This window comes from Schistocerca cancellata, chromosome 6 (genome assembly GCF_023864275.1).
Source record: "Schistocerca cancellata isolate TAMUIC-IGC-003103 chromosome 6, iqSchCanc2.1, whole genome shotgun sequence".
In the NCBI taxonomy this organism is placed as follows: domain Eukaryota; kingdom Metazoa; phylum Arthropoda; class Insecta; order Orthoptera; family Acrididae; genus Schistocerca; species Schistocerca cancellata.
In genome coordinates, this window is record NC_064631.1 from 15,516,837 (window position 1) to 15,661,015 (window position 144,179).

General features: G+C 43.3%; 1 protein-coding gene across 1 annotated transcript; it reads left to right on the plus strand.

Moving 5' to 3' along the window:
* Positions 1 to 46,553: 46,553 nt before the first annotated feature.
* LOC126191130 (uncharacterized) lies at positions 46,554 to 117,610 on the plus strand. The gene is made up of 3 exons (XM_049931879.1): positions 46,554 to 46,806; positions 74,230 to 75,032; positions 117,368 to 117,610. The coding sequence occupies exons 1-3, from the start codon at positions 46,554 to 46,556 to the stop codon at positions 117,608 to 117,610; spliced, it is 1,299 nt and encodes a 432-aa protein (XP_049787836.1).
* Positions 117,611 to 144,179: the final 26,569 nt, after the last annotated feature.

Consider the following 144,179-nt stretch of genomic DNA (forward strand, 5'->3'; position numbering starts at 1 on the left):
GAGACGTTTGTTTTCCTTTCTGCCTGCTTCACTTACTGCAGTTTTGTATTTTCTCCTTTCATCAATTAAGTTCAGTATCTCTTCTGTTACCCAAGGATTTCTACTAGCCCTCGTCTTTTTACCTACTTGATCCTCTGCTGCCTTCACTATTTCATTTCTCAAAGCTACCCATTCTTCATCTACTGTATTTCTTTTCCCCATTCCTGTCAATTGTTCCCTTATGCTCTCCCTGAAACTCTGTACAACCTCTGGTTCTTTCAGTTTATCCAGGTCCCATCTCCTTAAATTCCCATCTTTTTGCAATTTCTTCAGTTTTAATCTATAGTTCATAACCAATAGATTGTGGTCAGAGTCCACATCTGCCCCTGGAAATGTCTTACAATTTAAAACCTGGTTCCTAAATCTCTGTGTTACCATTATATAATCTATCTGAAACTTTCTAGTATCTCCAGGGTTCTTCCATGTATACAACCTTCTTTCATGATTCTTGAACCAAGTGTTAATTTGTTTAAGTTATGCTCTGTGCAAAATTCTACCAGGCGGCTTCCTCTTTCATTTCTTAGGCCCGATCCATATTCATCTACGTTTCCTTCTCTTCCTTTTCCTACTGTGGAATTCCAGTCACCCATGACTATTAAATTTTCGTCTCCCTTCACTACCTGAATAATTTCTTTTATCTCATCATACATTCCATCAATTTCTTCATCATCTGCAGAGCTAGTTGGCATATAAACTTGTACTACCATAGTAGGCGTGGGCTTCGTGTCTATCTTAGCCACAATAATGCGTTCACTATGCTGTTTGTAGTAGCTTACCCGCACTCCTATTTTTTTTTATTCATTTATTAAATATACTCCTGCATTACCCCTATTTGAGTTTGTATTTATAACCCTGTATTCACCTGACCAGAAGTCTTGTTCTTCCTGCCACCGAACTTCACTGATTCCCACTATATCTAACTTTAACCTATCCATTTCCCTTTTTAAATTTTCTAACCTACCTGCCCGATTAAGGGATCTGACATTCCACGCTCCGATCCATAGAACGCCAGTTTTCTTTCTCCTGATAACGTCGTCCTCTTGAGTAGTCCCCACCTGGAGATCCGAATGGGGACTATTTTACCTCCGGAATATTTTACCCAAGAGGAAGCCATCATCATTTAATCATACAGTAAAGCCGCATGCCCTCGGGAATAATTACGGCTGTAGTTTCCCCTTGCTTACAGCCGTTCGCAGTACCACAACAGCAAGGCCGTTTTGGTTAGTGTTACAGGGCCAGATCAGTCAATCATCCAGACTGTTGCCCCTGCAACTGCTGAAAAGGCTGCTGCCCCTCTTCAGGAACCACACGTTTGTCTGGCCTCTCAACAGATACCCCTCCATTGTGGTTGCACCTACGGTGCGGCTATCTGTATCGCTGAGGCACGGAAGCCTCTCCACCAATGGCAAGGTCCACGGTTCATGGGGAGATGGATTATTATTTTGACATTTACATCTAGATAATCAAACAACTCCTAAATTGTCAAAAGCCATGGATTATTATTTTGACAATTCAGGATTTATTTGACTATTTGGATGTAAATATAATGCATTATTTACGAGTGGTTCGCATGTCTGCAGGCTGTGCAATGGGTTATTTTTGACGGCTTACAATTAGCAAGCGTGTGTGTAGAGCATTATACATGAGTTATGTAAGAGTAGTTTGCAGGTCTGTATGCTTGGAGCAAGTCAAAGCGTGTGTTCTGTGATACATATACTCCGTCCCTAAATAAATTGCCCGCAAATAGATATAGTACATTCCTTCCTCTCTCCATCAGCCTAGCGCGGGCTGAGTCCTTTTACCAGCAACCCCTATGAATAGGTTGCGCCATTGAGGCTTAGGTTAGTGGTGGTGTCCTTCATTTGCAATAATTGTCTGAGGTTGGTAGGGAAAGCCCACGTGACCTTTACTGCCAGAATTCAAACTCGGCGGCGGTTCCTAGGAATAGGTGGCGGTATGATCCTTGAAAAGTAGTTGAATCTAGGTAGTTGAAAGCGTAGTGAATGCCTTTTCTTACCTATATGAAGGAATACCGTGCCCCTAGTGGGAAAATGTGGAAGTTGTCATTTGTTCATTGAATATCGTAGTGGTATATCAAAATTGAAATGGAATTAAGTACTTGGGTAATTTATACGTTAGATGTGTAATGTGGGTGTTAGACTATTTACGAAAGACTATGTCCCAAGCGTGTATGGGAGGAACGCTCGGACGCTTGCAGGCCTGTGACGTCAGGAGATGACTCAAGATCGCCAGCTTTCTCTCTTGGGCCGTGTCACGGTGGCGTGCTCTGCTGGTGACGATATGAATTAAGCCAGTTACAGTCCAGATCCATGGGTGAATACATCTGCTTGAAATTAGTTACATAATAAAGTCCGTTTTTCCCGCCATTATCGTAGGTGTACTGCATTATCATGTTGGAATTCGAACCTCGCGCCATTTTTCTGGGGGAGAGGGGTTAGGTTAGTGGAGGTAGGACAAGTGTCCAATCTTACACCATGTGGTGGATACACTGGGTGCAGCCATCTTGATTGACGTCACAGTCGCCATCTGGGATGACATCACAGTGACGATGGTGGTGACGATATTAACTAAGCCAGTTGGGCTGTAGAGCTCGTGGTGGACATATGTGCTTGAAATTGGTTAAATAATAAAGACAAGTCCCTTTTTGCTGCCATTTTTCTTGATGTGACGCATTATCATGTTGGAATTTGAACTTCCCGCCATTTTTCTTGGGGAGGGGGCTTAGGTTAGTGGAGGTAGGCCAATTGCCCCATCTTCCCGCCAAAATTCAAACTTCCCGCCAAAATCCACCATCTTGAATGATGTCATGTGCTGTTGCCAGGTATATAAGACACCATCTTGGATGACGTCATCGCCGCCATATTCGATACATTTGGCAGCAATGGAATGTGGGGCGATGTCACCCTTGTCCCACTACTGCTGAGTACCCACCATGGTCTGCAAACTTACACTTCTTGGTTTCTACCTATATGGCACCTTGAAGAATGAATTTCATCGATAGACCCCACCTGCAATGAATGAGATACGATAAACCATTGAGTCGTCTTGTGCGGCTATCATACCGGAATGCTGACAGCCATAGTTCAGTCAACAGTTTAGTGGCATTCACGTTATTTGGCTTCTAATGGAGGTCGCTTTGAACACATACAACAACCTTACCCCCGTGCAAGAACTGTAACGGTTTGTCATTTTGTCCCATTAACATTGACTATCGGACAGTATATATATCTACAAGGCACAGGGCCAATCGCTTTTAGTGGCAAATACTAACATCTCAGGCAACGCCGGGCAGTTCAGCCTATTCGATATACACTACTGACCATTAAAACTCTACACCACGAAGATGACGTGCTACAGACGCGAAATTTAACCGACAGGAAGGAGATTCTGTGATAAGCAAATGATTAGCTTTTCAGCGCATTCACACAAGACTGGCGCCGGTGGCGACACCTACAATGTGCAAACATGAGGAAAGTTTCCAACCGATTTCTCATACACAAACAACAGTTGACCGGCGTTGCCTGGTGAAACTATGTTTTGATGTCTCGTGTAAGGAGGAGGAATGCGTACCATCACGTTTCCGGCTTGATAAAATTCGGATTGTAGCCTAGCGCGATTGCGGTTTATCGTATCGCGACATTGCTGCTCGCGTTGGTCGAGATCCAATGACTGTTAGCAGAATATGGAATCGGTGGGTTCAGGAGGGTAATACGGAACGCCGTGCTGGATCCCGACGGCCTCGTATCACTAGCAGTCGAGATGACAGGCATCTTATCCGCATGGCTGTAACGGATCGCGCAGCCACGTCTCGATCCCTGAGACAAGAGATGGGGACAGCAACCATCTGCACGAACAGTTTGACGACGTTTGCAGCAGCATGGACTATTCAGCTCGGAGACCATGGCTGCGGTTACCCTTGCCGCTGTATCACGGACAGGAGCGCCTGCGATAGTGTACTCAACGACGAACCCAGGTGCACGAATGGCAAAACGTCATTTTTTCGGATGAATCCAGGTTTTGTTTACAGCATCATGATGGTCGCATCCATGTTTGGAGACATCGCGGTGAACGCACATTGAAAACGTGTATTCGTCATCGCCATTCTGGCGTATCACCCGGCGTGATGGTGTGGGGTGCCTTTGGTTACACGTATCGGTCACCTCTTGTTTGCATTGACGGCACTTTGATCAGTGGGCGTTACATTTCTGATGTGTTACGACCCAAGGCTCTACCCTTCATTCGATCCCTGCGAAAGCTTACATTTCAGCAGGATAATGCACGACCGCATGTTGCAGGTCCTGTACGTGCCTTTCTGGATACAGAAAATGTTCGACTGCTGCCCTGGCCAGCACTTTCTCCAGATCTCTCACCAACTGAAAACGTCTGGTCAATGGTGGCCGAGCAACTGGCTCGTCACAATACGCCAGTCACTACTCCTGATGAACTGTGGTATCGTGTTGAAGCTGCATGGGCAGCTGTACCTGTACACGCCATCCAAGCTCTGTTTGACTCAATGCCCAGGCGTATCAAGACGGTATTACGGCCAGAGGTAGTTGCGTGAAAATGTAATCACATGTCAGTTCTAGTATAATATATTTGTTCAATGAATACCCATTTATCATCTGCATTTCTTCTTGGCGTAGCAATTTTAATGGCCAGTAGCGTATTTCACGATGAGAGTGCATTTCTAATAGAGAAAAAATTCTTTCTGTAACCTTCTCATAAGAAAAGGTGGAAATACTTATAAAAGCACAGATGATTAAGGTTACTAGTTTTAGGATTTACACAACATTAAATTAACATGTAATGGGTATGTTGAAGAGTTTATGGTTACTCTTATTTACCATGTTACCAAGTTTATGACATGCTTCAAATCATGCAACTCATGCCTTAAACCTTCGTGCCACTCATGCCTTAAACCATACTAATTATCGTTATTCTTGTACAGAACAGGAAATCTGCACAGTATGGTGCTTACTATTTACGGTGTGCCTTTCTCTGTTTTGTCTTCGCATTTTATCCATCACCAGTCTTACAATATTTCCACCGGTGATGGTAGTCCCATGACACTTTCTTTGGACTTACGCCCCACTTGCATGTTACTCGAGTCTGTGGACGGCATTAACCAAAAACGAAAGAAGCAATACTTGTTATGGTGAAATCACTGTTATCCACACCTGTGTGACAAAATATTAGTCTACATCTACATCTACATCTACATTTATACTTCGCAAGCCACCCAACGGTGTGTGGCGGAGGGCACTTTACGTGCCACTGTCATTACCTCCCTTTTCTGTTCCAGTCGCGTATGGTTCGCGGGAAGAACGACTGTCTGAAAGCCTCCGTGCGCGCTCGAATCTGTCTAATTTTACATTCATGATCTCCTCGGGAGGTATAAGTAGGGGGAAGCAATATATTCGATACCTCATCCAGAAACGCACCCTCTCGAAACCTGGCGAGTAAGCCACACCGCGATGCGGAGCGCCTCTCTTGCAGAGTCTGCCACTTGAGTTTGCTAAACATTTCCGTAACGCTATCACGGTTACCAAATAACACTGTGACGAAACGCGCCGCTCTTCTTTGGATCTTCTCTATCTCCTCCGTCAACCCGATCTGGTACGGATCCCACACTGATGAGCAATACTCAAATATAGGTCGAACGAGTGTTTTGTAAGCCACCTCCTTTGTGGATGGACTACATTTTCTAAGGACTCTCCCAATGAATCTCAACCTGGTACCCGCCGTACCAACAATTAATTTTATATGATCATTCCACTTCAAATCGTTCCGCACGCATACTCCCAGATATTTTACAGAAGTAACTGCTACCAGTGTTTGTTCCGCTATCATATAATCATACAATAAAGGATCCTTCTTTCTATGTATTCGCAATACATTACATTTGTCTATGTTAAGGGTCAGTTGCCACTCCCTGCACCAAGCGCCTATCCGCTGCAGACCTTCCTGCATTTCGCTACAATTTTCTAATGCTGCAACTTCTCTGTATACTACAGCATCATCCGCGAAAAGCCGCATGGAACTTCCGACACTATCTACTAGGTCATGTATATATATATTGTGAAAAGCAATGGTCCCATAACACTCCCCTGTGGCACGCCAGTACGCCAGTACGTCTGTAGACGTCTCTCCATTGATAACAACATGCTGTGTTCTGTTTGCTAAAAATTCTTCAATCCAGCCACACAGCTGGTCTGATATTCCGTAGGCTCTTATGTTGTTTATCAGGTGACAGTGCGGAACTGTATCGAACGCCTTCCGGAAATCAAGGAAAATAGCATCTACCTGGGAGCCTGTATCTAATATTTTCTGGGTCTCATGAACAAATAGAGCGAGTTGGGTCTCACACGATCGCTGTTTCCGGAATCCATGTTGATTCCTACATAGTAGATTCTGAGTTTCCAAAAACGACATGATACTCGAGCAAAAAACATGTTCTAAAATTCTACAACAGATCGACGTCAGAGATATATGTCTATAGTTTTGCACATCTTCTCGACGACCCTTCTTGAGGACTGGGACTATCTGTGCTCTTTTCCAATCATTTGGAACCTCCCGTTCCTCTAGAGACTTGCGGTACACGGCTGTTAGAAGGGGGGCAAGTTCTTTCGCGTACTCTGTGTAGAATCGAATTGGTATCCCGTCAGGTCCAGTGGACTTTCCTCTGTTCAGTGATTCCAGTTGCTTTTCTATTCCTTGGACACTTATTTCGATGTCAGCCATTTTTTCGTTTGTGCGAGGATTTAGAGAAGGAACTGCAGTGCGGTCTTCCTCTGTGAAACAGCTTTGGAAAAAGGTGTTTAGTATTTCAGCTTTACGCGTGCCATCCTTTGTTTCAATGCCATCATCATCCCAGAGAGTCTGGATATGCTGTTTCGAGCCACTTACTGATTTAACGTAAGACCAGAACTTCCTAGGATTTTCTGTCAAGTCGGTACATAGAATTTTACTTTCGAATTCACTGAACGCTTCACGCGTAGCCCTCCTTACGCTAACTTTGACATCGTTTAGCTTCTGTTTGTCTGAGAGGTTTTGGCTGCGTTTACACTTGGAGTGAAGCTCTCTTTGCTTTCGCAGTAGTTTCCTAACTTTGTTGTTGAACCACGGTGGGTTTTTCCCATCCCTCACAGTTTTACTCGTACCTATCTAAAACGCATTTTACGATTGCCTTGAACTTTTTCCATAAACACTCAACATTGTCAGTGTCGGAACAGAAATTTTCGTTTTGATCTGTTAGGTCTGAAATCTGCCTTCTATTACTCTTGCTAAACAGATAAACCTTCCTCCCTTTTTTTATATTCCTATTTACTTCCATATTCAGGGATGCTGCAACGGCCTTATGATCACTGATTCCCTGTTCTGCACTTTCAGAGTCGAAAAGTTCGGGTCTGTTTGTTATCAGTAGGTCCAAGATGTTATCTCCACGAGTCGGTTCTCTGTTTAATTGCTCGAGGTAATTTTCAGATAGTGCACTCAGTATAATGTCACTCGATGCTCTGTCCCTACCACCCGTCCTAAACATCTGAGTGTCCCAGTGTGTATCTGGTAAATTTCCACCTAAGACTATAACATGCTGAGAAAATTTATGTGAAATATATTCCAAATTTTCTCTCTGTTGTTCTGCCACTAATGCTGCTGAGTCGGGAGATCGGTAAAAGGAGCTAACTATTAACCTAGCTCGGTTGTTGAGTGTAACCTCCACCCATAATAATTCACAGGAACTATCCACTTCTACTTCACTACTGGATAAACTACTACTAACAGCGACAAACACGCCACCACCGGTTGCATGCAATCTGTCCTTTCTGAACACCGTCTGTGCCTTTGTAAAATTTTGGCAGAATTTACCTCTGGCTTCTGCCAGCTTTCTATACCTATACGATTTCAGCTTCGGTGCTTTCTATCAGCGCTTGAAGTTCCGGTACTTTACCAATGCAGCTTCAACAGTTTACAATTACAATACCGATTGCTGCTTGGCCCCCGCATGTCCTGAATTTGCCCCGCACCCTTTGAGGCTGCTGCCCTTTCTGTACTTGCCCGAGGCCATCTAACCTAAAAAACCACCCAGTCCACGCCACACAACCCCTGCTACCCATGTAGCCCCTTGCTGCGTGTAGTGGACTCCTGACCTATCCAGCGGAACCCGAAACCCTACCACCCTATGGCGCAAGTCGAGGAATCTGCAGCCCACATGGTCTCAGAACCGTCTCAGCCTCTGATTCAGATCCTCCACTCGGCTCTGTACCAAAGGCCCGCAGTCAGTCCTGTCGACGATGCTGCAGATGGTGAGCTCTGCTTTTATCCCGCTAGCGAGACTGGCAGTCTTCACCAAATCAGATAGCCGCCGGAAGCCAGAGAGGATTTCCTCCGATCCATAGCGACACACATCATTGGTGCCGACATAAGCGACCACCTGCAGATGGGTGCACCCTGTACCCTTCATGGCATCCGGAAGGACACTTTCCACATCTGGAATGATTCCCTCCGGTATGCACACGTAGTGCACATTGGTTTTCTTCCGCTCTCTTGCTGCCATATCCCTAAGGGGCCCCATTACGCTCCCAACTACCAGTAAGCCCACCCTCTGCGACCTCCCAGATCTTGCAGACTGAGGGGCAACCTGTGGAACAGGACAAGCAGCCATGTCCGGCCGAAGATCAGTATCAGCCTGAGACAGAGCCTGAAACCGGTTCGTTAGACAAACTGGAGAGGTCTCAGTCTTATATAACCCTTCCTAACTGGTCCACTCTCTTAGTGCTGGTGTTTCGTGCCTCGTCAACATGGTTTTGAATTCCTTCTTGCAATTTCGTTCCTGATGTATCTGTTTGTCGTGCCCATACTGTCTTTGTATTACCCCTCATTCTCTCGTGGTGGCTCCATAATACTATACAAACAAAAAGTTTACTGGCGCAAGTGGCGCCTTACTTAAATTGACGTGCCGTGTATGTGAATTGTGGCTGTCGGCTGCTGAGGGTCGCACTCTTCACTGTGAGCCTCACGTATCTCCGTTTCAGTTTAATCCTCGTGATCGCCATCTTCCTCCACGTTCTGTGCTCCTTAAACTAAAATACAGGACTAAATGTCCGAACTTCATCCTAGTACGGGTGCAGGTATTCTAGGCCCAACACACTAAATACAAACATCATTACCCAATATACACTCCTGGAAATGGAAAAAAGAACACATTGACACCGGTGTGTCAGACCCACCATACTTGCTCCGGACACTGCGAGAGGGCTGTACAAGCAATGATCACACGCACGGCACAGCGGACACACCAGGAACCGCGGTGTTGGCCGTCGAATGGCGCTAGCTGCGCAGCATTTGTGCACCGCCGCCGTCAGTGTCAGCCAGTTTGCCGTGGCATACGGAGCTCCTTCGCAGTCTTTAACACTGGTAGCATGCCGCGACAGCGTGGACGTGAACCGTATGTGCAGTTGACGGACTTTGAGCGAGGGCGTATAGTGGGCATGCGGGAGGCCGGGTGGACGTACCGCCGAATTGCTCAACACGTGGGGCGTGAGGTCTCCACAGTACATCGATGTTGTCGCCAGTGGTCGGCGGAAGGTGCACGTGCCCGTCGACCTGGGACCGGACCGCAGCGACGCACGGATGCACGCCAAGACCGTAGGATCCTACGCAGTGACGTAGGGCACCGCACCGCCACTTCCCAGCAAATTAGGGACACTGTTGCTCCTGGGGTATCGGCGAGGACCATTCGCAACCGTCTCCATGAAGCTGGGCTACGGTCCCGCACACCGTTAGGCCGTCTTCCGCTCACGCCCCAACATCGTGCAGCCCGCCTCCAGTGGTGTCGCGACAGGCGTGAATGGAGGGACGAATGGAGACGTGTCGTCTTCAGCGATGAGAGTCGCTTCTGCCTTGGTGCCAATGATGGTCGTATGCGTGTTTGGCGCCGTGCAGGTGAGCGCCACAATCAGGACTGCATACGACCGAGGCACACAGGGCCAACACCCGCATCATGGTGTGGGGAGCGATCTCCTACACTGGCCGTACACCACTGGTGATCGTCGAGGGGACACTGAATAGTGCACGGTACATCCAAACCGTCATCGAACCCATCGTTCTACCATTCCTAGACCGGCAAGGGAACTTGCTGTTCCAACAGGACAATGCACGTCCGCATGTATCCCGTGCCACCCAACGTGCTCTAGAAGGTGTAAGTCAACTACCCTGGCCAGCAAGATCTCCGGATCTGTCCCCCATTGAGCATGTTTGGGACTGGATGAAGCGTCGTCTCACGCGGTCTGCACGTCCAGCACGAACGCTGGTCCAACTGAGGCGCCAGGTGGAAACGACATGGCAAGCCGTTCCACAGGACTACATCCAGCATCTCTACGATCGTCTCCATGGGACAATAGCAGCCTGCCTTGCTGCGAAAGGTGGATATACACTGTACTAGTGCCGACATTGTGCATGCTCTGTTGCCTGTGTCTATGTGCCTGTGGTTCTGTCAGTGTGATCATGTGATGTATCTGACCCCAGGAATGTGTCAATAAAGTTTCCCCTTCCTGGGACAATGAATTCACGGTGTTCTTATTTCAATTTCCAGGAGTGTATGTTGTCCTCACGACCTCTGTTTGGATAAAAGCTCGTATTTACCTTCCTCAAAACCCCTCATCCAAAAGTTTCAATACGCTAACTACTTTTGGCATCTAAGGTCTAGTAATCAAATGGTTCAATGGCTCTAAGCACTATGGGACTTAACATCTGAGGTCATCAGTCCCCTACTTAAACCTAACTAACCTAAGGACATCACACACATCCATGACAGAGGCAGGATTCGAACCTGCGACCGTAGCAGCAGCACGGTTCCGGACTGAAGCGCCGAGAACCGCTCCGGCGTCTAGTAATCAAAATGTCCTCCATCCTTAGTTCGAAACCTGACCACTGCTTAAATTTTGAATAAAAATCATCAGCAATGGCAGCCGAAGTCTTATGGCATAATAAATCACTCTCATTTCGCCAACGGCCTTGTCACAGAGGGAGGGGAGGGGGGGGGGGCGGGAGAGCGGACACAGGTTCAGGGCACTCTCTTGCCCTTGGGGTGAGAAACTGCCCCTAAAAGGCGTAGCAATCAGCAATGAGGATGCTGAACTGAGTGGAAACCACTGCATTATAGACACAGGACATGAGGTTTTAAAAAGTGTTACGGTGATCTCTCCATTGGCAAAAGTTTCCTGACTAGTTACCCATTCGGAAACCCAGGAGGGGAAAGCCAAGGAGGAGCTGAGCATATCAGAAAGATCGAGTAACCAAGGAAAGGATAAAGTTCTACCAGTCGGGGAGTGGAATGTCAGAAGTTTTAAAGTGGTAGGGAAGCTAGAAAATCTAAAAAGAGAAATGCTAAGGCTCAATCTAGATATAGGGTGCAGGCGGGAGTCAGAGAAGAGAAGTGGAAATAAGACAAGGATTTGTGTCAGGGTAATATCAACAGCAGCAGAAAACGGTACGACAGGAGTAGGATTCTTTATGAATAGGAAGGTAGCTCAGAAAGTGAGTTATTGTGAACAATTTAGTGACAGGGTTGTTCTCATCCGAATCGGCAGCAAACCGACAACAATAGTTAAGGCATAGACACCGACGTCGCACAATGGAGTATTAGGCCCGATATCCTTGGCCAAAATCCAAAAACTTGAAATTTTCCCAACAATTCTAACAACTACATTTTCTGTTAGCTGACGAACTAGTGGGCTAAAAACCAAATTTTCAGGGGCCTGAAGCGATTCTGGATGGTCCTAGCTACAGTTGTAGTAGTGCTTTTGCTGGCGGTTGGCGCATTTATCCAATACGTTATTAGCTTCAATCTAATTTTTTGTGACCACACTGAACGATTTATTGAAACTGAAATAGTACTAAATGTTGAGTAATTGTGATAGCTTGTATTTAAAACATGGATTACACCAGTTATTTAAATTTATTTCCTAGTATCAACAATTGAAGTTTTACTAAACTATTTTTTATTTCGTCTGTTATTTTCTATAGTAATTTTGAACATATACCGAGCACTGCCCAGCCAATTCTGAAATGTAGTCATGACTGGTATAGTCTTGAGAGGTGAAAAAATAAAAATTCCCCGATATGCCCTACGAATTTATATGATTTTTTAAATAATATAGTATTTATGAGTTGTTTCTCGAGAAATTCAAGGCGTTTATGTGTTTTACGAATTGAAACGCCCTTAGAATTAAATATTTAACTTTAACGGTTCAGTTTAGCCTTCAAAACATCAATAATATACATTTAGTAGACTTGTTAATTGTTAATTATCGATTATGTAAGGAAAGAAGTGGAAAATGAAGTTTTTCACACAACCATGAAACAATGAACATGAAAGAAATTATAAAAACACTAAGGTAAGGGATATAATAAAACTGCTGGTGTACAAAATTGAAGTGTTCATATTGACAATTCTCATTGCTGCCATCTAGAGGACGCAAGCCAAAACGTTTTATTCTCAGCCGCCATTACATGACTGTTGTCTGCGCTGTTGTAGCTGTCACGGACTGACAGTTTTGTTGTGGATGTTTTATCTGTTAATTGTGAGTGTGAACTTCGGTAATTTGCAGTTTCCTTATTGTTATTGTCACGTTCATGTTATACCGTGTTGTTCCTATTTTTTTCGTGTTGTGGAATGACAATTATAAGTTTCATTTCCGGTAATATGATTTCGGGTTTCGTTTCACAGTCCATTCATTTTAGGTATGGGATACAAAAGGATAAAAATGTGTTTCAAGATGTTCTCAAACTGGCAAACCAATAGTACCTCTTTTCGTTTTAAAATTTACAATGCTATTATTAAAATGTTTTAATTTTCAGGCATTACCTACGTTGGATAAAATACATAAATTTACTGCCTAACTTCAGGTCACTTTCGTTTCAAATTTCAACCACATCAAATGGAAAAAGTATTTACTAAAGGAGCTTTGTATGAAATGATTAAGCTATCGTCTGCTAGATCAATCAATTGGAAATTGAAGAAAATGGAAAATAGAGTCGCTGAAGTAACAAGATGCCCAAATTTTGAGAGAATCTCGTTAAAAAGTTCGCTGAGTCATTTCAAATTTGAATTTAAGGGAAGATGGATCTTAGCAAAGAACGAAGGAAAGAGATTCTTAGAGAAAAATCATGATTGGTTAGCAGTGAGTGTGAAGGTACTGACATATTTTTTCAAATCCTCAGGAAGGCCACAAGAAGACGTCAGCAAATCAAGTGAAAGGAGCAAGCGGAGGAAAACTGAGGATCTAAGGCAATCTTCTTGTGATGAAGAGTTGACATTCGCTGCCACTAAGAGTCAGAAAGCTGCTGGAAACCCTGACGTGGCTCACATGATTAAAAAAATTACTGAGACTCCAAAAAGGGCGACAAAACTGAAGAAAAAGATTTCAATGTCTGAAGAAAAGAAGACAACCAAATTTACCCCTGAAGAAGCACTGGTCATTTTTATTACTGCAGAACTAACCAGGAAGCAGTATGAAATAATACAGAGTGCAAACAAAACTATATACCCTTGCTACTCGTTGGTCAGAAACGTGAAAAGACAATGTTATCCAACAGAAGACTCAATTAACGTCACTGAAACTTCAGCTGAAATTAAATTGCAAGGATTATCAGATCATACTGTATTGAGATTGTTCAAGTATTTAGAGGAAGTCATACAAGGCTTAAATTTAGAAGCAAATGACAGGTTCGAACTAATATCGAAATGGGATTGCGATGGCTCTCAGCAATCACAATATAAGCAGAAATTTCAGAACATCAGTGACTGTGATGCAAAAAATTTTCAGAGCTCATATGTATCTGTTAAAGTAGTTGCTAACATTAATGAAACTAAGAGAACCATATGGCAAAACCCAAACTCATACTCCACAAAATTCTGTCGGCCAATACGCAATCGATTCGTACATGAAACATCTGACATTGCAAAGGTGGAGGTTCAGTCCATTGAGAAGCCAATCAACGTGTCGAATGAACCAGAAGTGCTAACTGCTGGAGAAGTTTTAAGAATTAAACACACAATTTTGCTGACAATGGTTGATGGAAATGTGCGGAATGCTGGTACAAGCACGGCATTAACAATGAGATGTTATATCTGTGGTCTTTCGTCAAAAGATTTCAATAAATTCGAGAAAAGCGTTTCTAAAAACCCTGACACACTGAAGTTTGGTCTGTCAGTTCTGCACACACACATATTCGACTCTTTGAGTCAGTACTGCATCTATCATACAAAATCCCAATTCGGAGATGGCAGGCAATGGATGAAGAAGAAAAACGAATTGTAGATGACACAAAGAAAAAAATTCAAAGAATGTTCAGGGAAGAAATAGGACTACTTGTTGACTTTCCAGTGCCGGGATTTGGAAATACAAACAACGGGAATACGGCCAGACGCTTTTTTTCTGATCTGGAACTGCTTCATAAATAAATGGAGTTGATATAAGATTGAGTAAGTAATATTGAAAAGTTTGCAGTGCAGAAATGTTTCAAGCATAAGCTTATGAAACATCAAGACTGTATGTGGAACTTTACAGTTGGCGCTCCATAACTCCAACAATGTATAAAGTTTGGATGTATGGGGTGCCTATAATTAAAGAAGCTATTGTACCATTTGGTCAATTGTCAGAAGAAGCAGCTGAGATCAGACACAAACATTTTAGACTTTATCGCAGAAATTTCTACAGAAAGGCCAACAAAGAGATTTGCAACAGAGATGTCTGGTGCAGGTTTCTTCTTAGAAGCGACCCTATATCAGCAGCTCAGGAAAAGAAAAATGAAAAGGAGTATCCTTTATGGCAGTGATACATTGGAACTTCTTCTTCAAGAGACGTCCGATATTGGTTGTTCAGAAAAAAATCCAAGAATAAAGTGGCCAGGAAGGTGAATTTGAAGATGAGTGTGAAGAGCTGAGTTGTGAAGAAGCTACTGACTTGAAATCTATATGTATTAAAACTTTTACTGATTTCCACAACTGATTGAAGTTTTATCCATTTCTATGTTTTTTAAAAGTTTTTTAAACCTTTTCAAAGAAACAACCAATATTTTCTTTCTGCATTTGAAATGGTAACTAGTAAAATAATTTTGTACTTTTAATTTTTTATGGAAAATTAATTACTAATATCCCATTCATACTTATTAATCTACAAACCAGGAGCCATACGCAAAATTTAAAATTCATGTGAGTTTTAAAAAATTGCAGTAGCTACTCGGAGACTATGGGCACTACACTGTTAGACAGGTACCTAAAAGCAATCTTCATACGCTCTCTTCTAAAATATCATGACCTTATTACTAAACACGATCAGGAACTGACCTAGAAGCAACTTTGCCAGAAGCCGATACATGCACTAGTATATTAAGCTCAATACATGTTTACGCAAAAACTAAAGAAAATACCCTTAAGATAATATTATTAGTTTGGGAGAATTTTTTAAAATTTTCTCCGAGAAATTATGGCGAATCAACAACTTATAAAATATTCATGAACTTGACTGGCATTGTGCAAACTAATTGATATATTCGTGTCGTTGTATCAATACTTAAAGCTGCACAGTAAATTAATGGTATCTCATAAGTCTAAGTTGAAATTATGACGCTAGAAGAACAGTAATTGTGGATTGTAGCGGCGCACACAAAGGCAGGCAGCCATACATACTAACAAATGCACACCGAGTCTTCCCAGGAAATGAAGTAATTAAGAGTAATTTTTGTTATAACTAGCTTAAAAAGGAATGTGAGTGATGTAAACTATTACAACTGTGTAATTTTGGCCAGGATTTCGGTACAAATACTCCACTGTGCGTCGCAAACAGAAGATGAAGAGAGAGTAAATATATGAGCATGTTCAACAGATTGTTCATTACGCAAAGGGAGATGAAAATCTAATAGTCATGGGGCACTGGAATGCGGTCGTAGGGCAAGGAGTACGAGAAATGGGTAGGCTAGAATATGAGATGGGTGGTAGGAATGAGGGAGGAGAAAGACTGAGTTCTGCAATAAATTTCAGGTAATAATAGCGAATACTGTGTTCAAGAATCACAGCAGGAGGACGAGTACTTGGAAAAGGCCGGGATATACGGGAAGATTTCAGTCAGATGACACCATGGTGGGGAAGTGACTCCGAAGTCAGATAATAGATTGTAAGACGTACCCAGGAGCAGATATAGATTCACATCACAATTTAGAAATGATGAAGAGTAGACTGAAGTTTAAGAAACTAGTTAGGAAAACTCAGTGCACAAAGGAGCAATCACAGAAGATGGAAAGAGAAACATGGGTACCAGGAAGGTGACTGCGAGGAAACCATGGGTAATAAAAGAGTTACTTCAGTTGATCGACGAAAGAAGGAAGAAAATGTTCAGGGAAATAAGGGAATGCAGAAATACAAGTTAATTAGGAACGAAATAGACAGGAAGTGTATGAAAACTAAGGCGAAATGGCTGCAGGAAAAACAGGAAACAATCGAAAAAGAAATGATTGTCGGAAGGACTGACACAGCATATAGGAAAGTGCAAACAACCTTAGGTGAAATTAAAAGCAAGGGCGGTAACATTGAGACTGCAATGAGAATTCTACTTTTAAATGCAGAAGAGAGAACGGATGGGTGGAACGAGTACATTGAAGGCCTCTATGAGAGAGAGGACTTGTCTGATAACGTGATAAAAGAAGATAAATTGGCTGATTGGGAAGACACAGGTGATCCAGTATAAGAACCAAAATTTAAAAGAGTTATGGAGGACATGACATCAAGTAAGCCAGAAGGGATAGCCGACATTCCTGGGGGATTTCTGAAATCATTTGTGGAAGAGGCAACAAAACGACTATTCACGCTGGTGGTATTATGTATGAGACTGGCAATGTACTATCAGACTTTCGGAAAAACGCCATCCACACGATTCCGAAGATTGCAAGAGCCGTGAACTGCGAGAGTTATCGTACAGTCGGCTTTACAGCTCACACATCCAAGTTTCTGAGAAGAATAATATAAAGAAGAATGGAAAAGAAAACTGAGGATCTCTTAGACGACGACCAGTTTGATCCTAGGACAGCTAAAGGCACCAGATAGGCAGTTCAGGCTTTGCAATTGATAACGGAAGCAACACTGAAAAGAATCAAGAGGCGTTCATAGGATTTGTCGACTCGGAAAAAGCTTTGCACGATGCAAAATAGTGCAATACGTTCGAAGTTCTGAGAAAAATAGGGGTAAGCTGTAGGGCTATAATAATAATAATGATAATAATAATAATGCATGTAATAAATGGAGAGCACGTTTTCAAACAGATTCTTTTCATTTATTATAATGTTGTTCTATCAAGAACGGACGGAAGATTCAGTTAACATAGTAATGCATGTGGCTACGAAGGGAGTCCCACATAGGGGGGGGGGGGGGGAGCCCGGCAACCTGGTGCAAGTCTTTTTAGTTGGCGCCACTTCTAAGAACTGCGTATCCCTGAGGATGAAATGACGAAGAAGACTTCACAGTATCCAGGCCCCGAGCGGATAAAATCACTGACCGTGCTAGGAATCGCGTCTGGGCGCCTTACATGCAATTCCGCCGCGCTGACCACTTTTTTTCTACGATATTGCAGTGCCTGTTTTATTCTGATTACGATGCAAAGTTCCTTTGGACATGCATGCATGCATCCAGGCACTGCGGCGACTACAGCCGTTATGAAGTACATTAGTTGTATACGCAATTGCGAATAACGACAGCCATCAGTTGTAGAGGTCGTAGGCACAGGGTTGACGACATGTGGAAGCTTGGGTCTGGCCGTGAGTCGTGCACGGGTAGCCACTGGTAAGGCGACCGCTCGCGCTAAGCTGGAAATCCGGGTTCGAGTCTCGCTCCGGCAAAAATTTTCACTGTCGTCGTTCCATTCTACAGCTAATGATTATCATTATACACAATTGCGAATACATTTAATGTACTTTTTTTCTCTCTTCATTTTGTTAGTGGTATTTGGTCTGAGTGGACGTCACATGACACCCGTTCAAGTTCATTGTTGATTCCTTCATTCAGTTTTCTATTACAGAGCCCTGTAACCGAGCGTGCTCAGCTATCATGCTGGCACACCACAGACCTGTGGAGGCGGGCAACTATACGAGTAGCTTAAGTGGGGTAATATATAACATGTACAAAAACCAAGAGGATCAAGTTTGGGAGATTAAGAAAGAGATGCTCGGATCACAAAAGTTGGGAGGCAGAGATGTAGTCTTTCGCCCCTGTTTTTTAATCTATACATCGATGACGCAATGACTTCAGGATGAAAGGATAACAATAGTACAAATCGCTGATGACATTCGTATCCTCAGTGAAAGAGAAGAAGAATACAGAATCTGTTGAATCGACTGAACAGTCTAATGAGTACAGAATGTCGATTGAGAGTAAACTGAAGAAAGACGAAAGTAAGGAGAAGTAGCAGAAATGAGAATACCAAGAAACTTCACATCAGAATTGGTGATCACAAAGTAGATGACGTTAAAGAACTTTGCTACCTAGGCAACAAAATAAAGTGTGACGTACGGAGAAAGGAGGACATAAAAATCTGACTGGCACAGCCAAAAAGGGCATTCTTGGCCAAGAGAAGTGTTCTAGTTTCAAACATAGGGCTTAGATTGAGGAAAAAATTTCTTAGAATGAATGTTTCGAGCACAGCACTGACGAAAGTGAAAAATAGAATCTGGGAAATTCGGAAAGAAAGAGAGTCGAAGCATCTCAGATTAGGTAATACAGCGTAATATTGAAAATTAGATGGACTGATAAGGCAAGGAACGAGGGGGCTCTCCACAGAAACGGCGAGCAAAGAAATATGGAAAACACTGACAAGAAGAAGGGAGAGAGTGATAGGACGTATGTGAAGACTCCAGAAATAACTTCCATGCTACTAGAGGGAGTCGTCGACGGTGAAAACTGTAGTGGTAGGTAGGGATTAGAACATACTCTGAGACGGAAAGGTTGGCACAGGTGATGAATTTGTGGTGGGCCGCATACAATCAAGAGTGGATTGATGACTCAAGAAAAAAATTAGTTTGTACATAGAGAAGCCAACATTGTCGATTTGCAACTAATCTATGGGACACCATAGCTTCCAGACGACGAATCATATGAGTAATTGTGTTTTTACAGGTTTTCGGTTAACGCACGTTTGACAAATATTTTTAATAATCTTTATAAAAAAATTTTCAAGACATTAGTCAGGAAGAATCAATACGCAAAGAAGTGGGATACGGAAGTACTAAGGAATGACGAGATACGTTTGAAGTTCTCTAACGCTATAGATACAGCAATAAGGAATAGCGCAGTAGGCAGTACAGTTGAAGAGGAATGGACATCTCTAAAAAGGGCCATCACAGAAGTTGGGAAGGAAAACATAGGTACAAAGAAGGTAGCTGCGAAGAAACCATGGGTAACAGAAGAAATACTTCAGTTGATTTATGAAAGGAGAAAGTACAAACATGTTCCGGGAAAATCAGGAATACAGAAATACAAGTCGCTGAGGAATGAAATAAATAGGAAGTGCAGGGAAGCTAAGACGAAATGGCTGCAGGAAAAATGTGAAGACATTGAAAAAGATGTAACATTAAGAGTGCAACGGGAATTCCGCTGTTAAATGCAGAGGAGAGAGCAGATAGGTGGAAATAATACATTGAAAGCCTCTATGAGGGTGAAGATTTGTCTGATGTGATAGAAGAAGAAACAGGAGTCGATTTAGAAGAGATAGGGGATCCAGTATTAGAATCGGAATTTAAAAGAGCTTTGGAGGACTTACGGTCAAATAAGGCAGAAGGGATAGATAACATTCCATCAGAATTTCTAAAATCATTGGGGGAAGTGGCAACAAAACCACTATTCACGTTGGTGTGTAGAATATATGAGTCTGGCGATGTACCATCCGACTTTCGGAAAAGCATCATCCACACAATTCCGAAGACGGCAAGAGCTGACAAGTGCGACAATTATCGCACAATCAGCTTAACAACTCATGCATCGAAGCTGCTTACAAGAATAATATACAGAAGAATGGAAAAGAAAATTGAGAATGCGCTAGGTGACGATCAGTTTGGCTTTAGGAAAAGTAAAGGGACGAGAGCGGCAATTCTGGCGTTACGGCTAATAATGGAAGCAAGGCTAAAGAAAAATCAAGACACTTTCATAGGATTTGTCGACCTGGAAAAAGCGTTCGACAATATAAAATGGTGCAAGCTGTTCGAGATTCTGAAAAAAGTAGGGGTAAGCTATAGGGAGAGACGGGTCATATACAATATGTACAACAACCAAGAGGGAATAATAAGAGTGGACGATCAAGAACGAAGTGCTCGTATGAAGAAGGGTGTAAGACAAGGCTGTAGCCTTTCGCCCCTACTCTTCAATCTGTACATCGAGGAAGCAATGATGGAAATAAAAGAAAGGTTCAGGAGTGGAATTAAAATACAAGGTGAAAGGATATCAATGATACGATTCGCTGATGACATTGCTATCCTGAGTGAAAGTGAAGAAGAATTAAATGATCCGCTGAACGGAATGAACAGTCTAATGAGTACACAGTATGGTTTGAGAGTAAATCGGAGAAAGACGAAGGTAATGAGAAGTAGTAGAAATGAGAACAGCGAGAAACGTAACATCAGGATTGATGGTCACGAAGTCAATGAAGTTAAGGAATTCTGCTACTTAGGCAGTAAAATAACCAATGACGGACGGAGCAAGTAGGACATCAAAAGCAGACTCGCTATGGCAAAAAAGGCATTTCTGGCCAAGAGAAGTCTACTAATATCAAATACCGGCCTTAATTTGAGGAAGAAATTTCTGAGGATGTACGTCTGGAGTACAGCATTGTATGGTAGTGAAACATGGACTGTGGGAAAACCGGAACTGAAGAGAATCGAAGCATTTGAGATGTGGTGCTATAGACGAATGTTGAAAATTAGGTGGACTGATAAGGTAAGGAATGAGGAGGTTCTACGCAGAATCGGAGAGGAAAGGAATATGTGGAAAACACTGATAAGGAGAAGGGACAGGAGGATAAGACATCTGCTAAGACATGAGGGAATGACTTCCATGGTACTAGAGGGAGTTGTAGAGGGCAAAAACTGTAGAGGAAGACAGAGATTGGAATACGTCCAGCAAATAATTGAGGACGTAGGTTGCAAGTGCTACTCTGAGATGAAGAGGTTAGCACAGGAAAGGAATCGTGGCGGGCAGCATCAAATCAGCCAGTAGACTGATGAAAAAAAAAGTATATACAGGCAATACTTACCTACTGGTTGTATTTAAATTTATCTTTTATCTTTTCGCTTGTCTCCAATATCCTGGACTACCCTTTATTCTGCTTCGTACAAATGACCCCACATTGTTCCTTCCTATTCTTCAGCTTCTTCATCCGGAATGGACTTCCAATCACCATCATCTTCTTCCTTCACATCCTGACGTTGCATTTCATTTTCTTGATGGCTTGCCACCCCCTCTGCTATGCACCCTAGCATGCAAGTAATTAAAGACTGCCCATCATCATATTCTCTGATTTGCCTACCTTCCGCAACACTACAGCTTTCATTCGGTACCTCAATTTGAGCATCTTCCTTCTCCTTCTGTGGTAAGGTTTCTGTTCTATTGATCTATTATATTAGCTTGGCTCAATTTGATTTCTTCTATGGGTGTACTTACAGCTGTTCCCACATCTTTCTCCAGTCATTGTTGTGATGGACTCTCCTCATGATTACCCGCCCGTGGATTTAGCTGTCTGATTTTGAGAATCTCCATCCGTTCCCTATTCTTGTCTAGCTATAGGCAATTTGTTGAGAACTGTGACTGATTACTTGGCTGATAGCAATTCCCTGCTGTTCTATTTGGAATGGCCCCTCCTACTGGTCTGCTCCCACTATTCCTCCCATCATTGTCCACCAAGGTGGTCAGTTAAAGTTTTCATGACTGTTATTATTCTTTTGTTCTGCCTCCTCTCACGTGGTTCACTCTTGTCAAATTCGAATACTAATTCGCTCAACAAGTTGCTGAAGGCTTCAACATTGTCGCCCCATCTACCCAGCAGAACTCGTTGATATCTCACCAGTAGCTTCATGTGGCAGAATCTGATGATTTCGCTAACGCTACAAGCTACATCTAGGAACTGATTCTTTCTCAGTAAAATGTCGAAGAACTTCACAGAGCTTTTCTGTTCTGACACTTCCAAATCTTTTCACACTGCTATCTCTTGCTTAATTCGTTCCTGTGTTTCCTTTGACGAATAGATTGCAAGGAACCCTGCCTAAAACCCCACTTAGTGTGATGATCCCAGTTAGTGCGACAGTCACAAACCTTATAATTTATACTGTAGAGGCCACAGTGGTATCGACTGTTCCGATGCCACAGCTTCGCCGACCACAGCGCCCTCTAGGCGACGCTGTGCAGCTCTAGGAGCGCCGCTCCGCTTTCGCCCAGTTCATCAAGGGCAGGCGGCCGGTAACCATCGCAGTAGCTTAGCTTGCTATTGAAATTTTCTTATCTGGACTCTGGCTGCACACCTACGTGCTCATCTGCAAAAAGTTACGTATTCATTTATATATATTGATGCACCAGTAAAATCCTCTTTTACTTTACTTGCAGTAGCGACGTGCTTTACCTCACTTGCTCCTACTCGCTTCCTTTCATTCGACCTCTTTGTCAGATTTCAGGAGCAGACCAACGCACCGCGTTCCAGGCGGGATACAAAAGCCACGATGTTGGCATTAACAAACCAAATTGAGAAATCCGTACATTCGTGTGATTTTCCACTGTACTTGTACAGCTGACATTTTTATATGGAGATGAAGTGTCTGAAATCAAACGACTTTCCACTTAGGTGCATATCCTAGTTGGTACAGGTGATACTCTATCTCTTCCTCCCATCTTACATTCTTTGCAGACTTGTTACTGCAACTGGCATTTGTGTTAAACTTGAAACAGTACTGCTAGCACGCTTCACAACTAATGTCGATATATAAGTGATATCAGAAGGCAAAACAGGTAATGTTTAACAATAATCTATGATATGCAAAGAGCGGTTTTTCTCTGCTAATCAAAAACTTTGGACAATGGACATTTGAATATGCGCCACAGTGTTTTGTTTCGGTGAGTATTCCTATCTGTCACACTCCTTCTTCCTTCTACGCCCCTCCTAGTGTGTATGAGGTCATGATGTGAGAACGTAATGCGATGTACATAGGTGAAGGACTAACCCAAAGATAGATAGAAAGCAGTACGCTTACCAAAGCATAGCACAGAGTTTGTCTCAGGGGGCTATAGAAAGATCAGGTCAGACGAGAGTAGAGGGCGCAGGTTGGCCTTCAGTCAATGGGAGATCAGCGGTTTGAATGAGTGAAAGCAGCCGTATTCCGGCACTATTAGCAGCGGCGTGGAGCTGAAGAGACGTGGTGTAACTGAGCTACGGTTGGTATTGGTAAGAACTTAAAAAATGAGTTACATCATTGTGGATAGGGCTCACGATTTGTTATTTACGTTTGATTTGATGAATGGAGGGTCAAATGCCGATGTAATTATTATTATTTTGGCGGAATAACATGATGAGAGAGTGGTAGTGGCAACTGCCTCTGTACTAGTGCTGACCATGAGTCTTGCGCCTTGTAGGATGAGCTTCACAGTGTTAAATAATGGTACTTACGAGAGCGGTGATGATATTTCTTGGCAAACATAATTTTGTGCTGTGGAGGTAAATTTTGAAGTGGTTTTCTTCATAATGGGGTCTTGGCCACCAGTTTGCGCCATTCCTGCGGTGGCACAGTATGTATGAAAAATACATGTTTTTGATGTCCGTCGACGGTAGAGAATATTCAGGAACGATAACAGAAAGCGGACTAGAACGTTTTTCGTTAATTTTTGGACGAATTCTCGGCACTTTCTTTGTGGCTTATGTCCGCGCCACGTGTCCACGCTATTTCCGAATGAAGGTGGTAATGGTCAAATATCATGATTGGTCAATGTTTAACGGTGGTCAGAGGTTATTTAAGGTAGCATTAATTGCGGGGCAGATATTGGTCCGTAGTGGATACAGCATGCTGTCCACGTGTCTGCAAGTGGTACGCATGTCTTGAACAAGGCAACCAGCTTATAACGCAATGTCCTGTCGAGTATTCAAAGTATAATTTGGCAGACTCTGGTACTGGTCTTGTGTGAAATTTGTGTAGTTTTTGAATTTCTTTCCTTGTGAGGGAGAGATATCCACGTGCCTAGCAAAGATGCGTGTAGTGCCTAGGTACGTAGTCTTTCATTTGGAAGTGGTACTATTATATTGTTTGGTAATGTTTTTTCATGCAACACACGTTTTTCTTTTGAGGGAGGCAAAGTAACGCGAAATTTCTTTCTCTCAGGCGGCGTGCCAGTACGGGCAGCCAGGAAGAATTTGGTAATCTTGTTGATCCTACACCTAATGCAGAGGGTAGGAGTGAGTCGATTGCAGAACCAGCTTCTTGAATCTGGAGTGGTGTTCTCAAGAGAACCAGACGTTTTATTAACAAATGGACACATAGACTGACTTTCAGTATGTGGAAAATGAGAAACGAGGTTTGCAGGTTGGAAGGCACATGTATGGAGTTGCAGGAAGAAGAGCAGAAAAAGGGGGTTCTGGTGAATATTCAGAAAGAGTAGTACAGATTGCAACTCTCTTCTAGGAAACTGAGGGAGCAGTTGAAGAGGATGAAGGACCTGGCACTTATGGCACTAGTTCGGAATAAATATAGGATGGGTAAAAGCAGGCATGAAACTGTGGAAAACAGTGTTCAGGACAATGGAGACCAAGGATGTTCAAAATTTGAACAACACGGTAGTAGGGGGACAAGGGTGGTGCCACCTCACTCTCCATTGTTGCCAAATTTATTCAAGATGGCGGTGATGACGCCATCCAAGATGGCGGAATGTAGACTTGGCAACAGCGCATGACGTCATCCAAATGGCGGATTTTGGCGGGAGAATAGTCCAATTGTGCTACGTCCACTAACCTAACCTCAAGAAAAAATGGCGGGAATTTTGAATTTTGGCGAGAAAATAGGCGAATTGTGCTACGTCCACTAACCTAAGCCTCCACAAGAAAAAAATGGCGGTATGTTAGAAGTCAACAGGATAATGCATGCAAAGGCTGTATTTGTCTTTATTATTATTATTATTGATTATCATTTATTAACATTCATTATCATTTATTATTATTTATTATCATTTATTATTATTCATTATTATTGACCTGCCTCCACTAGAAAATTCCCTCCAAAATCAAATTCCAACATGATAATGGCTGCAAAACCTTACTTTTGTTTATTATTCATTATCATTCATTATCGTTTGTTAACATTCATTATCATTCATTGTCATTTATTATCGTTCATTATCATTCATTATCATTTATTATTATTTATTATCATTTATTATTATTGAACTGCCTCCACTAAAAAATTCCCTCCAAATTCAAATTCCTACACAATAATGGCTGCACGACCTTACTTTTGTTTATTATTATTCATTATCATTTATTAATATTCATTATCATTCATTGTCATTTATTATCATTCATTATCATTTATTATCATTCATTATAATTTATTATCATTCATTATCATTTATTATTATTGGCCAACCTCCACTAGAAAATTGCGCCAAATTCAAATTCCAACACGATATTCTCTCGAAAACTGTACTTCTATGTATTATTATCATTTATTATTTATTCAAGACGTCCGATTTTCTTGGTGAGAAAGCCACTCTACTTACATCCATAACAAAAATCTATCACAAGTTCAAATCCTCAACACCATAATTGATCACATGTATGAGCTTTCTCCGTCACTTATCTTTTTTCACTTGTAGCCTATCATAATCGCGTCAAATAATAAATTGCACTTATAGTAACGTAATTCACGTCCTTTGATTTTGCAGGGGGGAAGGGACTGAAGACTTTATTTCAAGCAGTACGGTCATCACTTGTTCCCCAACACAGTCAGCACACATATCTTTGATATCGCAGTGCAGTCACCACGACGTCCGCGCTCCAACTGAATTAGTTCAAATCCTCGCCACCCCCTGGCTAGCGTGCGGAGACACTGCCTACGCTTGTCACGTGAGGCGGCTGTCCACTAGCGATCACTTCCCACGTCGTAAACATGTTTTCGCTGGACACGCTGGAACTTGTCGAGTTTGACATCACAGCGGCCCCTTGTCCGCTCACCACGTGTATTCGTCACCTCTATACGTTTCCCGCCAAAATTGTCTCCCTCGAAGCTGAATCGCACAACGGTCGGCCGTTTCCTGCAACACATTCGGCGCCCCATTCAAACCTGTCGATGCCAACTGCTCACAGTCCACCACGTGTCCCTGTGCGAGCGAGAATGCAGTGCTACACTTTTGGCGGCAAGTGAATCCGCCACATGACTATATAAGAGCACGTTTGAACCGCACTAGAACGCCCGCTAATTGACTCGCTCTCGCGCGCGCATAATAACTGTACAATCGCCGCGCCGCCGCCCCGCTTACGTCACACACCCTCCATACACGCGACGGACATAGCCTTCTGTAAATACCTGGAAAATGACTCATTATTTCAGACATTACGGTCATGCAGGAGTGTTCCAACTCACTTCTCCATGCTCACACAGCGAAACTCCAGAGCGCAGCTGATGTACGCACGGTCGGCTGAGCCCACTCCATCGGCAGCTCCCTGGCCGGCTGACGTCAAGCACAACTCCATGGCCAGCACGCCAGGTAGAAGGTGAGCGGCGCGCCAGGGTCCCGCCACAAACAGTCAGCCGCGCCCGCGAGCACTTAACGCTGGACACAGTGGAACCTGTCCACCGCATGCCGGACAAAGGATACGCCAGAGTTTCACCGACAGTGGAATCCACCATGACCGTATAACAGTGCGTTTGCTCGTCGCGAGAACGCTCGCTAATTCACTCTCATCACCCCGCTATATTAAATAATTCAATTCACAATTTCATATACGTATGCAAACCTGTTCAACTCCCTAATTTCAACTACTTTTCGAGGACCAGACCTACACCTCCTCTTCCTCCTAGGAACCAGCGCCAAGTTTCAAATCTGCCAGTAAACAAAGCTCACTTGCGCTTCCGCCACCAACCTAAGAAAATTGTTTCAAACTAAGCCACCAGAACTCAACCTCTTCCTACACGTTTCTGGTAAACGGACTCACCCTGCAGTAAGTCCATGGATGGAGGAACGAATTTATTTTATTTACGAATGGAGTATATCTATCACACCGACATGTCCCACATCATACAGACCTGCAAAACACTCCTACATAACTCATTTATAATGTTCTACACACACTCTTGCTAATTGTAAACAGTTAAAAATAACTCATTGCACAGCCTACAGACATGCGAACCGCCCGTAAATAATGCAAAACATTTACCTCCAAATAGCCAAACAACTGCTAATTTTCGGTTATAATTTCAGTTCATAGGTTGATGGAAGGAGGAACGAGTGTACTTTATTTATTTGCAACATATCTATTTCAAACTTTTACTTCTCATAGGTTTCGATACGAAAGGCTGACATAAGGCAGTTTCTCAACTCCAGTAGTGCACTACACTTGGCAACACAACCACACCTATCAAGATATTCATTCCAATCCAGACCTGTAACTCCTCTACAGATAAATTTGTCCAGTTATTTGTCTACTCACTCACATTCTGACCAAATTGCCGTTATTGCGCAAAAACAGCTCAGAATGCGCTGTGCTGCTCGGGGAAGTAAGGAAGGGCTGCACTCTATTTATTTGGATCCCTTTTATTTAGTCATGGAGTATATTTGTCACAAAACACCTGCACTGATCCCACTGGGGCCATCTGACACAGGCCACAAACACGTAAACAACTCCTAATTTCACCACACAATACCAAACATCTCTTAAATAATGCAGTACACAATATCCGCACACGAGCTCTGTACTCTTAAACTCTCCACATAAAACACCGCACAGTGCACAGACATGCTCGCAAAATAGTGCAACAGACGCGCCCAAACACCACCAGCTGTCAAACCGGACAAAAGTCTCTGCTCGGCCTCCCCCAAACATGACCTCAACACAGTCGCATTCGCACCCATCACCGGAGAAACTGATATCGCCTATGCGCCTTAGATTACGCTCCAAGGCAGGCCTCGCGCGCGTGCGGTCGGCGGGGAAGGGTATTCCAGAGTCTCCAGCCAAGTTCAGCTTCCGAGCGCTCGTGACAGCCGACACATATGAAAGCTACATTGTTCTTCTCATGTATACCGCCGGCGTCTCAGGTCTGGACCTGCCTTCACGTCTATTCTCAGAATAGCTCATAGCTCGTTGACACACTCGATTAACGCGGCCGGGAAAACATTTACTACTCGCATGCAACCGAGATGGGGACGGAAAACCAATCACTCTGATCTGCGTTACAGGCGCGTGTAATCATTGAGAACACTCTATTTTTTTTTGAACAACTTATTTAACCATACAGTGTATCTATCACGCTATCACAAAACACCAATCGCAGATGTACCCTGGGCCATGTTGCACAGCCCACAGACACGCACCCAATCATAATTTCAGTACACACTATAGCAAACTGCTACTAAATAATACATCACACAGATGAGTATATATGCTCAGTACTCGTAAACTATCCTAATAACGCATAGCAGAGCCTGCAGATCCGCTCGCAAAATAACTCAGCAGACGTGCGCAGGTACCCCCACTCTGCACCCTGCCCACAGGATCGTGAAGTCACCCATCCGTCTGACTTCAGACCTCGCACAGCCCCTGCTCGGCTTCGGCAAGCGTGAGTTGGCGCGGTCAACGCGCTCGTCAGCGGTCAAAGCACACACATACGTCCGTCCAGGACCGCGATCCCGAGCCGCGACCACCGAACGCTGGTGAAAGTCAACTTTATATCAACGAAGCATAATTCCATACACTAGACACATCATAGCAGCACATGTCTTTACCTCCTATGACACTGTAGCAAACTGCGCATTGCTCCTCACACTACATTACACGGCCCTTTAACTAAACATAACTACACATCCCTGTCTCGCCTCGTCGCGTGACCAGCCATCTGAAAACCTTCTCAATATTATTCTTACTTTAAAAAAAAATAAGATCTAATTTACACCTCTCTCCGCACCTAACCTCACACCCGTCCCACCATCAACATACGCAAACATCCTCAACCTTATCTTGACACTCATATATCACCCCACGAAGCAATTCTATCAATCAATTTACCATTCTCATCCCCTCTTTTCGAATTACAAACGTAGCCTCTATCTGAACACCAATCAACTCATCTTTCGCACACTTTCAACAATAAAATTAGTTTTACACACACCAAGAAATACCAAACGCAATTAAAGAGTCAATCTTTTATACACAGCATCAAGCACATACGACAATATTCAAAGCCCGGTCCATATTTACCACATCCATCTTCAATTAAATGTTATTAGGATAGTTTACGAGTGCTGAGCGTATCTACACATCTTTTGTGATGTATTATTTAGTACCAGTTTGCTATAGTGTGTACTGAAATTATGATTGGGTCCGTGTATGTGGCCTGTGCGACATCACACAGGGCACATCTGGGATTGGTGTTTTGTGATAGCGTGATAGATACACTGTATGGTTAAATAAGTTGTTAAAAAAAAAAGTAAATAGAGTGTTCTCAATGATTACACAAGCCTGTAGCGCAGATTAGAGTGATTGGTTTTCCGTCACCATCTCGGTTGCATGCGAGTAGTAAATGTTTTCCCGGCCGCGTTAATCGAGTGTGTCAACGAGCTATAGGCTATTCTGAGAATAGACGTGAAGGCAGTTCCAGACCTGAGACGCCGGCGGTATACATGAGAAGAACAATGCAGCTTTCACATGTGTCGGCTGTCACGAGCGCTCGGAAGCTGGACTTGGCTGGAGACTCTGGAATACCCTTCCCCGCCAACCGCACGCGCGCGAGGCCTGCCTTGGAGCGTAATCTAAGGTGCATAGGTGATATCAATTTTTCCGGTGATAGGTGCGAATGCGACTGTGTTGAGGTCATGTTTGGGGGAGGCCGAGCAGAGACTTTTGTCCGGTTTGGCAGCTGGTGGTGTTTGGGCGCGTCTGTTGCATTATTTTGCGAGCATGTCTGTGCACTGTGCGGTGCTTTATTTGGAGAGTTTGAGAGTACAGAGCTCGTCTGCAGATATTCTGTACTGCATTATTTAAGAGCTGTTTGCTATTGTGTGGTGAAATTAGGAGTTCTTTACGTGTTTGTGGCCTGTGTCAGATGACCAAAGTGGGATCAGTGCAGGTCTTTTGTGACAAATATACTCCATGACTAAATAAAAGGGCTACAGAGTGCAGCCCTTCCTTACTTCCCCGAGCAGCACAGCGCATTCTGAGCTGTTTTTGCGCAATAACGGCAATTTGGTCAGAATGAGAGTGAGTAGACAAATAACTGGACAAATTTATCTGTAGAGGAGTTACAGGTCTGGATTGGAATGAATATCTTGATAGGTGTGGTTGTGTTGCCAAGTGTAGTGCACTACTGGAGTTCAGAAACTGCCTTATGTCAGCCTTTCGTATCGAAACCTATGAGAAGTAAAAGTTTGAAATAGATATGTTGCAAATAAATAAAGTACACTCGTTCCTCCTTCCATCAACCTATGAACTGAAATTATAACCGAAAATTAGCAGTTGTTTGGCTATTTGGAGGTAAATGTTTTGCATTATTTACGAGCGGTTCGCATGTCTGTAGGCTGTGCTATGAGTTATTTTTAACTGTTTACAATTAGCAAGAGTGTGTGTAGAACATTATAAATGAGTTATGTAGGAGTGTTTTGCAGGTCTGTATGATGTGGGACATGTCGGTGTGATAGATACACATCATTCGTAAAAAAGTACATTCGTTCCTCCATCCATGCACTTACTGCAAGGTGAGTCCGTTTACCAGAAACGTGTGGGAAGAGGTTGAGTGCTGGCGGCTTAGTTTGAAACAATTTTCTTAGGTTGGTGGCGGAAGCGCAAGTGAGCTTTTTTTTACTGGCAGATTTGAAACTTGGCGCTGGTTCCTAGGAGGAGGAAGTGTCGATCTGGTCCTCGAAAAGTAGTTGAAATTAGGGAGTTGAACAGGTTTGCTTACATATATGGAATTGTAAATTGAATTATTTAATATAGCGGGGTGATGAGAGTGAATTAGCGAGCGTTCTCAAGATGAGCAAACGCACTGTTATACGGTCATGGTGAATTCCACTGTCGGTGAAACTCTGGCGCCAAACGTATCCTTTGTCCGGCATGCGGTCAACAGGTTCCATCATGTTCAGCGTTAAGTGCTCGCGGGCGCGGCTGACTGTTTGTGGCGGGACCCTGAGGCGCCGCTGGCGTGCTGGCCATGGGGGTGTGCTTGACGTCAGTCGGCCAGGGAGCTGCCAATGGAGTGGGCTCAGCCAGCCGCGCATACATCAGCTGCGCTCTGGAGTTTCGCTGTGTGAGCATGGAGAGGTCAGTTGGAACACTCCTGCATGCCCGTAATGTCTGAAATAATGAGTAATTTTCCCGGTATTTACAGAAGGCTATGTCCGTCGCGTGTATGGAGGGTGTGTGACGTAAGCGGGGCGGCGGCGCGGCGATTGTACAGTTATTATGCGCGCGCGAGAGCGAGCCAATTAGCGGGCGTTCTAGTGCGGTTCAAACGTGCTCTTATATAGTCATGGCGAATTCACTGTCGAGCAAACTTTGCCGCCAAAAGTGTAGCACTGCGTTCTCGCTCGCACAGGGACACGTGGTGTACGGTGTGTGGTCGGCATCGACAGGTTTGAATGTGGCGCCGAAAGTGTTGCAGGAAACGACCGACCGTTGTGCGATTCAGCTTCGAGGGAGACAATTTTGGCGGGAAACGTGTGGAGGTGACGAATACACGTGGTGAACGGACAAGGGACCACTGTGATGTCAAACTCGACAAGTTCCAGCGTGTCCAGCGAAAACATGTTTACGCCGTGGGAAGTGATCGCTGGGCTCGCCCCCCGCGCTAGTGGCCGGCCGCCTCACGTGGCAGGCGTTGGCAGTGTCTCCACGTGCTGGCCAGGGGGTGGCGAGGATTTGAACTACTTCAGTTGGAGCGCAATATCAAAGATGTGTGTGCTGACTGTGTTGGTGAACAAGTGATGACCGTACTGCTTGAAATAAAGTCTTCAGTCCCTTCCCCCCTGCAAAATCAAAGGACGTGAATTACGTTACTATAAGTGCAGTTTATTATTTGACGCGATTATGATAGGCTACCAGTGAAAAAAGATAAGTGACGGAGAAAGCTGGTACATGTGATCAATTATGGTGTTGGGGATTTGAACTTTTGATAGATTTTTGTTATGGATGTAAGTAGAGTGGCTTTCTCACCGAGAAAATCGGACGTCTTGAATAAACAATAAATGATAATAATACATAGAAGTACAGTTTTCGAGAGAATATCGTGTTGGAATTTGAATATGGCGCAATTTTCTAGTGGAGGTAGGCCAATAATAATAAATGATAATGAATGATAATAAGTGACAATGAATGATAATTAATGTTAATAAATGATAATGAATAATAATAAACAAAATTAAGGTTTTGCAGACATTATCATGTAGGAATTTGGATTTGGAGGGAATTTTCTAGTGGAGGCAGGTCAATAATAATAAATAATAATAAATGATACTAAATGATAATGAATAATAATGAACGACAATAAATGACAATGAATGATAATGAATGATAATGAATAATAAAGAAAAGTAAGGTTTTACAGCCATTATCATGTTGGAATTTGAATTTGGAGGGAATTTTCTAGTGGAGGCAGGTCAATAATAATAAATAATAATAAATGATAATAAATATTTATAAATGATAATGAATGTTAAAAAATGACAATCAATAATAATAATAAAGACACTGATGAAAACACATTTGAATCAAACAAATTCAGAATATTTAAAGGAAAACCTGGAAAAATTGTAATGAAGAAATGCCCTCAGCTTGGCACAGCTTTTGCTGTAAACACAAAAATTCTGAACTCTGTCGAACATTTTTGGTCAACATCATCGAGAACATCTTTCCTCACTTTTCGATGTGCGAATAAAAAATACACATTAATCAATGTTCACGCTCCCACAAATGACAAAAATAATGCTAAAAATAGGGAAGAAACAGATGAATTCTGGGAAAACCTTAAGGATCATATATCAGACATCCCAGAAAACAATGCAAAAATACTTCTAGGAGATTTTAACGCTCAGATTGGAAAAGAAAAGAAATTCCGCGATATTGTCGGCAACTTTCCCGCACACAAACGAACCAACAAAAATGGAGAAAGGTTAATTATGCTCTGTAAGCAGTTTAAACTCAAGCTAATGTCAACTCGTTTTAAACATCTTCCAGAAAACAAAAAACCTGGGTATCTCCGATAAAGAGTATCGGAGAATTTCAAATAGATCACGTTGCCATCTCCTCCAAATGTGAAAAAGAAATATTGAACACACGTGTCCGAAAATCTCTAAACCTCGACTCCGACCACTATCTCACGAAAATAAAAACTAAACTGATCCCACAAAACAAACAGAAAAGCAGAAACGGTGAATATAAAAACAGAAATAAAATAATTTTTGATCTTACAACCCTGAGAAATTACAACCTTAAGCCCAACTCTAACCTCAAGGATTTTCAGAAAAAACTAAAGACATTCTCCCCTTCACAAAACCTCCAAGAATTTTAGAACAACTTGATTGAGGCAACAGAAACAACCTTTCCAAAAAAGAGCAAACCGAGATACCCATGGTGGGACAGCAACTGTAATGAAGTTCTACATGAAAGACTTAAAGCCTGGAAAAAGTGGAACTCACATAAAACTGAAAACAACTTTGATGAATTTAAGCAAGCCAGAAAGAATGCCTCGAAAACTATTCGCAACACCAAGAGACAATATGAAAAACAACAACTGGACTCAATCGAAGAGAATTTCAAGAAATGCAACACGGCAGCTTGGTACAAAACATTCAACCAGAAACTCCGAGGATACCAGTCCCCTTGCCTAAACCTTATGAGAAATAATAAGACTCTCGCCACCAACAATACTGAAAACTGTGAAATCCTGGCTGAATATTTTGAGACACTCCTAAACTGCCAAACACCCATCCAGACTCTCAGTTTTACGCAACCAGAAACATTACCAACACATTCAACACCTCCGACACGAGAGGAAATCACAAACATAATCAAAAATCTCAAAAACAGGAAAGCATGTGGAGAAGACGCAATTACAGCAGAAATGCTTAAGCTTGGGGGAGAAACATCAGTAGAAGCACTACACAAAGAACTTGAACAAGTATGGGAAACCAAGAAAATCCCAAGTCACTGGAAAACTGCCCTAATTCACCCTTTGTTTAAAAAAGGTGACGGCAGCTTGGTACAAAACATTCAACCAGAAACTCCGAGGATACCAGTCCCCTTGCCTAAACCTTATGAGAAATAATAAGACTCTCGCCACCAACAATACTGAAAACTGTGAAATCCTGGCTGAATATTTTGAGACACTCCTAAACTGCCAAACACCCATCCAGACTCTCAGTTTTACGCAACCAGAAACATTACCAACACATTCAACACCTCCGACACGAGAGGAAATCACAAACATAATCAAAAATCTCAAAAACAGGAAAGCATGTGGAGAAGACGCAATTACAGCAGAAATGCTTAAGCTTGGGGGAGAAACATCAGTAGAAGCACTACACAAAGAACTTGAACAAGTATGGGAAACCAAGAAAATCCCAAGTCACTGGAAAACTGCCCTAATTCACCCTTTGTTTAAAAAAGGTGACAAAAGGGATGTTAACAACTATCGTGGAATATCGCTTCTCCCAGTCCCATACAAAATTCTATCAAAAGCCCTGCTCAATCGTGTATCACCAATTATAGAGGGAAAACTTGGAGAATATCAAGCTGGCTTCAGACCAGGAAGATCCTGTGCCGAACAAATTTTTAACCTCAAAACAACAAAGAACTATTTATCTACAAGGAGCAAGAAATATTTCATAACATTCATTGATTTCAAAAAAGCTTATGACTCAATCGATAGGGACACACTCATCAAAACACTTCGAGAATATGAAATAGATGAAACAACAATCACCATAATCAAAGAAACATTAACAAATACAACATCAAAAGTAAAATTCCAAGGAGAAATTTCACGGCATTTCGAGGTCAAAACCGGCGTCAGACAAGGAGATGCGCTGTCCCCGGTACTCTTCAACTGTGTTCTTGATAAAGTCATAGCAGAATGGAGAAAACTCACGCAAAAACATGGAGTTGAGAAAGTCCAAATTGGAGGGAAGTACTACAAAGCCATTGAAACCAACTGTTTTGCCTTCGCTGACGATCTCGCCTGTTTAGCTTACACACAAAAAGACACAATAAAACAAATAGAATTACTTAAAGAAACTGCTGAAAAAGCAGGCTTGCAAATTTCATTTGAAAAGACAGAAATCATTACAAATATCAAAAATCCACCAAAGAAAATAACTACGAAATATGGGAAAATATAGGTATCTAAACATTTTAAATATCTTGGTGATCTAATTCAGCCTGTGGCAAAAGGTCATCCAGCCTGCAGGGCTAGAATACAAAAACTAGAGACAGCAACTCACTACTGCAGACAAATGTATTCAAAAAAATGTATATCCAAAAACATTAAACTCAGACACTACCAGACTGTCATTAGACCGCAGATACTATATGCATCAGAAACACTGGCAAATTTTACATATGCAGAACAGATAGAAAATCGTGAAAGAAGAATTGTGAGGACAATTCTTGGACACAGGAAAATAACAGATGATCAAGGCAAGCCTGTATACAGACTAAAAAGCAACAAAGAAGTGTATACGAAGTGCAGCAAAATTACAGACGAAATTAGAAAAAGAAGATGCTCCTTTTATGCTCACATCATGAGGATGAACCCGAATAGGCTTACAAAACAAATATTTTCGTACATCGCAAATCTAAAAAATAAAAATTTATGGTTTATCAACACAGAAAGAGATCTAAAAGAAATGGACATAGATCAGGAAACAATATTTAACAGAAACCTTTTTAGAAAAAAACTGAATTCATTCACGGGTTTCGGTGTGAAAATTAAGAAGACTTGTGGAACTAAATGGTCTGAAGAGAGAAAAGCCGCCTTCAGCGCAAGAATGAAAGAAGTGTGGACTGAGAGAAAGAAGACTTCCCAGAAGCGCAAGAAATAACTGTTTTCACGGTCTTTAACGGCCAAATTTGTATGATAATAAAAATAATAATAAAGACAAGTACAGTCTTTGCATACATTATCCTGTTGAATTCTAACATCCCGCCATTTTTTTTCTCGTGGAAGCTTAGGTTAGTGGACATAGCACAATTGGCCTATTTTCCCGCCAAAATTCAAAATTCCCGCCATATTTTCTTGAGGTTAGGTTAGTGGACGTAGCATAATTGGACTATTCTCCCGCCAAAATCCTCCATCTTGGATGACGTCATGCGCTGTTGCCAAGTCTACATTCTGGCATCTTGGATGACGTCATCGCCGCCATCTTTAATAAATTTGGCAACAATGGAGATTGGGGTGGCACCACCCTCGTCCACCTACTCATGGTGGGGAAGTGCGTACCACTCAACTGATGAACAGGGAGCACGCTGTGCAAACATTGCGAGGATAGTACTAGAGTTATCAGCAGAGCTGACGTAATATATACAGAGCACCAGGCAGACTAAATAGCGATCTTGAAATAGCACAGAAACAGCTGAACACAGTGGATGGATGAACAGCTGATATGGGTTTAGAGGGACAGTATAAATGGTACAATGTTAGAAGCAACTACGTTTCAGGAAGCTGTTATCCATGCCATGCATAGGTAACTGAGTTCCACACTGCTTGCGTCACAGACGTTCCTAGGCAGAATACACAAAAGGACTTTATAACGGAGTTGTGGTATGTAACAGAACCAACAAAGGCAGTTTGGCACTGTTTTGTCGCATGTCAGCAGTCGAAGCCAAATCGTGTGGTCCAAGTTCGCATGTGTCAGTAAGTTGTCCAGCAGTAGGTTTGAATGCCCAGTGTCAATAGTATTTTGTACATTCTTACCCAGTGAAATGGGGTGCAATAGGAAAGTGAAAATTGGTACGAATCAATGAAGTACTGATAGTCTAGTGAAACAGATGTCCTTAGAAGACCTACAGACAAGGTTGAGATCAAGGGAATGCGACGGTGTGTCCAGCTAAGGTAGTAGGGACTGACACACAGGCATTTGAGGCGTGCATTTCTTAAGCATCTACTACACACTGACCAGCGCAGGGCCGCGAAACGGCATCAAGAAGGCGCCAATGGAAAGAGCGGGCGGAGTCACATCTCCAGGAAGAGTGAGTTCAGCTGCCCCCGTCTACGCTCACTTCGCCTTCCGCCCGTCGCTGGTCGGCCTTGTTCGTTAGCAGATTTCGAGAGCATCAGCACTGAGTATTAGGAAGACGATACTTAGCCTGCATTTTGCGAATAGTAATAGAAACTAAAGCACTCGTAAGTAGGAGGCAGCAAAAGGATAAGTAATGGTTCTCTTCTCTGTAGAAATAAGGTGTCCTTGTAATTAGAAAATGTTTTGTACAGATGCTTTTGGATTCCTGCCACCAGCGATCGCAACTTCTCTCCTTCCTTGTTCATCTGGGGACGAGGATTCCGCTGACTTCATTCTGTGCCGCTCTGTCACAGGGCTTCACTAAAATATCTCTCATTTCCTTCAGAGGCGCACTGCTACTAACTGTTTTTTCTCTTGCCTCGGTTCTACCTATAATTTGTTGCGGCGCTCCCCTCATTAAAATTGTCGCTAAGCCGCCTCCTACACTACCTGCGCCTACGCACTTCCGGCTGCTGTTGGCTTTGATATAATTCAGTTTCTCCAGTTTCGGAACCACCAAATGTCGCAGTTGATGATGGCCGTCGAGAAGCTCATTAATGCACAAACCGCTGCTGCGCCAACTCCGCCACAACAGTCAGCCAAGTCCACGCATTCCGCCGTTGCGGGCTTCCTGTTAACAACAAGAGGTTCGGAACGAGTACCACCGTCAGTTCGACGCCCATTGTGATACACATAAAGTGCGAGGTACTGTGAAACTACCTTATTTCTTGTCAATGGCGGGCACAGGAATATACCACCTCGATCAGAAGCTATTCCGGACTACTAGGCCGGAGTTGTTACTTTTTGAAGATTTAGTTCCCACGATCACTATTACGATGATCAGCTACTGCTTACTGCAGCTCGTTACGAGTTCTTTCGAGTGCGGATGAACCAGAACAGACACACCGTCAGTGGATCACTGAACTTCAGGCTTTGAGACGACAGAGTACAAATACCTGTCAACGGTAATATAGCGAAGCATTCGATATGCAATTACGTACAATGCGCCAGACAGTAGGATTCGTGAACGAATTCTTAAACTTCTTAAGTGTAGTTTCGTTCTGTCGTTGCAACTAAAAAAATGTGTGTTTTTTTTCACCAGACGGGTTTCGCTTTATTGAGGTAAAGCATCATCTGTGGTCTATAATTAAATTATTTACATTTTGATTTGCTTTAAGGTGGAAAAACAGTTCGTAACACAATTTTTCGATCATAAAGCAAATAAAAATATAAATAACTTATTTATAGACGACTGATGATGCTTTACCTCAATAAAGCGAAACGAGTCTGGTGAAAAACCACGCGTTTTTGTAGTTTCAACGACAGAAAAAAAATTCCCTGAACAATTTTAAAGCAACTAAGGACAGCATGGCTACTAAAACGAAGAATTTAAGTTCTTAAACATTCCTATCCTGCTTTGAAACAAGTGAATTATTGGACATGAGGACTCATGCGACAGTGCCGTGGAAAACTTCGAGGAAGCTCTCATTTGCAGTGTAACACAAAGTGACAAATAGGTAGGGCCATGCGACCGACCGCCTCGGGCTAACGGCGAGACTAAAAAAGTGTCAAAGCGTGTGTCTGCTGTGCAATCGTTTCCCTGGTGATTTTATACCCATAAAAGGCAACATTGCCCTTAGCGAAAATCGATTTGCTTTGCTTATGGAAAGGCAGCTCATGTACAGTCCGTGTGCTTGCAACAGAAAAAGATCTCTAGCCACGCTCGCTCACGTAAGCGCGGAGCACTTTATCACTGGGTGAATGTAGTTTTTTCTTCACGGGCTACTGGTACTTGTAATGACCAAATTCAGGACGTGCCTTCGCCCCACCCAACTGCTGTGCAACGACGGTCACACTGTTTGTGAACTTACTCATTACCAGACGCAGTTTGTGACTTCAGTTAAACACGGCCGCTTCCGTCAGGTTGCTAAATCGTACCACTTACGAGCAGCTGAGCTCGGCACAGGCGACAAAATTCTGCGCGAAGTTACTGCGGGTGGCGGTCAGGATACTCCGGTGCTTGGTGTTTGTAGCCTGCCTGCCACATTCCAGTCTCACGCCAGAACAGTGACATTTACCATTTTGCATATTGCACAACAGAATAGTATTAGAACAAAGAATAAAAGTATTGAGGTTTCTCAAACGGTGTCCAGGCATAGCTCTCCTGCCCCACACACACTGTTTGGGTAACTAGTATAAACTCTTCGGGTAGCCGAAACACAAGCAAGCAAGGAGCATATTGCCACAGCCTATGTGAAAGAGAACAACAGGAAGACGTGTTTCAGTACCGCGACATCATTGCAAAGGAGGCATAACGATAGTCTGTTAATGGGGTAGCACACCTAAGAACGCGTTTCAGACTGCAAACCGCCCATAAAAGAACACTCTGAAACTATACATTAGTTCAGTAGATAACGCTAAAAGGCTCGAAAACCTGGAGCATATTCATAGACCAATATATAACCCTCCCCTTGCTTCCAGTCAGATCCCAGAGTCTGGTCATTCCGTCTGCATCGCTGGTACCGACAGCACTGTTGGCTGGAACACGACCTGTTGAAATACAGCAATGTGTTCCCAGCCGCAGCCGCTTCCAGTTTGGAGTCTGCTTATATGGGTCTACAGCCATCTGGCTGTGTGGGGGGGGGGGGGGGGGAATGGGGTCGGAGGGGATCTTCAACTGTATCAGCTGCCATTCCTGCTGGTCACAATGGTGACTGAATGAAGATGAGGGCCAGACAGTTCCACCGTGGGTGAGGAACTGATACTTCCATCTGCAAGCTGTCCGACTTGGGCAGGGAGCGCCTGGTGACGCGACTGCTCGGCAGTGCTAGAGATGGGTAGTTCGCGAACGACCAGGTGCAAAGGAATGGTTCACCAAGATGAACGAAAGGACCGAGGAACGAATTCCAAGGAACGATCGGCTCATAGTTCACTTCGGTCGCGGCGGTCTACTTATAGTTCCCGGGAATGAGGAACGATCGGCTCATAGTTCACTAGTTCACTTCGGTCGCGGCGGTCTACTTTGAGTTCCAGGGAACGAGGAGCGATCGGTTCATAGTTCACTAGTTCACTTCGGTCGCGGCGGTCACTTCGGCAGTTCTCGTTCCAGCCTCGGTCGCGTGCTCAGTGTCGGTCTCCCTCGGCCGCACTCTTCGTTCTTCGCATGACCACCTGTCTCAGTTCCACTGCCGACTGCTCCTAGTTACTTCAGTATCCAGTTGTTCGTTTCGTTTCCTGCGCTCGCCTATTTTACCCGTGTTCCAAACTGTTCTTGCACTTGGTTCTGGCTGTTCATCGTCCACGACCGGTTATCAAAATGTATTTTATAGTTACGTAAATTACATAAAAATTACGTTGTATGTAATAGGTACGTCTTTTCAGGTAACAAAAGATCATATCACCTCACTTCATTATATCGATGAACAGCAGAAGACATACTTATAACAAGCCAAGTTTTTTTGTTATTCATATATTTTTTGGTTTCATCGACTTGATTTAGCAGCTAACTTTCAATAATTTGCTTAATTTTTAGTGTAAGAAAATATATATAAAACGATTTTCGTGTATCTTTCATATACAAAACATCACATTTAGGAAGGCTCTAATTATTTTTAAGTTTGGTTGTTTCCAATTTGCATTACCTGCTAGTTTGGTTTCTTTGAAAAAAAAAAAGTGGTTTGTGTGTCATTTTGGCTCAGTAGGAAAAGCGGTGCCTCTCCACTTGTAAAGACATAGATTGCCATAAAATTGTATTTACTTATTATCTCAAAAACATTTGTTCAGAAGGGGCTTTCAAACCAAAAACTTTATTACTGCGAACTTAATTATTATTATTATTGCTGCATTAACTTTAATAATGCAACATGAAGACCTAATTTTTACTAAGCGTGTGACGCAAGTATGAGAAAACCACATTTTATTTTATGCTTCCATAAAGTCTCTACTTCGCCTACGAACTCAGAGACAACGTGAAGTATAGATAGGGTGTAAACGATTATTGTTTACAACGTAGCATAGCTATGTAATGGAAGGCGAAACAAAGAATTTTATACAAGACACTTGTGGTCTATTAAGTTGGGAAACAGTCACCAACAGGTTTACAAGACTACATGAGCTATAGCCCATGCGCGTGGCGTGAGATTCTCATGTTCTCTTCTCCAGCTCTCTACACATCGACATCGATTGTTTCCCAATTGTTGCTTGCATTAGCTTGTTATTTCTTCACTGCCTAATTATTACATGTTTGTTTGTTGTATCTGCTCGTAACGGGCAACACATTGTCCGTAATTGGCGAGCAGTCTGTACTCGGGACCGGTTTTCCGTACACCACCCTATATTATTTCCCTCCTATTAGCCACAGAAGGCTACGGTTGGCTAAAAGAGAGGTTCTGCAGAATCGCAGAAATTCCTTCCAAAAGTGTGTAAGAATTCTGTAATGAATAAAAACTCTACACTCCAGGGGGGGGGGGAGGCAAGTGCCCCCTCTTGGTGCCCTCCATCCTACACTACCTACACTACTAGTTTTCAGTGTTTCATAAGAACCATATACCAAGCAAAAGTGAACGGTGAACGAGTAAAAATGAACGGTTCCCAAAAAAGAACGATCAGCAGTGAACTAATTCCCAAGGATGAACGAGTTTGCCCATCTCTAGGAAGTGCGTACCGCCTTACCGTCCGCCCCGGTAGATGAGTGGTCAGCGTGACAGACTGTCAATCCTAAGGGCCCGGGTTCGATTCCCGGCTGGATCGGAGATTTTCTCCGCTCAGGGATTGGGTGTTGTGTTGTCCTAATCATCATCATTTCTTCCCCATCCACGCGCAGGTCGCCGAAGTGGCGTCAAATCGAAAGACTTGCACCAGGCGAGCGGTCTACCCGACGGGAGGCCCTAGCCACACGACATTACCATTTTACCGCCTTACCGAGTGTACGCTGTGGCGGCCCCACGGGCTGTCCTCCGTACGACTGTTGCGGTTCCGTCTACTCGTTATCAGGGTATGCAGATTTCTGGGAGTAAGATAAGGCTCAACGAGAGCGATGAGGCTTCCACATTCACTCTCAGCTGTGGCTGCCACCCTGCCCTCCACGATGCTGTGGAACTGACTGCAGGCAACAGGACGACGACTACGGCTGCAGATTCCGCGATGGGCACTGGCGTCCGACCGGGGCGGACGTAGCACTGTTGCTAGCAGGCCAGCAGAGGAGGACACTGAATCACTTTAAAACTCTTAGCCAGAAATTGATGTTAATTTAATGCTGTCTCACTGTCGCCTTGGGAGTGACACACCTCTCCAATAGCCTTTCTTCAAAACCGTCCTGATCCATCGTATGGTATCACTTCCTGCAAACGCCTACAAATGAGAAAATGGTGATAGCACCATCAGACGGTGTCTCTATGGAGTGGTTTTGCCAGCACTACTGTGGAACCTAGTTGTGAGTGAACTCGTTTAAGAATTACATTTTAGAGGCTGCTTTTGGCAAGTTACACTGACGATTTAGTCAATACAAAACTGCTAGAACCATTAGAATAATGGCAAAATGAGCTACGAGCATTGTGCAAAACTGATGCTGGAAGCAGGATCTAAGGATATATATCAAAAAAACTGTTGTAGTACTGTCCACGGGGAAGCATATCCAGTACACATGCTGGAAACTCAAGCTTTTGGACGAAACTCTAGCAGTGAAACTATCATTGACACCTCAAATACAGAGCATATGTTGGAAAGGCGAATAGTTCTCTTATGTGTGCTAGAAGAGCCTGTGTTAAAAACTGGGGTCTAAGCCCCAGGAATCTGTACTGGTTGTACCGGGTGATCAAAAAGTCAGTATAAATTTGAAAACTTAATAAACCACGGAATAATGTAGATAGAGTTGTAAATATTGACGCACATGCTTGGAATGACATGGGGTTTTATTAGAACAAAAAAAAAACAAAGTATTTCTAGATGCGTGAAAGATCTCTTGCGTGCGTCGTTTGGTGATGATCGTGTGCTCAGCCGCCACTTTCGTCATGCTTTGCCTGCCAGGTCCCCAGAGCTCAGTCCGTGCGATTATTGGCTTTGGGGTTACCTGAAGTCGCAAGTGTATCGTGATCGACCGACATATGTAGGGATGATGAAAGACAACATCCGACGCCAATGCCTCACCATAACTGCGGACATGCTTTACAGTGCTGTTCACAACATTATTCCTCGACTACAGCTATTGTTGAGGAATGATGGTGGACATATTGCGAATTTGCTGTAAAGAACATCATCTTTGCTTTGTCTTACTTTGTTATGCTAATTATTGCTATTCTGATCAGATGGAGCGCCATGTGTCGGCCATTTTTTGAACTTTTGTATTTTTTTGGTTCTAATAAAACCCCATGTGATTCCAAGCATGTGTGTCAATTTTTACCTCTCTATCTACATTATTCCGTGGTTTATTAAGTTTTCAAATTTATACTGACTTTTTGATCACTCGGTTCATCCAGTACAGATTCCTGGGGCTTAGACCCGAGTTTTTAACACAGGCTCTTCTAGCACACATAAAAGAACTATTCGCCTTTCCAACATATGCTCTGTATTTGAGGTGTCAATGATAGTTTCACTGCTAGAGTTTCGTCCAAAAGCTTGAGTTTCCAGTATGTGTACTAGATATGCTTCCACGTGGACAGTACTACAACAGTTTTTTTTATACATATCCTTAGATCCTGCTTTGTACCTCTCTATCTACATTATTCCGTGATTTATTCAGTTTTCAAATTTATGCTGAGTTTTTGATTACCCGGTAGATCACTGTAATAAAGCCTATGATAATTTACTGCCTACAGTATGGAGGAACGAAGCAGAGCAGAAGGTGGTGGTTAAAGAGCTTGGCAAGGTGCAGAAAATGGACTGCATAACCGTAACAGGAGGAGTTAGCGACACATCCACTGCTGCGGTGGATACCATGCTGGACAAGTCCCCATTGCACCTTTGACGTGCAATAGAATGAGCGAGAGAGGTATACACGTTTGCATCAAGGCGCACACACAACTGCCGACCGGTGTGGCCGAGCGGTTCTAGGCACTTCCGTCTGGAACCGCGCGACCGCTACGGACGCAGGTTCGAATCCTGCCTCGGGCATGGATGTGTGTAATGTCCTTAGGTTAGTTAGGTTTAAGTAGTTCTACGTTCTAGGGGACTGAAGACCTCAGATGTTAAGTCCCGTAGTGCTCAGAGCTATTTTAACTATTTGGACCCACAATTCCGATATTGTCTTGCACTGATATGCTGAAACGTCCTGGCACACAGTTGTAATCCACCACCAAGTTTCATATCAGCCCACTCTCCGCTGCAGAGCGAGAAGTCTCGCTGTGGGGACAGCGTGGCTCACATCACAGCTCTCGGTTGGAGCTGTGTTAACTAGAGATGGGAAAAACTGTTCTTTTCAGAGATCGGATCAGAACTGTTTACTCCCTGAAATGAATTAGCTCTTTTTCATGACTCACCACTCATTTACAATAGAAAATAAATGGAAGGCACATTGCCCTTTAAACTTGGTTTATTCCAGTACTATACCTGTATTTTGATCTTATTTGATCCTATTTTGAAGTAACACAGGTAATGAGTAAGAATTTTGTATTGTTTATTGAAATTTCCACGATATGACAAAGTTTTTGATTATTGACTTATTTTGCACTATCGTGGTTTCTTGGGTGATCGGAAAATGTTGTAACTTGTGATTTACATTAACAATATATTTGGCTATAATGTATTAAAATTTTATTAACCTCATACAAATACATCGCAAGCCATATATTTTTAAAGTGAATGTTTCTTCTGAAGACGCCTAAAATCGCAAAATCCGTACCAGAATAAGAAAAAAACAACATAAATTTGACTGTAAAACGAAAGTGCTGCATATAGCCTTACGCAGAATAAAACAAGGAAAATATTGGTGTATCACATTTTGCGATACGTTTATCAGTTCGCTCGTAATTAAAGCGTAAATTCGAGTGTCCATAATAAAAATCCTATAGTAAGAGGAGTCATCAGGAACCTAATCTGATCAGTTTAAACAAATAAAAATAAAATAAAAACAAATGATGTATACATAACATAATAATGTAATATACATAGCGGTATTACTACGAAGAACAATATCCAGTAGAGACGAACTCCGATTCAGAAGCACTGAGTCGAGCAGGTCGAGCCGCGAGCTGTATTACTGCATGAGCTAAGACCACAGAGACCAGAGTGACACCTGAGTTGCTTTGCTCAACGCTCTGGCTAGAGTCGAGAACGGTGGGGTGAGCATTGAGCGGGCGAGTTCCGAGGGTGGGGGGAGCGGTGAACGTCCACCACTCAGCCGCTCCGAGACAAATCGTCCGTTCCCTTGCGAGCAGGTTGTTGCATGTAGTTCCTATGTTATCCGCTAGGTGGCTCTCTGTCCTGTTGCTAGCATCAACTGCCCAGAGGGCAGGACGTGCGACTGAAACGATCGCCGACAGAGTGCGATGCGAAGTTAAGCTGCGCCAGACACTGCACGCGGCAGACGACGCACAGAGACGGCACGGCATATGTGAAACACAAAATCCAATGGGGCACTGCACAATGCAGGCAGCCAAGGTAGAAGCAGGGCAGAGGCCGGCGCTGGCTGTGTTGTGTGGCGTGCACTGTGGTGTGACCAGCAGAGGCGCTGCTGATATGCTCCGTCTCTCTCTCTCTCTCTCACTCTCTCTGCCGTGGGAAACATTTGGAGCTACCGTTCTCTTTTTCTGAATCACTGATTGTTCACTCCTTTGAAAGATTCAACTCTATGAATCAGTTCAAGAGCGGATCCCCCATCTCTAGTGTTAACCTCCCTAAGTAAAGCATGCCCACTCTCTTCTGCTGCAGTTCGTGTCGTCGCCGAGAAGCAGTTCCCGGCACAGAGGCCGGAGCGCGGCAGCCTCCTACCCACCGGCGTCGCACACCTGTCCGAGCACCTCACGCGCCGACTCACTCGCTCGCGTCCCGCCGGCAGCTACCAGCTCGTGGCGTAATGCACCATACCTGTAGGGCAGTGCGTCGCAGCGCCGGCTCGGGGGCGGAGGACGAGGCGGCCTCCGACTGCGGGGGTGGCGGACGGCGAGCGGCGCCTGCGCAGGGGGGCGCCCTCCTGGAGGCGGGGGGCGGCGGTGGAGGCGGGGGCGGCCAGTGGTGTGCCGGACGCGCTGCGCGGCGCTCGCCTCCCTCTGCCCTCTGCCCGCGGCTGCTGCTGGCCCGCGCCACCGGCTCCTCGCCACGGCCGACCGGTACGTTGCGCCGCCGGCACGCCTCCTCGCTTCACCCCTGCTGCACTCCCGTCACTGCCGTCTAAACGCGCGTACCTCCGGGCAGAAACCGCAGCCAGTAGCGTTTGCTGTGTCTGCCTCCTTACCTCGCAAGCCTATCTAAAGGGGTCGCGGAGCGTACTACTGATAGCACTCTCATTTCTCCTTGTCTGTCCCATTCGCCGTCGGCTCACAGATCGAACGGCTGTCGGTAAGCTTCCGCGTGAGCTCAACACTTCCGATTGTCGTTTAGACGCATGTAGGAGGAATTCGTATGTTGGATGGATCTTCTTGGAGCGTACGTTTCAGCAATTTTTCGATGGTGGCCAACACGTCCGCCTCTGGAGTTTCTTGATCACGTTGCGCCTGCGCCTGCGCCGGCTATACGATCTCGTGACGTAACACCCAGCTCCTTACGTCAGCTCCTCCAGTTGTTCTATAAACACTACCTAGCGGGGGTCGCAGACTGACAAGCTACAGTCGAGGATCGGCGGAACGAGTGTCTGATACAACATTTCTTCCGCGGATGATATAATTTCCTTAATAATCTGCAAACGAGCTTCAGGCTGGGAGATTCTTTCAGAACAAATGGTTTTACATCGTCATTCAGCTGGGAGTCGTATCGATCGCTCACTCCTAGATATTTAATCCTAAAGGAATTTATCATCTCCTTCGGCAGGTAGGGGAACGAGGTCCCTCTACCAATTACGGCCCGTAAAGTTATCCCTCTTTCCAATGCTGTCCAATGTATGCGCTCACTCCTGGACATCAGATTTCACCCCGTCCTTGTACCTGAGATTTAGTCTTCCTCTTGGTATTTTGTCTTTCCATATCAAATCATACATTACCCTTGCCAGCCTGTTAGCATTTGTGGGTCGCATATGTCCGTCCCATCTGAGCCACTCGGAGGTAATTTTATCTTGTAGTCTTACAACTTGGACCTATTTTCAAATTTTCTCATTCCAGATTATTTCTTTTCTCGTCTTTCCTCATTCTACGACGAACGTCGTCTCTGCTGCCTGAATTCTGCTGATTATGTCTTTACTTCTCACGTTCCATGTTTCACAATCGTACGCCAAAATGGACGCGTAATAGTGGTCATACACGACATTCTTATATTTTAGTGATACTTTCGTGTTCCATATTAAGTCTGCACCTATTCGTATAAGTTGCTACCTCGCTTAATTGTGCCACTGATTTCCTTGCCTATAGAGCCAGTATAACAGACAACGATGGCAAGATATTTGATGAGATACCTCGTTTGCATCTGTTTCCTTTCCACTTCTTCACGCACCATTGGTTGTGCATACATTTTAATGACAATCAGCTCACTTTTCCTTGACTGAATATGAGACCGTGCGCTTTAACAGTTATTTGACCTTCAAGGTATCCTTTAGAGTTGTCCCGCAGGTATACACCAACAAATCAGATGGTTTCCATTTTTTCACCTCTGACGGTATGGTGTCCTTTTCTCCGGATGTTGTTCATAGCAATAATGAGAAGAATAGCAGACAGAACTCCACCTTACCTTAAATCAGATTTCATGCCAAAAATTTTCAATCACTTCTATATATGTGTACCATTTCATCCTGTGTTCCAATTTTCTTCAGTGTTCCGCACATGTTATTCTTGTTTATGGCATCTAACGGTTTCTGAGTATACACAAAGGGTAACCATATTTGTCGGTTGTGTTTCGAGTATTTTTCCGTTAATAGGTGGAGGTCAAGAATTAATTGAATCCTTGATCTTCCATTCCTGAATCTCTACTGTTCTTCCAACATATTTCATTGTGTTAGGGGTGTGATCTTATGCTTTAAAACTCTTTCATAAACTTTTCCGCCTTAGGATGTTAAAATAAAACCCTACCGTCAGCTCTTACCAACTGAAATCGGGAGTCATGTGACCAGCTACGGTTTCACAGTGGTCCAGGGTCCAGCAGACAGTGTCGATAGCCCAGGAGACGTCCTGCAGACGATGTAGTGGTGTTAGCAAAGGCACCCGCGTCCGTCATATGCTGCTATAGCGCTTTAATGTTAAATTTCGCGGCATTGTTTTAGCGAATACGTTGGTCATGGGCCCCATACTAGTTTCTGTGATTATTTCACACAGTGTTGGTCGGCAGCTACCACTGACAACTCAACCAAACGCCGTCGCTCTCGGTAGTTAAGTGTAGGCCATTGGCCACGCCGTTGTCCGTGATGGGAGGTGACGCCTGAAATTTGGTACCCTCGGCATAAGCTCGACACTGTGGATCGAATTTCATGAGAACTTCGTGAATGGAATGTCCCACGGGGCTAGCTCCTACCACCGCTCTGCGTCCAGAGTCTGTTAATTCCGTTATGTACATAAATGACAGCTCCGTCAGTTCACTGCCCTTTCATACCTTGTGTGCACAGCACTACCACCGCCTGTAAACAGCACGTGCATATCGCTATCCCGTGACTTTTGTCACCTCAGTGTACTCTCAGACAACTGAGAGACGTTTCTTGCCTATAGACACGTTTTTGCAACAAAATCATAGAACTTGTGCCTTTTGTTTGATTTAGGAGACAGGAGACAATCTTAGTCAATATTGCACAACAGTCACAATATGGGAGACAGGAGACAATTCTTAGTCAATATTGCGCAACATTTCGCAGTGTGGACGTGTTGGTAGAGACGGCCTTCAGTTATTTAGTCTGCAACGTGGACGTCGACTTCTTTATTATTTTTGTTTTTCTTGTTGTTACACACCATTTGGCAAGATGTGGCAACGGAGGAAGTGTTGCAACTGACTGAAGATTTTCAGACAGTATCATGTCTCTGGGAAGTTAGCAATTCCGAACATAAAAATCGTAACAGAAGAATTTAATTATCGAGAGATGGCCAAATAATGTTAAGTACCAGTGAGTGATGTTGACAGAAAACGATGCTGTCTTCTACCTTCAAAGTCGAATGTAAATTACAGCCGAAACGATACTCCACAAAGCCAGTGTGGCCGAGCGGTTCTAGGCTCTTCAGTCTGGAACCGCGCGACCGCTACGGTCGCAGGTTCGAATCCTGCCTCGGGTATGGATGTGTGTGACGTTCTTAGGGTAGTTAGGTTTAAGTGGTTCTAAGTTCTAGGGGACTCATGACCTCAGATGTTAAGTCCCATAGTGCTCAGAGCCATTTGAACCATTTGATACTCCACAAACAGTACACATTTCCATCAACATCTCCTCTTTCGATTTCTGTCACTGCACGAGACCGATCCCCCATCTTTAGCTCGTATCGAGGAACAAGACATTCAGGTGTGTATCTGAGACAGACTGTCCATAATACATTGTCTAGCTACATGTCTATAGACATTCTACATATTTACATCTACATCCATACATACTCCACTGCACGGCGCGTGAACATGTGTACCCTGCACCACTACTGGTCATTTCATTTCCTGTTCCATTTGCAGATACGCCTTCCGTATGAGTCCTAATTTCTAGTATCTTATCTTCGTGGTTCTCATGCGAAATGAAAGATGGCAGCAGTAGAATCATTCTGCAATCTGTTTCAAATTCGAGCTCCGTAGCTTTTCTCAATAATGTTCCTCTGGGGATGCCGATATGAGTTCCCAAAATATCCCCGCAATACTTTTGTGTTGTTAGAACCTACCAGGAACAATCCTAGCAACCTACATCTCAACTGATTTCCCGGTTTAACTGAGTCCAGGTGTCCAGATGCACTCTCTCTCTCTCTCTCTCTCAAAAAAATTAGAGAGGATCGTTATTTACTGTTGTTGTAACTTACACGAGTGTTGAACCCAGGACGCTCTGAGCAGCCGCCGTTGCCTGTGGTGGGGAGGGCCGCGACACCGTTCTGCTGCAGGTACCACGTGTGCGTCAGAGACCGCGACGTGAGGAACTGTTTTTGCTCAAATCATCCTACTTTTAACGAGAGTGGCTACAGTGTGTACCTAAAAACTTCTTTCCCTTCTTTCCAATATTTTCATTCCCTAATGCTTGACGCTTTCAGGTACTGTACTTATTCGTCATCGTGAGCAAAATTTGTTCGTGATATCGGAATTCATTCATCAGCAACTGAGAGAAACGGAACTAAGTTCTTATTATTACACGGAGCTGACGTAACCTCAGAATGTGAAGAAATTTTTGTTTGTTCTTAGTGCTTTGTTGCAAGCAATGATCTGACTCCAGGGATTCTTTACGGAGTACTGATGCGGGTTTGTTAGACTAATCAAGATGATAAACGGCTGCGAAACGTCCTTTCTCCTGCATGCTCCTTAGTGGTTCCCGACGCTGTAATGTGATAAAATATCAGTGCTACACGAGTAATCTTCCTGATTGTACTTCAGTACTTCATGCTCTTAAGGGTGAGTCGCGTGGGGATTCCTCTCCTTTTATCCCGTGAAAGCGACAGGACACTGAAACTACGTTCTTGGCAAAGGGTGCTACCTTGAAGGAGGCTTACAAAATTCCTCTAGTTTCATTTCCTTCTCTTCTTGTTTCTCACAGACTGACGTCACTTCCTTTTCCCTTGTCCTCGTTAGCTGCGTTTTATCAGGTCACCTCTCCCTCTTCTACTCATTCTGCTCTGTCCACTGTTGTTAGCGCTCATAGTTCAAACGTACCTTTTTGTGATTTGTATTTGCTACTGTACTTGTCGTTAACGAATATAAACTGTTTATTCTTCCTGAACCGCACTAATATCTAAATCTTGTATTCTGTATTAGATGTAGCTTATAACCCGATTGTTGAAATACACGTAACACAAGAAATATAGAAAGACACGTTACATGTGAGAGGTAGCCTGATGGCCCTAGTCGTGCCAGGTTGAATAAACTGATAATAAATATAACTAAATAAAAAATAATTATATTACATGCTCAGTATTTGTGACGCTAGTGTGGACCTATATATTGAAGGAAATATAGTTTTAAATTTTTTTCCCGCGCGGGATTAGCCGAGTGGTCTGTCATGGACTGTGCGGCTGGTCCCGGCGGAGGTTCGAGTCCTCCCTCGGGCATGGGTGTGTGTGTTTGTTCTTAGGATAATTTAGGTTACGTAGTGTGAAAGCTTAGGGACTGATGACCTTAGCAGTTAAGTCCCATAACATTTCACATAATTATAATTATATTATATACTTTTTTGATGCCGTTTGATTGCTCGTGAAAAGCAAGTACAGTGACATAGCGCTTGTTAATATTGCCTTCAAAAAATTTTTCTAAACTGTCTGAGAAGTGTGCTGAAACTGGAGAGCGAAGCAACTAGAGTTCACTTTTTCAGTGCAAACAGTGACAAAAGTGGACAGTCTTCGTCGTCATATTGAGGAAGAGGATACGAAGATAGCGGCTGCCCTGCTAGTCAGTTTCAGCATGTTTCGAAATTACGTTTAGGAAATATTACGAGGCAATATTAATAAGAGTTATATAGGGTTTTAGCATGTCGTTAAAGCAAGTCTTTGTAGTAGAGGATTATTAACTGCGTTCAATATTTGACGTAAACTTTATATGGTAGTACCAAGTGTTTAGAGAGTAGTCTAAAAGAGGTTCTACAGTGGACACCACACATTACCCTTACTACGCGTTGCTCTCACTCAAACATTTTCTTCCTCAATGAACACTTGCCACGTGGCACAATGAAACAATTTTTAGAACAACGGACCTTAATTCTATAATACTTGAAATCCCAGCAGTAGCCAACGACCGTTGTGCTCAAGACTAATATAATGAGTATAAATGCATTATCGTACAGTCAATTTATTTGGCATCGCTTAATGCTTTCCATTACATTAGCTTCATCAAAATCTGTGGTACACTGATCTGACAAAAACTGTATACAAAATACTTGAGCGAAAATCGATAATTTTGAAAGTTAGTGTAATTAATGTCTGCAGCTCACACCTGCTTGAAGATAGTAAGACGTAAGTTCGGCTGGCATGAAACTTTCACTCAAAGGATGCAAGTAATCAGAATGTCAGAGCACCACGGACCGCAGGCGCTGACGGGCTTGGCTTGGTACAGTTTTCGCTTGTTGCTCACAGCTGGCCTCTGACGCCGGCTCTCCGCGCAGAGTTTCCCTGCTCTTTGCACATTCAGGCTTTCATCGTAAAAGTTGTACCGTGAAATGATAGAACTTCGGCGAAACTGGAACGGCACCTCCATCCTTAAACTTATCATAAATGTTTTATTAAATCGCTTTCCTTCGTTTAAGATCACCTTATTAATTTTGCTGTTTCTTCAAACCGTAAAACTGAGTAATGAAGTTGTGTAACTATTGTACTCTTGCTTGTTATTTTTCTTAATTATGGATAACTGAGCAGTCACTTCGCTGCCTTCATTGTAATGTATTTTTTGACACGAGAACGTATTTTCATTGTTGATATGTTGAAAATTTAAAACAGTTGTAATCAGTTTATTCACCTGTATCAGGACTGAAGTTTCTTTGGATTGATATACTTTTTTGATAACAGAAAAACATTAATGTCTTTACGTTAGAGTTTAACGTGATCTGTTTGGTTCTGAACATAGTTATCGAGATTACTGTCCGTAATAAAGTGAAAAATTAATTGTTTTCAGACTCTTAAAGTTCTTTAAGATCAAATGGGGCAGTCCATGTCTTAATTTACTCAAAAACGAAGGTTAGGCCACTTTAAACCATGTTTTGCACAAAGGTTCAATAGGTAACTGACACACCTCACAAGACAAACGTGTACAGTCCTAATGACTTCTTAACTACCGAGCGAGGTTGCGCAGTGGCTAGCATACTGGGCTCGCATTCGGGAGGACGACGGTTCAATCCCGCATCCGGCCATCCTGATTTAGGTTTTCCGTGATTTCCCTAAATCACTCCGGGCAAATGCCGGGATGGTTGTTGTGAAAAGGCACGACCGGTTTCCTTCCCCGTCCTTCCCTAATCCGGTGAGACCGATGACCGCGCTGTCTGGTATCCTCCCCGAAACAACCACCACCCACCTTCTTAACTGCGAGTGTTCGTTTTACATCTACAACTGCACCTAGATCCTGCGAACTACTGTTCCAGTTATTAGGGCTTTCTCCCATTCCATTTAGTGGAACGCAGGAACGGTGATTATTTAAACGCGGGAGCGTTATTTAATGGGTTGCAGTACATTCCTTGAGTCATCGATGAGTTTTCCTTCATCTTCGAGACTCTGCCAGTTGTGTTTCTTCATCATCTCTGTGACACTCTACCGCGGGTGAAACAAACTTGTGGCCATTCGCGCTGCCTTTCTCTGTATATGTTCAATATCTTTGTTTGTGCCATTTATACGTGTTCCACACAATTGAGCAGTATCCTAGGAGTGATTTTTAAGCAATATCCTCTGTAAACTGATTGCATTTCCCTAGTATTCTACCAGTAAACCGAAGTCTACTACTCGCTACACCCACAACTGACCCTAAGTCATCATTCCACTCCGTGTCTCTACAAAGTGTTACACCCACGCATTAGTATATGTTTATAGATTCTAGCTGTGACTCACTGATATTGTATTCATACCATAACGTGTGTTTTCGTTTTGTGAAGTGCACAATTTTGCATTTCTGAACATTTAAAGGAACCTGTCAATCTTTATACCACTTTCAAATCTTATCAAGGTCTGACTAAATGTTTGTACGCCTTCGTGCAGGCTGTATTTTGTTGTAGGTAATGGATCGTCTGCGGAAACTCTGAGATTTCTATTAATGTTCTCCGCAAGGTCTTCAATATACAGGACGAACAGCAAAGGACCCAACACACTTCCCTGGAGTACACCCGAAATTGCTTCTACATCTGCCGATTACTCTCCACCCAAGATAACATGTTGCGTCCGCCCTATCAAGGAATCCTAACTCCAGCCACAAATTTCGCGTGAAAGGCCAAGTGATCGTACTTTTGACAATAAGCGTTGGAGTGGTACTATATCAAATGATTTTCGGAAATCCAGATACACTGCACGTACTTGACTGGCTTGATCCATGGCTTTCAGGATGTCATGTGAGAAAAGTGCGAGTTTGGCTACACATGATCTGTGCTTTCGAAATATTAGCTGGATGCAATGCGGGAGGTCGTTCTGTTCGAGATACCTCATGACATTTGAGCTTGGAATATGTTCAAAGATTTTACAACGAGCTGATGTCAAGGATACCCTGCTTGTAGACAGGTGCGGCCTGTGCTTTTTTCTCAACACTAAGAAACGCAAACACAGCTTCAGCCAACACACTAAAACAGATCAAAATACTCTAAAAACATAACTCATAAAGTCATAGCAAACACGACAATAGGCATAAGATCAGACAAAGGAAATAGTCTGATCAGAATAAACAAAAACGAATATATCAGAAAAGTAAGTGATTTTCACAGCTTTCACAGCTAACAACGCCACACAAATTGTAAGCAAATAAAAACGCAGCACAAACTAAGAAAATTACATAAAACTGCAACACAATATTCACTTATCTCAATATGTCCAGTTCTTGATTTCATTGAGAGTGGCCCATATCTCATCAATAAAAAACTGTATAACGTTTTTACAAACTTATACACACAGACAAGAGCAGATTTATAATAAAAAAAACAGATGACCACTGGCAAACAAAATGAAAGTCATTCAAATATCATAAAAATGGAAGATTCGTATCATTTGATATTTGTAAACTAACATACCTGTCCCTGACGTTATACCAACTACACTAAATTTTATCTGCTCCAATAGAGGAAAATGTCTGTTGGTGGAGTACATGAAATCACAGAACTACTCATATTGGTTTTGACACAAAAGTACTTCAAGTTCAACAATACATTTTATTCATGAACTGATGGAGCAGCTATGGGATATAGCATTGCTATTCCAATAGCAGATATCTTCTTAAATACCTGAAAAGAAAAAAAAATTAATCCCACGAATCCACTAGCCAAGAAAATTATATATCACCACAGAGATGTAGATGACACTCTGTTACTAATAGATGGAAATAACAGCAACATCAAACAACACGACACGATTCGTAAGTCCACAATCAATAGTTCATCCAAATGTTATCCTTTGAGTGTTAAAAGTGAAAAATGGCTCTGAGCACTATGGGACTCAACTTCTGAGGTCATTAGTCCCCTAGAACTTAGAACTAGTTAAACCTAACTAACCTAAGGACATCACACACATCCATGCCCGAGGCAGGATTCGAACCTGCGACCGTAGCGGTCTCGCGGTTCCAGACTGCAGCGCCTAGAACCGCACGGCCACTTGGGCCGGCGTTAAAAGTGAAATAACTAGCAAAATGTTTATGTTCATAGCGTGCTTCTTGCAAAATTCAGACCTTCTCCACGTCACTAACAATGTGCAGCTTCGTAAAGTTGCATAATTGCCTGCTGTAAGATTTCACCAGTCATCAGGAGGTTTGTGAGCACTCGCAAAAATGTTAATGTCTGACAAGAAATGATTTGAGGTTGTGGTGAGAGACATTAAAACGTTCATTTTACAATACACACGCACAGTGAAGAAAGATGATATCGTCAGTGCCAGTACTCTGCACATCTGTGAATAGAACGGCTCAGGGTCGTAGGCCGCGACATGCGTTCGTGTTCACTGACAAATGCGTGACGTCTACACGTAAAGCGTGACCTGGTGGTGTCTCAGCGTTCGTGGAATGTTTCTTGTGTAGATCTCCCATTCAGGTGTGTTGTTGACTGAGGTCAACCAAAAGCCTGCCCGGCAGTTTGCATTGTTACTGTGGATTCGATGACCTCCGCAGCTTTGCTTCGTGCTCTCCAAAACAAATGGGGTGGTGCCTGCCGTAAGTAGGGGAGGCACCTATTAAACCTTGGTGGCAGCGTCTCACCTCGGGTGGAGTACATATGTAGGCGGTCGCGGCGAAAACCCGTCTGCTGAGGGGCTGTGCTCGGCCCTGCTGACGGCTGGTGGTGGGGCGCGGCTGCCCTCACTCAGCAGTGGGTCAAGGCTCCGGGTGTCCGTGTGACGGTATGTTTTCCGTTGGCCGTAGCACTTATCTAACAGTTTACATCGTGACATTAGATGTACCACAATGAAATTCCACACAAAGCCATTACAAATGACAGTTTTATTTACATAAGAAAAGATAATTCTAACCAGTCACACGAAAATGCAGTACTAATTACAGCTCTGTGACCTCAAAAAAATTTGCGAAATGAGAAGTACTGTGTCCCTTCCGCTTTTAAAATTGTAAACAAATACTGTGGGCCTTAGGCCTTCTAACACTATGAATCACTAACAGATACCTATAAACATAACAACGTAAAAATTTCACTTCAACAGGTTCGGGCTCCTTGGCCTCATAAAGATGTCAGCAAACGTCCGATTAGTTCAAATAATATTACATTAACCTAATAACAAATGACGAAATTCACTGGAAATGTAATTGTTTATTAGCATGGTTAATCGCAGTTATTGGACATGCAATTAGTATGCATAGCATACAGTTTTACTGTCAGGTTTCCTAGGAATCTGTAGATGCTAGACGGAATTTTCTCTACGTACGCTGAGCAAACATTCTTCAGAAGTTATTGGCCCATCCTACAATCAGCTACTGTATTTTACTCCCTTAGATACACGATGGGACTATATTTCATTCTTTACCAGTTATTTACTCTTCTTGATCGACTTCCATTTAAAATACTCCTTTCAAATCTACGTTTCGTACGGCAGTTCCGAAATACATCAGGAATACGAACGTAACGTAAGTTTGATGACTTCACAAAGCATACATTTTTCTAACTGCATTCATTATAACTGCAAAACTCATTATGTAATCTCCTTGCAATATCTGTACTAGTCTCCATATTACCTCTTTTTTTACGTTCTCCAATTCCTGGCGTTCACGAGCGGTATTACAGCTGTAAATTCTCTTAATTACCATGACATGAATTTCATCGGATGATAGTCGCAACCCCTGCAATCAGCATATGCAGAACACACACAGAAGTCGACCATTATCAGTTGCTTGGACACATAAACATTTACGTGACGTGGTGTGCTACAAAACCAACCTTCCCTTAACACTCGCACTGCGTTATCGTGGCTGGTACACTTCAACGCAAAAACAATAAAAATCCTTATACTGCATGCTTGGCGCTCCTGCGCGTCCGGCAGAACGTTATAAACTCATTGACCGCCGGTAATAATCGAACAGTAGATCTCGCTAATGGCTTTAAACATCAACAGTAGCACACAAAGTCTCCCTATTAGGCAAATTCACCCAGTGTCAAGCCTAATCCACGTATCACTGTAATTCTTTCAATACTGCATCAGCGACTTAAACATCATCAACACACTGTTCATCATTAACCTTCTCTTCTTCTCACCTCGTCCCCAACTATGAAAATGGTTATTTACCACTCAATAAATATTTTAAAGTGGGTAATGCGTCGTCCACCTTTCGATTTTCGACTCCTCATTGTCTTACTTTCCAGAGCGTTTTCATGAATAACTTTCTTGACTTTGTGTGGCCCGTGGTTTACATAGAAAATGTGCTTTAGCATGATCCTCTTGATTTCAGTAGCACTTTATTGTTCCATCTGCATCACTCTTCATCATATCTTGCTCTTCAGTTATTTTATTGAGTACAATTATCCAAATTATCTGCATACATTACTTGTGCAAGTTCCATTGATTCACTCCTCGTGACCTCTGCCATTGTACTTCCAGTGCAGAAAGTACTTCCTAATTACTTAATTAACTACCCATAATCTAACTTAACCTATCATTCTTCCAACGTCAAATGGCTATTCTCATCACTGATGTCAAACAACGTGTCTTGTCAGTTGCCCCGTCGTCGTTATTTAACACCACTGAAGCATTTTGCACCGTTTCCATCAGTAGAAGTGCAGACCACCTCCGCCCGTAACACATTCCTCTTTTGGTTTAATTCTAAGTTCTCCGATTTTGCATTCAAACTTATCTCCACTGGAGTCGTCGTTCTCTTAAGAAAATAGCAACCTTGTGTTCAGCTTTTTTTTCTTCGTGCAGAAACACATCAAATGTTTTCTAGCCTTGGCTAGAGTAAGCAACATAAATACTTATAATTAATTTCTTTGTCCTCTCGTTACCATCCTCATCAGATCCTTCATCCTCTGCTTTGTTATTTTCTGTGACTACTTCATTGATTATCCCTATTTGCAGTACCCCAGCTGACTCAGGTAGTTCAGTGTCTCCGTCTTCTCTTCTGAAATCTTCGTCCCCTACTTCCATTAACCTAGCGGCTTCGCTTTGGGGTAATAAACGTCCTTCAGAAATTGTCTCTCTTCCTTCTGTTCCCACTTTTTTATCTATATTCTTTATTCTAATTTATGAGTTTTGTAGTAATATGGTTCGCTTACTATTTAAAAAAATGGCTCTGAGCACCATGGGACTTAACATCTATGGTCATCAGTCCCCTAGAACTTAGAACTACTGAAACCTAACTAACAGCACACAACACCCAGTCATCACGAGGCAGAGAAAATCCCTGACCCCGCCGGGAATCGAACCCGGGAACCCGGGCGCGGGAAGCGAGAGCGCTACCGCACGACCACGAGCTGCGGACAACTATTTAAAAGACACCGAACATTTCAATATTTCCCTTGCACGAAACACCATGATAGTCCTTAAGTTGAAAATGCGTGCTTTTAGTACATAGTCCATACAAGTAGCAGACGTCTAGCAGTCTCTGATCATTTTCATTCGTTTCTCTCACTCAGAGATGACCCAGGAAAGTCGGCCATATGTCATTATCTGATCCAAATCGAGCGTTTAAGTTCCCTAGAATATATTATGACTCCGAGCAAGGTACTTTAGCTAGTCCGTCAGTGAATAAATCATTAAACGCATCCTTCTCTTCCATGCTGGATGATAAACTAGGAGCGTGCACATCCAAGGTGTTGATAGTGCTAATTGAAGAGCACATTTGTAAGGTAAGAAAGTGATTTGTTCCACCAGGTGCTGGCACAATATGGTTGAATTCTACTCCGTGTAGTTTTGGCTCGTCTCGAGACTTCCCCTGCCAGAAGAATGTGTAATTCGCCTCTCTGATGGAGAGCCCGTGTGCGGAAGCCACGTCTCCTGTAGTCTCACAACGACCAAATTCAAGTGATGGAGTTCTGTGTCAGTTACAGCTGTTTACGAATGCGAGCAATCTCTTGGGTATCGTCAGTAAGCCTTGGGCACATGATCCTAACATTCCAGGTGGCAATACGAAATGGTGATTTCTTTGTTATTTCATCTTTGTTTTTAGTAAGTGTACTATACGAGCTCACTTGTTGAAGATTCCTTCTAAGCTCCACACACCTTATGAAGCTGGCGGACAGCCGCGGGACAGCAGGTTACTGGCTGCTCCGCTTGAGGCGGGCAGTAGCTGTCCAGTGAGAGGCAATGACTTCTCCCTCAGCCGCTCGTGTCTTACGTCAGTCAGGCAGTGCTTATAGCCGGTAACTGCCCTTTCCCGTGTTGTGGCGATGTCCTTGAACGTCGCGGAAGTGACCTTAAATGTAGTACTAACTTTTTATTGTGACATAATCTTTGCGGCTGAATGCTGATGACGCTTACTAGTTGATATGTTTCACAACTATGAGGCATACTTCTTACTCAAAAAAATGATATATGTACAATACACACATTGAAGAACGAAAGAAAGTGGTGCACCTGCTTAATTTCGTGTAGGGCCCCCGCGAGCACGTAGAAGCGCCGCAACACGACGTGGCATGGACTCGGCTAATGTCTGAAACACTGCTGGAGGGAATTGACACGGTGAATCCTACAGGGCTGTCTATAAATCAGTAAGAGTACGAGGGGGTGGAGATCTCTTTTGAACAGCACGTTGCAAGGCATCCCAGATATGCTCAATAATCTTCATGTCTGGAGAGTTTGGTGGCCAGCCGAAGTGTTTAAACTCAGAAGAGTGTTCCTGGAGCCACTCTGTAGCAAATCTGGACGTGTGGGGTGTCGCATTTTCCTGCTGGAATCGCCCAAGTCCGGTGGAATGCACAAAGGACATGAACGGATGCGGGTGATCAGACAGGATGCTTACGTACATTTCACGCGTCATTGTCATATCTAGTCGTATCAGGGCTTCCGTATCACTGCAACTGAAAGTGCCCCGCACCATTACAGAGCCTCCACCAGCTTGAACAGTCCCCTGCTGACATGCAGGGTCCATGGATTCATGAGGCTGTCTCCATACCCGTACACGTCCATCCGCTCGATACAATTTGAAGCGAGACTCGTACGACCAGAAACATGTTTCCTGTCATCAACAGTCCAGTGTTGACTGGCCCAGGCAGGGCTAAAGCTTTGTGTCGTGCAGTCATCAAGGGTACACGAGTGGGCCTTCGGCTCCGAAAGCATATATCGATCATGTTTCGTTGAATGGTAGGCACCCTGACACTTGTTGATGGCCCAGCATTCAAATCTGCAGCAATTTGTGGGAGGGTTACACTTCTGTCTTCAGTCGTCGTTGGTCCAGTTCGTGCAGGATCTTTTTCGGCCGCAACGGTGTCAGAGATTTGATGTTTCACCAGATTCCTGATATTCATAGTACACTCGTGAAATGGTCGTACGGGAAAATCCCCCCTTCATCGCCATCTCTGAGGTGCTTTGTCCCATCGCTCGTGCGTCGACTATAACACCACGTTCAAACCCACTTAAATCTTGATAACCTGCGAGTGTAGCATCAGTAACCGACGTAACAACTGCGTCAGGCATTTGTTGTCCTATACAGGAGTTGCCAACCGCAGCGCTGTATTCTGCCTCTTTACATATGTCTGTAATTGAATACGCATGCCTATAGTAGTTCCTTTGGCGCTTCAGTGTATATAGCCCTTTCAAGTTTTCATCTGCCCACCCTCCCCCTCCTATCCTTCTCCCCCTCTCCACACTCCCCTCCTCCCTCTTGCCGATCCACTTCCATTGGTTGAAAAGTTTCTGGAAATTCAAATGGGCGTTGTCCTGTTAGCTGAATTACTATGATTTATGACCAAAAAGTGACGTCAAACACTTTGAGATTATACAGGGTGAAAAGTATTTAAACCGACAAACTCCGGTAGGTTGTAGGGGCCATCAAAACAAATATTTTTCCCTAATGTCATTTTTTCCTATGAGGATTATTTAAACCGGTAGATGCCGTATTACACTCTTCAGTTGTAGGCAACCGCTGTCCACCAGTGTAGTAGTGCATTGTCTCTGTTTACTAATGGAGCGATACACCTGGAGTGAGTACACTGATATGGTTGGTGCGTACTACGTAGCGCACCACAACGGACGAGCTGCACAGCGGGTTTATCAACAACAATATCGTAATCGGCGTATCCCGCATCATACGACCTTTGCTGCTGTGTACCAACGTCTGCGTGAGACCGGGTCATTTTGCAGATTACCTGGACAGGGACGCCGTCGCATGGTAAGAACGCTGCAATTTGAGGAAGCTGTCTTGGAGCATGTGGAGCGGGATCCTTCAGTCAGCACTCGTGCAATTGCACGTAACATGGGGACGAATCAGACGAATGTGAGAACAGTCCTTCGAGAGCAATTGTTACGTCCATTTCACATACAGCGTGTCCACAACCTGGAACCAGTTGATTATCCACCCAGAGCACAGTTTTCGCACTGGTACCTGGAACAGTGTGAAATGCATCCTACATTTCCATCCTCTGTGCTGTTTACCGATGAAGCAACGTTCGGGCGTGATGGAGTATTCAACATGGACAATTCGCATGTTTAGAATGAGGATAACCCACATGCCACAGTTACTAGCGCTCATCAAGTGCGGTTCTTCGTTAATATGTGGGTCGGTGTTGTTAGGGACTGTTTAATTGGGCCGTATCTGCTACCTAGGCCATTAAATGGCAGGCACTATTACAATTTTCTCGCCAGAGCATTACCAGAATTGCCGGAAGACGTCCCGCTCCCTACAAGACAACGTATGTGGTTCCAACATGACGGGGCGCCGGCACATTTCAGTCGTCGTGTGCATCGATTCCTGGACCGACGGTTCCCAGAAACGCGGATTGGCAGAGGTGGTCCTGTCTCATGGCCTGTTCGATCCCCAGCCATGTCCTCTCTGGACTTTTTGTGTGGGGAGAGATGCGCAACCTTGTTTACGCAACTCCTGTTGCATCAGAAGAGGATCTGGTTGCCTGGATAGTAGCAGCAGCAGCAGCAGCAGCGGCAGCAGGAACAATTCAGGGTACTCCTATTGATTTCTAATCAAAACGTCTTCGGTCCCGGGTTCGATCCCCGCCACTACCTAAATTTTGATAAATAATCAGCATTGGCGACCGAATACTTCCGGCATAAGAAGTCAGCCCCATTCTGCCAACGGCCTTGTCAAAGAGGGCGGAGGAGCGGATAGAGGTTCAGGGCGTTCTCTTGTCCTAGGGGTGGGAAATTGCCCCTAAAGGCGGAAGAATCAGCAATGATCAACGACATGAGGATGCAGAAGGCAATGGAAACCACTGCATTAAAGACACGTAACGTGTTTCCGCAGGACATGTGGCCTATATTTGAAGAAGTGTCATGATGATCTCTCCATTGACAAAAGATTCCGGAATAGTCCCCCCTTCGGATCTCCGGGAGGGGACTGCCAAGGGGGAGGTTACCATGAGAAAAAGATTGAATAATCAACGAAAGGATAACGTTCTACGAGTCGGGGCGTGGAATGTCAGAAGCTTGAACGTGGTAGGGAAACTAGAAAATCTGAAAAGGGAAATACAAAGGCTCAGTCTAGATATAGTAGGGGTCAGTGAAGTGAAGTGGAAGGAAGACAAGGATTTCTGGTCAGATGAGTATCGGGTAATATCAACAGCAGCAGAAAATGGTATAACAGGTGTAGGATTCGTTATGAATAGGAAGGTAGGGCAGAGGGTGTATTACTGTGAACAGTTCAGTGACCAGGTTGTTCTTATCAGAATCGACAGCAGACCAACACCGACAACGATAGTTCAGGTATACATGCCAACGTCGCAAGCTGAAGATGAACAGATAGAGAAAGTGTATGAGGATACTGAAAGGATAATGCAGTATGTAAAGAGGGACGAAAATCTAATAGTCATGGGCGACTGGAATGCAGTTGTAGGGGAAGGAGTAGAAGAAAAGGTTACAGGAGAATATGGGCTTGGGACAAGGAATGAAAGTGGAGAAAGACTAATTGAGTTCTTTAACAAGTTTCAGCTAGTAATAGCGAATACCCTGTTCAAGAATCACAAGAGGAGGAGGTATACTTGGAAAAGGCCGGGAGATACGGGAAGATTTCAATTAGATTACATCATGGTCAGACGGAGATTCCGAAATCAGATACTGGATTGTAAGGCGTACCCAGGAGCAGATATAGACTCAGATCACAATATAGTAGTGATGAAGAGTAGGCTAAAGTTCAAGACATTAGTCAGGAAGAATCAATACGCAAAGAAGTGGGATACGGAAGTACTAAGGAATGACGAGATACGTTTGAAGTTCTCTAACGCTATAGATACAACAATAAGGAATAGCGCAGTAGGCAATACAGTTGAAGAGGAATGGACAGCTCTAAAAAGGGCCATCACAGAAGTTGGGAAGGAAACCATAGGTACAAAGAAGGTAGCTGCGAAGAAACCATGGGTAACAGAAGAAATACTTCAGTTGATTGATGAAAGGAGGAAGTACAAACATGTTCCGGGAAAATCAGGAGTACAGAAATACAAGTCGCTGAGGAATGAAATAAATAGGAAGTGCAGGGAAGCTAAGACGAAATGGCTGCAGGAAAAATGTGAAGACATCGAAAAAGATATGATTGTCGGAAGGACAGACTCAGCATACAGGAAAATCAAAACAACCTTTGGTGACATTAAAAGCAACGGTGGTAACATTAAGAGTGCAACGGGCATTCCACTGTTAAATGCAGAGGAGAGAGCAGATAGGTGGAAAGAATACATTGAAAGCCTCTATGAGGGTGAAGATTTGTCTGATGTGATAGAAGAAGAAAGAGGAGTCGATTGAGAAGAGATAGGGGATCCAGTATTAGAATCGGAATTTAAAAGAGCTTTGGAGGACTTACGGTCAAATAAGGCAGAAGGGATAGATAACATTCCATCAGAATTTCTAAAATCATTGGGGGGAAGTGGCAACAAAACGACTATTCACGTTGGTGTGTAGAATATATGAGTCTGGCGATATACCATATGACTTTCGGAAAAGCATCATCCACACAATTCCGAAGACGGCAAGAGCTGACAAGTGCGACAATTATCGCACAATCAGCTTAACAGCTCATGCATCGATGTTGCTTACAAGAATAATATACAGAAGAATGGAAAAGAAAATTGAGAATGCGCTATGTGACGATCAGTTTGGCTTTAGGAAAAGTAAAGGGACGAGAGAGGCAATTCTGACGTTACGGCTAATAATCGAAGCAAGGCTAAAGAAAAATCAAGACACTTTCATAGGATTTGTCGACCTGGAAAAAGCGTTCGACAATATAAAATGGTGCGAGCTGTTCGAGATTCTGAAAAAAGTAGGGGTAAGCTATAGGGAGAGACGGGTCATATACAATATGTACAACAACCAAGAGGGAATAATAAGAGTGGACGATCAAGAACGAAGTGCTCGTATGAAGAAGGGTGTAAGACAAGGCTGTAGCCTTTCGCCCCTACTCTTCAATCTGTACATCGAGGAAGCAATGATGGAAATAAAAGCAAGGTTCAGGAGTGGAATTAAAATACAAGGTGAAAGGATATCAATGATACGATTCGCTGATGACATTGCTATCCTGAGTGAATGTGAAGAAGAATTAAATGATCTGCTGAACGGAATGAACAGTCTAATGAGTACACAGTATGGTTTGAGAGTAAATCGGAGAAAGACGAAGGTAATGAGAAGTAGTAGAAATGAGAACAGCGAGAAACGTAACATCAGGATTGATGGTCACGAAGTCAATGAAGTTAAGGAATTCTGCTACCTAGGCAGTAAAATAACCAATGACGGACGGAGCAAGGAGGACATCAAAAGCAGACTCGCTATGGCAAAAAAGGCATTTCTGGCCAAGAGAAGTCTACTAATATCAAATACCGGCCTTAATTTGAGGAAGAAATTACTGAGGATGTACGTCTGGAGTACAGCATTGTATGGTAGTGAAACATGGACTGTGGGAAAACCGGAACAGATGAGAATCGAAGCATTTGAGATGTGGTGCTATAGACGAATGTTGAAAATTAGGTGGACTGATAAGGTAAGGAATGAGGAGGTTCTACGCAGAATCGGAGAGGAAAGGAATATGTGGAAAACACTGATAAGGAGAAGGGACAGGATGATAGGACATCTGCTAAGATATGAGGGAATGACTTCCATGGTACTAGAGGGAGCTGTAGAGGGCAAAAACTGTAGAGGAAGACAGAGATTGGAATACGTCAATCAAATAATTGAGGACGTAGGAAAGGAATTCGTGGCGGGCCGCATCAAACCAGTCAGTAGACTGATGACAAAAAAAAAAATAAATAAAAATAAAAAAAATAAGGAAGAATTGACTGACGTTCCTCACTAGCACTTTTTTGGGAGTGGCACAAGGTACCATACTGAATATATATATATATATATATATATATATATATATATATATATATATATATATATATTCATTGTGCCAGGAAGGGGAAACTTTATTGACACGTTCCTGGGGTCAGATACATCACATGATCACACTGACAGAACCACCGGCACATAGACACAGGCAACAGAGCATGCACAATGTCGGCACTAGTACAGTGTATATCCACCTTTCGCAGCAATGCAGGCTGCTATTCTCCCATGGAGACGATCGTAGAGATGCTGGATGTAGTCCTGTGGAACGGCTTGGCATGCCATTTCCACCTGGCGCCTTAGTTGGACCAGCGTTCGTGCTGGACGTGCAGACCGCGTGAGACGACGCTTCATCCAGTCCCAAACATGCTCAATGGGGGACAGATCCGGAGATCTTGCTGGCCAGGGTAGTTGACTTACACCTTCTAGAGCACGTTGGGTGGCACGGGATACATGCGGACGTGCATTGTCCTGTTGGAACAGCAAGTTCCCTTGCCGGCCTAGGAATGGTAGAACGATGGGTTCGATGACGGTTTGGATGTACCGTGCACTATTCAGTGTCCCCTCGACGATCACCAGTGGTGTACGGCCAGTGTAGGAGATCGCTCCCCACACCATGATGCCGGGTGTTGGCCCTGTGTGCCTCGGTCGTATGCAGTCCTGATTGTGGCGCTCACCTGCACGGCGCCAAACACGCATATGACCATCATTGGCACCAAGGCAGAAGCGACTCTCATCGCTGAAGACGACACGTCTCCATTCGTCCCTCCATTCACGCCTGTCGCGACACCACTGGAGGCGGGCTGCACGATGTTGGGGCGTGAGCGGAAGACGGCCTAACGGTGTGCGGGACCGTAGCCCAGCTTCATGGAGACGGTTGCGAATGGTCCTCGCCGATACCCCAGGAGCAACAGTGTCCCTAATTTGCTGGGAAGTGGCGGTGCGGTCCCCTACGGCACTGCGTAGGATCCTACGGTCTTGGCGTGCATCCGTGCGTCGCTGCGGTCCGGTCCCAGGTCGACGGGCACGTGCACCTTCCGCCGACCACTGGCGACAACATCGATGTACTGTGGAGACCTCACGCCCCACGTGTTGAGCAATTCGGCGGTACGTCCACCCGGCCTCCCGCATGCCCACTATACGCCCTCGCTCAAAGTCCGTCAACTGCACATACGGTTCACGTCCACGCTGTCGCGGCATGCTACCAGTGTTAAAGACTGCGATGGAGCTCCGTATGCCACGGCAAACTGGCTGACACTGACGGTGGCTGTGCACAAATGCTGCGCAGCTAGCGCCATTCGACGGCCAACACCGCGGTTCCTGGTGTGTCCGCTGTGCCGTGCGTGTGATCATTGCTTGTACAGCCCTCTCGCAGTGTCCGGAGCAAGTATGGTGGGTCTGACTCACCGGTGTCAATGTGTTCTTTTTTCCATTTCCAGGAGTGTATTTGTTTTGATGTCCCCTACAACCTCCCAGAGTTTGTCGGTTTAAATACTTTTCACCCTGTAGTGTGAGGAGCCGGGGAAAGTGGTCATGGCAGGCGACGTAGCTGTTGTGGTGCCGGGCGCTATGAGGTGCTCGCGTCGCGCGACGTGTTCGTAACTTACTCTCGCTGGAGCGCCCAGTCCACCTTGAAGAATTACCTGTTTTCTGCGCCGTTTCTCGGTGTTACAGTGATGTTTGTGGATCTTAGTTATGCTGATGTGAGGCAAGTGGCCTGTTTGTGATTTTATTATGGAGTGGGAATGTGACATAGGCCTTTCAATGAAATTATGTGGAAAATGTCTTATTTCTATTCCACAGTCCTACTTAAGACATTCAGTTTTTGGTCATGCCATTAGAGGGTTGCAGATTGTGTGTAATGGCGTCAAAGAGGCCAAAGTGGCGATGTCAGCGGTATCGTCTGGCCACTTCGTGTGGTGGGAAAACGTAAGAGTAGTCACCAAAAGATCGCTCCACGGCGATAGTTACAGAAAGTCCTTACAACAACGACCTAAAAACGGCAAATAAACGATGAGAAGAAAAAAGGAGGAAAAGCGGAAAACAGGCCCTTCTTGGGCAGTAAAAAGAAGAGTGCGAAGAGCAGAAAACTCAACCCTAGAAGACGTATTTTCGACAGCAACGATGAAGACCTGGAGTCCGTTACTGTGAAGAAAATATTTTTCTGATTTATACGCACGGCACACACGCGATACATACACAGAAATCACATCTCTTTCCATTCAGCAATAGCGATAACAAATAGGCCATTGTTTTACGAGGGTTGCACATAAAGTAATACACCGCATTTTTTTCTTCAACAGTGCTTTATTGAACATAATGAGAATTACACACACGAAAGAGTGGTGTTCTATCTGCACACCCTTGTGCTGATGGCGGAGCCAATGCTTCACTGTGTGAACGTCCTTTGCTGATTGGCAGATGCAGCGCCGACTGCCGAGCCGTAATGTGTCTGTCCTCGCGAATGGCAACATCAGCTCGCTGCAACGTGTCAGGTGTGACAGCCGTGGATGATCTCCCCAACCGCTGTAAATCGTGGAGCTCCGCCGAACCGCCTTCTGATGACCTCACCCTTCATGTACAGCGACAAACTGCTGTCGACAGCAGCTACTCCATAGACTTTGCACAAGCGTTTGTGAACGTTCCCCACAGTTTCTTTTTCTGCAGTGATAAATTCAAGGACGGCCCGTTGCTTGTAGCGTACATCACCTACAGACACCATTTTGAAACAGTCCTGCAGCTACGTTATCTGTCAGAAGTAACGGAAACTTGGCACCCTCACTCAAGAGACTTCAAATAATACATATGTAACTTTTCGCATTCGCATTGTTTTCGGCTAAGTGAAAAAATGAAGTGCTTTACTTTCTGGGCAATCCTCGTACTCTACAGACCTGTACAAGGCAAAATATAAATAATGCAACATGTATTGAACAAACAGATATTACTAAACACGTGCCACACGTAAGTTTTACCTGCAGAGGAAATCTACCACAACTTGGCAGGGCACATTATACAGCAGTTGGCTAAAATGCAGATGCTGATCCTCTCGCTTCCTGCGCCCGGGTTCCCGGGTTCGATTCCCGGCGGGGTCAAGGATTTTCTCTGCCTCATGATGACTGGGTGTTGTGTGATGTCCTTAGGTTAGTTAGGTTTAAGTAGTTCTAGGGGACTGATGACCGTAGATGTTAAGTCCCAAGTGCTCAGAGCCATTTGAACCATTTCAACCAGATGCTGATCCACAGATGTGTAAACACTCCAGCACCATGCCATACAATCACTAACAGTACAGAGATACCCACGCATTACACAGTAAAGAGATCTATACACATTTTCTTGGTCGCGACATTTAAAAAAGTGGTGAATTTCCTGTGCGTTAATGACGTACGGGATTCAGTGACCACCACGAGTGTTATGGGTCTCCGATAAGGATGTTAGCTGGGATTTCCGTCGCTGATTAAACATATTTTTTATTATCTACAACTATGGAAAAAAGTCAATTTTTATAATTTAATATCCATCTCTGTTCCATTATGTGGAAAGATTGCATGTTGGGAAACACCCATATTAAGTCTATTTTCCCATTGTAGTCTTACGTAACATATATGTGGGAGGCAATAATATAAAAGTTGACGAATGACGCAACACCCACAAATACCTTATATTATTTTAGTGCCACAACAGGTTTCTGGCTACCATGCCAATCTCCAGATGGCTAATATTTTCTGTTACATAGATGTTTTGATCAACAGCATATCATCTGCACCAATACTGCACAAGAATTTCATTTATAAAAACTGGCCTAAGTCGTTGCATTTATTTAGATGTAATCTGAAATAGTTGTATTCGCTTACACAAGTTGCAGTAGAGTGCGATTTGTTTTGTTGCGGTGCATTCTATAAATTAGACAAGTTATTTTGTAAGCAAGTATTAAATTCGTATTCTGTTTTATCAAGTTAGGAGAAAGCATAAATGAGTGTCACTGTTGATGGATGGTCTTGGAGCTACTAGGCTTTTAAGAATCGGTAAGCACAAAGCTGTACTTAAGATAGCTTAAGTCAACACACCTGCCTAAAATGCACTAACTTAGTTTGTAATACATCTCAAATCCATCACAATCCAGGTGTTTTAGTATATACAGTGGTTGCGTTTACCAACTGTTCTTATGGGACTTTTAGGGGGCAGACACTTGGAAGAAAAGGAAGAACATTTTGTTGATGACTCTGTAAGGGTGGACAATTGATATCATTATTGAATGATACAGAAGGTAACAAACAGCAGGTAGGGTATCCAATAAGATCACTAATATTCTTGTACAAAATATTTAGTGGGCATTTTCTTTATATACAAATGCAAAGTTGGGGTACTCACAGAAAAATAAGAGGCGAGTATGTTTACTACATCAGGGAATATATAAAAAAATCTCTTTATAAACCTCTATATCTATTTATATCTGCTTAAGAAAGGGTAGTTATATTGTATGAACAAGTGATGGACTGGACATTGCGCAAATTGCTGTTCTATTGATCTTACAAAGAAACAGCAATGTATCAAGTAGACTAGAGTAACCAGAATGAGATTTTCGCTCTGCAGCGGAGTGTGATCTGATATGAAACTTCCTGGCAGATTAAAACTGTGTGCCGGACCGAGACTCGAACTCGGGACCTTTGCCTTTCGCGGGAAGAGCTTGGGTAGCTCAGTTGGTAGAGCACTTGCCCGCGAAAGGCAAAGGTCCCAAGTTCGAGTCTCGGACCGGCACACAGTTTTAATCTGCCAGGAAGTTTCAGACTAGAGTAAACCCTATTAATGAAATTATGGCTTTAAGTGCAGTTCGTGTGGAAAACTTTGCCACAAAAAATAACTAAAAACGGCTACTCGAACAAGAACAGCTTGTTCTTGCTGTGTAAGCAAGGTTTACATAATAATTTAAACAGGGTATATGGAGAAAAGCCTTATTCAATAGAGGGTATAAAATGTGTGTACTTACTGTAAATGCTAGTGAGGATGATAACACATTGGTAGACGTGTCGACAATAACGCGTTCTATGGCATTTACCGCAACATTATTGAATTTATGAAAGATCGGTTCATAAGCCTCCAGTCCCATTTGGATCTGCTTAAAGAGAATGATTGTATCGTATGAGCATGTGGTGGGCTGGATGACGCACATACTGTTGTTCTACAGGTCTTAAGAAAAAAGAACCAAAGTTTGGAAGGTAGGAGACGAGGTACTGGCAGAATTGAGGCTATGATGACTGGTCGTGAGTCGCGGCTGGGTAGCTCAGTCGGTAGAGCACTTATCCACGAAAGGCAAAGGTCCCGAGTTCGAGTCTCGGTCCAGCACACAGTTTTAAACTGCCAGGAAGTTTCATATCACCTCACACTCCATTGCAGAGTGAAAATCTCATTCTGGAGCCACAAACTACTAAGTTTTTCGCTTTGTGAGCAGGTACATCTGTAGATGAGATGCAATGTCTCCCCATGAACCATGGACCTTGCCGTCGGTGGGGAGGCTTGTGTGCCTCAGCGACACAGATAGCCGTACTGTAGGTGCAACCACAACGGAGGGGTATCTGTTGAGAGGCCACACAAACGTGTGGTTCCTGAAGAGGGGCAGCAGCCTTTTCAGTAGTTGCAGGGGCAACAGTCTGGATGATTGACTGATCTGGCCTTGTAACACTAACCAAAACAGCCTTGCTGTGCTGGTACTGCGAACGGCTGAAAGCAAGGGGAAACTACGGCCGTAATTTTTCCCGAGGGCATGCAGCTTTACTGTATGGTTAAATGATGATGTCGTCCTCTTGGGTAAAATATTCCGGAGGTAAAATAGTCCCCCATTCGGATCTCTGGGCGGGGACTACTCAGGAGGACGTCGTTATCAGGAGAAAGAAAACTGGCGTTCTATGGATCGGAGCGTGGAATGTCAGATCCCTTAATCGGGCAGGTAGGTTAGAAAATTTAAAAAGGGAAATGGATAGGTTAAAGTTAGATATAGTGGGAATTAGTGAAGTTCGGTGGCAGGAGGAACAAGACTTCTGGTCAGGCGAATACATGGTTATAAATACAAAATCAAATAGGGGTAATGCAGGAGTAGGTTTAATACGAGGTGCGTTCAAGTTCTAAGGCCTCAGATTTTTTTCTCTAGACTGGAAAGAGATAGAAACATGCGCATTGTTTTAAAATGAGGCTGCGTTCATTGTCAATACGTCCCAGAGATGGCAGCATCGTATGGCAGATGGAATTTTACCGTCAGCGGCGAGAATGAGAACTGTTTTAAATACTTAAAATGACGACGTTTTCCTTACTTGACCAGCGTGCAATCATTCGTTTTCTGAATTTGCGTGGTGTGAAACCAATTGAAATTCATCGACAGTTGAAGGAGACATGTGGTGATGGAGTTATGGATGTGTCGAAAGTGCGTTCGTGGGTGCGACTGTTTAATGATGGCAGTACATCGTGTGACAACAAACCGAAACAACCTCGGGCTCGCACAAGCCGGTCTGACGACATGATCGAGAAAGTGGAGAGAATTGTTTTGAGGGATCGCCGAATGACTGTTGAACAGATCACCTCCAGAGTTGGCATTTCTGTGGGTTATGTGCACACAAATGCGAAAAGTGTCATCCAGGTGGGTGCCACAAATGCTGACAGACGACCACATGGCTGCCCGTGTGGCATGTTGCCAAATAATGTTAACGCGCAACGACAGCATGAATGGGACTTTCTTTTCATCGGTTGTGACAATGGATGAGACGTGGATGCCATTTTTCAATCCAGAAACAAAGCGCCTGTCAGCTCAATGGAAGCACACAGATTCACCGCCACCAAAAAAATTTCGGGTAACCGCCAGTGCTGAAAAAATGATGGTGTCCATGTTCTGGGACAGCGAGGGCGTAATCCTTACCCATTGCGTTCCAAAGGGCACTACGGTAACAGGTGCATCCCACGAAAATGTTTTGAAGAACAAATTCCTTCCTGCACTGCAATAAAAACGTCCGGGAAGGGCTGCACGTGTGCTGTTTCACCAAGACAACGCACCCGCACATCGAGCTAACGTTACGCAACAGTTTCTTCGTGATAACAACTTTGAAGTGATTACTCATGCTCCCTACTCACCTGACCTGGCTCCTAGTGACTTTTGACTTTTTCCAACGATGAAAGACACTCTCCGTGGCTGCACATTCACCAACTGTGCTGCTATTGCCTCAGCGATATTCCAGTGGTCAAAACAGACTCCTAAACATGCCTTCGCCGCTGCCATGGAATCATGGCGTCAGCGTTGTGAAAAATGTGTACGTCTGCAGGGCGATTACATCGAGAAGTAACGCCAGTTTCATCGATTTCGGGTGAGTAGTTAATTAGAAAAAAAAATCGGAGGCCTTAGAATTTGAATGCACCTCGTAATGAATAAAAAAATAGGAGTGCGGGTAAGCTACTACAAACAGCATAGTGAACGCATTATTGTGGCCAAGATAGACACGAAGCCCACGCCTACCACAGTAGTGCAAGTTTATATGCCTACTAGTCCTGCAGATGATGAAGAAATTGAATAAATATATGATGAAATAGAAGAAATTATTCAGATAGTGAAGGGAGACGAAAATTTAATAGTCATGGGTGACTGGAATTCGGTAGTAGAAAAAGGGAGAAAAGGAAACGTACTAGGTGAATATGGATTGGGGGGAAGAAACGAAAGAGGAAGCCGCCTGGTAGAATTTTGCACAGAGCACAACTTAATCATAGCTAACACTTGGTTCAAGAATCAAAAAAGAAGGTTGTATACATGGAAGAAGCCTGGAGATACTGACATGTTTCAGACAGATTATATAATGGTAAGACAGAGATTTAGGAACCAGGTTTTAAATTGTAAGACATTTCCAGGGGCAGATGTGGACTCTGACCACAATCTATTGGTTATGAACTGTAGATTAAAACAGAAGAAACTGCAAAAAGGTAGGAATTTAAGGAGATGGGACCTGGATAAACTGAAAGAACCAGAGGTTGTACAGAGTTTCAGGGAGAGCATAAGAGAACAATTGACAGGTTTGGGGGAAAGAAATATAGTAGAAGAAGAATGGGTAGCTTTGAGGGATGAAGTAGTGAAGGCAGCAGAGGATCAAGTAGGTAAAAAGACGAGATCTAGTAGAAATCCTTGGGTAACAGAAGAAATATTGAATTTAGTTGATGAAAGGAGAAAATACAAAAATGCAGTAAATGAAGCAGGCAGAGAAGAATACAAACGTCTCAAAAATGAGATCGACAGGAAGTGCAAAATGGCTAAGCAGGGATGGCTAGAGGACAAATGTAAGGGTGTAGAGGCTTATCTCACTAGGGGTAAGATAGATACTGCCTACAGGAAAATTAAAGAGACCTTTGGAGAAAAGAGAACCACTTGTATGAATATCAAGAGCTCAGATGGAAATCCAGTTCTAAGCAAAGAAGGGAAAGCAGAAAGGTGGAAGGAGTATATAGAGGGTCTATACAAGGGCGATGTATTTGAGGACAATATTATGGAAATGGAAGAGGATGTAGATGAAGATGAAATGGGAGATATGATACTGCGTGAAGAGTTTGACAGAGCACTGAAAGGCCTGAGTCGAAACAAGACCCCGGGAGTAGACAAAATTCCATTAGAACTACTGACAGCCTTGGGAGAGCCAGTCCTGACAAAACTCTACCATCTGGTGAGCAAGATGTATGAGACAGGCGATATACCCTCAGACTTCAAGAAGAATATAATAATTCCAATCCCAAAGAAAGCAGGTGTTGACAGATGTGAAAATTACCGAACTATCAGTTTAATAAGTCACGGTTGCAAAATACTAACGCGAATTCTTTACAGACGAATGGAAAAACTAGTAGAAGTCGACCTCGGGGAATATCAGCTTGGATTCCGTAGAAATATTGGAACACGTGAGGTAATACTGACCCTACGGCTTATTAAGGAAAGGCAAACCTACGTTTCTAGCATTTGTAGACTTAGAGAAAGCTTTTGACAATGTTGACTGGAATACTCTCTTTCAAATTTTATAGGTGGCAGGGGTAAAATAAAAGGAGCGAAAGGCTATTTACAATTTGTAGAGAAACCAGATGCCAGTTATAAGAGTTGAGGGGCACGAAAGGGAAGCAGTGGTTGAGATGGGAGTGAGACAGGGTTGTAGCCTATCCCCGATGTTATTCAATCTGTATATTGAGCAAGTACTAAAGGAAACAAAAGAAAAATTCGGAATAGGTATTAAAGTCCATAGAGAAGAAATAAAAACGTTGAGGTTCGCCGATGGCATTGTAATTCTGTCAGAGACAACAAAGGACTTGGAAGAGCAGTTGAATGGAATGGACAGTGTCTTGAAAGGAGGATATAAGATGAACATCAACAAAAGCAACACGAGGATAATGGAATGTAGTCGGGTGATGCTGAGGGAATTAGATTAGGAAATGAGACACTTAAAGTAGTAAAGGAGTTTTGCTATTTGAGGAGCAAAATTGATGATGGTCGGAATAGAGAGGATATAAAATGTAGACTGGCAATGGCAAGGAAAGCGTTTTTGAAGAAGAGAAATTTGTTAACATCGAGTATAGATTTAAGTGTCAGGAAGTCGTTTCTGAAAGTATTTGTATGGAGTGTAGCCGTGTATGGAAGTGAAACATGGGCCAGCCGGAGTGGCCGAGCGGTTCTGGGCGCTACAGTCTGGAACCGCGAGACCGTTACGGTCGCAGGTTCGAATCCTGCCTCGGGCATGGATGTGTGTGATGTCCTTAGGTTAGTTAGGTTTAAGTAGTTCTAAGTTCTACGGGACTGATGACCTCAGAAGTTGAGTCCCATAGTGCTGAGAGCCATTTGAACCATTTGAAAGTGAAACGTGGACGATAAATAGTTTGGACAAGAAGAGAATAGAAGCTTTTGAAATGTGGTGCTACGGAAGAATGCTGAAGATTAGATGGGTAGATCACGTAACTAATGAGGAGGTATTGAATAGGATTGGGGAGAAGAGAAATTTATGGCACAACTTACTAGAAGAAGGGATCGGTTGGTAGGACATGTTCTGAGGCATCAAGGGATCACCAATTTAGAATTGGAGGGCAGCGTGGAGGGTAAAAATCGTAGAGGGAGACCAAGAGATGAATACACTAAGTAGATTCAGAAGGATGTAGGTTGCAGTAGTTACTGGGAGATGAAGAAGCTTGCACAGGATAGAGTAGCATGGAGAGCTGCATCAAACCAGTCTCAGGACTGAAGACCACAACAACAACAACAACAACATAAAGCTTGTAACAGTGTATCCGTTTGGGCAGATGCCTTCCCACCATCCACTATGATGGGTAATAAAGACACAGTATGTAAGACTTTCTTACACATCGGCAATAGTTTTTCTTGGAGCAGCCGTTTATGGTTATCCTTTGTGGCAGAGCTTTCCGCATTAACTGCATTTAATGGGATAATTTGTTAAATAGAGATTCGTGTTACACTTAGGTATCAGAGTTCGTGTTGTGTACTGGGCTTCTTTACCCCACCCGCTTCATCTGCTTCTTGTTTTATGAGCTTGCCTACATATATGTCGTGTCTGTACTATTTAATTCCGTATCATCTGTGAACATGTGCTTTTAACTGTGGGAATAACTCTCTAGAGGCAACTTGTACACTTCGCAAACCTAGCAATGACTTGAAGCTGCGGTGGGATGTATACCATGGGGATTATCAGACTCTGATGCATAATAATTATAATTCATTGTATTACAGTAATTTGTGCATATATTGAGAACAAATTTGTACATTGGAAGTAATCGGAATTGTGGTAAAAGCTGTGAGCACTAAGAGAGGCATGTTATCACATATGCATAAGTTAATGGGGGAAAGACGAAACTACCAATTCCCCTACATAGGAACAGTACAGTACCAGCAAGAAGCGTATCGAAAAAACTGGCGAGGGAGCACTGGAGACCATCTCAAGGAAATGTACTTTTAAATTTACAATTTGTAACTGTGGAATTAGCTGCTTTGATTTGACTCTGAGGAGGACTGTCTCCATATGTTAAATACTAGCAATATATAAACAGGTGAAACGTAGTTTTTCTCAATTGGGGAGATTGTCTGCCATAATACTGTCAAGTATATAAATAGTATGTAATTAGGACTGGCTCCTACAAACATTTATTTCCTCAGAAAGAGAAACAATGTGTCTAGCAGAGTTAAATTATTCATTTCGTAGAAAAACTCGTCTAACTTCTATAAAACCTATATTAATGTCATTCATACATTACAGTGATCACAATGCTAGGGTACCTTCTGACATTAACAGTTACTTTGTTTTCTACTTCAGTTGTTTACAGATGGCTGGGTGAGATGTTGTATTCGCTTGGGAGTGATATCTTGGGTTAAAAAATATTAAGCCTGATACTTTAATAAATATAAACCACTAAATTTCATCCCCACATTAGTGTTTTGGAGTCCAGAGAAACACAATGCATACAAAAGACATATATTCATGCAGCATATCTTCTCAGTCTTACCAAATGCCCTGATATGATATATACATCTTGCTGACTAAAGAATGTAGTATTAAGATGTATTGATAACTCTATGGTAGGATTAGACCTTTCTTGTAGTAAAAGTACAAAATGTGTTTCTTTACAATGCACGCCATGTCAGATGCATATCTATACTATAATAAATTAACATACAGTTCCAAAAAAACTTTCCTCTATATGTGTCGTAATCGATCATAAAGTGGTTACTGCGTCGATGATTTCAGACGTAAATAGAAATATTAAAAAAGTAGGAAGTTTTTTCTGTTTAGCAAAAGTGACAAAAAGCAGATTTCAGAGTACCTGACGGCTCTACACAAAAGTTTTGTCTCAAGTACAGATAGTGTTGAGGATCAGTGGACAAAGTTCAAAACCATCGTACAATATGTGTTAGACGAGTATGTGCCAAGCAAGATCGAAAAGAGCCACCGTGGTGCAACAACCGAGTTAGAAAACTGCTGCGGAAGCAAAGGGAACTTCACAGCAAACATAAACAAAGCCAAAGCCTTGCAGACAAACAAAAACTCCGCGAAGCGAAATGTAGTGTGAGGAGGGCTATGCGAGAGGCGTTCAATGAATTCGAAAGTAAAGTTCTATGTACTGACTCGGCTGAAAATCCTAAGAAATTTTGGTCTTATGTCAAAGCGGTAGGTGGATCAAAACAAAATGTCCAGACACTCTGTGACCAAAATGGTACTGAAACAGAGGATGACAGACTAAAGGCCGAAATAGTACATGTCTTTTTCCAAAGCTGTTTCACAGAGGAAGACTGCACTGTAGTTCCTTCTCTAGATTGTCGCACAGATACCGAGCGAGGTGGCGCAGTGGTTAGCACACTGGACTCGCATTCGGGATGACGACGGTTCAATCCCGTCTCCGGTCATCCTGATTTAGGTTTTCCGTGATTTCCCTAAATCGCTTCAGGCAAATGCCGGGATGGTTCCTTTGAAAGGGCACGGCCGATTTCCTTCTCTCACCCAAGCTTGCGCTCCGTCTCTAATGACCTCGTTGCCGACGGGACGTTAAACACTAATTTCCTCCTCCTTGTCGCACAGATGACAAAATGGTAGATATCGAAATAGACAACAGAAGGATAGAAAAACAATTAAAATCGCTCAAAAGAGGAAAGGCCGCTGGACCTGACGGGATACCAGTTCGATTTTACACAGAGTACGCGAAGGAACTTGCCCCCCTTCTTGCAGCGGTGTACCGTAGGTCTCTAGAAGAGCATAGCGTTCCAAAGGATTGGAAAAGGGCACAGGTCATCCTAGTTTTCAAGAAGGGACGTCGAACAGATGTGCAGAACTATAGACCTATATCTCTAACGTCGATCAGTTGTAGAATTTTGGAACACGTATTGTGTTCGAGTATAATGACTTTTCTGGAGACTAGAAATCTACTCTGTAGGAATCAGCATGGGTTTCGAAAAAGACGGTCGTGTGAAACCCAGCTCGCGCTATTCGTCGACGAGACTCAGAGGGCCATAGACACGGGTTCACAGGTGGATGCCGTGTTTCTTGACTTCCGCAAGGCGTTCGATACAGTTCCCCACAGTCGTTTAATGAACGAAGTAAGAGCATAAGGACTATCAGACCAATTGCGTGATTGGATTGAAGAGTTCCTAGATAACAGAACGCAGCATGTCATTATCAATGGTGAGAAGTCTTCCGAAGTAAGAGTGATTTCAGGTGTGCCGCAGGGAAGTGTCGTAGGACCGTTGCTATTCACAATATACATAAATGACCTGGTGGATGACATCGGAAGTTCACTGAGGCTTTTTGCGGATGATGCTGTGGTATATCGAGAGGTTGTAACAATGGAAAATTGTACTGAAATGCAGGAGGATCTGCAGCTAATTGACGCATGGTGCAGGGAATGGCAATTGAATCTCAACGTAGAGAAGTGTAATGTGCTGCGAATACACAGAAAGAAAGATCCCTTATCATTTAGCTACAATATAGCAGGTCTGCAACTGGAAGCAGTTAATGCCATAAATTATCTTAGAGTGCGCATTAGGAGTGATTTAAAATGGAATGATCACATAAAGGGTGATCGTTGGTAAAGCAGATGCCAGACTGAGATTCATTGGAAGAATCCTAAGGAAATGCAATCCGAAAACAAAGGAAGTAGGCTATAGTACGCTTGTTCACCCGCTCTTGAATACTGCTCAGCAGTGTGGGATACGTACCAGATAGGGTTGATAGAAGTGATAGAGGAGATCGAACGGAGAGCAGCGCGCTTCGTTACAGGATCATTTAGTGATCGCGAAAGCGTTACGGAGATGATAGATAAACTCCAGTGGAAGACTCTGCAGGAGAGACGCTCAGTAGCTCGGTACGGGCTTTTGTTGAAGTTTCGAGAACATACCTTCACCGAAGAGTCAAGCAGTATATTGCTCCCTCCTACGCATATCTCGCGAAGAGACCATGAGGATAAAATCAGAGAGATTAGAGCCCACACAGAGGCATACCGACAATCCTTCTTTCCACGAACAATACGAGACTGGAATAGAAGGGAGAACCGATAGAGGTACTCAGGGTACCCTTCGCCACACCCCGTCAGGTGGCTTGCGGAATATGGATGTAGATGTAGATGTAGATCGTTTGTATAGCTGATTTTTTAAAAAGATTTTTGTTACTATTTATTGTTACACGTAATCAAGGAGAACTGTGAGAATTTACACCGTACATCTCTGCATGTTACAGCAAAATTTTGGCAGGCTACTCTGCTGGCAGTAAAACCTTGGTTCAAGGATTTTAAGGGTATGTAGTCGAAAAATACAAGTACCACAAATTGCAGTTGTATCACTGTATATATATCTGTGTGGGTAATACATTGTAGTGGTAAATGCATGAGTTTTTTTTTGAAAAAATAAGGGTGCATCATCCTCTTTCTTTAACAAAAATGGGAACATTACTGCTTTTATAAGTGAAGGAATCAGTGGCAGGGTGGCAATGCCTTGTAGTTAGTAAAGTGGGGAATGAGTAACATATCTTCTTGGAAAAGGTATCCTACAGCATACATTAAAACGCATGCTACATAATTTTGAACATGGTTCCATGGCCACAAAACTCCATACAGCACACTGCACCCATAACAAGGTACTAACTACATTACAAAGCTCGCTTAACCATTGCAGCGAGGCTACTCTTAAAGGTGTATCGAATTAGGAAGCTGGAACAGACGGCTGACTAACCTGTTAAGCGTAGAAGAAGAAAGTTTTTGTTGAACCACCTCAGAGTTTAGTTTATCCTCGAGCATGTTGTTCCCCATTCACATTACCAGCGCCACATATGAACCAGGGTAAGCCAGCCCTGAGGCCGACACTTGCCTGGGCGAGACGAGATGACAGCTGTGTCCCGACATCTTATCTTAAAAAGCCATCGAGGCTAACACTTTCACAAATATATGCCACTAGGTGTTCAGGAGATTTAGAATAATAGTGTACCTACAAAACGGATGCAGGTTGATTGTCGTAATACACATGGATGATTACCCACCGTAGACTCTGTTATTCATATATTCGTTATTCGTGTTTTCACGTGCACGTGATTTTAGTTTTAAATCCAATACTACCATCTGATAACAGTATGCAGAAGCAGTAACGATTTAGCTCATCTCAGCGCTCATCCTGTGCCTTGTCTGCCGAGACATGAACCATGAGTTTGGTTCAGTAGAGCTGTGAAGTTGCACTCGAGGGGATCTGTATTTGAAATGTTGGGTTAAAGAAAAGAAATTGTGCCTGTAATGGAAAAGGAGCTTGTACGAAGCTCGTATCCGCTAGAAACAAAGAGAGAACTCACGATCACTACGACAGTGGTGAGAATACTGCTGACATTCTGTGTGCTTTGGGACTTAGTGAATCCACTGCGAGAACTGATCGTGACAACGTGGAATCACCTCCAAAAACTGCTCAATATTCAACTGAAAAAGTATGACTAGAGTGAGCAAATCTTGTTCAGAGACAATGGAAAGAATGGAAAAAATTCTAAGCCACTGGACACAACACAACACCAGACAACACATGCCTCTCTCTGCAGCTGCCAATCGAGCTAAAGCCAAGAGCTTGTACGCAGATTTAACGAAAGAAAGTAATGATCTCTTCCACCTCAGTTTGGTTTGATAGCTTCAAGCATCGTTTTGACTTTGACAACATTAACAGGACAGGGAGAGATAGCTGCAGCGTATGAAGTTAGAGCCGAAGAATTTAAAAAGTGGTTTAAAAAATTGTGAAAGGAAGAGGCTATACAGCAAAGCAGCTTTCCAAACTTGGTGAAACAAGCTTATATAACGAATCCATAGCCACATGTTCATGTCTACTGGATTTAAAGCTGCCAAGGGTCGATGCATCTTCTTTTTGGAGGAAACGTTGCAGGGGATTGCAAATTAACACCCCTTATTATATACAATTCTCAAAATCCTAGGGTTGTGACTGGAGCACGCTGGGAGTTCATTGGAGTTGAAATAATGATTGTAGTGTATTAGTGTGTGTTTTAGTATGATATTTTTAAGTGTGTGGATTTTGTTTTAAAATGCATTTGATTAACATGATAATGCTAATTATTGTTAAAAATACTAGAAACTCTGTTATTTTAAACGTAATATGTCCTTAAACGAGAGCTTAATCCCACATTTCACACTTAAAATGACATGATTTAGGCGAATTCGATATGCGCCGTGATTCGGCGAAACGCATCTATTGATTTCAACAAGAATTACCTTTATCTCCAGTCATGGATCAGAATTTTCAAAAACGTTGCAAACAAATTTGTAACATCAGTCTCCATACTACCTTAAAAAATAAATATTATCAGATTGAGGTTGGTTCCCATAAACAATGTTATTCCAAAGCTCTCAGGAAAAAGTAACAGTTTGTTAATCGGACTTAAAAGAGAATGAAATCTGGAGTATATGGTCAAAACAACTACAATAATGGAAGAATAGACACTACTACTGGAAAAAGAGCAGACCATTGAGGATGTACCAACAAAGCTAACCTATTAATTTAAACACAGTATTTGAAAACTTTGGTTGAAACTGGGGAACACACTATGTCAGCATTTTCTTTTAATACCGATGGAAAGTGACCATATGTTGGAGTAGTCGGGAATCAGTGAATCTGTGGACGTTTACTACATTCCATGTATAGGTTCTGGAGAACTATTAGCTTGGCTTTCCCTGCATTCTCTCTGATTATATTAACACAAGATTCAACAAAGCTACACGTATTTTGTTGTAGGATCGTTTAGTTCATGCAAGAATGTTACAGGGAGACTCAACAACCAACTCCTGTTGTAGATGCTACATGAAGGGCGTTGCGAACCTTGGAGAGCTTTTTTCTGTTGATAAAAAATTCCAGGAGAGTATGTTGCGGGCAATATATTACATTTTACCACGTACATCTTGCAAAATGCCACAAAGCTGAATTAGAAGTGATAAGCTGGTTTTACCAACACTCACATTTTCCTCGCAAATGGAGCAAGGTTGAAGGTTAATGTTCTATACACCACATACACAGCAACAAGCATAGAAAACTTAGAGCGAGTCAAAAAGTAGCTATAGCGAAGTTGTCGTTGGATGTCAACGACCTGTTTAACACTCATGGCCCAAAGCAGTGATATCCACAACACAGAATTCTGACTGAAGATGACAAACAATGTACAGAAAACATAGAGTACCCCACCAAAGAGAACCAGTAATGGGAGTATTTTTCACCTTGCCGTTATAGAATAATAGAGAAAATTACCAGTCGCTGGAGAACTGCCAAAGAAGTCATCAGATAGAATGGGGCAGTATAGATTTCACTGTGGTGATCGATACTGAAATAGTGGAACAGTCACATATATATATATCTCGTATGTACAGAAACTCTCCATAGTTTACAGCAGTGAAGTACTTTTGCATCAACAGATCTAAATACATTGTGCAGTTTGGCTGGCAGACACACACTATATTAATGTCCACTAGTAAGTGTCCAGGTACTTTTGATCCTATTCTAACTCGAGACAGGTTGGGTAGTTCAAATGTAGGCTAACTGTCCCTGTTATCTAAAACAAATTAATTTAGTATTCTTCAAAACAATGAATTAGGTATTCAATGACTACTAAATGAAACAAGAATCACAATCAATTAATTACATTAAAGTAACTCTTAAATCATCTACAAGCAATAACAACTCTAAAGTAAAACCTCGGCACATGTGACTAAAGGGCCTTGACTAAGATTCTAATAATTGCATATCAAAATGTGACTGTTACATTCGTGAAGATGTACTGTGACTGTAGTGATGTTAGTATAATAGGTACATACAGCAGCTCTAGAGAAGGGAATGCGTTGCATGTGTGGCGTAGTTGAAAGTTTACGGTCGTTCAGATCTGAAAGCAAGACTTCAGAGTGAAGCTTGAAGTTATTGAAATTCTACAAAATGGACTTTACTGTTCCCTTTGCTCATCTGCTTGGAGGTCGACACTGACAGCAAAGAAGGCCAGCGGAAGGGAAGGTTCGCAGTGGTGAAAATTCCCAGCGGTGAAGTCTCCCAGAGGTGAACTGACTTTGTGCTGACTGATCCTTAAGAAGGAAGACTAGTATTTCTGCGTTTTGCGCTCTTTACTTCAATCAGATTGATTGGGCTACAGATATTATGAATGCAACCAGTAAAAAGATCCCTTAGAGGATGCTGGACCCTTTCCCTGAGTTTTGATTCATGCGGCTAAACAGTAACGCGCTTCCTGTCGTGTCCTCGTCAATGAACGCAGCCAGAACTGGTGCGCCGAGACAGTTTCCGCCTGGCGTCACGGTTGACGCTTTGACTTTCGCCGCCAACTACAAGCACGGTCCAATTAGCAATCTCTGCGCCACCGAAAATGAGATGGACTTCCCCATCGTGTTAAGCGGTGGCCACAGGCAGCAGCTGACGGTTGGCGTTCGACTGTTCTAGTTATGGAGTTCCAAGGTTGCAGTTCGTAGCTACAGTTTGTAGTGGAGATCAGCCTGCAAGACTTGGTTTACAAGTGGAGTCGTCTGTAGCCTTCGCATGGGGACAAGTGCTTATTACAGTGATGGGCAATGTGGAGCGCAGCACAGACATAGTCTTGTTGACATTGTATTCAGTAGCGCACATCTTGACAGGCCACTGCTTAGCTGCATCTGTCCGCAAGCACATCCAGCGAGTAGCTGTACAACTTTAGTTACCTGTCACAGCACAAGAAAGTATATATGTGTATGTCACTAGTTTGTTCGCTCTGTCACAGCTCTTCTGTCCACTTTGGAGGACCTAAACGACACGTGCGTACCATTTTGTCCAGGCGCTGCGCGGAGCGTCCGCGCGGTTAGAGGCGTCATGCCAAAGATTGCGCGGCCCCTCACGCCGGAGACTCGAGTCCTCCCTCGGGCATGGGCGCGTGTGTTATTCTTAGTAGAAGTTATTTTAAGTAGTGTGTAAGTCTAGGGACCGATGACCTCAGCAGTTTGGTCCCTTAGGAATTCACACACATTTGAACATTTTGTTTCTGCCTAGGCGACCAGCACACATCACTTCTTGCCATTGCGTGCTTAAAATAGGCATCTCACTCTCTTTCTGTGGCCAGTGCAGTGGGACTTCAGTAGCACAGTCGAGTGCCTCTCTTCAACTTCCAGTTTATTTAGATTAGCCAATATCGGCAGTTATATAGCATAAACATTTAGTTTTTGTGGACCCAACGTTCGACATAGTCCATCGCTTACAAAGATATTACAAATTGCAGGCACTCACTCCATTTTCTAGATGTTTCGTATGGCATCCGCTGCGTTCCAAAGAAATGCTAAAACAATATTTGTTTTCTTTCTACCTGCCAGTCATGAAAACAGCTATGGGAGATCATATGTATGTTGTCTGTGGAGCACCCTTGTCTAAATGGCTCTGAGCACTATGGGACTTAACATCTGAGGTCATCAGTCCCCTAGAACTTAGAACTACTTAAACCTAACTAATCTAACGCCTAAGGACATCACACACATCCATGCCCGAGGCAGGGTTCGAACCGGCGACCGTAGCGGTCGCGCGGTGGCAGACTGAAGCGCCTAGAACCGCTCGGCCACACCGGCCGGCGCACCCTTGTCTAGTTCCGCATGTCGAAGGAGAGTCTGATTAACAGAGTGTTATTGACTTGCGCCTCTGGCAGTGAATCCTTGTGAAAATTCCCCGAGGGGTGGTCTTCCTGTCTGGTTACGTGACGTCGACGCTCATCTGAGCACTGGTAGTTTAACACACTCTGCTTACAGAGTGGCTGCTTACTTGTACAAACTACACAATTCTGAATAAAGAACATGTTGTTGTTGTTGTTGTGGTGGTGGTCTTCAGTCCTGAGACTGGTTTGATGCAGCTCTCCATGCTACTCTATCCTGTGCAAGCTTCTTCATCTCCCAGTACCTACTGCAACCTACATCTTTCTGAATCTGCTTAGTGTATTCATCTCTTGGTCTCCCCCTACGATTTTTACCCTCCACGCTGCCCTCCAATACTAAATTGGTGATCCCTTGATGCCTCAGAACATGTGCTACCAACCGATCCCTTCTTCTGGTCAAGTTGTGCCACAAACTTCTCTTCTCCCCAATCCTATTCAATACTTCCTCATTAGTTATGTGATCTACCCATCTAATCTTCAGCATTCTTCTGTAGCACCACATTTCGAAAGCTTCTATTCTCTTCTTGTCCAAACTATTTACCGTCCATGTTTCACTTCCATACATGGCTACACTCCATACAAATACTTTCAGAAATGACTTCCTGACACTTAAATCTATACTCGATGTTAACAAATTTCTCTTCTTCAGAAACGCTTTCCTTGCCATTGCCAGTCTACATTTTATATCCTCTCTACTTCGACCATCATCAGTTATTTTGCTCCCCAAATAGCAAAACTCCTTTGCTACTTTAAGTGTCTCATTTCCTAATCTAATACCCTCAACATCAGCAGACTTAATTCGACTACATTCCATTATCCTCGTTTTGCTTTTGTTGATGTTCATCTTATATCCTCCCTTCAAGACACTATCCATTCCGTTCAACTGCTCTTCCAAGTCCTTTGCTGTCCCTGACAGAATTACAATGTCATCGGCGAACCTCAACGTTTTTATTTCTTCTCCATGGATTTTAATACCTACTCCGAATTTTTCTTTTGTTTCCTTTACTTCTTGCTCAATATACAGGTTGAATAGCATCGGAGAGAGGCTACAACCCTGTCTTACTCCCTTCCCAACCACTGCTTCTCTTTCATGCCCCTCGACTCTTATAACTGCCATCTGGTTTCCATACAAATTGTAAATAGCCTTTCGCTCCCTGTATTTTACCCCTGCCACCTTTGGAATTTGAAAGAGAGTATAGCTTACGGTAAGTAACTAGTGATAATCACTGGTACTGACTTCATTTATTTCGTGGTGTTGATTAATTATTCCCATCTGATGCTCAAATTTTATACAAGTTATGGACAAGTTTGAAATAAAAAAGGTTGTGTAAGACTGCAGTGTATGCACAGTGTAGATCGCACAGTGCACTAGGAGCAGGTGAGTCGGGAGCAGCTTCGTCGTTGCTGGCGTATTAGTTATTCTGGGTGCCAGAGGTATCTACACGTTGTGGCATTACGTTTATTGACCAGTAACACATTGCACTCGGCTAACAAAGGTACTGCCTTTGGAATGAAATGTATGTAACCCACTTGCTTATAAAATAACTATTATATTATATCCTCCCACAAACATCTTACGAAATGAACACAATGGGAAAATGGAGTTAGTATGTAATTTACTGACAGGCATTCTTTTCATGTGCCATTCTGAAATGGAACTAGATGAATAGTAAATGATGGTAATAGAAGACGTTCTGTATTCAGAACGAAATGTAAGTAATGGATCTGTTTCTAAGATAACTTTTTTCGTTACTTGGGGATTAAAAAAGATACGTTTAATCAGCTTGGGTAAGCCCTGCTAGCGTTCTCATTTCAGACCTATGATCTTGGTGGTGGTCTTTGCAACCCAGGTACTTCATAACTTTTTTTAAGTTTATAGTCAAAATGTGTGTGTGTGTGTGTGTGTGTGTACTGAGGAACCATGCTATGAATTTTATGTCAGGCTGATGAAATGTTTATGTATTTGTAGGTTAGCATATATATTTTATCCATCTACTCTGCAGTGTGCTCCAATAAGGCGAAGTAGTAGATGTACTGGGTAGTGCTGGTTTGTTTTGCAGTGATCCAGGCTATTGAAAGCCACTATGGATTAGGATTGGTAAGTGCACTTCCCCGCGAAAGGCAATGGTCCCGAGTTCGAGTCTCGTCCAGCACACAGTTTTAATCTGCCAGGACGTTTCATATCAGCGCACACTCCGCTGCATAGTGAAAATCTCATTCTGGAAACATCACAGCTATCCTTGACACCATCGGCTGCATGAGCCGTGGCAGTCGGTTGCAGACTGTACTGATGCTTCTAGAAGCAACAGTCGTGGGATGTGAGCAGCTACCACCATCACACGTGTGGCCTGCATGCCAGTGGAGGAGCAGCTATGGCCTGCTCAGGGCCTCCAGAATGTGGCCGGCTATGCACCCCTACACTTAATTGTCGATCCCATGTCGTGTGCTTGGGTGTGATAGCCAACAATAGAAGTTCGATGCCAAGCATCAAAGTCCTGGTCACCTATTAGGGGTCGACCAGAACTGTGGCTAATCGTGTCTAGGTGGCTAGGTGGCCACGAGGGGCATCTCTCCAGCTCAGATTGTAGACAGCTTCTAGCCTACAGGCCGATGTCCATCAGAACGAGGACGCTGAGGAACACCAGTCCTTCGCATTGATGAAGTTTTCCGAGGCCAGCAGGACTTAGGCACCAGATGTGAAGTGCCTTGGGCCAGCTGATGGGTAGGCAGACAGCCAGTAGATCTTCATCACCAAGAGTTAGTCGCAATTTCTATCAAACTGAACAGACCGTCATCCTCTCTGATTCCAGACACAGGCAGAATGATGGCACCACTGAATACCTCGAACATCTACAATCGATTATTTATAGATTTATTGCTACGCTTCTGATATAGTTCTACTGAGAATGGGGCGAGAGTGAATTTGTTCACATTACTCTTCTCGCCAGCTTGTCATGGATAACTCTAATGGGCGTGGATGGCTAGACTCGGTCATATTTGCAACGTCTGATTTTTCAGCACCATGCGAGTGCTCCATGTAACAAAACCCTTGGTCACACTGTGTTCTTGCGTTAGCTTTTCTGCATGTTTCGCTTGTGATCAGTGCCGCAAGTCCATCCGGCGAGAGTGTTTGATGTGATGTCGACAACACTGCCCAGTGGCCTGCTTGGTTATCACATCAGCTGAGATGGCCTGTATTGTCTGGCAGCAACCAGGGTAAAACCTTACACAAATTTTACAACTGGCACACCAAAAATTTTTGGGTGGCAGCAGTTTTACAAGTATTCCACTTCAGATGTGTTAAGAAAAGACGAAACTTATTACAGATGATACTGTCTGAAGCCAGTGCAGACCTGGCTGCATGCAGTGTGCTAGCACAATGATACTGACATAGCCATCATTACTAGTTCAAATAAAATACAGCTAACATAAAAAGTGTTACTGTACAGGGAATGGGCAGAGACCATACCGTATGTCAGCAACGGAACGTCGAATAATTCGTCATGCGGTAGAGAAAATGACGAACAATGACATCATTCAGCCTTCGGCAGTTGGCACTTTTGTGTTGATTACAGGAAGCTTAATAAGATAACTAAAAACGGCGTTTACCCTCTTCCACGAATTGACGATACACTAGATTGTCTGAAGGGGCTAAGTTTTTCTCAACAATGAATATGTACTCGGGATACTGGCAAATCGAAGTAGATGAGGCTGATCATGAGAAAACTGCATTCATCACCCCTTTGGGCCTGTATGAGTTTAAGGTAATGCCGCTTGATTTGTGTAATGCACCAGCAACTTTCGAACGGATGATGGATAATCTTCTAAGGCACCTGAAGTGGACGATGTGTCTTTGTTATTTAGATGACATTATAGTGTTCTCGGAGACATCTGATGAACACATAAAAAGACTGAGGGCCGTTCTTAAGTGTCTCCAACAAGGCGGACTGAAACTTGATCCAAGAAAGTGTGTCTTTGGAGCAAAAGAAATCAAAAGACTTCGGCACCTTGTATCAAACGAAGGTGTGCGGCCAGACCCAGAAAAGGTGAGATCTATAATGAAATTTCCTATTCCTAATAGTATTAGCGATGTGAGAAGCTTCCTCGGATTATGTTCTTATCAACATCACTTTATCAAAGACTTTTGTATCTTAGCCAGGCCACTCCAAGAGTTGTTAAAAACTGATGCTAAATTTATCTGGGGGTGGGGGGTGGAGGTGCTCAACAAGATTCTTTCGATGTGCTGCGAAAAGCTCTGACGACTGACCCTGTACTTGGTCTGTATGATGAGAGAGCACCTACAGAACTACACACAGATGCCAGTGGGTATGGGATCGGTGCTGTTCTAGTGAAAGTTTCGGATGGAAAAGCGAAGGTTATAGCCTATGCTTCTAGAACACTTACAAAAGCGGAGAGAAAATACTCAAGAGAACGTCGTGTTGTGATCTGGGCCATGTGCAAATTTTGACAGTATCTCTATGGAAGGCCATTCACAGTTGTTACAGACCATCATTCACTTTGTTGGCTAACAGGTCTTAAGGATCCAACAGGACGACTCGCCAGGTGGGCACTACTTCTTCAAGAGTATGACGTTACCATAGTGCACAAAAGTGGAAGAAAACACCAAGATGCCGACTGTCTCTCAAGAAACCCTGTGCAAGATCATCAAGATTTTGATGAAGATAGTGACTGTCTCGCTGCACTCCAGGATCTCTCTGCTGAGCAGAAGAAGGATGCCAAGATATATCAAATTATGCTTGCCTTAAATCACTCAGAGGATGTGAAAGGACAATTTAAGGTAGTTAATGGATTGCTTTGCAAGAAAAACTTTGGTTCGTTTGGAAAGAGGTGGCTACCAGTGATTCCTATACACATGCGCTTAGATGTCCTACAGAAATTCCATGACACACCTGAGGCCGGACCTTTAGGATTTATTAAGACATACGATAGAATCCGCAAGAGATTTTTCTGGCCAGGTTTATTTAGGAGTGTCCGTCACTTTGTGTCGCACTGTCTAGAGTGCCAGAGGATAAAGGCGGTTCCTCAGAAACCACCTGGCCGACTCATACCGACTCCACCAGCCGAAACGCCTTTCCTGCGTGTTGGGATTGACCACCTCGGACGATTTCCAACGTCTGCTAGTGGCTATAGATGGATTATTGTTTGCACTGATTATGTGACACGCTATGCCATTACAAAAGCCGTGAAAACAGCCGAAGCATCCGTTGTAGCCAAATTCATCGTGGAAGACGTTGTATTAAAACACGGTGCCCCAAGGTCGTTAATTATGGATCGAGGGAAGGTTTTTCAATCGAATCTTGTGAAAGATATAAAACGTTGGTGCAACATTACTCATCACATGACGACTGCCTACCATCCGCAAACTAACAGGCTTACTAAACCCCTTAATAAGGCCTTGGCCGACATTCTATCAATATTCGTCAATGTTGAGCAGAGTAACTGGGGTGAGGTGCTACCTTTCGTGACGTATGCCTACAACACCGCCAAACAAGACACCACACTTCCCACGCCCGGGTTCCCGGGTTCGATTCCCGGCGGGGTCAGGGATTTTCTCTGCCTCGTGATGACTGGGTGTTGTGTGATGTGCTTAGGTTAATTAGGTTTAAGTAGTTCTAAGTTCTAGGGGACTGATGATCATAGATGTTAAGTCCCATAGTGCTCAGAGCCAAGACACCACAGGTTTTACGCCATTTTTGTTTGTGCATGGGCGTGAGGCGACTACGACGATGGACACTGTGTTTCCGTTACATCCTGATGACATGGACGACGAATACATCGGTCAGGTGTTAACCAGAGCTGAGGAAACTCTGCAATTAGCTCGACTCCACACGCTGCAGGCTCAAGAAAACGATAGCCGAAGGTATGACGCGAGCCACCGCCCTGGTGTCTACGAGCCTGGGGACCTCGTCTGGATCTTCACTCCTGGTCTCTCTGAGAAGCTCCTCAGGCCCTACTTTGGACATTATAAAGTTGTAAAACTGTTGTCTGATGTTACTTATGAAGTTGAAGATTTCGACCCCGACGCCAGACGACGAAAGATCATAGATTCGGTCCACGTCCTTCCAATGAAGCCCTATACCCCTGGGTAAATTCGAAGCTCCAGCGACAGGCAACAAGAGGAAAGGTGACGAAGAGGCAAAGGAAGTTCTAAGAAGATCACCACCAGGGCGAACACCAGTCATCGGGAGCCGGAGTGTGCAGGAGCGATGACTCGTTCTCGGACTAGGGCGACATAACACCGAGACGATGTTCCCTTAAGGAGGGAGCAATCTGGCGGTATAAGCTAAGAAGCACCGTGGTGTAGTGGTTGTGATACTAAGCTGTTGCACGGAGGGTCGTGAGTTGAAAACTCATCTGGACTGTACAATTTTAATTTCTATGTTCGGTGCAAGTACATTCTAGAAGTGTCCACAAATGTCAAGAATCATTGTACTGGAATGTTCTGTAGCTGTATATATATACTGTATGTGTGCTGGTGGGCGGCAGTTCGTTCCGCGCTCTTGTATGTGCACGTGCTGAATAAACCTTTGTTAAGTGAAGTTAGCGTTCGTCATTCATCTAATTACGCCTTCTTCTACGTGACAATATTTTAGTCAATGCCCAAACATAAAAGAGCAGAAGGTGTTGCCAGCGGAGCAAAATAGCGGAAACAAAAAGAATAGCGAAAAAACCAAACAGACGAAGAGCGCGAAGCACCTTTAAGTTCCCAACGAACGACAGTGAGCACTTTGACAAGCAGAAAAATCGAATAACGAAACGAACGGATTGGAGAATCAAGAATTGGGACACAGACCTGTAATAAAAGAGTAAACTCAAACCAGACATGAAAATATTACCCTACGAACACCGCAGACGAAGGCAATTCCACAGCACAACCTAACAAATGAAGCATTCCACAACGACCCGATGAAGGAATATAGCCACGCGGAGTGGCCGTGCGGTTTTAGGCGCCATGTCACTGACTGCGCAGCCCCTCCCGCCGAAGGTTTGAGTCCTCCCTCGGGCATGGGTGTGTGTGTTGTTCTCAGCATAAGTTAAAGTAGTGTGTAAGTCTAGGGACGGATGACCTCAGCAGTTTGGTCCCTTAGGAATTCACACACATTTCAACATTTGAAGGAATATAACGAACACAAACACGTCGTAATCGGAAAAATAGCAAAGCGAAAAAATCAGTAGGAAATACCAGGATTCTGTTACATGAATGGAAAAATTCGACTACAACCACTGGAAGCACCTCCACATTACATGACCGGGGAAACTCCAGAATCAACGCCGCTTCCAAGTGACTTCTTCCGTAGTCACTTCGGCCAACATTAACAGAGATGAAACTGATTACGTTTTCCCATTCAAGGAGAAATCTACTACAATATGGGTTTCATTACTACCATTACCCAACGAAGACCATAAATTTCTACAAGTACGTTTCATCGGACGTGAAAAATCAGAAATTATAAGCGATGCCGAAATATCAGTGGATTGAGACGAGAAGTAGTCGAAGATGTTACACAAATATAATCAACTGAATCACATATTCTAAACTGCACTCATCGAATGATTTCTGATATTATAAAATCGAGCCGACAAAAGACCACCTGGAGAACAAGAACGTCGATTTAATGTACTTCAGATGAACGAAGACGCCATCGTTTATGTGGACAATGAAGAAACAAGCCGTGACAAATGGTTCAAATGGCTCTGAGAACTATGGGACTTAACACCTGAGGTCATCAGTTCCCTAGACTTAGAACTACTTAAACCGAACTAACCTAAGAACATCACACACATTCATGCCCGAGGCAGGATTCGAACCTGCGACCGTAGCAGCACTGCGGTTCCAGACAGAAGCGCCTACAACCGCTCGACCACAGCGGCCGGCAAGCCGTGACATAATTGTATAGCGAAGAAGGACTACGACGCTTTCTTTTGTATCTCCGCACGAAGAGGACGGAAATAATTTTAATGTGAAACATATCCAACCTGAAACAGGAGTAGAAACAAACAAAAAAAGTCACTTCGAAGGAATGTTATGCCTACCGCTTAATGATCAGAGATAGTGAAACATACAATCACATTTCAACACTCGCCGTTTACTTCTGCAATACCTGGTATACACGCAAAAACGGAAGTTGAACGGATGATTTACATAAGGCTGAATCAGAAGAAACTACGCACGGAAGAATACATCCACCTTCGAGAAGCAATCATAAATGATGGAAACACTGTAGACATTGGAACAATGGTATTCTTGCCATCATTATGCATAAGAAGTCCGAAATACATTCACGAATACACCCAAGATGCCATGATCTACATCAGAAAGTATGAACGACCTGACCTTCTCATAACAGCCGGCCGAAGTGGTCGTGCGGTTAAAGGCGCTGCAGTCTGGAACCGCAAGACCGCTACGGTCGCAGGTTCGAATCCTGCCTCGGGCATGGATGTTTGTGATGTCCTTAGGTTAGTTAGGTTTAACTAGTTCTAAGTTCTAGGGGACTAATGACCTCAGCAGTTGAGTCCCATAGTGCTCAGAGCCATTTGAACCATTTGAACTTCTCATAACATTCACATGCAACTCGTCTTGGCCAGAATTCAAAGAACAGTTAAGATACGGAATAGCCCCCATGTATCGACACGACATAGTAGCCCGAATTTTCCTACAAAAACAAATGAGATTTATTGAAGTCATCACAAAGTACCACATCTAGGAAGCGTTAGATGCTGGATGTACACAATCGAATGGCAAAAACGAGGACTGCCTTACTCATACAATCTCATATGTCTACACGACAGAATTTATCCTACGAATATCGACAAAATTATCCAAGCTTAATTTTCCAGTCCACAAGAAGATCCGTAAGTGAACGACAAAGTAGTGAAAAACATATTCACGGACCATGGGGGCCATTAAAGCCTAGTTATCCATGTATGATTGATAGAAAATGTACAAAAAAATACTTATAACCATACCTGGACGACACAAAACCGGAGTTGATGGCTATCCCAAATACAGACGACGAACAACAAAAAATGTGGCTTCACAGCAAAAATACGAATAAAAGGCAGCGTCGAACTGGAAATTGATAATCAATGGGTAGTATCATGTAACACACTACCTCCCAAAATGTTCCAAGCACACATAAACATGCAGTACTGCAATTCAGTGAAATCCATCAAATATCTCTGTAGGTATGCGAATAAAAGCAGTGACAAGGCAGTATTTCAAACAGCCAAAGACAGCGAACAAGAAAACGGAAACGACGAGATCCTCATGTAACAAATGGAAGATACATCAACGGTAACTATGCAGCGTGGTGGGTTTTCGGTTTTCCCATATACGGACGCGAGCCAACTGTGGAACATTTAGCAGTACATTTAGAGAATGGAGAGAGCATTTAATCCACAAAAGCCACTGCCAGAAAAACTGCGAGCGAATCACTTCAGAAGACAACATTACAGCTTTTTACCCTCTGTGCCAAAAGGATCCATTCGCGAAAACATTACTATATGTCGACATCCATACCTATTACACCTAGAACACAACAAGAAAAACCTTTCAATGACAAAAAAAAAACGAATTACAGTAGAAGATCATTCGGAAATCATGGAAAATGGTACACGAGGCCGAGTATATACCATGAATCCGAACAACTCTCAATGTTTCTATCTACGAATGTTACTACACAAAGTACGGAGACCAACAAGTTTCACTGAACTGAAGAGTGTTGACGGTTATCTATGACAAACGTATAGAGAAGCTGAGGAGTGCTGGAAAACGTCAACCGCTGGTCATTAACACTGCAAGAAGTCTTTCTCACAGCCTCAACTGAACAAATGAGAGACTTATTCGTCATGATTCTAGCAACACGTAACCCATAGAATTCGAAACAGCTATGGGACTTCTTCAAAGAAAGGTGCTGTACCAAATCCGACAAGCTCATCCTGAACTGACAATCGAATTCAACGACGATACCTGGAATAAAACACTCATTCGCGTAGTAGATAACTGTTTAGCAATAAACAACCGGACCTTAGTACAGCTTGGGAAGCAAGCATCACGAAAAAATTCTATCAGTTTACTAAACATCGAAATTATAAACGAAAAAAGCTACAAAATGAATGAACTACTGGAATACATTGCTCACAACAAACCACTCCTCAGTGACAATCAAAAAGAAATTAATCATGAACCGGATCGACAACCACGCTGGCGGCACCGAGAAAACGCTTTTAACAAATTTGTTGCTGGCGGACATACGTGCTAAACAACACATCGCACGTGAACTGGCGTTCTACAGTGCTGCTGCGACACTTACAACTACGGCTGAATGTAGCCGAAGAACCATTCCCAGTATGTAAAACCTCAAGATCTTCTCGACGGGGTGCACTCCTAAAGCAAGCTAAAATTTACTTCTGGGACGAATGCACAATGACACATAAAAAAATCACTCGAAGCCATATACAGAACATTACATGAATTGCGAGCGCTCTACTTATACTCTCAGGAGATTTTTAGACGAACACTTCCAGTTATCCCCAAATGAACACCAGCACACGAGATCAATGAATGCTTAAAAAAATCACATCTCTGGCAACACATACAAATACTGCGACTAACGAAAAATATGAGAGTTGAACTATCAAAAGACGAAGCAATTGCACAGTTTGCTCAACAAGTTTTATAAATTTTACAATTTTGGCAACTAAAATAATATTGTCGACCATATCAACTTTAATATTCAAAAGAAAATTCACGTTGAAGAGAGAATACACAAATCGATCGACACGATAGCAAACGTTGAAGAAAGCGTGAAGACCCCTACAGTATTTCTAAACTCTTTGCAAGTACAAGAGATGCCATTACACAGCCTCCGAACTAAAATTGGACCACCGACCATACTTCTCAGAAAACTGAACACACTAAAGTGTAATGGAACAAGGATGATCGTCAAACAGCTATCGAATAACATAATCGAAGCCGAACTTGTGACTGGAAAATACAAATGACACACACATTATTTATCCCCAGAATACTACTGATCTCTGCTGAACTGTAATTTCAATTTAAAAGAAAGCAATTTCGAATGAAATCAGCCGACAGTTTTACAATTAACATGGGGAGTTGCCGAGACAACAGGTGAAGTTGTTAAGTGGTGAGGTTCAGGGTGTTTCCAATCTGTGTCCAATATTTCGACAACGGAATCAGCTGTCTTCTGCTTCAGGTGCTGCGACTTTTGCTGCCTTGACTCCAATCTGAGATCACATCAGGACTGATGTGCTGTGTAATGAGGAGCGAGCCACCTCAGTGGGTGTCGGTAAACTGGAGAAGAGGGGGAGGATGAGGATGGTGTTTTTGGTGCGAATGCTGCACAGGGGCTGTGGCTAGAGGGAGATGCTCTTTAGGGCAACCAATTGATACTCAACCATGAGCTACTGTAATGGGACTATCTGTACGATGTGGAATGTGGGGTGAAGGTACGGATGTTGTTTTGTGATAGGGTATGCACTAATAGGGACTTGTTTGTTGGAAGTGAATGGGTGTTGCGAAACAGAATATTGTATTGATAACACGCTATTATGAAAGGATATACAGTGGTTTGCGTGTGTGATGTGTGGAAAAAGTTTAAAGTAAATCGGCTGAATACCAATTTGTACTTGGTTTCTGTTGAAGTGGGATTTGGATTGTGTTGAAAGGACGAATTTTTTGGAGGGTACGAAACGTGCAAAAGTGTTCCATTTTATACCACTAATACACCTTCCCCAGGCCGTAGCAGGAGGGACTAGATAGAATAATGATGCTGTAAAGTGGTAAAAAAGTTAAAATGGCAGGAATGCAGTTACTGGGAGTATTAATTTTCTGTGGTTAGCTGTACTTGCAACCTTTGGTACAATTATGTTATCTTTTGCAAATGCACAGTGACAACGGCGTGAAAACGACACAGAAGCCAGAAATTTCCGATAATTGTAAATAAAACGGTGTTCAAATACAAATGATTCTAAAAAACGCAGTTAATTTCTTACCTGTATGTTGCAGCTACTCCGCTGCTGCAAAAAGCCTGTAGTTTACGTTTTTCTGGATGCGAGGATGACTCAAGAATTTTTTCTGTATTCTCGTACGTTTGTAATAATAACAGAATATCACATCTTCCTCGGAGCTCCACAGGCCATTGGCTACATACAGATTCGGCCTAGGCCCCCATCCAGACCTCCAGGAGGAGACTGCCACGAGGGAGGCGACGACGAGGAGGAGGGGGCAGAATTACTAACTAAAGGGGACATATAGTCTACAAGTCGGAGCGGGGAATGTCAGGTGTTTAAATGTGGCAGAGTAGCTGGCAAATATGGAAGGGAAATATAAAGGTTCTTTAAAACATAGTGGGGGTCAGTGAAGTGAAATGGAAAAATGATAAGAATTTCTGATCAGATAAATATAGGATAATATCAAAAATAGCAGAAAATGGCGTAACGGTAGTAGCAAATCAATACTGCAGGTATACATGCCGACCTCACGAGCTGAGGGTTAAGAGATAACGTATGTGACGATACTGAACTTGTAGCTCAGTATGCAAAGGGAGACTGAAACCTAACAATCGGGACTGATTGGAATATGATTATGGGGTCGATTATAGGAACATGAGACCTGAAAGACTAATTCCGTTCTACAACCAATCTAAGATAGTAATAGCAATTGTACTCTTCACATATCACAAGAGGAGAAGATATACCTCCAAAAGGTCTGGAGAGGGGGAAAATTCCAGCTCGGTTACATCATGGTTAGACATTCCGAAATCATATATTCGAGTATAAGGCTTATCGAGTCGCAAATACAAGATCAGATCAAAATTTTTTAAAGATGAAGAAGATACTGAAGTTCAAGGGAATCGTCTGGAAGAATCACTGCGGAAGGAAATGGGATACCGAAAAATGTTGAGATACGTTTGAAGTTCTCTCATGCTGTAGACACTACAATGATGTGTACCACAATAGACAGTTCAGTTAGGGGGAAATGAAGACCTTTGGAAACGTCTGTCGCAAAAGTTAAATTAATAAACGTAAGTACAAGGAATGTATGTGCGAAGAATCCTTGTGTAACAGAAGAAATAGTTCACTTTTTTACGAAAAAAGTAACTGACAAATAAGCTACTATTCAAGTTGGTTTGTAGAATTATGAGTCTGGAACTTTTAGGAAAACATCTCCAACAATATGTAACAATGATAGAGCAGATGACTGCCAGATATATAGCACCGTTTGCTAAACAGCTCATGCATCTAAACTGCTAAAAAGAAGAATGAAAAAGAGTATTGGAAAAAAAATGGGGAGCTGCTAGATGCTCATCATTTCGGCTCTAGGAAGGGTAATGGCACAAGAGAGACAGTTCTGTTTGGCTCCTCATGATAATAGCAAGTTTCTAGAAAAATCAAGACAATTTCGTAGGATTTATCGACCTAGGAAAAGCAATCGACAATGTAAAATGATGCAAAATGTTAGAAATTCTGAGTAAATTCGTTGAAAGTGATAGAGATAGGTGATACACAATATGTGCAAGAACGAAGAAGGGAAAATAAGAATGGAAGACAAGGAACGAAGTATTCGGATTGAAAGGGTGACTAGAGAGATATAGTCTTTTGTTCCTAGTATTAAATGTATACATCAAAGAAGCAATGGCGAAAATAACGGAAAAGTTGAAGACTGGGATTAAAGTTCAGGGTGAATGGGTATCAGTGATAAGATTTCAGATGACATTGCTAATATCTGTGAAATAGAAATGGTACTGCATGACGAATTAAATGGAATGAACTTAACGTCAAAATTGCGCACAACGAAGTAGAAGAAATGAAGAAATTCTCGTACCTTGGAAGAAAAATAACACGCAAAGACGAAGCAAGGAGGACATCAAAAGTAGATTAGTATATACAAAGAGGGGAGTTTTGGTCAAAGGAAATCCTATAGTATCGAATTTCAGCGTTAACTTCAGAAAGTAATTTCTGAAATTCTGTATTTTGAGCACAGAACTGTTCGGGCTCGAATCCTGTATTGTGTAATAACCAGAAAAGAAGAATATCGAGGGTTTCGAGATTTATGATATAGAAGGATCTTAAAAAATCAGGTGGTAATGAGGAGGTTTCCTACGGAGTTGGTGAGGAGAAAAAGATGCGGAAAATTGACAAGAAAAAGAGACAGCATGAGAGTTTTGTAGATCGTAGTCGCCAGTTTTGTAAAGGACTCGTCGCTACTGATGTAGAGGGCGAGATGCCACTGTGGTTACGGTCGGGCGAGTTTGTGAGTTCGTCAAACAGCTTCTGGTGCAGTACACCGCTAAGAGAATATCTCCCTGCCACTATCACACAGCTGTGGCCCAGGGTCAGGAAACAGGATAGGAGAACGAAGGTTCTATAACACTCCAACAAATTAATAACAAAGTCGAACAAATGTGTTAAAAGGTTTACTTATCTTTGTGGCTAGTTGAGATACGAAGTCTGCAACACTGCACGTAATGTAACACAAAGAAGGGCCTCCGGTGGCTAAGTGCAAATAATCACAGGTAAACTTCACGGTACATAGCAAATGCAATTTGCAATAACTGTCTGTTCACGTCTAAGAGTTCACTAAACGACGTTCCGCCTCTAAGTCATCCCTGGACGATGATCTTTAACCAAGTGGGCGTGAGCAGCTCTGCTGTCTTCCGAGTAGGCTTCTGTCCGCTGTCCGGTTAATGGTGGACTGTACTCGGACGGCAACTGGCAGAGGCCAAGTCGATATCCTCATCGTGAGCGCCGCCCGTGGCGCTGGTGGAATCCCCGTAAGTGGAGAGTCTGTGTGGCCTCGGCACCAGCTCGCACCTTTGCGCCAGCGGTGCTGTCTTGTTCGGACGACACAGCAGAGAGGGCATGTGTTAAGACGTCAAAGAATACCTTACAAGGCACCTGAGGGACCTGTAGGGCGTAAAAGCTGTAGGGGAAGACAGAGGCACTAGAATGTGTCCAACAAATACTTGGGGACATTGGATGCTACTCTGTCATGAAGAGGTTTCCACTGGAGAGTGTGGAAGAAAAGGAAGGTTAACGTTCAACCTCCCATCGACAACGGCGTCATTAGAGACGGAGCATAAGCCTAGACCGTTTCAAGAAACGGGAAGGAAATCCGCCATTCCCTTTCAAAGGAACCATCGTTGCATTTGCCTGGAGCAATTTAGGGAAATGCGAAAAACACATATCTAGGCGGCTGGACTCGGATTTGTTCCGTCGTCCTCCTGAGTGCCAGTTCAGTCTCCTGATCACTGCTCGGCTGAACGAGTACGGCGCACGCGACTTCGCCACGCAGATCTGGCGCTCTAGTTGCTTCTACTGTAAAAACTGGCTTATTATGAAGAACAGAAAATATATTTCTTTACAGGGAAAATGAAAATATTAGACTACACCAAACGCAGTTGGTGAATTGGAATTTTTTTTAAGAAACGAATATCTGTCTTTACCAATACTGTCACTTACTAAAAAATGTAGTGAATTAATCTTAGTATGTACCGCATTACCTTAAATAAATTTAATCAGAATACCACTGCCTACACAGTTTACAATTTATCAGTATACAATGAGCTGTTTATCACGTACCAAGTTCTGCGTAGATAAGTTTCTGTACACTATGGAGTTTACACTACACCCCAAAAGATGACAAGTGTCGTCCATTATTAATTAGCACACAGTGTGTAACTTTCTGTCTGCCAAGTGACACAATAGTGCATATGAATTTGTTCTACTCAGATATAGTTAGTTAAACTGTAATTATTTACATTTAGCTTTAAAATCCATCACTTAGTCGAGGTCAAAATGTGACATGAACCCGAATGCTTGTGACTGCTCCTAACATAAATTACTTGTCCCAGACACATCGTCCAGATTCCGCTTTGATTCCTTATCTTCGGTACTGTTTGAACATATTGATGTCGTCTTATCTGCGTGTGACTTTAAATCTAAGAGATGGGCCATAATATGCTGAAAAACTGTGTTATGTTTCTTTGGGCTATAGTGTAAATACTAGTTCAACTGAGAACTGTGCTCAATAAACTGCTTCACATATTATAACGATTGACAAAGTCATCACTTTTACCAAAAACTTTATCCGCATTTAATTGTATCGCTGCCTGTCCAACAGCTACTCACAATTACAAGTAGTTGCTACTGTGCACAAAGCCTACGCTTATATAGACACATGCTACAATGCTGTTCATAGTACTAGTTTTCTTTTACAGGCACAATAAAAGCAAAGTCTTTACAAGTATTCTGAATATAGAGGTTTCAGGCAGAGGCTTCAACAGTTTCAGAGAGGAAAAAAAATTACCAATCTTATTTTGGCGGAGGATATGTAGTGAGTTGTACTTGGATACCTCAGTTGATAGGGCAACTGCCCACAAAAGACAATGAACCTTGTCTCAAGTTCTGGTCTGCTACACAGTTTTAATCTACCAGGGAGTTTCATAGTTTGACAAGGTCGTGGTTCGAGAAGGATTTTCACAGACCACCGACAAGACTAATAGGGCAGTGTAAGTTCTGAATAACATTCAAATGACTTTTGGTGTCACATTACACATGAGACGATTGCGCATGTCATATTTCGCTGACAGCAGCATCAGCACTTAGTTATCTCCAAGTTTATTCCCGAAATGGCGAAATCCTGCATCGCGGGCCAAGGTGAAAGATGGGGGGGGGGGGGGGGGGCTCCCCACAACCATTGCACCCGTCCCCCAATCTGAGCGCCCCCTCTTGCATTTGTGGGAGCAGGACTTACCTGCAGTTCACATGCATGTCATAATCATCTATTAATGATTAATCATCAAGATAGGTACATAAAATATAAATAATGAAATAAGAATTCTTATTCATTGAAAATGAGGCTTTTCTTGCCATAAACCCTTCCCCACAAGCTCTGCAAAGTTAAATAAAAACAAGTTCGCTTTCACATCCTACTTGCATCTGTCACCTCTTCAGATAGCTACACTGAAAAATCGATACCTCTCTACAAATAAATAAAACAAACATTAGATTCGAAAATATAAATGACAAATTAGGAGTTTGTAATTGTTGAACATGAGTTTCACCTTAAGTACCAACCCACAAACCCAGCAAACGCAAAATAATAGCAGTTCATCCACTCTCTATCAGGTGACTGTGCTGTAAAATCGCGATCTATGTTCGATTTTTGTACCACACCTATAGATGACTGCAATAGCAATTAAAAACGCAACAGATGGTAAATTAATTACTTCCTGCGTCTAAGGTGTTGCAAATATTCTAAAATGTACGCCAAAGACAGTATCAGTGCAAAAAGTGCGATGTTCACATTGCTAGTAGAGATTAATGCATGAAAAACACTGTTTAATGTCACAATATTGTCAAAAAACGTCAGCAGTAAAAGAAAGCACGACTTAATTTCTACACGTATACATATTCCGAAAATTTGCGTCCAAATCCCTGAAGTGTGTACTCCAGTGGTAGATATCCACATTTGATATTCTACAAATTAGGCCTAAAAATTCGTTGTCATAAAAATAGCCTGACCAGATTTATAACTGCAGATAAATATGTGTTAGCTAAGCAGTAAATAGACACACACACATACACACACAGCACAATCATCTTGTTAGGAAAGGAAAGAAAGTATGTTTTTATATTACCAAAAATATTACTTAGAAAACACGCCATGTGCAGCTAGAAAATACGCGACCAAAGACGGTAACAGTGAGTGATGTGATATTTCCAAATATAGTGCCGGAGTCGAGATCTCAGACAAAAAGACTTTCCATAGTATACTGACAGACACCTCACACTTTGCAAGCACAGATTAAATATTCTCACATAAGCTCTGCTAACACCTGGTCAGAAGCCCTTCTTCCCGTCTGTCTATTGGTGTACAGGGACATGACTGACTACTATATTGTATCTGCATATGGCTGTGATAATCTACTCTGACTCAACCAGAATTCTACATCATAAAGCAGACGAAACCTTGTTCTCCACAGTATTGTCAGTCGGTGTCTCTGTCAGTTCTGCTAACAGTAGGTCAGATGCCCCTCTTGGCATCCGTCCACTGGTATACAGGTACACTATTAACTAAAGCTCTTTGTCAAAAAACAGAGGAAGCGTTGTTCTCCACAATACCGCGGGTGATATGGTCTGTCCGTCGCTATTTGGTACTCTGCCACACAAATATTTACCATGAAATTATCCAGTTACTTTATTATTCACAGCCACGTCTGTTATGGAATATGCTATGACACCATTAACTTCTAGACAGTGCACACATTCTACCCCATAAAACGTCTCTATAGATATACAGTTACAGAACAATCCTGCTTCGGTAGTTCTACAAATTTTTTTCTAGGTGCAGCACCTGGAGGCGACATCTCGCATCTACAGCGACGCCTGGCATTACACTATACAATAAGAGAAAGAGATGGGATTAACTGTTTAATGTGGCTGACCTCCAGTTGTAGGGTTAAACCTATGTATCATATAATATATACACTGTGTGATCTAAAGTATCCGGACATCCCCAAAACATACGTTTTTCATATTAGGTGCATTATACTGCCACCTACTGCCAGGTACTCCATATCAGCGACCTCAGTTGACATCGCTCTCCGCGGAACTCACGGAATTCGAACGTGGTGGCGTGATTGGGTATCACTTGTGTCATATGTCACACTCCTAAACATCCTTAGGTCCACTGTTTCCGATGAGATAGTGAAGTGGAAACGTGAAGAGACACGCACAGCACAATAGCCCACAGGCCGACTTCGTCTGTTCACTGACAGAGACCGCCGACAATTGAAGAGGGTCGTAATGTGTAATAGACAGACATCTATCCAGACCATCACACAGGAATTCCAAACTGCATCAGGATCCACTGCAAATACTATGACAGGCGGGAGTTGAGAAAACTTGGATTTCATTGTCGAGCGGCTGTTCATAAGCCACGCATCACGCCGGTAAATGCCAAATGACGCCTCGTTTGTGTAAGGAGCGAAAATATTGCACGACTGAACAGTGGAAAGACGTATTGTGGAGTGACGAATCACGGTACACAGTGTGGCGATCCGATGGCAGGGTGTGGGTATGGCGAATGCCCGGTGAACGTCATCTGCCAGCTTGTGTAGTGCCAACAGTAAAATTCGAAGGCGGTGGAGTTATGGTGTGGTCGTGTTTTTCATGGAGGGGCTTGCACCCCTTGTCGTTTTGCGTGGCACTATAACAGCACAGGCCTACAATGATGTATTAAGCACCTTCTTGCTTCCCACTGTTGAAGAGCAATTCGGGGATGGCGATTGCATCTTTCAACACGATCAAGCAACTGTTCATATTCCACGGCCTGTGGGGGAGTGATTACATGACAATAATACCCCTGTAGTGGACTGGCCTGTACAGAGTGCCGACCTGAATCCTATAGAACACGTTTGGGATGTTTTGGAACGACGACTTCGTGCCAGGCCTCACCGACTGACATCTATACCTCAGTGCAGCACTCCGTGAAGGATGGGCTGCCATTCCCCAAGAAACCTCCCAGCACCTGATTGAACGTATGCCTGCGAGAGTGAAAAGTGTCATCGAGGCTGAGGGTGGGCCAACACCATATTGAATTCCAGCATTACCGATGGAGGGCGCCACGAACTTGTAAGTCATTTTCAGCCAGGTGTGCGGATACTTTTGATCACATAGTGTATCTCAGAACACAAACACAGGAGAGGGCAACGTAATTGGTAACCACATTACAGGTTTATAAAGTGACCAGACACATTACTAGACATGCTGTTATTTGGCTGGTGACCACTACAGATTGGATCGTGTGTTTGTTCCCTCTACTCCTACTTTGTTGTGGAGTACAATTACGCCTCTTTGCTAATTATTGGTAATTCCACACCGCTGTTGCTGCTGTTATCACTTCACTTGCGTCTGTTACGACGTCGATATCTTCGTTTGTGCAGACAGGCTCTGTCATGCTGGTACACTACAATTTTGAGGTACATTGCCCCGTAATACTGACAGACATTTTGTTTGATCTTTCGTTGTTGGAAGGCCTAACATGAGCGATGTGGTTGAGAACTTGACATTAAGCGTATATTCTAGCTGAAGTAGGATCATCTGTCGGTAGCATCTCCATTTCTGGTTCTGATACACAAATTTACACAAATTTTTGTTGAACACGGCGACTTCCACATCTAGCATCACATTAATACGGGTTGTGGGATTTGTTTACCTTTATAGCGAGATACTCTGGCCACACAGAGTCTTGGAATAGGTATTAGGCGTATTATGACGGCTCTTTGTGTATTCAAGGGGCATGAAAACGATCTTTGTGGAGTTTTTGTTTATAATAGGATAAACATTAATTTTATTAAGTGTGTAGGAATCGCCTGGTGAAACAAAGAAATCGCACGGTGCACTTTGGCGTTTATTCTGTGAAGCATGTTATTTACGATGTGGTTATTCTTTAGTTTTGTTCGAGCACTGTGCCATCTCTTTTTATATATCTTTTCTTTGGCATTGTTCCTGTGTTCAACGACATGCAAAAATAAAGTTATATTCTTGAACGCATTACTCTCACTCTCAAAAATAATTATTAATTAAATCAGTGATTTTAGTGGTGACCCCAAACACTGAACATAAATTAAATTACGATGTACAAACAAGAAAATTCAGCGACTTCAGAGGAATGAAGAGATGCAGCTGGTGAACCTTCAAGAACAGATACAGGAACAACTTGAAGCACTGAAGTTAGCACTGGAGACACCTATTACTCCAACGTCACACACGCGTGCGGCCGTACAAACCAACAGCCCGACGGAAAACATGCAGCACGTAAAAATTCGAAGACCGCAGTTCCTGCCGGACAAACCGCAGCTATGGTAGGCAATGATTGAGCTCACGTTTGCCCAAAGCAAGATTCATGATGAGCAGACGAAGTTCGCGATAACGGTGAATGCGCTGGATGTTAGAGCAGCAACCGCAGCAGAAGATACAATACTTCGACCTCCAGCAGAACGACCGTACGCGACGTTGAAAAATGTATTACTCACAAGAATGCGTAAACCGTTAAATCGACGCATACGGCAGGTGCTTAAAGAAGAAGCTACAGGTGACAGGACACCGTCGGAATTTTGGAAGCATTTGCACCGTACCGTCTACGCAGAAGAATTGTCAGATGCGACGCTCAAACACATCTGGCTGGATCAATTATCAAGCACGGTAAAAGCCGCACTGGTAACTCGCGAAAGAGACAACATGCAGAACCTCTTGGAGATAGCAGACAAAGTCCATGCGACCATAGGCAATCCACAGATGGCTTGCATGGCAATCTTTAACGGGGAAGAAGCGTCAGAACTGATAGCAGCAATACAGAAGAGTCAGCATACGGACGTCAACAAACCATTGCAAGAACTAACACGACAGATGACATTACTGCAGCAACAGGTCACCACAATTGTTACAGCAAGGCCAACGGTGAAATTCGACAAGGACGGGTATGTTGGTACCACCAACGCTTCGCGGATAGAGCAGCAAAGTGTTGGCAGCCATGTGCGTACCCAAACGTGAGCGGCGGGCTGCGCGGTAGCACAGAAGAAGAGCGCCCGCAGCAACGAGGTGTGGTCGACGCAAACTACGGGCGGGTGAGTAACGTCCTTCGACCATAAATATAATAGACTGGCCCTGACGTCATTTTCGTGGCTCCAACATCTCTGGGCTAAAGTCACGTGAATGTTGGCAAAACATGGTTGTTTTTTGTTGCGCTTATGGCTGTACTCAGCGTTTTTTCGGGGGAAATGGCATTACATTTCACGTGTGTTTCTATGATAATGCAGATGCGTTTATTGAAATCTGCTGAAGTGACTTTTATATGTTTTTTACACTTGATATAGAGTATCACGTAAATTAAAGCGTTGAAAGTGATGCCTGTAAAGTCAGACTCATATTACATTTTGGAAAGTATCTGTGATAATTCGGTTACAGAAGCAAGTATAAGTGTTTCTCGTTCCTACTCATAGGTTCCCTAAGGATGAAAACCGAAGACAGCTTTGGATACAGCTCCTGAAACGGAAAAACTTTAAGCCATCTGCACATAGGCGCCTTTTTGTATATACAAGTGAGATTATAATAAGGTAAGAGCACCTATAGTCGACACATGAAGAGCATTTTTTTCTACCTTCTAATACTATTAAATAAATGTAGGTTCCAAAATTATTTTCTGAAACTTCAGAGTCTCACCTTTCATCTAAAATATATTTTTAAACTGATAGTTTAAACTTTTGTAAAAATAGTAGGAACTGAACCTTTGAAGTGCACCTAAAATTGATACTCTAAAATGGACCTGCTCCTAAAGTCGACAATTTTGGGACCTATAGTTGACATAATTCCCATATCCCATTTTCTTTTATAAGTGACTAGAGCTCAAAACGCGGCGAATCCAATATTTAAAGGTTTGAGACGAGCCCACTCTTATTGTTTAAAAGAATTTTAACGACGTTTTACCTTAACTGATAGTTTATAGTAATTTAGTCCCGCTGCCCACCAGAGGGGCCTTCGATACATTTTTTAGATTTTATAAATGGTACTGTGAACAAATCCAGGTCAAATGTAGTTCTGACATAATTTTTCGCAAATAAAAAAGTAATTTTTGTTGGAAGCGTTTGGCAGTCAATTGAGAAATGTGGCTAAAATACGATACAAACACAGGATGGCAGACCGCTCATTTGAAATCCCGCCACGTTTTGCCAACAGTCACGTGGTTTATGTTGGAGCCACACCAGCCCTATAGCTTCTGCACAGCAAGGCCAGTCTACTAGTATCTATGGTCGAAGGTAACGTCAGTAATCTTCTTACCATCTCCAAACGACTTTATGTCAGAGATGTCAAGTCGAGCCGTTGCTGCCTAAAAGACTCGGGATCCGATGTGAGTGTGCTACCCTTTACTATCAAGGAACGGATGGCCGTTAATTGCATCAGTGGAGACTGATGCAATTAACGGCAGCAAATAAGTCGCCCATTGTTGTTCGTGGCACACGTAAAATCGAAGTCGCTTTAGGTTTCTCACAAAGCTGTCAGTGGACCTTCATTCTGGCAGAGGTGTCAGAGGCGATATTGGGTGCAGACTTTCTTTGTGACATGCACATTACCGTAGATCTTGCTAATGCACAGATTAAACGAAATCAAGAGACAGTAGGTGGCATCACGGAACGTGACACTTACTGCATAACTGTGACGAGGTGTCACAAGCCGTAAATGATAACACGGTCGCAGAAAAATCAGCAGTACCTCACAAAACTGTACATCGCATTTACACCACGCCCGGTCAGCCAATACATCAACGACCGCGCAGGTTAGCACCCGATTGGTTCGTGGCAGGAAAATCAGATTTCGAGGCATTACTGGCATCAGGTGTCATACGGAGATCAGACAGCCCGAGTGTGTCACCCATACATTTCGTAAACAAAAAAGTGGGTCGTAGAGACCACGCGGCGATTACAGGAAGTAAAACGCACGTACTATACCAGATCGTTACCCAGTGCGTAATACTCGCGATTTCACAAATCAATTAGCTGGGGCAACGATCTTTAGCATTATTGATTGTAAAAAAGCTTATCACCAGATACCGGTCGCAGAAGAAGACATACCGAAAATAGCAGTTACAACACCTTTCAGTTTATTCGAATATGTCCGAACGCAGCTCAAACATGGAACGATTTATTGATGAAGTGTTGCTTAGGTGGAAAGGATGCTTCGCGTATCTTGATGATGTATTAACCTCATCAACGTCGGCAGAGGGACACGAGAAGCAAGTGTCCGCAGTGTTCGCCCGCATAAACCAGTACTGAATAATAGTCAACAAAGCAAAATGCGAACTGCGAAAACGGCAAGTGGCATTTCTGGGATATGAAGTTTCGGCGGAAGGCATACGCCCACGAGAGGACAAGGCAGCAGTAATCAACAACATGAACCTCCCCGAGACTTACCATCGACACAGAAAATTTTAAGGCGCGGTAAATTTCTTTAAAAAGCATTTGCCGTGAGCTGCAATAGTACAAGCGCCCTTGACAGACTCTCTCGCAGGTAAAAATGCAAATGGCAATGGAACGTGGACATGGAGAGAGCATTTCAACACATAAAAGCCGACTTACGAAAATCAGATCTCATTACTCAGCCGGTACCAGAAGCCCCTCTGTCAGTAGTAGTCGATGCCAGCCAAGGCGTGTTGGGAGCCGCACTGCACCAGAAAGTAAACGACGAATGGCAGCCTTTGGGTTTTTTCTCACAAAGGAAATGGAGCGCATACCACAGAGAACTATTAGAGATACAGGAAGCTATCCAGTACTTTCGCCCGTATGTAGAGGCAAGAGCATTTACTGTATACGCCGACCATAAACCAATAACCTATGCATTCAGTAAGTCGCAGGATAACTGTTCTCCACGTCAGTTTCGCCACCCAGAATACATCAGTCAGTTTACTACAGATATCAAGCATATCAAGGGAGCCGAAAACATAGTCGCCGATTTCCTGTCGCGGGTCTCGGTTATTTCACAAACCACAGACTACGATAAATTAGCCATAGCACAAGCTAACGAAGCACAACTCCAACAATATTTACAGGACGTAACAACCGGACTTCAGTTTAATCCAGCCGGCGGGCGCGAATGTGAATATATGGTGCGACATAGCTACGAACAAACCCAGGCCTTTCATCCCAAAAGGAAAGAGGCTTTCGAAAGCACACACGGACTCAGTCACCCGGGTAGCACAGCAACTACCAAACTACTCACGGAACGTTTTGTCTGGCCGAGTATAAGAAAGGATTGCCGCGGTTGGGTAACAACATGCATGCTGTGCCAAAGGAACAAGATTGGACGGCATCTACATAAAGCAGATGGAGATTTTCCCCTGGCAACAAAGAAGTTCTCCCACGTTCATTTGGACATTGTGGGCCCTCTGCCTTCTTCGAAAGGCTAAAAGTATTTGTTGACATCGGTGGACCGGTATACAAGATGGGCAGAAGCTCCTCCACTATCGGACATTTCAGGAGAAACAGTAGCTCGAGTATTTTTGGCTTCTTGGATATCCCGTTTTGGATGTCCACTATACGTGACAACCGATCAAGGGCGACAATTTGAATCCACTTTGTTCCAACAATTAGCCAAGCTCTGTGGATTCCGCCATCGCCGCCCAACCGCTTATCACCCAGCGATCAATGGCATGGTTGAGTATTGGCACAGGACATTAAAGACAGCACTGATGTGCCATAAGGACAGCTGGACTTCAGCGTTGCCACTGGTGCTGCTAGGTCTCCGAACTGCCTGCAAATCAGACCTAGGTGCATCCAAGGCTGAACTGGTTTACGGAGAGAACCTCAGGCTGCCGGCAGAATTTTTCGTTGAACCGACGGAAGCGACAGCGGGCGACATGCCTTACCTCTTACAAGTCCGCAACCACCTGGCACAGCTACGACCGACACCTGGATCTCGACATGGCGCCAACACGCCATTCGTTCCCAAGCAGCTTAGCGATTGCCCTTATGTGTGGCTGAGGACAGGTGCTGTACGAGCACCTCTTCAGCCGCCATATACTGGGCCGTACAAAGTACTCGCGAGAGACGAACATACGCTGCAGATAAATCACGACGGGGAGCGACAAACAGGTTCCATTGAGATAGTTAAACCGGCGCACATTTGGCCACCAGCTGACGAAGAAAATCAAGACACCAGTGAAGAATCGCCACCTACAGAATATGACGAAGAGGTGTTGGCTGCAGAGAGCAACACGCCAAGCCAAAAGCAGGAAACCACACCGGAAGACCCACCATTCTCAGAGCAGCGCTCTAGGGCGGGCAGAATTATAAAATAAAAGTATCCCTATGTGGCCGGAGGTCCGCTCTACAAAAGAGGGGGGGGGGGGGGTCTGTGTAGGAACTACCTGGTGGTGACACAACGTAATCGCACAGTGGACTTTGGCATGTTATTTACGATGTGTTTATTGGTTAGTTGGTTTGTGGGGGTTGAAGCGACCAGACTACAAGGCCATCGGTCCCGATGTGTTTCTCCCTTTGTTTTGTTCTAGCTCTATGACATCTCTTTTTATATATCTTTGCTTTGGTATTGTTCCTGTGTTCAACGACATGCAAAAATAAAGTTATATTCTAGAAAAAATCACTCTCTCTCGAAAATAATTATTAATTAGCCTCAGTAGCTTTAAGTTAAACAGACTAGTTAGATATGATAATGTTTCATTTGTGCTTGCAAAGTGTGAGGTTTCTATCAGTATATTTTGGTTCTGAGACATCGACGCTGACATTACAATTTAAAATGGCACATCCCTCGCTGTTACCGTCTTTGTCATGAGTTTGCCAGCTTTACATATTGTTTTGTCTAGGTAATATTTTTGGTAATAAAACATTGCATACTTTCCTTCCTTTCCTAATAAGATAACTGTGCTGTTTATGTGTGTGTGCTTGTGGTGGTGTAGTTTGTTACAAATTTTTATTTATGCAAGCCATAGTTTGCAACTGCACAGATTGAATACTCACTTTACATGTTTAAAAACGCGAACAGCGCTGGTGGCGTATGTTTTAGAATATCTTGGGCAAATACAGTCTATAAAGCTTATAGGAAGCCCTCTCACTTCAAACTGCTTTTGTCTGCATGGCTTTCTTTATGTCTGTGTCATTTTAATAGCAGCAATAACTGGCAATAACTAGCTTCGTTTGTGATGTTTCCAGTGAGTAACGCAATGCTTTACCTCTGTCTCTCTTAAATTGGTACTTGAGAACTTTTTTAAGTCGTAGGAAATATAATTTGAGGTTTCATTATCCTCAAGTGAAAAGGTAAACTTCGTACTGTTCGCGCTGTCTTGGAAATATTTTATTTGAGGGTGTGTGTAATTAATGCATTCAGTCTGTCTATTTGCCTGCTTTGCTTACACATATTTTTCTCCACTTATAAGCCCTCTCAGGGTAGTCTGACGATATTGAATTTTTAGGCTTAGTTTTTAAACATCAAATGTTGAAATCTACCATTGGGGTTCATACTTAAGAATACTGGGCACTAATTTGGTGAATATGAGTTCAAGTGGTTCAAATGGCTCTGAGCACTATGGGACTTAACATCTGAGGTCATCAGTCCCCTAGAACTTAGAACTACTTAAACCCAGCTAACCTAAGGACATCACATACATCCATGCCCGAGGCAGGATTTGAACCTGCAACCGTAGCAGTCGCGCGGTTCTTGAATGAAGCGCCTAGAACCGCTCGGCTACCGCGGCCGGGGGCGAATATGGGTATGTGTGGAAATTAACTCGCATTTTCTTTTACAATGCTGGCGTTTTTTGGCAACATTGTGACATGAAACAGTGATTTCATGTATTAACCTCTACTAGCAATGTAAACATCACATTTTTCGCACTGCTGCTGTATTTGATGTACATATTAGAATATTTGCAATGTTTTGGATGCGGAAAATTATTGATTTACTATCTGTTGCATTTTTAATTGATATTGGAACCATCTGTTGGCGTGGTACAAAGATCGAACTCAGGTCTCGTTTTCGCAGTACAGTCATCAGCTGGCTACTGGAGGAACGGGGAATTTGCTATTATTTTGCGTTTTCTTTATTTGTGGAATGGTATTTCAACTAAGACTCACATTCAACAAATGTAGATTCCTAATTTGTTATTTATACTTTCCAAGCAAATGTTGGTTTTTAATTATTTGTAGAGAACTATCAGTTTGTCAGTGCAGCCATCAGCTGGTGATAGTACCAAAGTGGAATTTGGTTTATTTAAGTTTTCAGAGCTTGTGGGAAAATTTTTACGGCAAAAGAAGTCAATTTCAACAAAGAACAATTCCAGTTTAATTATTTATAATTTATCCACCAATGTTGGTTTTTCTAATTATTTATAGAGAGATGTCCTACCTACTTTTCCAGTTGTCTATGGCTAATGATATTCCTTCAAAACAAAGTTACTAATGTGAGAACTGGTGAGCCAGTTCTGAAAGGGTTTTTTAAGAAGTCAGTAGTGCAAACATAGTTGCAAACAGAAGTGCAGACGCTTGGTGGCTCGGTGTGGGGGGTGCTTCATGCAAAATTTACCGATGGGCAGGGCGTGGGTGGGGTGCAGCATGGAGATAAGGTAGTGCTGATACTACTGCCAGCGAAATATGACATGTGCACTTGCCTCAGCTCTAATATGACGCCAAGGATCATTCGAAGGTTATTTAGAACGTACACTAATCTACTACTAGCAAGTAAACTCTCTTTTATATCTTTGACCGCAAGCTAGATAAGACTTATTGACATGACACCAGTAATGACGGACAACAGTTTAATAAACAAACAAAGAAAGCGATATATAGGAAAGGAAAGAATCACTACTTGAAAAAATGGTTCTAATGGCTCTGAGCACTATGGGACTCAACTTCTGAGGCCATTAGTCCCCTAGAACTTAGAACTAGTTAAACCTAACTAACCTAAGGACACCACACACATCCATGCCCGAGGCAGGATTCGAACCTGCGACCGTAGCGGTCTCGCGGTTCCAAACTGCAACGCCTAGAGCCGCACGGCCACTTCGACCGGCAATCACTACTTGATAACAAAAACAAAATGAAGAGTCCCCTCTAGACTACAAGAAAAATGGTTACACTGCATCCACCAGCAAGAAAGGTGTAATCACTGAAGTAGGTTTGCGTCACAGCCGAGCCCCACGAGGCAGGGGCCCGTGGGTAGCAGTGACAGCTGAGCAGGTCGCAGACGTAAGGCAGGCGGTGTAAGGCGAGGACACTGTCTGCCCGTGCTGTGATGTGGTAGCACAAGGCCAAAAAAAGACCGATTAGGGGAAAATTGCGTAATGGCAGACTTTTGAATAGTGGATGAAGTGTCCTGAACAACGTACTAAAAATCATCACCAGTATCGTGTGAACGCAGGGTGGATGGGGTGACTTTCAAAGACTGCTTTTCTACGTTTTTCACGGATAACTCGAAAGCCGCTTCTTCTAGCAAAAATGTTTTCTGCTACAAATTGAACTACATTAACTTGCATACAAAAAAAACCCTATTAATTTCCATCTCGAGGACTAAATTTCTGTGTTTCAGGGGATGAAAAAATTACCATTTATTAAAAATATTTTTCCAATGGTATGAAACAGATGTTTATCTTTAAATGAAATGTATTAAAAAAATATGAAATGTGTGCAACACACGTAGGAGAAGTAGAGCCATAGAAATGGATAAATTCTGCTTGTGGATGTGACAAGGTGGAAAGGGGACGTGTGTGTGGTAGACGTATATGGGAAGGTAGGTCGCTGGATTGTGTTCATGCACTTCCCTCCTTCATAGGTCAGCAGACTGAAGGTCAAACAGGTGATTTCCCATTCTGTTTATTCCACAACGCACAAGAAGCAACTACAGGATGTGCCATAAAGTTACAGGGACACCACAGCGCGCCACAAGAATTACTGGCGACAGAATTTATTTAATGACTACCTTTTTTGCACAAAATACTTTAACACTACGTGCAATGCGCATATGAGATACTAATAACACTAAGGCAAGCAAATACATATGGACAGAATGTGCGTGGATCTGTGCACATTGTTCTCCACTGCTGAGGTGACACTGATATTAGTCATCGTGAACAGGTGCTGTACCGTTGTGAGGGAAATCCAATGTTCACCTACCGTGAGCTCTGCTCACTCTTCAGTTTACAAACTGTCTCTAGCATGCTACCTTTCCTTATCCAGTTCTCTTATGTGAGTAGACAATGTAATTTCACTGTGCCTGTATTTGTGTAGTGAAATTATTTTCAGATTATTGAATGAATACTTATTTGCAGTCGTTCAAGTTATCTGTTATCTAAAATACGTTCCCCTGTATTTCATTTGAAAGTGTGATGTTGTCAGTGGGCAGTGTAGTGCTTGTGGGAAAGGGATTGCACTGACATATGTGGCACATTGCCGCTGCCTATCTTTTAGATCTATTGTAACGCTCTGTAACTGTGTTTTTGTCACTCGTTGGTAAATTAATGAATGACCAGAAAGTTACAGGACTTCCATCAACATTAACTGTCTTGATGATGGACTGCATAAACGTTTCCCATTGAGGAATTGCTGTCGCTTATAGAGTGAACTGGACTAAATGCTGCCTATTACCACACGTTCACAGCATATCTTCCAAGATGGGTGTGGACACGTCTGGTGGAAAGTGTCTGACCGTGTTCAAGTCTAGAAGAATAACATGCTGTAATGTACTGCTTGACTTATGCTGAAATATCTGAAGTTCTGTAAAACCTAGGTGACTTACGTCAGTTGCAGAGAGATGCCGTTTAAGCCTCTGGCTCTCTTCAGATGTTGGGAGAGATGAGCCTGTGGTGATGCATTTGACACCCATCAAGGCGTGAAATGTATTCCAGACAATGGTAGCTCAGTGAAACTGATGTTGTCCCATACATACTGACAGTATGTTACACTTCGAAAAGGCTCTTCAGTATGATAGACAGGTGACAGCTCCAGTTGTCGAACTATTTCACAAAACATCTCACTTAACAACTGCAAAATAAGAACTAAGTAAACTGAAAGTTACTCCAGTGTATAAACTCTAGCTTTTTATTTAGGCTACTCGCATAAAAGAACTAAACAAGAAATGCCGGTGAGGTATAGTCTGTCTAAATTGCAAAGCGAGCAGTGATCACGGTGGGGGAAGTTGCTTTCTCAGAAGAACACTACAGCCACCGTGCAGGACAACAAATAATCAGTTTCGTGTCTAGCAGTGTGGAACAGTGTGCCGAGATGTACGTAGATTGTGTCTGTATGCATTATTTGCATCAATGTTATTAGTAACTCATATGCGCATTCCATGTAGTGTTAATCCATTTTGTTTAACATAAGCACTCCCTGGGCAAGTCTGTGGGCTGCCTCGCCATTGACTCTTATGGCATGCTGTGGATGGCTGTGTAACACTGTGAAACAGCTTGTATTTGCTTCTTGTGACGTTGTGGGGTACCCTTACCTGTGTTACATGTACGTAATATTTGTTGTTAATCCACTTTATTCAAGGATAAACATCAATTTCGTACCATTAGAACAAAATTTCTAATGAACAGCGGCTTTGGATCTTTTTTGTATGAAATGTAATGTAGTTCAGTTTTGTACTGGAAAACATTAGCCGCTGTTTTGGTAAAAATGTGATATTTTTAGTACGTTCTTGAGGACACGCCGCCCCAGCACTGTGCAAAAATTTGCGAGTACACGATCTTTCCCCTAATTGCCCTTCGTTGAGTGGACCAGTAGGGCGCTGCAGTGAAGGGCGGCGCCGTGGGTGTGGCTGCCCTCAGAGACGGCTCGTGTCGGAGCTCGCAGAACCGCTCGCCCTGGAACTCGCCGAACGACCGCCTGGCAGTGCGCCGGGAAGCCGGCTGGCTGCACGCCCGGCGCGGCGGAAGCGAACAGGTGGCGCGGTTGCAGACCGTGTTTCGCCTGGAGCGGCGCTGGGGCCGCGCTGTCGTGCGCTGCTTTCCGGAACTCGGCCCCTAAATGTGCTCATGTTTACCGCCCGTGGGCGCGATGTCTCTTGTTTCTTTTCCAGCGGTCGAGTGTTTATTTTTCATTTATTTGTTTATCTTTGATTTGGGCAGCATAGACCGCACAGCCAACAGAAGTTAAAAAAGTTCCATGTAAACGTAAGTGCAGTTTCCACAGTAGACATATAAGAAGTGTTCGATGTACGAGGGCTGTTCAGAAAGTAAGCTCCGATTGATCGCGAAATGGGAACCACAGTGAAAATTAGAAATGTTTTATTTTTAACAGTTAGCTACACCATCCAGCTACTTCTCTACGTAGTTGCCGTTCTGACTAAGACATTTGTCGTAGCGTTGTACCAACTTTCCAATACCCCCATCATAAAAGACAGCCGCCAGTGCTTTCCGCCAATTCTCTACGCTGGCCTACAGCTCGTTTTCTGTGCCAAAATGTTGTATTCATAGCCAGCGGTTCATGTGAGTAGAAATGAAACGCAGGGGGAGTCAATTACGGGCTGTATTGTGGGTAGTCAAACATTTCCAATTGAAAACGATGCAGGAGCATCTTCATTGCCCCTTCAGAATGCGGCTGAGAATATTGCCTTGTAGAAGAAACTGCACGACAGTTATGTAATGTTGGCTGTATAGCTTCAGGCGAAATTTCTCACCAGGTCCTCGTACTTGGCGGGAGACACTATTCTCTAGACAACCTTACGCGATCACTGTGAGCTCAGAAATGAGAGGAGTGACGTGATGCTATCTAGGGTCATACTAGAGACACTGCCCAACACATCTGTGCAAAGCTTTATCGGATTATCATAGTCGTTTCCATTTCGCGATCAATCGGAGCTTACTTTCTGAACAGCCCTCGTATAAACGTAAGTTCTTAATGTAAAATAAAAACGCTAAAACACAGTAGCTACATGAATGCCAAGTTGACAGTAATGCAGTTATCACTATAGAATGATGATTTTGAGTGTGAAGTACAAAGATAAGTTCGTTAGATGAACTTTAAAAAAATCGTAATTAGACCCAGCGCTCAAAGCGTGCTGGTTCCAGAGGAGAATGACACCCACAACAACTTATAAATCGAAGCTGGACAACAGTGTTCTTAATAAAGATAAATTCATAACGCAAAGCAAAAACACAACCAGACGTTCCAGTTTCCTTACGGGGCTGGTTTCATCGGAGGACAACATTCACACAACTTATCAGTTAAAGTTGAATTCCGGCTTCTTTTCGATTATTCACAAGTAGTATAGCAAAATCGATAAGAGGACACTTTTGGTTTCAAACTGATATCAAATTAATGAAATAATTAAATTGATCAATTAATTATCCGCTTCCCCTGGTATTTTTCAGGCGTCCTTTCGATAATTCAAAGGTAGCATAGCAAAGTCGATAAGAGGAGAGCTATCAAATTAAAAAATTAATAAATTAGTTGTCCCCATCCCCCGGTAAATCCCGAGCCCATCGGAGTTCCCTCCCCTTTACCCTCTACGAAATCCTCAGTACGCAGCGAGGTAAGTACATCCTGGTTGGATGTAGAGGTCTAACTCCAATTCCATCCCACATAGACCTCGCCGTTCAAAACATCCACTTTACCCAACCCGAGGTGAGGATATCGTAGTCCATACAACTCCTCCAGTAAAGATGCAATAGATGACTTCCCTGGCCATTAAAAGACCTATATCTGGTATAACGTTCTGCTACTGCCACAGGTAACTTCCACATTTTCGAACACACTACAGGTAGTATCGTCACCAACGAAGTCACTTCAAATGGTTCAAATGGCTCTGAGCACTATGGGACTTAACATCTGAGGTCATCAGTCCCCTAGAACTTAGAACTACTTAAACCTAACTAACCTAAGGCATCACACACAGCCATGCCCGAGGCAGGATTCGAGCCTGCGACCGTAGCAGCAGCGCGGTTCCGGACTGACGCGCCTAGAACCGCTCGGCTGCAACGGCCGGCAAGTTACTTAAGGTAGCCAAAGATAAGCACAGAGGAGTTGTATATAGCAGGTTAATACTACGTATCACTTTTTAAATTCTGTTGTACAGCTGATTTTATTACGACGCCTATCTCTCCCTGTATAGCTGGGAGGCTGAAATTTCGTTAAAAGATGTCATCGCAACGAAAAAACTCATGAATCATTTTCAAGGTACTCTCGCCCTCGCTTCCACCCACCCGGCGGCACGTCACTGATATCAAACTGATTGGATAATTAATTAAAATGATCACAGAGTCCCTTTCCATGACGAGTAAATTTTTCCCTGCAGTCAGATTATACGCACCAGGTAACTCAAATGGGAATCTCAGGAGAGAAGGTGGTGTTCTTTTCGAGGAACTATAGAATAAATTTAGAGATCCAACATTTGAAGCTGACTGCAGAAGTATTCTACTGCCTCCAACATGTATTTCGCGAAAGCACCACGACGAGTAGATACGAGAAATTAACGCTCATGAGGACGCATGTAGATAGTCATTTCTTCAGTCGCTCTATTTGCGAGTGCAATAGGAAATGAAATGACTGTTAGTCATCGTACGATGGCATGAGAAGTATGCCCAAAGATGTAGATGTAAATTTCGTGTATCTATTAAGACATAACTATATTCACTTACAGACACACAAAACGCACGGAAGAATGATGTCTAACCTCCACCGGTCACTGAAAAGATAGAGAGCTATCATAACGAGAAAAATAGCACATAACATTTTTTATCCTGCGACCACATCGCCATGCCTCCCCTGCGCATGCAATTTTCTGTTTCTTCTGTTACCCATGGTTCCTTCGCAGTTGTCTTCTTTGTACCCATGGTTTCCTTCCCAACTTCTGTGATGGTCCTTTTTAGAGACGTCCATTCCTCTTCAACTGCACTGCCTACTAAGCTAGTCCTTATACCAGTCCATACGGCACTCTATAGCACGGATCTTAATAATAGTACTCTTTTGTGGGGTGAAATGGTGCTTTTTCTTTCAGTTTAACTCATGGAAGATTTCATACATTGACAGAACCGTCTTGTATGTCTGTTCCATGCGTTGACACTAATAAAATCACGATTTTTTAACACAGGTCAGGAAGTGTTAATACCACAAAGTATTATATTAAGAGCAATCTTAAGTTTGATTGATGTAGGAAAAACACAAGAAAAGAATGCATTTTAACTATAATGCTTTAATCTTCACAATCACATTCTCAGCCACATGGAATTCTGCTGCTGATTTGTTGAGGTTTAATATATTAATTGCAACCTTTGTAGTGAATTTTGCATCTCTCCCTGCTGACAGGTATTATCCATAACATCTCTACCGCTCTCAAGAAGCACAAACAAGCATTTCTCTGCACGTATGTGTATCGATTTCTCGAAGAGGCTTCCAGACGACGTATCTAACGCCAATGAATCCACCTCCAGACGCCCCTCGCTCGAAACCTACCATGTGCCTATTGCCGATGAATCCACCTCCAGACGCCCCTCGCTCGAAACCTACCTCGTGCCTATTGCCGATGAATCCACCTCCAGACGCCCTTGCTCGAAACCTACCATGTGCCTATTGCCGATGAATCCACCTCCAGACGCCCCTCGCTCGAAACCTACCACGTGCCTATTGCTGATGAATCCACCTCCAGACACCCCTCGCTCGAACCTACCATGTACCTTTTGCCAATGAATCCACCTCCAGACGCCCCTTGCTTGTAACCTACCATGTGCCTATTGCCGATGGATCCACCTCCAGACGCCTCTCGCTGAAACCTACCATGTGCCTATTGCCGATGAATCCACCTTCAGACGCCCCTCGCTCGAAACCTACCATGTGCCTATTGCCAATGAATCCACCTTCAGACGCCCCTCGCTCGAAACCTACCATGCGCCTATTGCCGATGAATCTACCTTCAGACGCCCCTCGCTCGAAACCTACCATGTGCCTATTGCCGATGAATCTACCTTCAGACACTGCCCCGGACGTATCACGGGTTGAATCAGTTTCGAACACTACGCCACCAATAACATGTAGTTGATACATCTTGTGGTTCATGGTGTGGGTTCCTGTAGTCATGTCCTAGTTCATGAACCACAGGCAACGTATGAGTGGCCAAGTAAGTGGTCCCGACAGTCGGGATACCAGTTACTTCGGAATAAGGCTGGGCATCTTGGACATATTCTGAGTCGTGGTCACCTTTGTGCTCATACGGCAAAGACTACCAAATCCACCGGTTAGTCCCTCAGCCGTTAGGGGTAAAACCCAATGGGACTCGGGGCAAGTAAGGCTAGCAACCTGCTTCCCTGGTACTTTAAATATGATTCTGGCAACAATCAGAGCAAAATGCCTCGGACCTTTGGAGGTGACGGAGTCCCACCTCTAACTGACAAACCAGGGACTCCTAAGATACGACTTGGCAAACAAATGGTAATGAGATGGGGAGCTATTAATATCAATGGGGGCTACTCTGGGAAGAAGGTAGAGCTGGCAGAGGCTGCAAGTAAGATGGGGCTGGACGTTTTAGCTGTTAGTGACATTCGGGTAAGGGGTGAGAAAGAAGAGGAAGTGGGAGAATACAAGGTCTACCTGTCAGGAGTCAAAGCAGGAATAGCACAATGGGGTGTAGGGCTTTACATCAGGAAAGAAATGGAACCCAGCGTAGTTGCAATAAGGTATGTAAACGAACGACTGATGTGGATAGATTTGACAGTGTCTAGCAAGAAAATTAGGATTGTGTCAGTATATTCGCATTGTGAAGGGACAGATCAAGATAAGATGGATAGTTTTTATGAGGCACTCAGTGATGTAGTTGTTAGAGTAAAGGACAAGGACAGTGTTCTGCTCATGGGTGATTTTAACGCCAGGATTGGAAATCGAACAGAAGGGTATGAAAAGGTTATGGGTAAATTTGGACAGGATATGGAGGCCAACAGGAACGGGAAACAACTCTTGGATTTCTGTGCCAGTATGGGCTTAGTAATCACAAACTCCTTTTTTAAACATAAGAACATTCACCGGTATACTTGGGAAGGCAGGGGAACCAGATCTGTCATTGACTATATAATAACAGATCAGGAATTCAGGAAGGCTGTGAGGGACACACGTGTATTCAGGGGATTCTTTGATGACACTGATCATTATTTAATCTGCAGTGAAATTGGGATTGTGAGGCCGAAAGTGCAGGAGGTCAGGTCCATATGTAGGAGGATAAGAGTGGAGAAACTTCAGGATAAGGAAATGAGGCACAAGTACATAACAGCGATCTCAGAAAGGTACCAGTTAGCTGAATGTAGTCAATTACAGTCATTGGAAAAGGAATGGACAAGGTACAGGGACACAGTACTAGAAGTGGCTAAAGAATGTCTTGGAACAGTAGTGTGTAAAAGTAGGATGAAACAAACAGCTTGGTGGAATGATACAGTCAAGGCAGCCTGTAAAAGGAAAAAGAAGGCGTATCAAAAATGGCTACATACCAGAACCCAGGTAGACAGAGAAAGTTATGTTGAAGAAAGAAACAAAGCCACACAGATAATTGCAGCATCCAAGAAGAAATCGTGGGAAGACTTTGGAAACAGGTTGGAGACTATGGGTCAAGCTGCTGGAAAACCATTCTGGAGTGTAATTAGCAGTCTTCGAAAGGGAGGTAAGAAGGAAATGACAAGTATTTTGGACAGGTCAGGAAAACTGCTGGTGAATCCTGTGGATGCCTTGGGCAGATGGAGGGAATATTTTGAAGAGTTGCTCAATGTAGGTGAAAATGCGATCAGTAATGTTTCAGATTTCGAGGTAGAATGGGATAGGAATGATGATGGAAATAGGATCACATTTGAGGAAGTGGAAAAAATGGTCAACAGATTGCTGTGCAATAAAGCGGCTGGGGTGGATGAAATTAAATCGGAACTCATCAAATACAGTGGAATGTCAGGTCTTAAATGGCTACACAGGATAATTGAAATGGCCTGGGAGTCGGGACAGGTTCCATCAGACTGGACAAAAGCAACAATCACACCAATCTTTAATCATGGAAACAGAAAAGATTCTAACAACTACAGAGGTATCTCTTTAATCAGCGTTGTGGGTAAAATCTTCTCAGGTATTGTTGAAAGGAAAGTGCGAGTATTAGTTGAGGACCAATTGGATGAAAATCAGTGTGGGTTTAGACCTCTTAGAGGTTGTCAGGACCAGATCTTTAGCTTACGGCAAATAAAGGAGAAGTGTTACGAGTGGAACAGGGAATTGTATCTAGGCTTTATAGATCTAGAAAAGGCATATGACCGGGTTCCTAGGAGGAAGTTATTGTCTGTTCTACAAGATTATGGAATAGGAGGCAAACTTTTGCAAGCAATTAAAGGTCTTTACATGGATAGTCAGGCAGCAGTTAGAGTTGACGGTAAATTGAGTTCATGGTTCAGAGTAGTTTCAGGGGTAAGACAAGGCTGCAACCTGTCTCCACTGTTGTTCATATTATTTATGGATCATATATTGAAAACAATAGACTGGCTGGGTGAGATTAAGATATGTGGACACAAAATAAGCAGTCTTGCATATGCGGATGACTTAGTTGTGTTGGCAGATTCGATTGAAAGTTTGCAAAGTAATATATCAGAGCTAGATCAGAAATGTAAGGACTGTGGTATGAAGATTAGCATCTCCAAAACGAAAGTAATGTCAGTGGGAAAGAAATATAAACGAATTGAGTGCCAAATAGGAGGAACAAAGTTAGAACAGGTGGACGGTTTCAAGTACTTAGGATGCATATTCTCACAGGATGGCAACATAGTGAAAGAACTGGAAGCGAGGTGTAGCAAAGCTAATGCAGTGAGCGCTCAGCTACGATCTACTCTCTTCTGCAAGAAGGAAGTCAGTACCAAGACTAAGTTATCTGTGCACCGTTCAATCTTTCGACTAACTTTGTTGTATGGGAGCGAAAGCTGGGTGGATTCAGGCTACCTTATCAACAAGGTTGAGGTTACGGATATGAAAGTAGCTAAGATAATTGCAGGTACTAGTAGATGGGAACAATGGCAGGAGGGTGTCCACAATGAGGAAATCAAAGAAAAACTGGGAATGAACTCTATAGATGTAGCAGTCAGGGCGAAAAGGCTTAGATGGTGGGGTCATGTTACACGCATGGGAGAAGCAAGGTTACACAAGAGACTCATGGATTCAGCAGTAGCGGGTAGGAGGAGTTGAGGCAGACCGAGGAGAAGGTACCTGGATTCGGTTAAGAATGATTTTGAAGTAATAGGTTTAACATCAGAAGAGGCACCAAAGTTAGCACTGAATAGGGGATCATGGAGGAACTGTATAAGGGGGGCTATGCTCCAGACTGAACGCTGAAAGGCATAATCAGTCTTAAATGACGATGATGATGATGATGATGATGATGATGATGATGATACATCTTTGAACCCTATTCTGGGCATAATGTGTGGTGGTTCCACCTGCAATACGTCTTTGGCATATCCTGCGAGAAACCGATAACCGTACATACAGAAAAATAGAGGAACTGTTCTACGTGTGCTACATTTACAATGAGATTCAGAATATGTGTCCTGAAGTGACGTCATGATCTCTTGAGTGGAACTGTCAGCATCTTGGATCTTTGGAGTAGCCTGTATGTATGCTGGACGCTCTGTAACATAGTGGTTGTCTGAGAGTGTTGGGGATGTATATTTATAGATCGAACTGTTTGTTTTGTATGAATGGAGATACTCTCACATTCATCTCTGAAATTAGTATCGTTATGTTGTTCAATGCGTAATGTGTGGGCGATTAGGTTAACTCGCCCTAAATACAGAACATACAATGGAAGGCTGACAGCTTTAAAAGGTTGGTCTTTAGCTATTAAGGAACGTACTGACAAACACAGTACAGCTGGATTCCTTTATACTTGTGACTGAGATTAGACTGTATTTCTACTGTGAAATATTGCGGTGTAACGAGTAACAAATGTGTTCGACATGCTGTGTGGTTTTCCAAGTGCTTGTTTGTGCTTCTTGCAATGGGTAGCTATTTTGTGGATAATATCTGTCAGAAGAGACATGAAGAAATTATTGTAAAGGTTGCAGCTAAAATTAAGCCTCCATAAAATCTTATGAAAGCAGCAACAGAACACCATTTGACTATGTGAGCTTCTGAGAATGTTCACCTGTTTACAATGTGCTTCCAAGAAGAAGTGGGGGCACCATTCTTCCCCTGCAGACGTATTGCTGCTGATTTTAAATGTGGAACTACTCATTCCTTGTGTGCTGCGTGTTTTAGCTAAGGCAAGAACATTTTTGTACTTTGTTAACACACATTATGAAGAAAACAACATTATCGTTAAAATGCGTTTTCTTCTTTTTTCCCCCACATTAGTCACACTTAAGTCTGCTCCTAATATGATAGTTATGATTACATTTTGATCGTATCACCTCCTGACCTGTGTTGAAGAATAGTTATTTGCTAGAGTCAAAGCATAGAATTAACGTGCAGTACCACCATTCTGTCAACGTGTGCAGTTTTCCATAGGGTTAAAAAAGCATCATTTCGTCCCCAAGCAGTGTACTGTTGTTAACATTTCTGCTGATTTCCACACGATCTGATAACAAGTGCTTTGCGAAGGGTAGACTCTGCTAACATAGTAGCACCTAGGTTCTGTATAGGAGGTGTATTGCAGGAAGGAACAAATCTGGGTGCTACTTATTGCTTTAGTATAAAGTACCACACTGCAGATATAATCAGAATTGGTGGCTGAAGGTGGTCGGTTGCTTAATATAAGCACTATATGCTGGATGATAGGATGACGTCATATATCAGTGCTTTAATAGGAACACGGTGAAGATTAGGAGAAACTGGATGCAGCGGGAATATAAAGAATCAATCTAAAGCACAACTGGTTGACGTTGAAATGGATAATCAGCCTGTACTATTGCAATGACTTTCTGTAGATGATTGCTACCTTATGGATTCGGATAAACAGAATGGATGTGTGCGACTACATAACGTATTTCGTAAATAATTGTTTTCGTAAATATTTCGTAAATAAAGTATTTCGTAAATAACTGTTTTTGTATGCTTTGAATTCCACATCTATTGTATTCAAAACCTGTTTAGGAAGTTACGCCACCTTCTATTAAACTTTCATTGGTCTCAGAAAAAGTGAGTGACCGAAATAACAAACATCACATCTCCATCTCAATGCTCCCCCTATCTTAAGCAAGGTAATACCACATGCCTAGTCCTGCTCCACTGCAACACATACGCTTCCTGCAGACGATGCATGTGCGTTACCCTTCGATGCTTTAGGAATGTGCTCTGCGACGACTATCGAGCTGTTAATTTCTCCTGAGAGAGAGAGACAGCAGCAGAAGTTCCATCGCCGGCCGGAGTGGCCGTGCGGTTCTAGACGCTACAGTCTGGAATCGAGCGATCGCTACGGTCGCAGGTTCGAATTCTGCCTCGGGCATGGATGTGTGTGTGATGTCCTTAGGTTGTTGTTGTTGTTGTGGTCTTCAGTCCTGAAACTGGTTTGATGCAGCTCTCCATGCTACTGTATCCTGTGCAAGCTTCTTCATATCCCAGTACCTACTGCAACCTACATCCTTCTGAATCTGTTTAGTGTATTCATCTCTTGGTCTCCCTCTACGATTTTCACCCTCCACGCTGCCCTCCAATACTAAATTGGTGATCCCTTGATGCCTCAGAACATGTCCTACCAACCGATCCTTTCTTCTAGTTAAGTTGTGCCACAAACTTCTCCCCAATCCTATTCAATACCTCCTCATTAGTTATGTGATCTACCCATCTAATCTTCAGCATTCTTGTGTAGCACCAAATTTCAAAAGCTTCTATTCTCTTCTTATCCAAACTAGTTATCGTCCATGTTTCACTTTCATACATGGCTACGCTCCATACAAATACTTTCAGAAACGACTTCCTGACACTTAAAATCGATACTCGATGTTAACAAATTTCTCTTCTTCAGAAACGCTCTCCTTGCCATTGTCAGTCTACATTTTATATCCTCGCTACTTCGACCATCATCAGTTATTTTGCTCCCCAAATAGCAAAACTCCTTTACTTCTTTAAGTATCTCATTTCCTAATCTAATTCCGTCAGCATCAACTGACTTAATTAGACTACATTCCATTATCTTCGTTTTGCTTTTGTTGATGTTCATCTTATACACTCCTTTCATTACACTGTCCATTCCGTTCAACTGCTCTTCCAAGTCCTTGCTGTCTCTGACAGAATTACAATGTCATCGGCGAACCTCAAAGTTTTTATTTCTTCTCATGGATTTTAATACCTACTCCGAATTTTTCTTTTGTTTCCTTCACTGCTTGCTCAATATACAGATTGAATAACATCGGGGATAGGCTACAACCCTGTCTCACTCCCTTCCCAACCACTGCTTCCCTTTCGTGCCCCTCGACTCTTATAACTGCCATCTGCTTTCTGTACAAATTGTAAATAGCCTTTCGCTCCCTGTATTTTACCCCTGCCACCTTCAGAATTTGAAAGAGAGTATTCCAGTCAACATTGTCAAAAGCTGTCTCTAAGTCCACAAATGCTAGAAACGTAGGTTTGCCTTTCCTTAATCTAGCTTCTAAGATAAGTCGTAGGGCCAGTATTGCCTCACGTGTTCCAACATTTCTACGGAATCCAAACTGATCTTCCCCGAGGTCAGCTTCTATCAGTTTTTCCATTCGTCTGTAGAGAATACGCGTTAGTATTTTGCAGTTGTGACTTACTAAACTGATAGTTCGGTAATTTTCACATCTGTCAGCACCTGCTTTCTTTGGGATTTGAATTATTACATTCTTCTTGAAGTCTGAGGGTATTTCGCCTGTCTCATACATCTCGCTCACAAGATGGTATAGTCTTGTCAGGACTGGCTCTCCCAAGGCCGTCAGTAGTTCTAATGGAATGTTGTCTACTCCCGGGGTCTTGTTTCGACTCAGGTCTTTCAGTGCTCTGTCAAACTCTTCACGCAGTATCGTATCTCCCATTTAATCTTCATCTACATCGTCTTCCATTTCCATAATATTGTCCTCAAGTACATTACCCTTGTATAGGCCCTGTATATACTCCCACCACCTTTCTGCTTTCCCTTCTCTGCTTAGAACTGGGTTTGCATCTGAGCTCTTGATATTCTCTGTTCTCCAAAGGTATCTTTAATTTTCCTGTGGGCAGTATCTATCTTACCCCTAGTGAGATAAGCCTCTACATCCTTACATTTGTCCTGTAGCCGTCCCTGCTTAGCCATATTGCACTTCCTGTCGATCGTGTTTTTGAGACGTTAGTATTCCTTTTTGCCTGCTTCATTTACTGCATTTTTATATTTTCTCATTTCAGCAATTAAATTCAGTATTTCTTCTGTTACCCAAGGATTTCTACTAGGTCCTCTGCTGCCTTCACTACTTAATCTCTCAAAGCTACCCATTCTTCTTCTACTGTATTTCTTTCCCCCATTCCTGTCAATTGTTCCATTATGCTCTCCCTGAAACTCTGTACAACCTCTGGTTCTTTCAGTTTATCCAGGTCCCATCTCCTTAGGTTAGTTAGGTTTAATTAGTTCTAAGTTCTAGGCGACTGATGACGTCAGAAGTTAAGTCGCATAGTGCTCAGAGCCATTTTTGAAGTTCCATCTTTTGTTTACTCAGTAAATAAGAGCCATTATTCTTCCATGAGTTTTGTGTGTCTATAAATCGATGGGCTTATTTCTTAATAAGTAGGCGCAATACGTCTACATCTATATGCATACTTTGGGAGCCGTCATATTGTGCGAGGTGAAGGGTAGTCTGTACCACTAATAGTCATTTAATTTCCTATTCCATACGCAAACAGAGCGAGGGGAAAAAGTCAGTCTACGGTATTTGGCTCTACATGAGCGTTAAGTTCTCTTATTTCAAGCGAAATTAATTTCCATAGGGAGAGGGTGGTGGGATCCCCGATGGGTTGAGGGGGGGGGGTAATTAATTGATCAGTTTAATTAGTTAAGTAATTAATTTGATACCAATTTTATATTAAACATGTCTTCATATCGTCTTTGCTACTTTTGTAATGCTCCTCTTAGATGAGTGATTAACAGTTTCACTATGGAGAATACCATGATGCCTTTTTATCGAAATGTAAGTGGAAGTCGATGCTCAATGTACACACACCTTTTATGGCCTCTAAGGCATCCAACACATCTTTGTTAGTCTGTTTATCAAATGCCAGATGATGTAGTTTCTCCATCACATTTTGGGAGACCATGATCGTTAATGTGAGCCGTAAAGTCTGCTTTGCATAATAAATAGCCTCCCTGATGGCCAGTATTCTGCCGGGTAAACAGACGATTTAGGCAACAGTGCAAACGTTTGATACGTGTTGCTAGAGCGGCTGAAGAAGGAGTACCTCACATCCACCTCAGTTTGAGAGGTGGGTATTTAGTATAGCGTGCCTGTTGACCCAAAAGCATCGTGAGTATTTTGAAGTCTCCACAAACCATCCATTGATGGTCCTGATGTTTGATTTTTTCCAGGATAGTGGCCAAGTTGTTATAGTTTCCATTCGTATGCACACAATGTCCCGTCAGAAGCGATATAAATTGATTTCGATTGTGCAATAATACTACTTTACGACAATTTTTGGATGAATCAATGAGTAGGCGCCATTCAGATGAGTCATACTGCATATCAATGCAATGCATGAGTCTTTCCACATCATCGCAAAAAACTAAATTTCCTTCTTTTGAGAAAAACTGGGTAAATTCTTTTTCTCGGTGTCTGTACAATGAAAATGAGGAGCCAGATGATGAAAGGTTTTTATTTTTTAATATGGAACTTAACAGTTCTGCTGCATCTTATGAAAGACCTAAATGTCTTACTATATCGTTGAGCTCACTTTGAGAAAATAGAGCTTGAGTCACCCTGAGGAGGTAATGTAACTTCGTCCTCCAACTCACCCCGGTATTAATCCAAACTGGAAGGTGGCTGTGGGATAGGTATTTCAGAGCTATGGGGCACTGGACGTATAGCTGAGTCAAGGTTTGGATAACTTATGCTTCTTTTGTTTTTTGAATTGAATCCCTTTACGTAACTGAATAGAAGTAGCAATCAATAGTATGGTTTTTCTGCTCACGCCATATCATAGGAATTCCAAATCGAAATGCATTTTTCTTAACGTTAAACCACAAACGAAGATCTTCTTCACATATTCTACACAACTTATGTGGGGCCCATGATTTATCTTGATGATCAAGTTTTAATTTAAAATAATCAAAATAAACTTTCCTCACAAAATCACTTATGTTTCTCTGTTGACTTTTAATAATGTACTCACCACAGATATAACAAAATATATATCTACTGAGAGTTTCTCTTCACTTCATGAAAGATACAAATCGTCATTTGACTTGTCGCAACACGATAAAGCTGAACAATAAGATTGTTTCGATTTGCTTCTGGCACCCAGGAATTCACGGTAAAACCTGCAAGTGGTAACGAAGAATAGTTGACATTGTAACTTTTGTAAATTTAAGTTTATTTTGTCAATTATAATTGATATAATTTTTAAATTAAGAAAATCACATAGGTTTATTACTAGTGTGCATAAATACTGCAATATACATAAATACCTAAGTGATAGAATTTTTTGAATATTTTTCATATTTTTGAGAGGTCAAAATCTATAAGAATATGTTAAAAATCCTATGCAGTTTTTTAGTCGCAGACCTGTCTAATGTAAGTTCCAAAGTAAGATATGTAACTGAAATGTATAGTTTTCATGTCAGTGTTACTGAAAATAAGTCTCTGTAGCATTAACTACTGCTTACTTAAAAATTAGACCCCTGATTATACTACTGCAGTAACTTTCATGATAGATCTTACTTGCACACTCCATATACTGGCAGCTATACACACTTGTACTTTATCTGGCCAACAAATGGTTCAAATGGCTCTGAGCACTATGGGACTTAACTTCTGAGGTCATCAGCCCCCTAGAGCTTAGAACTACTTAAACCTAACTAACCTACGGTCGCGCGGTTCCAGACTGAAGCGCCTAGAACCGCTCGGCCACTCCGGCCGGTATCTGGCCAACAGACATTCCAAGTACAAACTACTTGCTCCAGTCACTATAACGTGACCCCCTGTCGATAGCCTGGACAAACACCCTTCGCAGCGTGGACGGCTGTGAGGCGTGAAGGAAAAGAGGCAGTGAGGTTCTGGAAGGTATCAACAGGGATGTCGAACCATACCGACTCTAGTGCTATGGCAAGCAGCGCTGGGTTTTTCAGTTGGGGGTCCATGGCGCGAACAGCCCGATCGTGCTGGTCTCACAAATGCTTGACTGGGTTTAAATCTGGGAAGTCTGGTGGCCAGGGAAGTACAGTAAACTGATCCTGGTGCTCTTTGAACCATGCTCGTACACTGTGAGCTGTGCGGCACGCTGCATTGTACTGCTGGTAGACGCCACTGTGTCCAAGAAAAACAAACTGCATGTAGAAGTGGACATGGTAACCAAGGATGGATACACACTTGTGTTGAGTTATTGTGCCTTCCGGAATGACGAGATCATCCAAGCAAGGCCCTCTGACCTCGACCCTGCTGACGATTGTAACAGGGTCTTTGATTTCAGACTTTCAAGCCATACACGCCAATGGTCATCCGTCGCCACCCAGTGGACATCCAGGTTTGATACTGGTGTGCAAACTCCATCCTTTGTCGCTGATGAGTAGCAGTCAGCATAGGTGCGTGAATCAGGTGCCTGCTGCAGAAGTCCATACTAAGCAGCATTTGCTCAGTGGTCGTTGAGATGACACAGTTGGTAGCCCATTGGTTCATCTGGTGGGTCAGTTACTCAAGAACTGCACGTCTTTTCGTCCATACACATCTCTGCTGGCGTCGTTCACTCCTGTCATTTAGGCCACAGTATCGTTGGCGCCAGTTTTGAATAGCGCCCTTTTATTATGGGCTGTACACTGTAACAGGCTCTTTTGGAAGTCAGATAAATCGCTCCATTTCCGTATTGCAACAACGGCTGTACTGTTAGTCGCGTCCCCCCAATGAGCTTTATACAGGATGGTCCATTGATCGTGATCGGGCCAAATATCTCGCGAAATAAGCATCAAATGAAAAAACTACAAAGAACGAAACTCGTTTAGCTTGAAGAGGGTTACCAGATGGCCCTATGGTTGTCCCGCTAGATGGCGCTGCCACAGGTCAAACGGATATCAATTGCATCTTTTTTTTTTTAAATAGGAACCCCCATTTTTATTACATATTCGTATAGTACGTAAAGAAATATTGAAACGTCCCCTTTGAACAATTTATACATGAAACGTCCCCTTAGAACAAATGATACAAGACTGTGCTTAACCTGACACACAATATTTTTAGCGCAACGCAATCTGACTATCAAAGATCCCTGCAAAAGAATGGCCCTGACTAACATTAACCTATACCTTTCACAAATCACTTACCTCACAAAAATCTTCGTTACTGGAACTACTGCAATACAGCGAGCGCCACTACTGCCAGCTAAATAAAAGATTCAAACTACTGAAGGCACTAACTACTGATAGTGATAGTTAGCAAATGAAAGATTTTAATAGAGAACAAACAATGTATTTACCTTAATATTCATAATTGACATCCAGTATTACAAATTATCAAAACTCCGCCATCTCTCTCCCCACATCCACCACTGCTGGCGGCTCACCTCCAACTGCGCAACGCTACGCGCTGTTAACATCCAGCTGCCCCTCTACAATGGCAGACAACAATGCAAACTAGCCACAGACTGCACACAGCACAGCCAGTGATTTTCATACAGAGCGCTACGTAACGTTGCCAATAAGAAAACATAAACAGCCTACTTACATAAAGAAAACATAAACAGCCTACTTACATAGAGAAAACATAAACAGCCTACTTACAATATGAATTAGTTGGACGACTTTTTTCGCTTTGTGATAGATGGCGCTGTAATAGTCACAAACGTATAAGTACGTGGAATCACGTAACATTCCGCCAGTGCGAACGGTATTTGCTTCGTGATACATTACCTGTGGTGTCACCGCCGGACACCACACTTGCTAGGTGGTAGCTTTAAATCGGCCGCGGTCCATTAGTACATGTCGGACCCGCGTGTCGCCACTGTCAGTAATTGCAGACCGAGCGCCACCACACGGCAGGTGTATGATTATATGATAGCGGAACAAACACTGGTAGCAGTTACTTCTGTAAAATATCTGGGAGTATGCGTGCGGAACGATTTGAAGTGGAATGATCATATAAAATTAATTGTTGGTAAGGCGGGTACCAGGTTGAGATTCATTGGGAGAGTCCTTAGAAAATGTAGTCCATCAACAAAGGAGGTGGCTTACAAAACACTCGTTCGACCTATACTTGAGTATTGCTCATCAGTGTGGGATCCGTACCAGATCGGGTTGACGGAGGAGATAGAGAAGATCCAAAGAAGAGCGGCGCGTTTCGTCACAGGGTTATTTGGTAACCGTGATAGCGTTACGGAGATGTTTAACAAACTCAAGTGGCAGACTCTGCAAGAGAGGCGCTCTGCATCGCGGTGTAGCTTGCTCGCCAGGTTTCGAGAGGGTGCGTTTCTGGATGAGGTATCGAATATATTGCTTCCCCCTACTTATACCTCCCGAGGAGATCACGAATGTAAAATTAGAGAGATTAGAGCGCGCACAGAGGCTTTCAGACAGTCGTTCTTCCCGCGAACCATACGCGACTGGAACAGGAAAGGGAGATAATGACAGTGGCACGTAAAGTGCCCTCCGCCACACACCGTTGGGTGGCTTGCGGAGTATAAATGTAGATGTAGATGTAGATGTAGAGAGACGGACTAGCACTCGCCCCATTTGTACGACGACGTTGCTAGCGACTACACTGACGAAGCCTTTCTCTCATTTGCCGAGAGATAGTTAGAGTAGCCTTCAGCTAAGTCCATGGCTACGACCTAGCAAGGCGCCATTAACCATATCTAGAGAGAGTCTCACTTGTATCATCAAGAATGCTGTATACAAATGATGGATTAAAGTTAAGTATTAAAGAAGCTACGTACTTTTCTTTATAGCATTCATTACGTATCCTGTTTGAGACCTCAGCAAGCCTGCTTGAATTTAACGCGTGCATTTCGGCTACTTCCGAGTGGCGTGGCTGTCTTGATACGCCACAACAGTACCCGTGTTAAAATGGACCGTTTACCAACTGCGGAAAAGGTCGATATCGTGTTGATGTATGGCTATTGTGATCAGAATGACCAACGGGCGTGTGCTATGTATGCTGCTCGGTATCCTGGACGACATCATCCAAGTGTCCGGACCGTTCGCCGGATAGTTACGTTATTTAAGGAAACAGGAAGTGTTCAGCTACATGTGAAACGTCAACCACGACTTGCAACAAATGATGATGCCCAAGTGGGTGTTTTAGCTGCTGTCGCGGCTAATCTGCACATCAGTAGCAGACAAATTGCGCGAGAATCGGGAATCTCAAAAACATCGGTGTTGAGAATGCTACATCAACATCATTGCACCCGTACCATATTTCTATGCACCAGGAATTGCATGGCGACGACTTTGAATGTCGTGTATATTTCTGTCACTGGGCGCAAGAGAAATTACGGGACGATGACAGATTTTTTGCAGGCGGTCTATTTAGCGACGAAGCATCGTTCACCAACAGCGGTAACGTAAACCGGCATAATATGCACTATTGGGCAATGGAAAATGCACGATGGCTGCGACAAGTGGAACACCAGCGACCATGGCGGCTTAATGTATGGTGCGGCATTATGGGAGGAAGGATAATTGGCCCCCATTTTATCGATGGCAATCTAAATGGTCCAATGTATGCTGATTTCCTACGTAATGTTCTACCGATGTTGCTACAAGATGTTTCACTGCATGACAGAATGGCGATGTACTTCCAACATGATGGATGTCCGGAACATAGCTCGCGTGCGGTTGAAGCGGTACTGAATAGCATGTTTTATGACAGGTGGATTGGTCGTCGACGCACCATACAATGGCCCGCACGTTCACCGGATCTGACGTCCTCGGATTTCTTTCTGTGGGGAAAGTTGAAGGATATTTGCTAACGTGATGCACCGACAACGCCTGACAACATGCGTCAGCGCATTGTCAATGCATGTGCGAACATTACGGAAGGCGAATTACTCGCTCTTGAGAGGAATGTCGTTACACGTATTGCCAAATGCATTGAGGTTTACGGACATCATTTTGAGCATTTATTGCATTAATATGGTATTTACAGGTAATCACGCTGTAACAGCATGCGTTCTCAGAAATGATAGGTTCACAAAGGTACATGTATGACATTGGAACAACCAAAATAAAATGTTCAAAAGTACCTACGTTCTGTATTTTAATTTAAAAAAACCTACCTGTTACCAACTGTTCGTCTAAAATTGTGAGCCATATGTTTGTGACTATTACAGCGCCATCTATCACGTACTACACGAATATGTAATAAAAATGGGGATTCCTTTTTAAAAACTATTTTCAAAAAAAACGCAGTTGATATCCGTTTGACCTATGGCAGCGCCATCTAGCGGGCCAACCATAGCACCATCTGGTTTCCCTCTTCAAGCTAGACAAGTTTAGTTCTTTGTAGTTTTTTCGTTTGACGCTTATTTCGTGAGATATTTGGCCCGGTCAAGATCAATGGACCACCCTGTATATCCTTCAATGCTTGATGTTACCACACGTACCATCTGTAAGTGTTGCACACTCACATCAAACATAGGCAGTGGTTACATTATTGTGACTGGACCGAGTAAATCTGCTAAATTATACAGATGTAAGTAGCAGACCAGATGAGTAACATCACATATGGGGTAGAACGTCATGTTCGATCGTTCACCACGTGCAGATGCAGCCACCTGGAGGAGACAGCCGGCTCCTATTACTGCTGCTGCTGCTGGCGGTAGCTGCAGGGGAGGATGCCAGACGCACAACCGAGTCCCCAGGGGCGGAGGAGTCAGCGAGTAGTCCAGTGGCAGAGGCGGAGGCGGAGGCGGAGCACCGCCTGGAGCCCGCCTACTTCTCTCCGCGCTACCGGCTGGTGGGCACGCTGTTCCAGGGCATAGTGCTGGCCGTCGGTGTTGCTGGCAACCTACTCGTCGTGGCCGTCGTTTGCCGCACGCGTTCAATGCGGTCCCCCACCAACTGCTACTTGGTGAGTAGCAACAGACATGGAGCACAATAATTGTTAAATATTATCTCCTGAAAATCGTGATCTCTATACATAGTAATTAGCACTAAGATTATTAGGGCTCCTTCTCTTGTGGGCTTGGCCACGGTAGAAAACAAATTGTTGGATGGGTGATAAATTAAAAAAAGGATGTGTTCATCATCATTATATTAGTACAAAAGTAATATTCTCATCAAAGAAAAATAAATGGTGTTTTCCCAAAGGACTAAGTAACACTCTACTAAAAATTATTATTTCCACTCATTATTAATACCGATCAGAAAGTTTAACATTCCATGAAACTGCAACCAACAAGACAGGGAAAACTTCAGTCAACAAGCCAGAAAAGAATATTTTTTTCAGATCATGCTGCACCAGAAAATATATGCTGTGACGAAATTAGCCTGTGTGCAATCGAAATATTACATTTCACATACACACAAATGGCTAATAATATATAATATAATAAAAAACATTTTAGTAGCAGACACCAAGTGTAATCTCACTATTCGTGCTCCCTCTTCAAGTGGTACCTGTTAAGTAGCAGTAGACAACCAGCATAATGTCATACCATGCATTCCCCTTCAAGGGCAACTTTGTGAGTGTAAAACAGCGAGAATAATCGGACTCTGGTTGCTGCAGCAGCAGCAGCAGCAGCTGCTACCTGATGGGTAGGTGCACAGTTGGGAGTAGGCACCACACATAGTCTCAATGCATGTCCTGCCCGACCAGCTGTTACCTGGGCTGGGGAGTATATGTGGGGCACACAAGGTACACACCAAGAATATGATTCATATGCTTCGTATACTCCACCCCATCAAATGCTACCTACTGAGCAGGCATGCAACCACAAGTAGAAACCAAGATTATGTACACTCCATATAATCTCTCACCAGCTGATACCTGGTGAATAGACACACAGCCAAAATAGACACCTAGTGTATGCACATTCAAAGCTCCCCCACCAACTGCTGCCATGTGAGTAGGTTCATGACCACAAGTGGACACCAAGTTATGCATGATTCATATGGTCTCCCACCAACTGCACTCTGGATGTACACTCCTGGAAATGGAAAAAAGAACACATTGACACCGGTGTGTCAGACCCACCATACTTGCTCCGGACACTGCGAGAGGGCTGTACAAGCAATGATCACACGCACGGCACAGCGGACACACCAGGAACCGCGGTGTTGGCCGTCGAATGGCGCTAGCTGCGCAGCATTTGTGCACCGCCGCCGTCAGTGTCAGCCAGTTTGCCGTGGCATACGGAGCTCCTTCGCAGTCTTTAACACTGGTAGCATGCCGCGACAGCGTGGACGTGAACCGTATGTGCAGTTGACGGACTTTGAGCGAGGGCGTATAGTGGGCATGCGGGAGGCCGGGTGGACGTACCGCCGAATTGCTCAACACGTGGGGCGTGAGGTCTCCACAGTACATCGATGTTGTCGCCAGTGGTCGGCGGAAGGTGCACGTGCCCGTCGACCTGGGACCGGACCGCAGCGACGCACGGATGCACGCCAAGACCGTAGGATCCTACGCAGTGCCGTAGGGGACCGCACCGCCACTTCCCAGCAAATTAGGGACACTGTTGCTCCTGGGGTATCGGCGAGGACCATTCGCAACCGTCTCCATGAAGCTGGGCTACGGTCCCGCACACCGTTAGGCCGTCTTCCGCTCACGCCCCAACATCGCGCAGCCCGCCTCCAGTGGTGTCGCGACAGGCGTGAATGGAGGGACGAATGGAGACGTGTCGTCTTCTGCGATGAGAGTCGCTTCTGCCTTGGTGCCAATGATGGTCGTATGCGTGTTTGGCGCCGTGCAGGTGAGCGCCACAATCAGGACTGCATACGACCGAGGCACACAGGGCCAACACCCGGCATCATGGTGTGAGGAGCGATCTCCTACACTGGCCGTACACCACTGGTGATCGTCGAGGGGACACTGAATAGTGCACGGTACATCCAAACCGTCATCGAACCCATCGTTCTACCATTCCTAGACCGGCAAGGGAACTTGCTGTTCCAACAGGACAATGCACGTCTGCATGTATCCCGTGCTACCCAACGTGCTCTAGAAGGTGTAAGTCAACTACCCTGGCCAGCAAGATCTCCGGATCTGTCCCCCATTGAGCATGTTTGGGACTGGATGAAGCGTCGTCTCACGCGGTCTGCACGTCCAGCACGAACGCTGGTCCAACTGAGGCGCCAGGTGGAAATGGCATGGCAAGCCGTTCCACAGGACTACATCCAGCATCTCTACGATCGTCTCCATGGGAGAATAGCAGCCTGCATTGCTGCGAAAGGTGGATATACACTGTACTAGTGCCGACATTGTGCATGCTCTGTTGCCTGTGTCTATGTGCCTGTGGTTCTGTCAGTGTGATCATGTGATGTATCTGACCCCAGGAATGTGTCAATAAAGTTTCCCCTTCCTGGGACAATGAATTCACGGTGTTCTTATTTCAATTTCCAGGAGTGTATATGTGGGACACACAGCAAAAAATGGACACCCAGTATTTTTTTCTTTAAATCAGTCTTCTGACTAGTTCTGTGCCAACCTATTCACCTCAAAGTAGCATTTGCAACCTAGATCCTCAATTATTTGCTGTGTTCATGTCGTTATCTTCCTCTAAACATTTTACCCTCTACAGTTTCCTCAGGTGAGGTATATGTACCCAACTACTAGACACCAAGCACAGACATGATACAATTACTCTGCAAGCTCTACCATCTCTTGATACCTGGTAAGTAGATGCAGGGGCTCTCAGACGTTTATGGCACCAGTAATAAGCACGCCCTATGTGTTCCACCGCCGAACTGCAACGTTGTGGTTCGGCACGCAGCCACAAGTAGACTCCAAGTGTAAGTGCAGTCCATTATTTGCTCCACCAGGTGCTTACCTCGTGAGTATGGGTGGAGGTACATGGCAAGAAGAACCAAGTGTAAGCGTGCTTTATGTTGCACTATCCCACTAACAGCAACGTTGGTACGCAGAGAGCAAAAACAGAATATTCGCATGTGTCATGGGCGCCTCCTGTTACTGACACGTGGCTAGGAGAAGCTGGGGTACATGGCCAAACAAACACCAAAAATAAACACACGCGCTAGAGATCAGCTCATTCTCCAGTGGACGCCTTTGGAGAATCTGTCCAAAGCTATACTGCAGCTCCGTTTTTGCACGAAGGGATGCAGGAAGGAAGATAAGATCCGGCCAAGGGCGATCGTCATTAAACATGGAACTAGGAACTAAGATTGGTGGACAATGGAGCTGTTTAACTCGTAATGCCGATCTTTCATAACGTTTGAGAATCCACACTTATAAAGATACGGATAAGAGTCACTATAACACTCTTTTGCGGTCTCATTACTCTTTATTCTTCTTATATAAAATTTATCGATCTGTCTAGACTGTTTTTGTTGCTTGAAAATTTTCGTACTACACACTTTTCTTGTTGTAACTGTCGTTTGTAGCAGACTTAAAAATATTTAAGACCGCATGTTGCCTTGATCTTTGGATAAGGAAAGTTGAACTTCACTTATATTGGTGAAGCAAACTTATTAGAGATCCAGGGAATAATTCGTCCTCCAGTGCAGGAGACATCATTAGAGGCTTTAACGACTCAGAAAGCAGTACAGTCTCACAAAAGGTCAACAACTGAACTGTTTATAGATATCTACGCAACAATTTCTTGAAGTCGCGATACCATTGCCTAAGATCGCAGAGTCACGCCGATGTATTTTGTGGAGCTTGTGATGGAACAAATTGGTGTATTATTTAGCTCCAAGGCCCACAACTTGTCTAATTTCAATCTTTCTTCCTGTGTGTTAAAGTTGTTTTAGTCCTTCTGAACTTTCATAACTGCTCTCTACACCGTACAGTAATAATTGATAAAACGATAGTGTCAGAGAAACGAATTTCGTAGTTCCCTTGTCCCAGTGCATGAGCCGCTACTCCTGCTTTATCTGTATTGCCCTGTCCTGGCGACAACTGCTCTTGTGTGTAATACTTCTTATTGTAGCTCCTATGTACACTTGAACACAAATGCAAAAGATTTTACATAGCCCTCATACTGTACCAAGTGACGCGCGGTCAGTGCTCACCTTTAATTTAATTTTCTCTTAGCACAAGCTCATTTGCCACTGTCGCAGAGAGATAGGTCTATCGTTTCTAATCAAAAAAGAACCATCTAAAGGGAAAGTTTTCCTTCTATCGGTTGGTGTAAACATTGTATTAGTACCGAGTTTCCTGAGAACTCTGCCCATATGATATGTGACAGCTTTTAGAAACGGAGAGAAATTTTTTTGTTTAGATGGTTCTTTTTGATTAGCAGCTCTATATCTTTTAGGGTGTTGTTCCCTATTTATGTGTTTGTCAGTGGAGTAGCCGTTTCTTGTGAAGAGACTTCTCCAATGATCAAGCTTGTCCTCCACGTACTAGAGCTCGCAGATTCTTTTAGCCCGGTCCACAGATCTTCGATGGGACACATGTCAAGCGCTCTGGGTGGCCAAATCGAACTCTCCAGAATGTTCTTCGAATGTGTAGCGACGAACTGTGGCCTGGTTACATGGCACATTGTCATGAAGCCCATGGATGGCTGAAAATGGTCTCCAAGTAGCCGAAGATAACCATTTCTAGTCAATGGTCGGTACAGTTGTTCCAGAGTAGCCATTTCATTCCACGTAAACACAGCCGACACCACCACGGGGCCACCACCAGTTTGCACAGTGCCTTTTGACAATTTCAGTTGATGGCTTCGTGGGGTCCGCGCCACATTCGAAACCTACCTTCATCTCTCAACAATAAAAATCGGAACCCATCTGGCCAGGCCACGGTTTTCCAGTCATCTAGGGACCAAACGATACGATCGTGAACCAAGGAGAGGTGCCACAGGCGATTTTGTGCTGTTAGCAAAGGTGGTGGTGGTCGTGGTTAGTGTGTAACGTCCCGTCGACAACGAGGTCATTAGAGACGGAGAGCAAGCTCGGGTTAGGGAAGGATTGGGAAGGAAATCGGCCGTGCCCTTTCGAAGGAACCATCCCGGCATTTGCCTGAAACGATTTAGGGAAATCGCGGAAAACCTAAATCAGGATGGCTGGAGACGGGATTGAACCGTCATCCCCGCGAATGCGAGTCCAGTGTGCTAACCACTGCGCCACCCCGCTCGGTGGGTTAGCAAAGGGAGCCGCACCAGTCGTCTGCTGCTGCAACACTTTAACGACCACTGAAGTAACAGATACGTTCGCTGTATGTCCCACATTGCTTGCATCTTAGCGCTGAAAACTCTACAGAACCGCCACTTTTCTCGATCGTTAAAGGAAGGCCGTTGGCTACTGCGGTGTCCATCGGGAAAGACTATGACTGAAATTTGGGATTCTCGACACAGTCTTAACACTGTGGATCTCGCAATATTGAATTCCCTAAAGATTTCCGAAATGAAATGCCCCAACCGTCCAGTTTCAACTACCATTCGGAGTTGAAAGTCTATTCATTCCCGTCGTGGGGCCATAATCACGTCGGAAATCGTTTCACATGATACACCTGTGTACAAATGACAGCTCCACCAATGCCCTGCCCGTTTATACCGTGTGTACGCGATACTACTCCCGTATGCAAGTATGCGTATGGCTACCCGCGACTTTTGTCACATCAGTGTGCACTAATGGTTATGACCAACCATACAGAAATCAGAGATGATTTTCAATAATTAATACAAGATATACTTTTTCAAAAATACTTAACAGGCAGAATAATATTGCAAAAAATGTCTAAATAACATGTGGTATTATAAGTATTACACCACATACACTCATCTCATAGCCGACATACTGTATTTTCTTTTATTTATCAACAATCGTAATACACTACTTCAACTTGATTGTCTTAAATTCCACAAAAGATGTCGACCCTGCACTCAAGTTTCCACAACCATTCGCTTCATCTTGACTGGAATCATCTGATTTCTGATGACGATTTGAGCCAAAACAAATTAGAATGCATGGCCCATGAAAATAAAAGAAAACAATGAAGAGGGAACATCATTGGCATACGTACCGGTGACAAAAATGAGTAATCACCGTCGGCCATCGTGCTAACACCTTTGGCCGCGAGCACTTCCTCAGCCTGTTAAGCAAGGGAAAAAAATGGAGCAATCGTGAGGCACTGATGCCACGAGGCTCCATTTGGGGAAGTTCGTCCGCCGGATTGCAGGTCTTATTTCAGGTGACGCCACATTGGGCGACTTGCATGGCGTTGATGATGATGATGATGATGATCATGATGACAACACACCACCCGGTCCATGAGCGGAGAAAATCTCCAACGCGGCCGGGAATCGAACCCAGGCTCGCTGCATGCGAGCCAAATACGTAAGCACTGAGCTAAGCAGGCAGACTGTTAAAGCAAGAGAGCCATTTCCAGCTGAGCTTGGCATTGATGGTTGCGAGCAGTGATTATCAATTTGTAACTGTTGTTGTGATCTTCAGTCCTGAGACTGGTTTGATGCAGCTCTCCATGCTACTCTATCCTGTGCAAGCTTCTTCATCTCCAAGTAACTACTGCAACCTACATCCTTCTGAATCTGCTTAGTGTATCCATCTCTTCGTCTCCCTCTACGATTTTTACCCTCCACGCTGCCCTCCAATACTAAATTGGTGATCCCTTCATGCCTCAGAATGTTGTGGGGCGGCGGGTGGAATAATTGTTAAATGTTCCTCATCATCATCATCATCATCATCATTTAAGACTGATTATGCCTTTCAGCGTTCAGTCTGGAGCATAGCCCCCCTTATACAGTTCCTCCATGATCCCCTATTCAGTGCTAACATTGGTGCCTCTTCTGATGTTAAACCTATTACTTCAAAATCATTCTTAACCGAATCCCGGTACCTTCTCCTCAGTCTGCCCCGACTCCTCCTACCCTCTACTGCTGAATCCATGAGTCTCTTGGGTAACCTTGCTTCTCCCATGCGTGTAACATGACCCCACCATCTAAGCCTGTTTGCCCTGACTGCTACATCTATAGAGTTCATTCCCAGTTTTTCTTTGATTTCCTCATTGTGGACACCCTCCTGCCATTGTTCCCATCTACTAGTACCTGCAATCATCCTAGCTACTTTCATATCCGTAACCTCAACCTTGTTGATAAGGTAACCTGAATCCACCCAGCTTTCGCTCCCATACAACAAAGTTGGTCGAAAGATTGAACGGTACACAGATAACTTAGTCTTGGTACTGACTTCCTTCTTGCAGAAGAGAGTAGATCGTAGCTGAGCGCTCACTGCATTAGCTTTGCTACACCTCGCTTCCAGTTCTTTCACTATGTTGCCATCCTGTGAGAATATGCATCCTAAGTACTTGAAACCGTCCACCTGTTCTAACTTTGTTCC

What these genes read in the sequence shown, in the direction of transcription:
- LOC126191130 (XM_049931879.1), top strand. Translation starts at nt 46,554, where the DNA reads ATGCACCATACCTGTAGGGCAGTGCGTCGCAGCGCCGGCTCGGGGGCG. An exon ending in CTCCTCGCCACGGCCGACCG is followed by an intron (nt 46,807 to 74,229) that starts GTACGTTGCGCC and finishes AGACATTTCCAG; the next exon opens with GGGCAGATGTGGACTCTGAC. An exon ending in TGACAAAACTCTACCATCTG is followed by an intron (nt 75,033 to 117,367) that starts GTGAGCAAGATG and finishes GTGGACCAGTAG; the next exon opens with GGCGCTGCAGTGAAGGGCGG.